The sequence below is a fragment of the Cryptomeria japonica genome, chromosome 8, assembly GCF_030272615.1.
Source record: "Cryptomeria japonica chromosome 8, Sugi_1.0, whole genome shotgun sequence".
Lineage (NCBI taxonomy): Eukaryota > Viridiplantae > Streptophyta > Pinopsida > Cupressales > Cupressaceae > Cryptomeria > Cryptomeria japonica.
The window spans coordinates 541994557-542138735 of NC_081412.1; the positions used below are offsets into that span (position 1 = coordinate 541994557).

General features: G+C 36.5%; 1 protein-coding gene across 3 annotated transcripts; it reads left to right on the forward strand.

The window, feature by feature from the left end:
• The first annotated feature begins 33707 nt into the window (after positions 1–33707).
• LOC131078452 (uncharacterized) lies at positions 33708–107601 on the forward strand. 3 transcript variants are annotated; one of them, XR_009113787.2, is made up of 4 exons: positions 33708–34016; positions 94494–94548; positions 96379–96475; positions 107030–107164. XR_009113787.2 is itself a non-coding variant. In XM_058016160.2 (3 exons), the coding sequence occupies exons 1-3, from the start codon at positions 33795–33797 to the stop codon at positions 98072–98074; spliced, it is 294 nt and encodes a 97-aa protein (XP_057872143.1). In that variant the 5' UTR covers positions 33710–33794; the 3' UTR covers positions 98075–98346. The 3 variants fall into 3 exon arrangements, 2 of the variants coding, with proteins under 2 accessions (XP_057872143.1, XP_057872142.1); XM_058016160.2 differs by lacking the exons at positions 96379–96475; positions 107030–107164 and adding an exon at positions 98058–98346 and having other exon boundaries at positions 33710–34016; XM_058016159.2 differs by lacking the exon at positions 96379–96475 and having other exon boundaries at positions 33722–34016; positions 107030–107601.
• Positions 107602–144179: the final 36578 nt, after the last annotated feature.

Sequence of the window (144179 nt, forward strand, 5' to 3'; positions counted from 1 at the left end):
TCATTCTGCTTTTGCCCTAAATTTTGGGCATGACACTGTTTTATTAAGAAACTTCAAACTTGTTTGAAGTGTCTAATATTTTTGGCTAAATTTTTTTGAGAGTGTAGCGTCCTAAAATTGCGACACTTGCAATTTCGACTGCATTTCGGTCTTCACGATGGCGACGCAACACGCAACCTGAATGGAGACCCCAAAACTTGCTCACGACACTGAAAACTGCATTTTTCAAGCACCCTGGCCTGAACCTCCTTGCACCCTGCTGTCCCGGGAGGTGGGAGCGCTCTGGTCCCCAGGACCATTGCGCCCAGCGCCCTGGTCCCTGGGTCCTATTTTGGGCCCGGTCTCCTAAGGGGCTCGGGTCTTTTTGTTTGCAATTTGGAAATTAACTTTCCCTGGTCGGCCTAAGGTCGGGAAAATCAGTCTATCAGCCCTAAATGACAAGTATATAAACTACATTTTTCTCTCTCATTTGGGATATGAAGAGGATATGTGTACAAGGCGTGGAAACTATACTCAAGCATTCAAGCATTTAAGCATTCCTTCAAGCAATTGATCATTTCAAGTCTCCATTCAAGGCTAAGTGTTGCATTCAAGACAAGGATTCAACCATTGAAGAGGAGATCACATACTACATGCTACAACATACAACATACAACATACAACATCTAAACCTTCGCACATAAGGATACAAACATCCTTAGAACAAGGTATTAGTACTTGTTTTACAGTCATTTACATTTACAGCTCTTGCTCATTTCTTGGTTAATTCCAAAACCGGGGTTTGACCTAAAGGCAAACCCCCAATCCCTAACCCCCCAATCGTCTTCGCTTTTCTGTGTGTATGTTGCAGGTACGCGGCTGAAATTGAAGATCTGGAATCCTTGTGCAGAGACGAACAGATCCCCCTTCGTTTCGCGGATTTTTCGGAGGACCATGGCGCCGGACGCCATCGTCCCGACAACTTTTGCTCAAATTTGCAGGATAGCGCCGTATCGACATTTTACTGCTAATTCCAGGTCCGCAGCTTCATCCTATAACCCGAACTTAGTTTATAAGCGAATCTTTATGACTTTCTATGCATGCTTAGCTTAATTTCCTTAACAACATTCTTTACAAGAGAGGGTAGCCTTGCTTTCCTAACCCTTGAAATTCATTTAGCATCCAATCTTGCATTGCGTGGGATTGGATCTTATGAGTTTCAACCCCTCTTTTGAATGTAAAGTCTCTCCCCTAAGTGAAAAACCATCGAATCCTAGCAAACCTCCCTTCCCTCTCCTCGGAGTCGGAAGAGGGGAGAACAACTAGGGTTCGATCGCGATTTTTCCGCTTTACATTTTGGTGAACCCGACGTGAACATCCTTTCTGATTTTTCATGCTTAGATCTGAAAAAATTGATTACATTTCCATGTTTGATCTTTTGCAAAATTTTAGAGGTGATTGCATAAAAACCCTAAATTTTCTTTTTGGTAATTGAACTTGCGAAATGTCTAAATGTTAATGCCTGTTTCAGATCTGCCTTTCTATTACAAATTTTCAATTCATATTTGTGCTTTAATTCTGAAAATTAAGTGGTTAAATGTCAAAACCCTAATTTTTGAAACCCTCTTAATTCAACCTTTGTCTGACAATTTGACCAATCAAAACATCTCCAAATCAGCTGTAACTTTGGATTCCGCAATAAAATCACAATATCTTTCATCCCTGAAAATTTGGAAAAAAGTTGCGAGGACCGTGTTGCACTCCGAGCGCCATCGTCCCCGACATTTTTTCCAAAATTTCGGGAGCGAGATCTTGCTGTATTTTCCTGCTAAAATCCAGAATTTTGGCTGATCTTGTCAATTATAACACTTTCAAAATTACAGTCAAAGTTGGTCTTGCGATTGCTTGGTCTAAGGCTTCTAATCATTCAAAAGTCATTGAAATTAAAATTTTGTGTCAAAATTGCGTTTTTATTATCATAAATCTGAAAATTGTGTTTGCAGTCATTCGAAATTTCAGTGCTTTATTCAAATTCTTGCATTTTGTGACTTTTGAAATTAAGTGCTTAATTACAACAACTTTGATTTCCGCTTTCAAAATTGAATTTTGCGTGAAATTGAGTCAATTTTTGAATTTCAAAATTTGCATTGCTTTTGACATTCCCTCTAAAATCATAAAATTCAAAATTTTAGTTTCCCTCTCTTTTTCAAAATTCAAATTTTGCATTTTTCGACAATCTTGATAGGGTTCAATTTTGAGATTACAACTTTAATTTGGCCTATCTACAGATCGTAAAATCACTCAATTTTTTCAGATTAGCTCTAAAATCATCATACCTTTCATCCCTGCAAATTTCGAAAAAAGTTGCAAGGACCGTGTTGCACTCCGGGCGCCACGGTCCCGGACATTTTTTCCGAAATTTCGGGAGACTGTTGTGATTGCATTTAACAGCTTAAATCCAGAAAATTGGTTGATCTTACTGAAAATTGCTACCTCTAAATTCAAAATTTTCTCTCCTTCTCTAGTGCATGAGTTTTACAACAATAAGCCCTACTTACACTATTCCCGTTAGACAAAGCCGTAGAATTAAGTCTTTCCGAGGTTTAACTACTGAGGAGATGGAACCTAATTTGAATAGCCTTTTTAACGAGGACATGGGTAATTCCTCTAATCCTCCTAATGATGAAGAAGCTCTCCATGAGGTTTCTGTAGAACAACTTTCGAAATTGGATAACCAATTTGACGATTTTCGACAATGGATGTCTCAAGAATACCCTGATAGTCAAGCTCTTCCTTTAATTGAGGGTCTAAAACGTATGCTTCAAAGTGATAAGAATGGAATTGATATTTTGCGTGGTATTTCACACATTGTGAATTCGAATGTGATGCCTATGAAGAGTTGTGCTGAAAATTTAGGTTATACACAACCTCCTACACAAGACAATCATTCTATTCCTTTGACGACTCCTATTGCTAGTATACCTACCTTTACATCAAACATCATGGCTACCTCTATACAAGACATTCCTCCTGTGATCACCAGTCATGGGGGCAACCCTTCTTCTTCAATTAACCCTATTCCTTCATTCAATCCGACTTCTTCATTCATTCCTTCAATGAGTGTCCCTATTATATCTCCACAAATGAACATGACGCAAGGGGGCAATTCATTCAATCATTCCATTCCTCCTTGTAGTGTTCCTCTTGTCCAATCATCTCCTATGACTAATTATCATAGGGTCCCACCACCTTACTCTCTACCTTCTTTCAATAACATAACACCTCCATCTCAATCTAACACATCCAATATGAATTCTTCGACTGAAGCGACCATTAACAATCTTGCACAAACTGTTTCTTCTTTACATCAACAAATTGCCTCTATGAATCAATCTAAGTTTAGTGTGCCCACATTTGACGTTGCGAGCCCACTTTCTCTTGACATTGTTTGAGCTATCCCTCCTAAACATGTTGAAATCCCGCATTTGGAACTTTATAATGGTAAAGGAGATCCTCTAACACATGTTAAGACTTTTCAAACAATTTGTACTGATTTTGCTTATGACCAAAGGTTGCTTGCAAAACTATTTACTAGAACATTAAGAGACAAAGCCCTACAATGGTATTGCTCGTTGCCTTCTTATTCTATTACTTCTTTCGAACAACTTGCAAATGCTTTCATTCAACAATTTCAAAACAATATAAGTCCTAAAGTTACTTTGATTGATTTAATGCATTGTAAACAAGGTGTTAAAGAAAAAGTGACTGATTTCATTGGTAGATATAAGCATTTGTATGCTCAAATTTCTTTTCCAGTGCCTGACAATGATATTCAAAGAATCTTTATTTCTAATTTACAAAAAGATATTCGAGACAAACTTCTGTTTTCTGAGTTTACTTCTTTCCAATAGTTGTGCGCCACTCTTCACAATTATCAACTGACTGTGAGTCAAATGGAACAATCACATCCTATGGCTCCGAGTGATAAGGGTGATAGCAGTCAACAACCATTTGGGAAGTTTAAACCGAACAGAGATTCCATCAAATTCAATGAAAACATCATCAACAACAATGTGAATGCAACATCAGGTGTGCCTCCTATTTCTAAATTTTTCAAGAAAGAAAGAAAGTATACTCCTTTGAATGAATCATTGCATAGTATTATGAATAAGTTATTGGAACAAAATGTGCTTACTCTTCCTCCTATAAGACAAATTGATCCTGCAAAGATTACTTCACCTTATTTTGATAACAAATCTTTTTGTCAATTTCATCGTCAGCCTGGGCATGATACTGAAAAATGTTTTTCTTTAAAGGGTAAAATTCAAGATTTGATTGATAATAACACTATCTCTGTTTCTGGAGTGAATGATAAAGGCAACACATCTGTAGCTCCTCCTAACCAAAATCTTCAGATTTTCACTGATCCATTACCTTCTCATACCTCTAATGCAATTGAGGCTAATGATTCCTCTCTCTCATCTGATGGTCTTGTGTCTATGACTCCGAATGTGATTAACTTTGTAGAGCAGCAAGAAAAACCCTAAAGAACCTTCCATCACATTTGATTCCAGTGAAACCATTAGGGCACTTGATGGTCCTTTATACATAGTTGCAAAAGTCAAGAATACACCTTGTCGTGGAGTGCTTATTGATCCTTCGTGCATGGTTAATGTTATTACTGAAGAATTTCTTTTTACTTTGCAATTGAATCAAGTGATATATGACAAAACAGATGTGATTGTGAAATTATTTGATGCATTTTCTTCTCCTGCGATTGGTTCTATTACATTGCCTATTGAGGTCCATAACAAATCTCTTGATGTGAACTTTGCTATTATTCCATCTTCCGAACAATTTCGTGTGAAGCTTGGCTATCCTTGGCTATCTTCCATGAAAGCTATTGCTTCTCCTATTCATAAGTGTTTGAAATTTCCCCATAATGGTGAAGTTGTTACTGTCAATCATAGTCTCTTTAAACCAGCTGGAAGAACTTCTAGCGTTCCTATTGATTACTTTTGGCCTAAACAATTCCAATCTCTTCCTCTGCGAAGTGATCATCTTTTCAAATCTTATCAAAAGTGGAAAACGGATATGATCCTATCTCTAAGTGAACCTAGAACACCCAAACTTGACATTCCTATCGTTCTTGAGAAGGAAGTTCTTCCTTTGAAAGATAAAACTAATGTCTTTCCTCAAGAAGATTCCCAACCCATCCCTATGGATGTGACTATGTCTATGCCTAATAAACCTTCTAAAAGTAGACCTATACCTCCTCGTCATGATGGACTTGGTCTCCTTCCTAAACCAAAAATTCCTCCTTTATATGGAGCAGTTCCTCCTCCTTCCTTTTATAGAGAGAAGAGACCTTCTTCTTCTCCTATTATCCAGCCTAAGAGACCACAACCTAAACACCCAAGTGCTAAGGATGAGAACATTCCTCCTCCTCAATCTTCTTCACTTCCTACTAAGACTAGACGAAATCGTTCTGCACGCGAACGTCGACGAAAGCATCGTCTTAGAGCTCAAACAGTTGCTTCTCAAACTTTGCAATCCCCAAAAACACCTTCAACAAGCATTATTCCATTTTCTCCTCAGCCGGACATTGAGCCTAAATCTCCTAAACATAAGATGCATGATGGTCTTGATCCTGTGCGAGTTAAAGATCCTATTTTTATAAATCTTGATGATGATATAGATGAAAATGTTACTCCTCTTGCTTCTGATAGTGAATATGAACTTGTTGATGTTGATAACCATTTATCTAACGAATTTTCTAAAGCACTTATCCTAGCTCCTAGACAAGAACAATGTGGCTCGGAACATGAACATAGCCCTTGTTTGGATCTTGTGATAGCTCCATCTGCTGTGTTGGATGTTCCTCCTCTAGTGTGTTCCCTGCCTTCCCGAAATATTGATCAGCAAGATCGGGGGGTAGATGACGTGCTAGACTAGTTACATTAGCATAGTAGACTCTCTCCCCCTCTCTTTTGTTACTTCTTCTATATGTTATTCTCATTCTTCTATTTGTTGTCCTTGGTGTTGTCTACTTGAGGACGATGCAAAGCATTGAGATCTCTCGATCTCTCTCATGTTGACTCAAAAGACACATGTGTTCCCTTCTTCTAGGTGACCTTCCTTGATTGGGGAATGAAGAACAATTATGCATACATACATATGATATATATACATGAATTATCATACAGCATACTGACCCCGAGGAAAGCGAAGTCACCTCGTGCTTTGTGTTTTGTGTATATTATCCTTGGGTTTATCTCACACTTGGGGGCTAAATCCTTGCGATAACGTGCTCCTTTCTCATTTATTATATGTATCACTACGTTAAAACAATCACCCCCGATGAGGCGTGTGCGATCGCTTTAACGTAGGGGGGCATACATCCCGTTCATATCTTTTCAAGATACTTGAAAATTTCTTGGTAAATTTAACCTTGCCTTGAAAATTTTTGATATCTTTCTTGCATGACTCATAGTGAGGGAACCTTACTATTGACAGTCATGGTTCTTCCTCGTGATCTTCCCTTTTACTTTGTCAATCGAAGTCGTAAGATCCTTAGTCCACTGGGGGCTCGGTGTATCTTGCCTCCTTGACGTGGTGAAAGTCTTTCAATGTTGTTTCCTTGTACTTTACCGGAAGTATGAGCGTACGCTTATACTCCCGCTAAAGTGGGGGCTAAATGTAGCGTCCTAAAATTGCGACACTTGCAATTTCGACTGCATTTCGGTCTTCACGATGGCGACGCAACACGCAACCTGAATGGAGACCCCAAAACTTGCTCACGACACTGAAAACTGCATTTTTCAAGCACCCTGGCCTAAACCTCCTTGCACCCTGCTGTCCCGGGAGGTGGGACCAGAGCGCCCAGCGCCCTGGTCCCTGGGTCCTATTTTGGGCCCGGTCTCCTAAGGGGCTCGGGTCTTTTTGTTTGCAATTTGGAAATTAACTTTCCCTGGTCGGCCTAAGGTCGGGAAAATCAGTCTATCAGCCCTAAATGACAAGTATATAAACTACATTTTTCTCTCTCATTTGGGATATGAAGAGGATATGTGTACAAGGCGTGGAAACTATACTCAAGCATTCAAGCATTTAAGCATTCCTTCAAGTAATTGATCATTTCAAGTCTCCATTCAAGGCTAAGTGTTGCATTCAAGACAAGGATTCAACCATTGAAGAGGAGATCACATACTACATGCTACAACATACAACATACAACATACAACATCTAAACCTTCGCACATAAGGATACAAACATCCTTAGAACAAGGTATTAGTACTTGTTTTACAGTCATTTACATTTACAGCTCTTGCTCATTTCTTGGTTAATTCTAAAACCGGGGTTTGACCTAAAGGCAAACCCCCAATCCCTAACCCCCCAATCGTCTTCGCTTTTCTGTGTGTATGTTGCAGGTACGCGGCTGAAATTGAAGATCTGGAATCCTTGTGCAGAGACGAACAGATCCCCCATCGTTTCGCGGATTTTTCGGAGGACCGTGGCGCCGGGCGCCATCGTCCCGACAACTTTTGCTCAAATTTGCAGGACAGCGCCGTATCGACATTTTACTGCTAATTCCAGGTCCGCAGCTTCATCCTATAACCCGAACTCAGTTTATAAGCAAATCTTTATGACTTTCTATGCATGCTTAGCTTAATTTCCTTAACAACATTCTTTACAAAAGAGGGTAGCCTTGCTTTCCTAACCCTTGAAATTCATTTAGCATCCAATCTTGCATTGCGTGGGATTGGATCTTATGAGTTTCAACCCCTCTTTTGAATGTAAAGTCTCTCCCCTAAGTGAAAAACCATCGAATCCTAGCGAACCTCCCTTCTCTCTCCTCGGAGTCGGAAGAGGGGAGAACAACTAGGGTTCGATCGCGATTTTTCCGCTTTACAGAGAGTAATGTGTTGACCTTAACCTTTTCAAATCTTACCTCTCAAAGTTGGGATATGATTGTTGTAAGTTATACTAAAATGCTAATTACCTTGAGAATCCTATATTAGACATCATTCCTAATTTATTTCATTCTCTCATTTTCATAACTCAAGAGTTATCATTCCAACTCAAGAACACATTTGAGTTCAAGGAGTATAAAGCTAGAACAAGTTGTCTTCAATTATGTTTTTTATGATGGATTTTGTTATCATTTACCATGTTATTGCATCAACACTTGGAGGACTTATTGAAAGAGATTTGCATCATCAATCAAAGGTATAATCATTTCATTTTAGCACTTCAATTCAACATTTCATTTGATATTTTCCTCTACACTACAATAGTAAGCTTTCTTTCTAATCATCATTGTTGTACGGTTAACTCCAACCCATTTTTTGACTTAAGCAAGCCCCTATACAACCCAACACTATCATTTTCCTCTCCTTTTGTGCATGTGTGCGCTCAAAAATAGGTTGTAGATCCAATTTGAAGATACGAAAGAACTCAGGACTTAGAATTAGAACTTTCATGAAATCTCATTGGAAAAGGGTAGGACACTGATAACAAGCACCATAATCCTCCAAGATTAGGGTGTCTGTGCCATTGTCTAGGTGTTTTGACCTAAAAGTTGACTGGAAGGTAGTTTAGAAGCTCTAAAGACTAGTTTGACCCCTATTCTACATATGGACTACTATAAGGATTAGGGTGCCTAGACATAATGTCCAATCATTTTGGCCTTAGATTTTAGACACATGTTCTTGTTTGCATCCAATTTCCAATTTTGTACATCTCAATTGATTCTCAAATATGTGTTTATCTTTTTATGTTGTTTATTGTCAATATTGCATCATTTAGCCTAGTTATTGCAACTATCAAGTATGTAATCAATCAGACACAAAAAGGAACAATCAAAACCACAAGTGCATAGCTCTCTCAAGTGTTTGAAGTTGGACCTAATTAGTTGTTCTCTAATGTTATTGATGGGATTGGGTTTGATTCCTAATTTTCATGTTTAGACTAGTGAGCCTCATTTCCATCACATTACAATTTGGTGAGCCTAACTCTCCTTATGCTTGCATAACTTTTGGTTTTCAATTTAAAATCTGATTATTATATAATTTTTTTAGAAATTCATTACATATATTGGTTGAACATTTATTTGGTTACATAATTGTTGATTAATATGGCATATGAGTATATTGTTTAATCATAGTGCATGTTATAAATGGAGTTGTTACCTTCCTTTGCTACAAAGTAGAAGCTAGTTCAATTTCAAGTTTTATCCAATATGTTTTAATGACATTCCTTTTTATGCATGTGATGATATCTTAGTACTTCCTTCTATCCATAGATATGCTCTTGCCTCTCCCAAATGCGGTTTCACCCATTAGGACATTTTGGTGCAAGAAGAGACTATCGACACTTCTTTCAAAAATCTCCCTCCTAAGAATGAAGCTTTGAGGAATGTTGTTGATCCTTCTACTAAAATGTACCTCCCCTATGAAGATCATTTGGTGCAAGAGGATGATACAATGCCTACTTTTCCTATTGACACCTCACCTTCTATTCATTTCAATAACCATCCCTCTAGAGATGGAGCATTAATGAGTTATGTTTGTTCCTCTCCTAAATTTTGTCTTACTCATAACTTGGATACCTTGGAGCAAGAGGATGATACCATTAAGATCTCACTTCATTATGTTTTACCTTCCAATCAATTTAATGACATCTCTTCTAGAGATGAAGTATTGAGGAATCATACGTGTCCCTCTCCCAAAGTTAAACCTATTCATGAAGTTGTTTTGGTGCAAGAGGAGGATATCACTAACAAATTTCCAACACTCTCTCTCTCATAAAGATGAAGCTTTAGTGGATAAAGAACCTAATCAAGTCAATGTTATTCATATGATTAGTTAAGCGAAGCCTAAACTTTTTGTCCACCTTTGTCAAATGTCTATCAACCTCAAAACAAACTCATGATTATTGTTAAAGGTAGGGTACGGATCAACAACCCGATTATCATGTAGTAGCTAACACATATAACACTTGAAACAACAAGAAAGACTCCAATATTATTCCCACTTCTCAATTTTTTCTTCCTCCCCCCCTTGTCTTTCACAACATGTTGGTAAGGAGTACAATCTTGTTGAGTAACTTAGTAACACTTCAACTAAGATATCCCTACGGGATTTGATTCAAACTTCACCTACATAGGTCATGGGATGCTCCAAATGATGTAGTAGTCATTCTTGATCATGTGAATGAAACGAAGACCAATATTGTGTTTTATCAAGATGAGTTACTTTATTCAAAAGTTCAAAGTTAATGTGATCCCTTCATGATTGTTGTGCTCATCAATGGTACTGCAATAAGATGTACTCTAGTTTATAATGGCTCACATCTTAATGTTTGTCGCATTGACTTATTATGTAAGATCAAAGTGGATACCACCCAAGTATTCAACCAAATTCTCTTTATATTTGTGGCTTCAATTATATTGGTAAGTAGTTGTTAGATACAATTTCATAGTCTATTAAAGTAGATAAGGCGATCCTACCCAAGTTTATCCATGTCATGTATGGTACTCTCACATATAATCTTCTTCTAGGTAGACCATGGCTCCATGATATGCAAGTGGTCCCTTCTACTAATCACTGTAATCTCAAATTCATTTATAATAACAAGATGTACACTCTAGAAGGTGATAAAAATTTGTGTGGTGGTGTCCTATATGAGGTAGAATTTATATGGTCCCTTAGCTCACTATGATTTCTTTAGTACAACACAATCTCCCATTAATGATGCTTTCTTAGAAGATGATTTGGGTCCTTTAGGATTTATACCCAAATTTTTTGGAGAGCATAAAATCCCCAAATTTATAACCGAAGCCTTGAACAAGCTTATTGTGTCATTTGTTCAAGCTTCTTCTATATCCATTTCAACTTCTTCTTCTAACACATGTCTTGATGATGATTGAGACTCTTTAAACTTAAACCTAATTAAAACTAAGAGTCAACCCTCTCCTCTTGACATTTCAACACCCACTAAAACTCCTACATTTATTTGGAAAAACAATCTAGAGTTGGTATTAAAATCCTTTTAAAACATGGATATAATGGATATGGTTTAAGATGTGTCCAACAAAGTATTACATCTCATGAGAAATATGCATCACACTTTTTTAAAGAATTTTTAGGTTTCCAACCTAATTCTCTCATGACATCCCCCCCTTCATTGTCTAGTACATCCATCTATGCCTCTCCTAACTTTACATCTAAGGAAGAGAGTATTTTTATTGACATTCTTCAAGCCAAATTGATTACCCTTCCTTGGCCCAAATGAAAGAGAAAATGTAGACAAAATCTTGAGAATTATTTTGTTTGTGTATCATCAAGTGTATTGTTGGCCCAGTTTTCCCTTGTGTCAAAAGACCAATCTTTCAACTCTCGATACAAACTGTAGAGATATGGATCGCACGGGAGGCGCTTAGTCCCTTGTCATGAATCCCAAGGGGACCGCTGACCATTTTGCCAACAATCTCCCCCTCAACATTACCCGAGGGGATTCGAACCTGTGACCCAACACTTTGATACCAATTGTTAGCAACAAAGAGGAGGAAGACTAAGAGGGGGGAGTGAATCAGTCTTCACCAAATCTACAAACTTAATCACAAAAATAGATTTGATAAACTATAGCAATGATAAATATAAGAAAATTAGCAACACAACACACAACACCAAGATTTTGACATGGAAAACCCGGTTAAGGGAAAAACCACGGTGGGAACCTACCCACAATAAGATGATACTTTGCAATAGTATGTGAAATATTACAATGGGGAATGCACATGCATTCAAGCACATTGCCTAGAGCTCACTGCTCAAAAGATAATGGCTCGGAAGGCTACAACCCTCAGGAAAGTCTCACTGACTTACAACAAGATTCAAAGTACAATCCAGAAGAAATGAACTAAAGGAATAGCATTTGCAAATGCCTGATTACAGTTCCAGTTAAGCATAATTGTCTGCTCAGCAATACTAATCTCCACACAATTACAACACCGAAGGATAAATCACTTGTTCACACATGAATATATCACCAATATATACAAATCATCAACCTTGACAACAAGGTTGACTAAACCCTCAACCATCAATTACAAAATTACATGACACGATACAAAGATCGACCACCATACCAATATAATTATTTACATGATATAACATGGACCTAAATCAAATTCCCAAACACTCAACTCCATCGAAAATCTCGCCAAGATCAACCGCAACATGCTACACCACCAAAAATACCATATAACACAAAATCATCAACAGTTCATAGAAACCACCAAAAACTCGGACAACGATCAATGCAGATCACCAGAACAAATAGGACAATACTAGGAAACACCAACAAGCATGTTAGAATCATCAATAACAGCTACACCAACACTACTTATCAAATCTTCATCCATCAACATCTGAAACTCAGGAATACAACTAATCAACAACTGTCACGAAGAAAGATAACTTGTGGAGCACCAAATCACAAACTATCTAAAATGAAGATACACAAAACCATCCCAAGAAATATTCCAAAATCTCAGCACAAGATTTGATCACCCTAGAATATGGCGGAAGAAAGATTGAACTCTGCACAACAGTGATCAACAAAACAACACTGCAAATTGGATCACAAGATCTTCCCAATCAGCAATCACCGAAGCAAATTACAGGAATATGTTAACATCAATAACAACAACATATCCTAGCAGCAACAATGCACAACAATATCCAACAATCTCCCCCTTTGGCATTGATGGCAACATATGAATGTGAAAAACATTCAATGCAAAGAAAGAAGATATATCCAGCAAACTCCCCCTAAGATCAAAACATATAAAGAATTTTTTCATGTGATCTCTTTCCCCCTTTGATAGAAATGCCAAAGATCTCAAAATAAAAAACCAAAACCTCTCTCCCCCCCAAAAAAAACATGAATCTCGGGAATCTCTCTAAAACACAAACTACTCCACCAAAGGAGCAGCATCAACTCACCAATCCGGATAAAAGGATACAACTCTGAAGTCTACCGGATTGATGCAAATCAATGCACCTAGTTATCATCAAGAGCGGTAGATACCCCTAACTCAATTATCTTAAATAGACAAATGTATCTGTAGGCAAAGGCTTAGTGAAAATATCAACTATTTGTTCCTTTGTAGATACATACTCTAGCTTCATCTTCTCTTCACTGACTTGCTCTCTCAAGTAATGATATTTGATTGACACATGCTTAGTCTTTTAATGTTGCATTGGACTCTTGGACATGTTAATAGCACTGGAATTATCATAGTAAATGACAATAGGCTCATCATAAATAATTCTGATATCCTTCAGCATTTGCTTCATCCAGACTACTTGAGTGCAATTACTAGCAACGAGCAGTAGATAAGGACACCAAATCTTGTTTCTTACTAGCCCATGAAACCAATTTCTTTCCCAAAAAGAATGCTCCATTGATAGTGCTCTTTCATTCATCAACATCACCAACCCAATCTGCATCAATGTAGACACATAACATGAAATCATCATTCCTCGGATACCAAAGACCATAATCTATAGTTCCTTTCAGGTATTTGAATATCCTTTTAACATCAATGACATGAATCTCTTTCAAATCATCTTGATATCTAGCAGACAGGCACACAACATGCATAATGCTCGACCTAGTCTGAGTAAGATATAACAGTCCACCAACCATAGATCTATACAAACTTTGATTAGCTTTTGAACATTCATCATTCTTACATAATTTGCAACCAATCACCATAGGAGTTCCAACCGGTTTGGAGTCATCTAACCCAAACTTCTTCAGCAATTCCTTCACATACTTAGTTTGATATATAAATATACCTTTTCTAGTCTGTGAAATCTGCAAACCTAAGAAAAAATTCATCTCACCAATCATAGACATCTCAAATTCTTTCTGCATATCACCGACAAACTTCATACTCAATTCATCATCACCTCCAAAGATAATATCATCAACAAAGACTTCAACAATTAAGATATTATCATTCTCTATCTTAAAGTACAAATTATTGTCAGCAACACCTTTACTAAATCCCAATTTTAACAAATACTTATCTAGTCTAGCATATCAGACTCTAGGAGCTTGTTTCAGTCCATAAAGGGTTTTCTTTAGTTTACATACTATGTCTCCATCATTTGATAATGAAAATCCATCAGGTTGCTCAATGTAGAATTCTTCCTCAAGATCACCATTCAAAAAGGCAGATTTTACATCCATCTAATATGCCTTGAAATCTTTATAAGCAACATATGCAAGCAATAGTCTAACAACTTCAATTCTGGCCACCAATGCAAAAGTCTCCTCATAATCAATTCCTTCTTTCTGAGAATACCATTTGCAAACCAGTCTAGCTTTATTTCTAGCAACTTCACTGGCTTCATTCAATTTTTTCCTGAATACCCATTTAATACCAATTACATTCTTATCCTTAGGTCTAGGCACAAGTTCCCAAGTGTTATTCTTTTCAATCTGTTATAGTTCTTCTTCCATAGCTCTCATCTAATTTTTATCTTTACAAGCTTCAACATCATCTTTAGGTTCAACTTTATAAATCAAACACGCTTCTTTAGCAGTTAACCTTCTTCTAGTCATTACACCTTTATTCTTATCACCAATAATCTAATTTTTAGAATGATTCAGTCTTACATACCTCGGAGTCTTCTGATTATTCTGATTATCAGGTTTCTGCACCTCTTCACTAGCAACAACAACATTCGGGTTAATTGTCTCTACCATATTATTCTACTTAAGCTCTTCAGTCTAAATAGAGGCTAGAACAATATGTTGTTCATCGTCATAACCACATGTTCTGATCTCTTTCCCAAGGTTCTCATCCACCTTCACATTTGCACTTTCCAGTATCTTTCTTAGTCTCTTATTGTAGCATTGATAGGCTTTGCTCTTTGTATAATATCCTAAGAAAAATCCTTCATCACTTCTAGCATCAAACCTTTCTATATCCTCATCTCTTTTGATATAACATTTTCTACCAAATACTATGAAATACCTCACAGTAGGAACATGACCAAACCATAACTCATAAGGTATCACCTTTGATGTGAACTGTGTTGAATGTGTAAATAGTATTCCTAATAGCTTCTCTCCAATAGATCTTCAGAACATTCCCTTCAATCACCATAGTCCTTGAAGCATCCAAGACAATTATGTTCTTCCTTTCAACAACTCCATTTCGTTGAGGGGTTCTAGGAGCAGATAATTGTCTTCTAATCTCATGCTCCTCACAGAATGAGTTGAACTCATCGGAACATAATTCTTCACCTCTATCAGATCTTAGACACTTTACCTTCAAACCAAACTCAGTCTCCACCTTAGCTTTGAATATCTTGAATTTGTCCAATGCTTTTGATTTCTCCTTTAAAAATATAACCCACATCATCCTGGAATAATCATCAGTTAGCAGCGTGAAGTATCTATCACCCTACACACTTCTAACATTTGTAGGTCCACATAGGTCAATATGCACAAGATCTAGCAATCCATCGAATGTATACTACTTGCTCTTGAAATAAATTCTTGTTTGCTTACCCAACTGACATTCCTTACATACCGGATTAATAGGCTTAACAATCTTAGGCAGATCTCTAACAGCTTGTGTAGAACGTATCTTAATCATTGAATCAAAATTAACATGACACATTCTCCTATGCCACAACCAACTTTCATCAATTTGAGCAATCAAACAACTTTTCTCACCAACATTCAAATGAAAAATGTTACCTTTAGTCTTAGTTCCAGATGCAATCTCTATACCGAAGGCATTTAGGATCTTGCATAATTTTCCATTCTTGAATTGTAGATCATAACCTTTGTCAACCATCTGTCCAACACTCAAAATATTATGCTTTAAACCTTCAACATACAAGACATCATCAGTGTTATTCTTACCATCAAAAGAAATAGAACCTTTTCCATGGATCACACAGGCTTTGTCATCCCCAAATCTAACTATTCCACCATCATACATTTCCATACTCGTAAATCTACTTTTATCACCAGTCATATGATGTGAACAACCACTTTCAATCACCCATTCATCTTTCTCTTCAACTTTAGCTGCTAAAGCCTTCTCCTCAATAGAACAACTTGTGGAATTAACAGGTACAGATCCATCTTCCTTAATGGCAAGGAATACAACTTCATCTCCTTATGATTCTTCATCTATAATACCTTCATCAGCAACATAATAACAGTTCTTTTGATTTCTATACTTTTGGTTAGGCTTGTAGGGCTTATCATACTTCTCATACTTCTTGTATCTATCATTCTTATCATGCTTATCAAACTTATCATGCCTGTCATACTTAGCCATTCTCTCTGGGCATCTAGAAGCAAAATGTCTTATCTTATTACAAGAAAAACATTTCAGAGGAAGTTTCCATCATACTTACCCACTCCTTTAGGAAATCTTCGGGCAATCAATGCTTCAAGCTCATCCAACTCCTTTTCTTGCTCTTCCATCTCTCTTTTTTCTCTTTCATATCTAGATATTTTGCACTCATCAGGATCATACTTCTTCTTACCGGATACAGATCTTGATTCTCTAAATGTTGTCTCAGACTTTCCATGTGATTTTCCAAATTCACTCAACTCAAATGCAATAATCTTTCCAACCAACATATCTCTTTTCATTGTAGTCACACTTTGGATCTCATCAATAGTAGCACCCTTATGTTTGTAGGCAGGAGGCAAAGATCTCAACACCTTAGCAACAATTTCATCTTCTTCAATGGTTCCATCGACATATCTAATACCTAGGACAAGGTCATCCACCTTATCCATGAAGGAGTGTATGTTCTCATCATCTCACATCTTCAATGTCTCATACTTTCCTTTCAAACTCTGCAACTTAGAAATTTTCACCTATTTATCACCTTCATATAGAATTTCAAGCTTCTCCCAGATCTCATGTGCACTCTGAAGTCCCGTTACATTTGTCATTTCAGAATCAGTCAGGGCACTAAGCAATGCTTCCTTCACTCTAATATTATGTTCAACTTCCTTGATCTCATCAAGAGTAGTCGGTTCATTCAGAGGAGCATAATAGGCATTCTTTGTAATCTTTCAGTAATCTTCACCAAGGCATTTCAAGTGCACTTTCATCCGGTTCTTCCATATAGCATAGTTATTTACATCAAACCTCAGACTTTCCTTCTTAAAGATAACACCTTGAGCTACCATCCCGGATCTCCTCAAGCGGTTAAGCTTCTACCAGAGGATCTAGCTCTGATACCATTTGTTGGCCCAGTTTGTCGTTGCATCAAAAGATCGATCTTTCAACTCCCGATACAAATTGTAAAGATATGGATCATACATGAGGTAGTTAGTCCCTTGTCACGAATCCCGAGGGGAGCGCTGACCATTTTGCCAATAGTGTACAACCATTCCACAAATGAATGCCAAGCTTTGAAGACTAAGATTCAACAATTCACTGATTTTGGTATCATTCAAATAACAAGTAACAATGTCTCACCTTTGTTATGACCCTTCTAAATAACATTGTGTTCCTATTATGTTGCTCCTCACTATGTGACATTGGTACCATACCTCTCGGGAGCTCATTATCATTCATGGTGGTATAATTTCATGTGTAATCATACTTGACTAGCAACATAATAGCTTATTTATTCTTGGCTCTATGGTGGGAGGCAAGAATAGTCCTCAATCATTTCTCCTTCTTTATGATCCACTTTCCCTTTGTTGAGTTGTATATTTTCAAAATGGTTTTCTTTTCTTGCATGGAAATAAGGAACTCTTCCTTGCTTGAAAGTGTATATCTTTTAAATAACCTATCCTTGGTGATAGAAAGTATGCAATCCTTCATCAAGAATCTTCTTTCCTAGCAATAGGGATGGTGGCTATTCTTGATCTCCTTCTCCTTTCTTAGTTTTGAAGATGTCATCTTTATTAAAGATCTCCTCTTTATATGAAGGTAGATATATTTTGACAAAGATATCTTCCTCCCCCTTTGATAGTCATGTATCCTTCATAAGGATCCCTTTACACTTGTTGCAAAATATCTATTTTACAACTATCCCTTCCTTGCTTAAAGAATTGTGTCCTTTAACAAATCTTCCTGCTAGCTTGGAACACTTGCATGTTTGTTGCAAATACTTCCTTGGTGGTGAAGGTGTTTTATCCTTAATGTGCTCATCTCTATCTCCTTTGAGATATCAACATAGAGATATGTTGACATCTTAAGGGGGCATATGAGGCATCCTTGTTGTTTGTGTTGGTGCATGTTGCGACACCCATTTTGTAGTCAATTTTTTGGATTTCCTTGCAAACAAAGGATTTTATTTGGTAATATTTGTGTTGGTACAAGCTACACCACCCATTTGACAAATATTTTTTTAGGTTTCCTTGCAAATAAATGGTTTTGTTTGGTTATCTTTGTGTTTGGTGCATGCTACAACACCCATTTTGCAATTGTATTTTTAGATTATCTAGCAAATAGAGATTTTACTTTGTAATATTCCTTAGAATAGAACACATAGCATAACACAACTTGCTAGCTAGTAGAATCCATGATAAAATCATGAATCGCCCAACATAACACACCTTTTTGGCCAATGGAATTTATGCATTCTCTCATCAATTAGTGTGTGTCGTTGTTCTTTTTATAATTTTTCTTGTGCTCTTGCAAAAGCATTTTAAATGTTAAACTTGGAGTTTGGGAATACCATAAATACATATACATACACGTTGGCAATACACCAATTATCTATGCAACTTGGAATGATTTTTTTTTTAATACAAATAACTCTTTGTAGCATTAGTTAATACCATTTTAGGAATGATATGATATTATCTATAAGTACAAAAAATGAGGTGATATTTGCTATAGTTAGTATAGCTACGTGTTCTTGCATATTGAAGGACATTTCTCTATTTTTCTTGGGTCAATGATACAATGATTTATAATAAACAAATTTTATATAATTTTTCTTATAATTAATCATAATTTTATGTTAGTTTGTTCATTATCGTGTAACATTTTTTAAGTCTGAAGATTTATGTTATAATTAAATTTAGTTATAGCCTTTTTTGTAGAGTATAATGTGCATTTTCTTTAAATTAATATCTTGAAATATTTTATGGCTACAAGGATTCTTCTCAATATAATAAAAAGAAATCAAATGCATTTTTTAATTTTAAATCAGTTGCCTATAACTTTGGTATTATACTATTTTATCTTAAGAATTAAGAGAAACAATATTACTACTTATCAAATAATTCGAATACTAGACTCTATAGATGGAGAAAAAGAACTCAGCATTCTCATTACTGCTTCTGTCAATACCTCCAATTCCAGCCTGACCAGGATTCCCTCTAGAATAACCATCAATATTAATCTTCAGAGTTCCCTCAAGGGGAGGGACCCATTTGCCCTCTCTATTGATTTTTTGTCTAAGTTGCTTTGATCTCTTCTTAGGACCAAAAGAACTACCAACACCCACTAGATTAAGATGTTTAACTGTAGCTAGATCACAATCCTCAACAGGAGAGATCAAATCACACTTAGCAACGATAGTCTCTTGGATTCTGCAAACAATATTTCTCCAAATCAATAGACTCCTACTCTCAGAACCATGGAAAATTTTGTGATTCCTCTCCCACCATAAATTCCATATAACAAAAGTTGGGCCAAGATACCAAATTGTCTGAAGAAAAGTAGTCTTTGTTGGAGGCCTCCCTAAGCTGTCCCAAAATTCTACTAAATAGGTAGCACGAACACAAGCATGGTTCCAAGCCCCCCACCATAGATGCCAAACATCTCTAGCATAAGAACACTAGAAAAAAAGGTGAGAAAAACTTTCTTCATCATTCCTACATAAAACACATATAGACGGGCTGTGAAAGCCCCGCTTCCACAAATTATCCCATGTCGGACACCTATTTTGGGTGACAAGATAGAGAAAAAAGTTACACTTAGGTCAAGAAAAGTTATTCCAAACCTGCTTCCACCAAGGCACCCCTCCATGCCCGTTGAGCATACCATCCAAAGCCAGGTAGCCAGAGGCCACATAAAAAGTGCCCTTTGGATTAGGACCCCAAGCCAGCACATCCTCTCACTTAAGATTAATGCAAAGTCTACCAACAAGAATCTTTCCCAGTTCCTATTGATCCTCCTCAACACCTCCATCCGACCATTCTGGAGGGTCCTTCCAGCACGTGACTTCCACCTGCCCCATGAGCCTTGTAGTTTTGAAATTTGCAACCCTATTCCAACTTTCCTCACTCATAGAGTTACATAAATATTAGAGATGAGGAAACTGAGATAAGATAGGAGGGTGCCCATCCCAAGAGTCATGCCAAAATCGAGCCTCCAACCCCCTATTACAAATCCAGAAAAAGACCTTTTTTAATGAGATTTGCCCCTTTTTTAAGACTGACCCAAATCATAGATCCCTTTCCCTCTAAACTGCACCTAGGGACATCAATGTTGTTAACTACTTTGAGATATTTATGGGTAAGGATTTTAGCCCAATCCTAATCTTGACACGTACACCATCGCCAATATAACTTCACATCCAGGACTTGTCCAATCACATTCATAGACCTAAGACCAAGCCCCCCTTCTTGCTTTGGCTTGCAAACCTTATCCCATCTGACCAGACTCTATTTGGAAGCACGAAGATTTCCAGACCAAAGAAATTGCCGCAAGAGAGCATCAAACTCCTTCACAAAGCTAGAGGGAGCAACCTGCACAAAACATCTGTAAATAGGGAGAGCTTGAACCACCACCTTCACTAAAGTCAACCTGTCAACAGAAGAGAGCCACCTACAAGTCCAATGAGTGACCTTCTTCCAAAATTTATCAAGAATATTCTGCCAAAGCTCTCTCAATCAAGGCCCCACACCAAGGGGAATCCCAAGATAAACCAAAGGGATTGCTCCAATCTGAAATCTGAGAATCCGAGCAATCATGTTCTAAATAGCCAGAGGAGTATTAAAAAAGAAGATTGAAGACTTAGTCTCATTAATGTTCTGCCTCGAGACCGCTAGATAAGAGTCTAACATTTTCCTGAAGTTAATAGCCTCATTGATTCTAGCTTTACCCATGAGAGCAGTATCATCCACAAACTGAAGGTGGTAAGAAGGGGACAAGCAATTTCTCCAGCTCCATCCCTGAATCAGGCCCTACCTAACCCTATCCTTGATTAATCTCCCAAGCCCCTCAACCATGATAATAAATATAAAGGGAGAGAGGGGATCTCCTTGGCGAAGCCCCCTGGATTCCTGGAACAGGTTAGAAAGAATTCCATTAACCAGAACTAAGAATGAAGTAGAAGAGAGACAACTCATGGCCCAATCCACCCATTCTCCACAAAATCCAAAGGCCAAAAGAATCCTTTGTAAGAAAGCCCATTTGACTCTGTCATAAGCTTTCACCATGTCCAATTTAATAAACATTGCTTTTTCCTTCGAAGTCACCATAGAATGAATGGTTTTAGCTGCCACCACAATTCCATCAAGGATTTGTCTACCCATGACAAAACCCCCCTGCTCACTAGAGATCAGATTTTTAAGGCACCTCTTAAGTCTCTCGGCTATCAATTTAGTGACTATCTTATAAACCACATTGCAGAGTGTAATCGGTCTAAACTACTCTAATCTATTTGCATTCTCTTTTTTTGTAATCAAGGTTATAAAAGTATTATTCATACCCCTCAACATCTACTTGTTTCTATGTGACTCCTGAGCAACTGCAAGAAGGTCAAGCTTAATAATATCCCAAAATTCTTGAAAAATTCAATTGGGAATCCATTGGGACCTGGAGCTTTACCTTTTTCATCCCAAACACCACATCTTCCACCTCTTGCAACCTAATGGAACTCATGAGTGCCATATTCATTTCATTGGACACCAAAGCTAGAATGCAACTAAGAACTAGGGCCTCCTCCTCATCAGCAGAGGGGAGTCTTCTGTAAATATAGAAGAGAAATACTAGATAATTTACTAAGAGATATCATTGATTGATGAAAGATGAGATCCTTTTGAAGATACCAAATAAGTAATGAGGTTACCATTCCATCTAGCTCTAATAGAGTTATGGAAAAAGGCAGTATTCTTGTCTCCTTCCTGTAGACAGTCAATCCTGGACTTTTGTTTCTTGAAGATCTACTCTCGTAGCTCCCATTCCTCTAATTCTTTGACTGTCATGGATTCCTCCTAACTAATGTCCAAGGTCATCCCCTGATCCTGGATGTTTTAGATAATAGAATCGATTCGAGTCTGAGCAACTTTTTTGTTGGATTGCAGGTTACCAAAACTTTGACTATTCCATATTTTGAGTTTATACTTCACATACTACAATCTTTTGGAAAAAATATACATAGTTGTACCATGAGAGGGAAAACATTCACCCCACCAGCCATTCTTCAAATCTTGGAGAGAAGAATCACGCAACCACATAATCTGGAATTTGAAGGAGGGAACCCTTGATAATTTAGGAGGCAACATAGAAATTTTAATCGGCCAGTGGTCAAACCCTCTCCAATCCAAAAATTCAAACACAGTATTCCATCGGTTACTCAACCAGAAACAAGAGACCATAAATCTATCCAATCTCTCATAGATTGCATCCTCACCACTTCTCTTATTATTCCAAGTATATATACCATTAGTAGGATTCACATCAATCACATTTAAAAGCTCTATGTTCTCCTGAAGGAGAGTGGTAGTTGGATCCATCCTAGCAGTACCCCCTCTTTTCTCATCCAAACTACAAACTGCATTGAAGTCTCCTACAACAACCCAAGCAAGGAACAAAACCAAAGAGCGGACAAATCTAACATGAGTCCAAAGTTGTGACTTACCCAGAAAATCCGTAGGAGAATACACATTGGTGAAGAGGCAAGTTTCCCCTGACTCTAGACAAGTGACAACCATGGAGAGATAGGACCGACTTGACATCTACCATCGAGGGGAAATCCTTCCAGGATCCCAAAAGAGAGCCAAACCACCTGAATTACCTTGGGCCCCTAAGCCTTGACATACACCTCTATACCAAATACTAGAGGTTTTGTTCTCCAAGGCCTCAACTATGAGCTTTGTCTCCTGAATGAAAACAATGTCAGGAAAATGAGAAGAAATCAAATCCCAAACAACATTTTGTCTAGGGATGCTATTCAAACCCCTCACATTCCATGATAAAACAATCATTTATGGGGTTGGGAGGAGTGGGAATCAATGGGCTTCACAGACCCTGACTCAACCAATGTATCCCCAATAATCTTGACCTTTTCCTGATCACTCTTTGAATATTTATATGAAGATCCATTTTTAAGAGGTCTTTGTTGAAGGCCTAATGTAGGAGGAGCTCTGGAGCTCTTCCAAGTATTAGAGGCCACCTTAGCTGCAAGAGGAGATGAAGCCATACCAACTGCAATCTCTGACAAAACCTGGGCCCCACTAAGATCCTTACTATACAGAACCTGAGAAGGTGCATCAGAAGCTAATTGTTCAACCTGTCGATCCCCTATGGGTAAAACCTGATCCTCCTGCCCCTTGCCCACATCTACAACCATACCCAGAACCATAGTACCTGAAGAAAGTTCCAAGGGAACGCCATCCTGCCAAGTCAGAGAATCCAAAACCTCAAACCTGTTCAAAGTTGCATCATTTTGTCTGTCCATCCAAGTTCTCTTCTGACCCCTACCCTTATTGTGGGGTTTAACAAGTATAATTCCCTCCTTATCTGCAGGTTCATCAATTAAAGGGGCCTTCCCCTTCTCCTCCCTTGGGAGAGGGCGAAGAGGATCATAGGCAGTCTGGGTAGATAGCCTGTTTCTGGGTCACCTTCGCTGTAAGTGGTCATATTCATGATAGAGTCTACATCTAAATGGTAAAGTCTCATAATCTAGTTTTTGGATCCAAGAAGAAGATCCCAAGCAAATTTCCATAGAATTGGGAAGTGTGTTATTTAAATATACTTCAACACAAATGCGAGCATAAGAGATTACCTTTCTGTCTTGAGTTTGTGTAGCTGATCCCACTGGCTTCCCAAGAAGTAACGAGATTGAGTGCAAGATGTCCTCCCTCCAGAATTCCAGTAGAAGCCTCGGTAATCGAACCCAAACAGGAACACTCAAGGGGAGCTCCTCAATAGAGTTGAAACCAACATGCCAAGGTTTGATAAATAACCCCACTTGATTGAAGAAATAGGGGCCTCCTTCAAAGTCCCTATTTTTGTCTATCATGTTAGAGAAAATCACCATGAAATAGTTATTAGCTGCCATTAAAATCTCCATATCACCTTCCGAATTCCAAACCTTGTGAGCCAATTTTTCCAAAACAGGTAGAGAGAGACGAAGAACCATAAACTTGCATATAAGGGCTTGATTGCTCCAGTAAGAGACATCATCTAAAACTTGTTTAGGCTGGATCACCAACACAGGTCGTTCCCGAGACCTCTCCAGGCAACCATTCACCTTTTTGACTCTTAAAGATCCTCTCGAAGAGGACTCCTCTTTCTCAGATTGAGACTTATCCAAATGTGCCATGGAACTCTCATGCATAGAAGAATTAGGATCAACCATCTCCATGTCGCCAGGAGATTGGGTAGCGGCAACCCCTTGATTTCCATGACTAAATACCTCTCTGGAGAGAACAGGAAATCGCTTACAACCCCTAATAAGAACCTTATAAAAAAACCTCCAAAAGGAATACGACTCCCAATCCGAGGATCGCAATTACCAACAAAGAAAGCTCACGCCTGCACACTGCGCCTAACACCTCCAGTCGTAGTCACAAAACCGTGGCCTGCTGAGACCAATCCACGCCCCCTCAGATAATAAAAAACAAAACCCCAAAAATGGGGAGAGACCCCCGTCCCTCTAACCATGACCTCGCCCGCTGCTATCTCCCTCGCTCGCTGTAAACAAACAAAGGAACAAGCTAGGGTACGCGTGCCCTAGCCACAAAGCAAAACACAGTCCTCTGCCATCGTCATGCACTCATCATCCATTGAATAATAATTTATTATTAAACATTTTAAATATTTTTTTTTTTTTTGGAAGGATATCTTTATACATATCATTCTTATGCTTTTTAATATCTATAAAATATTTACAATAAAAAATAATTTAAAATAAATAGATGACTAAAATTATTTATTTATAGATAAAATTAGGCGACACATAGACATCAATTTGAATTGTACGGGTTTTTTATTAACAAAGTTTCTTATTCATTTTGAATGTAATACTCTTGATGCAATGACTTAAATTATAGACATCTTACAACCCATATATACAACACGTACTTGCACCAGGCAAAAGTCACATAATTATACTTCAATATAAAATGCAAGCCCTATATTACTAAGGGCAGTGTTAAATAGGTGTTATCCCATGTCTTTATAACTATCCCTTGGTTGGGATTAATGAAGTGTAATCCTCATCGTTATCCGCCTAATTACACTTTGGCATGTGAGTTGGAGAGATGAAGTGGATCTCCTAATCATCACAAGCACTTTTAAATACCCTTTTGATAATCTAGACATCTGATTTCACAATAGAGAAACGACAATATCAATCTACTGATGACACACTTAATCCTAGTTAAAAAAATTATTCCAGAGAACTTAGTTTGGAGTGCATCACTTCCCTAACATTATGTAATTAAACATTCAAATTGTCAATGACAGTCTTACAATTCATCTACATACAAAAATAATAAATAGTTATCATTTTTTATTAACAAAAAAATATTTTAAATGTTGAACTTGATGCTTAAGAATACCAAAAGTACATGTACATACACATTAATAAATACAACAATTATTCAAGCATATTGGAATATGTGTGTGTGTGTGTGTGTGTATGTATACACATGTGTATATATGTGTGTGTGTGTATATATATATATATATATATATAGTGAGATTTTGCCAAGATCTAGAGGCAATGGAAAGCACGAATAAGACAGAATAAAATAGATGATAGGAATAAACTATATTCTATCAAGATGCAAAATGTGATCAATTGGATCATCAATCATTATTGTTTGATAGTTATTCATACAATGTAGATGAGTATGCTTATATAGGCAAGGCTATATGGATATGTGAGCACACAAACATGACATGTGGGTCAATAAGAAATAAGGGTAGGTAGAAAATAGGTGTGGTAGGTAGGAGAAACAATAAAATATTCCACATGAGGTGGATCACCCACCGAAGGTGGAATTATCACTCCACAATGAGTGGATATGATAAAGTAGTAACAAGATTAACACCATAAAAGGTGGAAATTCTCCTACACACACTATCCCAGTGTGACACAAACACCCAAGTGTCTCATACCCAAACTACCATGAAATGCATTTCCTAAGTAAACTTAAGTATAGTGTAATAATATCCAACATGAATAATTATTTACACCAACACCCCCCCTTAAGTGCAACGTAGGGGAATGCACTTAAGTCTACAATGTAGGATGGGTCCCGACTATGAGGCCATGATAGGTACCCATAAACAAATGCAAATGCAATCTCCCATAAAGCGGGGAAAGAGAGAAAAACCACATGGGAAACCCCCCCCCCCAAAAAAAAAAAGCAAAAAAAAGCAAAAAAAAGCAAAAAAAAAAGAGATGAAGAAAGCACACAATGCTCTCAATGATGAACGAGAAGAACAAAATATGTCCCCCCATAAGAGAGAAGAGGAGATCATGAAGCCCCTCCTTAATGTAAAATCTCCTGCAAAGATGGTCCAATGATGTTGGCCAAAAAATACCTCCCCATAAAGAAGAAATAGAGCTAATGTCGCACTAATAATATCAAAGTGTGACAAAACCAGGTATCAATGTCGATGATGATGAATCACTCGCTACAACATGATAAAGATGAGGCATGGAGACAACTAGCTTTGAGCATCATCTGGATACTTGTAAATAACATAAATACTGGTACAATCTAAGTCTCACGGGAGCCATGCACAAATGTGTACAATCTAAGTCTTAAATGGAGCCATGCATCAAGTCTCACAAGATACTCCTAATCTACGTGTACAAGAGGATTACATCAAATAGTCATCAAAGACAAGATACAAAGAGGTGTGACACTTTATGATAGTGCGAGTACAACATTGCTCATGCAAGTGCATACAACATGATAGTGCAAATCTAGAAACATGAAAATGATGCCACCAAGAAGCCCTGGAGAATACTGCAGAAAAAGATGCCTTCGATTGGGATGTGACCAAAAGATATAAAGGAGCAAATCGACCCCCCCCCTTGACTGCCGGTTGGAAGCACTGCAAGACAGGTATGAAGTGACAAGAAAAAAATGTGTTCCCAATTTGACTTATTCCATGATATTTTTGTTTTTAAAAGATTTTAAAAATCTAAATAAAAACAATTTATTATAAGCCCATAAAAAAATTAAAAAAAGGCAGTCATTTTTTTTTATATTTTGAAATGAAAAAAAAAACTTTAAATTTTTTTTTTTAAAGAGAAAAAAAACTTATTAAAAAAAATAATTATTTTTTTATTAAAAAAAATATATATATAAAAAACAAAAGAAAAAGTTTTTTTTAATTTAAAAACTATGTAATAATAATAAAAAAAAACAAAGGTCCCTGTGGTAACTGTAGACCCTGCGGGCTGCAGTACTATGCAGTACCCGCAGGTACCCTGGGAAGGTGGCCGCAGGGACCACCTACGGTACCTGCAAGTGGCCTGCGGGCCAAAAAGGACCCCCCCCCCCCAAAAAAAAAAAAAAAATTAACAAAAAAAAAACTAACGTGCTCCCCCCCTCCCACACACAAAAAATAATAATAATTTTTTAATTTCTGAAAAAAAAAAAAAAAAAAAACAATATTTTTTTTTAAATTCAAACCTGTACCTGCAAGTCTGTATAGCGGGTCAAGAGGAGAAATTTTTTCAACTCGTGGTAACAGAGGCCAATTTCAATGAATTGACAGTCGATCTAGGGGTTTTTGAACCTTCTGAGAGCAATGGCGATGACAGATTTGACAAATAATGCTCCAAAATTGTAGATCATTGCTGGGACAAGTTACCACCCCCCACCTTCAAACGACTCTAGATTTGGCCTTAGATGTCGGATTTGGACGAAATAAAAGGCTATTCTGACTTTCGCGAATCTCCTCAATCCAATGGTGACTTCAGATTTGACCCAACAAGCTCCACTAATAACATGCAATAGAAAACTCCAAAATGCAACACCCCAAATTTCTCTCAATTGGCAAACAAAAGGCACTCCAATGGCTCTGATACCATGAGAGATTTTGTCAAGATCTAGAGGCAATGGAAAACACAAATAAGAGAAAAAAAAAGATGATAGGAATAAATTGTATTCTATCAAGACGCAAAATGTGATCAACTGGATCATCAATCATTATTGTTTGATGGTTATTCATACAATGTAGATGAGCCTGCTTATATAGGCAAGGCTATATGGATACGTGAGCACACAAACATGACATGTGGTTCAATAAGAAACAAGGGTAGGTAGAAAATATGTGTGGTAGGTAGGAGAAACAATAAACTATTCCACATGAGGTGGATCACCCACCGAAGATGGAATTATCACTCCACAATAAGTGGATATGATAAACTAGTAACAAGATCAACACCATAAAAGGTGAAAATTCTCCTACACACACTATCCCAATGTGACACAAACACCCAAGTGTCTCATATCCAAACTACTATGAAATGCATTTCCTAAGTAAACTTAAATATAGTGTAATAATATCTAACATGAATAATTATTTACACCAACACATATTATTGTATATATATATATGTGTGTGTGTGTGTGTGTGTGTGTGTGTGTGTGTGTGTACACACACATATATACATGTATATACATACATGTATACATGTATATATAGATGTATATACATCTATATATATACATACATGTATATATATCTAGATGTATATACATGTATATATAGATGTATATACATGTATATACATATATAAATGTATATACATCTATATATATATACATGTATGTATATACATACATGTATATACATGTATATAGATGTATATACATATATGTATATATATACATATATGTACATGTATGTATATATATACATGTATGTACATGCATGTATATATACATATATACATACATGTACATACATGTATATATATACATACATGTACATACATGTATATATATACATACATGTACATACATGTACATACATGTATATATATACATACATGTACATATATATATATGTATGTACATGTATACATGTATATATATACATGTATATACATGTATACATGTATATACATACATCTATCTATATATAGATGTATGTATATACATATATGTATATACATCTATCTATATATAGATAGATGTATGTATATACATGTATACATGTATATACATACATCTATCTATATATAGATAGATGTATATACATATATGTATATACATACATCTATATATAGATAGATGTATGTATATACATGTATACATGTATATATACATGTATACATGTATATATATACATATATACATGTATACATGTATATACATACATCTATCTATATATAGATAGATGTATATATGTATATACATCTATCTATATATAGATATGTATATACATACATCTATATATATATATAGATATGTATATACATACATCTATATATAGATAGATGTATGTATATACATGTATACATGTATATATGTATATATATACATGTATACATGTATACATATATACATGTATACATGTATATACATACATCTATCTATATATAGATAGATGTATATATGTATATACATCTATCTATATATAGATAGATGTATGTATATACATATATGTATATACATGTGTACATGTATATACATATATGTATATACATGTGTACATGTATATACATGTGTACATGTATATACATGTGTACATGTATATACATGTATATATATACATATATGTATATACATCTATCTATACATATATGTATATATATACATGTATATACATGTATACATGTATATATATATACATGTATATACATCTATATATATACATATATATGTATATATGTATATGTGTGTGTGTGTGCATGTTGTACATGTACATATATATACACATATATACATGTACGTGTATATATATGTACATGTACATTATATGTACATGTACGTTATATATATGTACATGTATGTAGATATACATATATATACACATATATGCATGTACGTGTATATATATGTATATGTACATTATATGTACATGTACGTTATATATATGTACATGTATGTAGATATATATATATATATATATATATATATATATATATATGTATGTATGTATGTATGTATGTATATATATACATATGTATGCATGTATATATATGTACATACATATGTATATATACATACATATACACATGTATACATGTACACGTATATATATATATATACATACGTGTATACACATATATATACACGTGTGTGTGTGTGTGTGTGTGTGTGAAATGTACATATACACATATATACATGTACATGTATATATATACATGCATGTACATATAATGTACACACACACACACACACACACACACATATGTAAATCTAGTTGACAAGAGTTGAACCTTGGAGCTACATGGGAAGAATCCAAAACCTAAGTAGCACAATCATGTCACTCATTCAAACTAGGGACAAACCCCCCAAAGAGTTACACTATATATATATGGGAAGAATCCAAAACCTAAGTAGCACAACCATGCCACTCATTCAAACTAGGGACAAACCCCCAAAGAGTTACACTGTATATATATATAGTGTATATATATATACACTGTATATATGTATATATACATATATACACTGTATATATGTATATATACATATATACACTGTATATATGTATATATACATATATAGACATACACTGTATATATATATACAGTGTATATGTATATATACACTGTATATATGTGTATATATATATATACATATACACTGTATATATGTATATACATATATATAAATATACACTGTATATATGTATATACATTATATATATGTATATATATAAATATGTACATATATACAATGTATATATATACATATATACAATGTATATACATATATATGTATATGTATATACACTGTATATATATACATATATATACATACATATATATGTATATACATATATATGTGCACATATACATATACACATGTACATGTATATATAAATATATACATATACATATGTACACACACACACACACATATATATACATATTCTCACACACATATATACATATTTATATATATATACACATGTGTACATATATATACGTACATGTATGTACGTATATACGTATATGTATGTACGTATATATGTGTGTGTGTGTGTGTGTGTGTGTGTGTGTGTGTGTGTGTGTGTGCATCTATATGTACTGTGTACATACATATAGATGTACACATGTACATGTATATGTATATGTATATGTATATATATATATATGTATACATGTATACATATATATGTATATATACATATACATATACATGTACATATACATATATGCACATATATGTACATATATGTATATGTATATGCATATCTGTATATGTATATGTATATGTATATGCATATCTGTATATGTATATGTATATGTATATACGTATATATGTACATATATATACATATATAGGGTTTGTCCTTAGTCTAAATGAGTGGCAAGGTTGTGCTAAGGTTTTGGATTCTTCCCATGTAGCTCCAAGGTTCAACTTTTGTTGGCTAGATTTACTTGGTTTAGGTCTGCATCCCAAGAAGGTTGGGGAGGGGGGAAGCTCACCTTGTCTTGAGCAAAGTGCAAGGTGAACTTTGAGTGAAACTCCAAGCTGTTGGGTTGCCCCTACTAATTTCCCTCCTTAAAAAAGGTACAACTCTTTGTATCTGATGCAACCATAACCAGTAAACCCTCAAAAAATAACTGACTAGCTTATGTAGCAAGAGTAACACAACGAAAGCAACAAGAAAACATAGCAAGATTATGAAAACAAATCATATTATTGTCTTAGAACCTCCGACAACCAATCGGTTATCATCATAGAACACCCGGTAGTCAACCAGTTACATGGAGGCTACAAGCTGCCAGATACAATCCATCCGGGACTCTCAAAATCAACCAGATCACTAATCAGGAATCTTAATCCTTATTCTGAGTTCTACTTGCTCTGTCCTACAAATGATTACATAATACCCTATATATACCCTCTGGAACATATCCGAGTCGACCATAAAAGATAACATTTACCAATGCAAGAAAATGAAACGTGTAACTAAGTCAACCTTAAGAATGAAATAAATTCTTCTAGAAAATAACAACCAAGAAGTGCAGATCAACAGGAAGGTCGACCACATGCCAAAGAACATCAAACAAGACCCCAAATAGATCCACACGCTAAGAAATCACTCCGGAAATGAAGGAAGACCAACCGGTAAGCACAAGAACTGTCCCAGAACCCATAAACAATCAACTGGGAGTGGTAACTAGCCGAAAAAGAATCCAAATGGACTGAAAATATGAAATTAAGCACATGAACTAGCCTAAAAACCGAAAATAGGATCTGCAATGAAAAACAAGCAACTACCGATAGGAACACAAAAAACTGCACACTGAACTGAACAAAAACTAAACTGAAAGGAAATATTTTTTGGTTGAAGCAAGATTGCTCATAGACCAGGGATGCTCCTGCATCAAGTATCATTTTAAAAATAGGATGATATTTTCTATAATTATAAAAATGAGGTGATATTTGCTTAGTTAAATATATATACAATAAACAATGCTATATAATTATTCTTATAATTATTTATAATTTTGTGTTAGGTTGGTTCAATATCATATAAATTTTTTAAGTGTTTACAATTAAATTTATTTATGACTTCTTTCATAGAGTACAATTTTCACATTTTCTTTAAATTATTTTCTTCAAATATTTAATGAGTAGACTGAATCTTCTCAATATAATAACAATTAATTAAATGTATTTTTAATTATAAATCATTGTCTATAGATGTAAAGATATAAAATTTTCATAAGATCTACATGAGATCATTTTACTACTTAACAAAGAAAAAGAAAGAAAATGTTCTTCTATAATCTATGAAATTGGTTGATTTATAAATAACTTTTATTATATATAATCCATGCTTCTACCATGTAAACAACACTTATCTACACTTCAGTGACGTATATCTAACCATACTTAAATATAAAATATACATACCCTACCTATAACATACATCTAACCATACTTAATTATAAAATATACATACCTACACACAAAATTCAAACTTACAATTTTTTTTAAAATTTCTTTAATGAAGTTAAGGTCATATACTTTCAGGTTTAAATATAAGCCCTTTGTTACCTATAAGAGTAGTGGTAGGTTCTTTTTGAAGTAAGTGTATTCATCATTCTTCATGGTCACAATAGGTGTGAACCCCATGTCTTCATAACTAAACCTTGGTTGGGATTAATGAAATGTAATCCTCAAAACTGTCCACCTAATTACTCTTAGGCATGTGAGTTGCAGAGATGAAGTGGGTCCCCTGGTCATCACTAGCACTTTTCCATCAAGTATGGAAAATGAGGGTTTAACTTGATTTTCCCATGCTTAACTTGGACTATAAATATTCTAATGGGCCAAACATTTGGCTTTGCATTAAGCCCAGGGTGGGACTAAACAATTTGTTGAGGAAGGTAAAAAGAAAAGAGAAATGGAGGAAGCTAATCCAAATCCGCTCAATAATTTGACACCCAAGCCGACGAAGGCGGTGACGCCACCAGCGGGGGGAGGTGCAAGCGCAAGCCCAATTGCAGCATCAGCAACAGCGCGTAAGAGGCGGAAAACTGGCACTCCAGAGAGTGTTTACTTCTACGACTCCAAATATGCTAAAATCCGTACCACGCTTAGAGAATTACGTCCTGTCTTTATTGAGGTATGTTTTTTGGATTTCAACCCTCTTATACAACCCTTTTTCAGCTGATCAGGGTTTGAAGTTTTATTTCCAGTGTCAATTTTAGCGACGGTAGGTTTTCTTCGAATATTATCAGGGAATCTTTGAGTTTTTCGCGGTAGAAATTGAATTTGTCTTTTCAAATAGTTTTGTTTGATCACGCCGCTAGTCTTTTGAAAAGGCTTCAAGTTTTGGCAGTCCTAATGGATACGCTTAATAAATATTTTTCTGAATGGATAAAATTTACTTTGTTTTCCTGAACTGGCGAATTTTCTTGTGTGGCGAGTTTAACATAGATGTCGCTATCGGCGTATCATTTTCGTCAAATTCATCCTGAGCTTGCACCTGGCCTTCTCAGGTAAGTATGCCGGCAGGCACACCCAGTTAGTACTTGCAAGTTTAACCAATTTCAAAACTTTATCAATGATTTTTTCATTGATAAAATTTCCTTTGTTTTTCTAATTGGTGAATTTTTCTCGTGACTTAAATGTCACACAATCGTACGTTTCTTTTCAATCAATTTTACCTGGGACTTGCACCTGTCTTTTTCCCTCGGGTACACCATTCCCGGCAAGTTGTTCTTGGAATTTTATCCAATTTCATAGCTTTATCATGTCTCCCAATGATTTAAAAACCTGGTCTCCGCCTTGGAAAACCCAATATTTTTCCGCCTTTGTTAGTCCGATTCAAGAAGTTTTGAAACAGTGCTGAATGAAAGTTTAAACCTGGTATCCTGAATGGCTACGATGCCGTACTAAATCACCTTGATTGCTTGATTAGAAAGGAGGTATACTTGTAAATACAGATATAATATTGCCTCATCTCCTCTGCTTTCCAAATAGTGTTGGTGTTGTTTAAAGAATGGTAGTAATCGGCAATATATATGTAGCCATTTGCTTGCATTTTATCAATTTGGATCATGTAGGTCAGTATGGAGAGCATTTGCATTCCATATCAGCTGTTCTCTCAGGCTGAGTTTTTTCTGTCCCTTTCTTATCTGCTTGTTGGGGGTTGGCTGAGGAGCGCCATGCCTTTATTGATATGTTTAGTTGTCCTTGGTATATAATGTTCTAAGAAGCAGCTATTATCTCTTTTTAATGGGTGATTATAAATTTACCTCTATTTATAATTTTATAGTACTCCATGATGTTGCAGGGGCTTTGTCTTAACCTCAAAGTAGCCTTCATGGCAAGTGGCTTATTAAATAGTATGATATTCATCGACTCAATTGGATCTACTAAGTGTTTTCTATTCTTCATATTTAGGTGATCTGAGAAATTATTGGGATTAGATTTTTTATAAGCTTTGATTAGCTATTTTGCTCTTAGTTCTTACCTTGTGACGTGAATATGGAACTATCAGCTATGGAGGTGAATTGAATTGGTTCCTTAGCGCTTTTCTTTTGTTGGCCTTATGTTGTGTCCTGTGTAGGAGGCTGATTGTATTTCAGCTGATTTTCCAAATCAGGGGAGATGCAGTTCTGAATTTCCTGGATCCCTTCCATCTGTTCAATTTCTGTTTCAGCCAAGGACTCTAAAAAGGGTTTGTGAAATGAGTGTACTTGGCTGGCTATGGTGCTTCCTTTGCTTTCCTTTTATATGCCATTTATAATTTGTCTTTTTTCTTGTTTTCTTCAGCTCTATGCTGTATTGATGCAGCATTATAAGGCATCTTGTACCTCGTTTCAGCTAAGGCGATGATTTGTATCCTTCTGTGGCTTTTCCTGAAATTATTTACTTTGGTTTGTTGTAGATAACTTCTGTTTGAAGGATGAATGGGTTAGATTCTGGTCAAGTGGCCATGTTAATGACAAAGTCAACATCAGTAGGCGATTACTCATAGATGACTGGCTGCTCCTACTCTATTTCTTCCATATCGAATCTAATTCAATCCAGCAGTGGTTTTCCCAAATCAATGTTGACTCAAATCCTTGCCTAGTTCTAACTTTAGGGCACTTTATTGATTAAGAGGCAGTAATGCCCTCACCCATTGTTGCTTCCTTTAAGATTCTTAGTATTATTTTCTTGGAAGAAGTGGGAGCCTGCTCTACTTGAAAGTGCTAGATGAATCTTCTGTGGGATTGAAGGCTTGGAACCGATGGTTCATGGACAAACACAATTTTTTCATGAACCATGGTTTTCCATGAAAGGCTTGATCTTTTTCTTTCTGGGAAAGAAAATGACAATGAAATAACCCTTTGGCAGCATTAGTATTCACAGATGTTGCTGGTTTCCAATTCCCTTGACCCCAGAGTCCAAATTTTGGAACTAGGAAAGGCCCTCATGAATTTGTAGATCATGGTTTTCTCCTTGAGAAGCTGAAGTTGGTTCTCTCTTTTATCCATGGCAAATTTTATCTTAAGTGTCATTTCCATCCTAAGGTAGCGTACATTATTTTTTCTTCACAAGGAAGGAGAGAGTGATAGCAATCATTTGGACATTGTGCTGAATGAACTACATTAGGTCTTTTTGGCAAATCTCATTTGTTTCATTCGAAATAACAAATCTGAAATATAGATTTGATTCAAGAAGATGAGTATCTTTGAGAGGACATTGGCCTTATATGGGGGAGCTATTCTTTGGATCCTGTTAGGTGGGTCTGTTTTGGGAACAAACATGTTGCTTTTCAAGGGAGGGTGCTAAGGCCTAGCATGATGGTAGTGAAGGTACGAAGTGTGGGGTAGATGGGGGCATAAAATATAACTCCATAAGATTGTTCCAACATGTTTAACTTGTAATAAGGTAATCTTCAGCATTGTTTTGATAAACACAATTTAACTTGTATGATTAGTAGCATCATATGTGCTTGGTATTGACTTGAAAACAGCTCAAGTTACAGGGTTTGTCTGTTTAGGTCCACATATGGAAAAATATGGGATGGGTTCATGTTTGGGTTTAGGACTACCCTAGGTTTGCTCAGGGTCCATCTCTGACTTCTTGTCTCTAAAATCTTGTCTCCTACACGTCCCAAAGCTTTGCATTTTCTAGCAGTTCCAATGATGTTGACATCACAATATGGACCGACTTGTGCCCCTCTATTTGACTGGTCGTCAATAGTGGGTCATCGCGGGTATTCCTCACATTGTCTAGTTAATATAATAATATAATATACTATATATTATATCTTCTATTTATAATATTCTGAATTAACTATTAAATGTATATATACTATAGAATATGTATTCTATTTATAAATATTAATATAATGTACTATAATATATATTATTTAAATATTGGTAACTATGAGTATCATTATTCTAGAATTTATAATTTTGATTATATATATATTCCTGTTCCTGTACCCAAGAGAAAAAAATTGCCGTACCGTTTATTGGGTTTTGGTACCTGTTGTGTAATTGGTAACTTAGGAAAAAACCAAAAGTAAAAATGAGATTTGATTACTTGGATTAAACTAGGAAAAACTTAGGATACAATTAACAAACTAAATAATGATGAAATATTCATAAAAACAAGGGAAAATGTTAAGATACTGATTTTTCTATTTCATGGCAAATAAAGCATGCAGAAATAGAAAGTAAAACAAATGTAAGAATCTAAGACATGAATGATCAAATTTGTTCATTAATTCTGTCAATTTCGATGTGAAATTTGTGTGTTTTCAAATGCATTCTGAGAATTATCACAAGTGGAAGAACTACAAAGATGACTGAAAATGTGTATCACCATCTATTGTAGTGATTTGGCTTTTTTGCCAAGAAAATTCTGCTGTTGTTTTGACAAAAATCAAAATTTAATAATATTCCATTCATTATGTATTTCAAACTGTCAAATAATAAAGACGAGATGATTTCAAATAATTAATTTAGAATTTAATGCTTGTTTGTTAAGGTTTTTCTTGAGTCTACTCTGTAGAACACAGAAGTACTACAGAGAGAGGGGGGTGAATCAGTAGTACGTAAATTTTAATCTTTCTTAACAACTTTAAACTTTTGCCAAGCTTTAATTTGAAAACTGAAAGACATAAAAGATGCAACAACTGAAACTGAGAAAGGTGCATCAACACTAACACAAGATTTTACATGGAAACCCAATGTGGAAAAACCACGGTGAGAAATGCCGCTAGGATCTACTGTCCTAATTCGGCCTCACAATTGAAATGATTACAATTCTTTGGGCACCAACCCAATCAAAAATCCTATAAGAGCACCAACGCTTGAGCATCAACTCAAATATCAATTCCAAATAAGAACCTGACCAACACTCCAACTTTACAAAAAGATTTGTGTATTTATCAGAAATTGCAGAGCAATCGGATGCTTTACTTTGTATCATGGGGTATATTTATACAATGAAGAAGAGTATATTCGTGTAACAAACACAACTAACAGGAAACAAATACAAAAACTACTCAGTAACAAATATGCTAAAAACAATACTAAATACTAACAAACAATAACAAGCACAAACTAACTAGCTATGCTGAGGTGATGATTTAATATGCCAACATTCCCTCCATATTACATCATTGCTTTAAAGTACTAATAAGAGAATCCTGAAAACTTTCAAACTTCACACATGCAAGAGGCTTGGTGAAGATATCAGCACCAGCACGTTGTTCTTGTGTAGAATAGAATTGGAGTTGAATGTTGTTTTGTTGAACATGTTCTCGTATGAAGTGACAATCAACTTCAATATGCTTGGTCTGTTCATGAAATATTGGATTACGAACAAGCTTGAGAACACCCTGATTGTCACAGTAGAGGATAGTAGGCTGATGTACCCCCGATCCTTCTAATATGCGATGTAACCAAACTGCTTCACAAACTGCTGCACTTGCTGCACGATATTTTGCCTCTGTTGAAGAACGAGCAATTGCGGTGCTTCTTACTTCCCCAAGAAATAGGTCTTGAATCCAAGAAGAAAACAAATCTAGATGTGGATTTCCTATCATCAATTGAACCTGCATAGTCTACATTTGTGTACCCTATCAAGAAGAATCGATCATTCTTTTTATATTCCAAACCATGATCCATTGTACCATGTATATACCTTAAGACCCTTTTTGTTGCATTCCAATGAGATGTTTTTGGTTCTTGCATGAATTTGGATAGATAATTAACAAAAAAACTAATGTCTGGTCTAGTATAAGTCAGGTAAATCAAACCTCCAATCATCTGACGATAGAGAGTTGCATTCACCTGAGAAGATGTATCAGATGTGGATAGTTGCAAACCTGATTCCATAGGTGTAGAAATGGGTTTGGAATCCATCATTCTGAATTTCTCAAGTAGGGTCTTGGCATATTTTCTTTGTGACACAAAGATATGGTGATGTGTTTGCCATACTTCTAGGCCAAGATAGTAGTGCAGAAACCCAAGATCCGTCATATCAAAAGCCTTCTTGAGATCGTTCTTGGTTGTTTCAACCATTTCTTCTGAGCTGCCTGTGATAACCAAGTCATCAACATATACATTAATGATCACAATATCCCCCCCCTTGATCCTTGAGGTAGAGGTTTGGATCATATGGATGCCTAGTGAAACCATGTTTTAGCAAATGCTCATCAATTTTGATATACCAGGCTCTAGGAGCTTGTTTGAGACCATATGGGGATTTTACAAGTTTGCACACCTTTTCTTTTTTACCAGGTTCAACATATCCCTCAGGTTGGGTCATATAGACCTCTTCCTTAAGGTCTCCATTAAGAAAGGCACTTTTTACATCCATTTGGTACAATTTCCATCCAAATTGGGCAGCTAAAGCAAAAATCATTCTAATGGTTTTTATCTTTGCAGTGGGAGCGAATGTTTTCTCATAGTCTATACCTTCTTTTTGGGCATAGCCCTTGGCTACAAGTCTAGCCTTATGTTTATCTATACTACCATCTGCTTTGTACTTAGTTTTAAAAATCCATTTACAGCCAATTGCTTTCTTACCAAGTGGTAGATCAACAAGCTCCCAAGTGTTGTTTTTCATCAGAGATTGATACTCCACATCCATTGCCTCTTTCCAAGGCTTTGACTCTAGTGCTTCGTGAACAGTAGATGGCTCAAAATTTTCAACAACTAAAGTCATTAGTGCAAAGTTTACCTCATTGTGAGTCATGTTGCGAGTCCTCGGACTTGAAGTAGAAGTGTCTGGAACTCCATCTAGCTTTGCATCTCGAATGGTACTAGTATACCATTTTGGCAATGGTTTTGCAACATTGATGGGTGGTGATTGACTATTAACATTCCATCATTTTTACCGTCCATATTGAATATAGGAGCTCTATCTTCAGTAGGTGAAGATGTAGGAGCAGAACTTACATCATTCTTCTCATCAAAGATTACATCCCTACTAATATATATCTTCTTTGTATTAGGATCCATAAGGCTATATGCCTTAGACTCACTACTATAGCCAAGAAGTATACATTTCATGGATTTTTTATCAAGCTTCTTTCTTTTTTGTTTAGGAATGTGCATATAGGCAGTGCATCCAAAAACACGAAGATGTGAGATAGAAGGCTTCACCCTTGTCCATGCTTCTTCTGGAGTGATGCCATCAAGGGCTTTGGTTGGAGCACGACTCAGAAGATAAACTGCAGTGTGTACAGCTTCAGCCCAATATGCACACTCTAGTTGTGAATCTTTTAACATACTGCGGACCATCTCCATGATGATGCGATTTCTCTATTTTGCAACACCATTTTGCTGGGGTGTGTATGCTGCAGTTAGTTGACGTTGAATGCCATTTTCCTTCAGATACGTGGAGAATTTTGTGCTGGTGTACTCCCCCCCTCGATCTGAGCGGAGGACACGAATATGATGATTGGTATCTTTCTCCACAATAGTACGAAACTCTTTGAAGTAGGAAAATGCCTCATCTTTATGCTGCAAACAATAAACCGACATTTTCCTTGTGTGATCATCAACAAAAAGCTGAAAGTACTTGTAGCCATTATGACTAGGTGGCATGGGACGACACAGATCGGTATGCACCAGCTGCAAAGGTTGGCTTGCACGATGCTCACTAGGATAGAATGGTGCTCTATGTTGTTTTCTAGCAAGACAACTAGAACAAACTGTATCAGACTTTTCAAGTGATGGAAGCCCTTTGACCATGTTGTTTTTACAAAGTTTGAGCAAGTAACTAGTGCTCAAATGACCGAATCTACAAAGCCAAAGTATGGAAAGATCATTATCCTTAGTCGCTAAGGCTTGATCATGAACAATTGTATCAAGCCTAAACATTCTACCAACCTCAGTAGCACTAGCAACAACCTTATCATTTTTAGACTTATCCATGATAAGACAAACCTTTTTATCCTTAGTTGAATCAAATTCAATCCTAAGGTTATGATCAAGAAACTGAGTAACAGAAAGAAGATTTTTGGTAAGTCCTGGCACATACAAGACATTAGTAACCCTGCACTTATGTATTCCAAACTTCAAAGAGATGTCACCAATACCTTTGATGGCATGAGTGGCATCATCTCCAAGAGTTACCGTACCGTGATGGGGTTTCAATTTGTGAAACCGCTCCTTTTGTCCAGTCATGTGCTTTGTAGCACCTGGATCCACATACCATATAGAGGTGGATTGTGAACCATCTTCTGAAGTGTGAGCTGATAGCACGTATTCCTCGTCTAGAGAATCATTTGCTTCAGCAGCATTGCTTTGTTGCTTCTGTTTGTTCTTCTGCTCCCATTGTTGTTTGCCACCTTGAAATAGCTTCTTTGGATGTGGTTTATTGGAAGATCCTTTGTTGAAGGAGTTGTACCAACAATTTTTCACATCGTGCCCAACTCTATCACAGATTGGACACTTCTTTTGAGGTTTGGAGGAATTTCCAGATTTGGGAGGTTTACTGAATTGCTGCATAGGCTTCTTTCCTTTATGACGAGTGGGTGTTGTCTCAATGACATTCAAAGTTGTCACAAAGACTTTATATCTGGGAGGCAAAGCCCGCAGAACAATAGGCACCAAAAATGCATCTTCAGTCTTTTCTCCCAACGCTTGTAAGGAAGCTCTCAATTCTGCAATCCTTTTGAGAAAGGATTCTAATTGTTCTGCATGCTTCATCTTCAGGCTATGTAGCTGACTCTATAAATTCAGGATCTGATTCTGATTCTTTGCCTCATACACCGTGTTGAGCTTATCCTATGCATCTTTGGCTGTGGATGAATCATGGATGAAGGGCTGGACATCATCAGACACACTGAATAGGATGATCAATTTGGCCATTCTGTCGGCTTGATCAAATTTTTTCTGCTCATCAGCATTTGTTTTGTGGCGTGATGTGGCACTGCTCACCACATCCCAAACTTCCTCAAACTCAAGCTGAGGTTTTAGTTTGGTCTTCGAAGTGGAATAATTATTCCCACGGAGCAATTGAGAATCTGGAAGAAGAAATTGCGGAGAACTTCCTGCCATTTTTTCTAGAAGGAAGAAAAATAACAGCCCCTTTGAAGAATTCAAAATCACACAACTTTGTTTAAACCATAGACATACAAATTTTATTTATTTACTTTTTTTTGGTTTCTTTTGGTTCTTGTGTTCTTTTATTAAAAACATCTAAGGTTGTTTTTCCCATAAAGATTCAAGCTCCATTTGTTTACAAGTTACTATTACAACCTTGAGATAAGAAACGAACACCATATAAACATAAGAATTTAACACCAAAGAGCACACCTCTGCTAACTCTCAATTCAAAGAAGAAACCCAAAAACGGTGAAATGCCAACCAATGGTGCGCTGAAAGAGTCCTTGAGCCACTACAACACCAATCACAAAAGACAATCCAATTCTGCATTGGCCGATAGAATGCAGACTGCTGAGACATGAATTGGCAAGCACGGGCATCATCGGTATCCTCATAAACGCTTAGATGACAGAGACTACTATCACAGTGGGGACTTGACAGGTTATTGAAAACATCACGAAGCAAATATCAACGATGGGTTTTTGACTGTTAAATGCAGCTATCACTTTCTATTCTCACAGAACTTCAATGAGACTGCATCGTGCAAGGAAAACTCTGGCCTCTTTCATTCTTCCAGTATGATGATGCTGCTGCTGCTTGAAGCTTCTCCAAAAGTCAAATTCTGCGGGAGCAATGAATAGAATCGGTATTACCACGAATCAATATTAAACTGCATATGATTGCTCTCAAACAGTGCTGTTAATGTAGTGCATTTGACCTTCAGAAACCTTGTAGAAATACCGCCAATAGATACACAGCAACAGCAGAAGCTTCTTTGGCTCTAAAATAATTAAAACAAAATAATATAGACTAATTAAGCTTCTATTGGGATATCGTGATCAAGGGACTGCCTCGGATGTGCAAAGAGCAGTGATCAGAAAAGCCGAGACTGAGCTTCAAAGACTAAAGCCACTCAAATGAGTGTCATAGCGGCTGCATAACGACGTACTCCAGACAAGCTCTCGTGAATATACCTGTCTCAGAACGACAAAATCATTGACAGAAGAGGCTCAGTATCTCCATCTCAGAGTCTTCAACGCACAGGCACAAGACTTTTTTCATCGCTCTGATACCATATCAGAAATTGCGGAGCAATCGGATGCTTTACTTTGCATTATGAGGTATATTTATACAATGAAGAAGAGTATACCCGTGTAACAAACACAACTCACGTGAAACAAATATAAAAACTACTCAGTAACAAATATGCTAAAAACAATACTAAATAGTAGTAAATACTAACAACAATAACTGTTATTTTTTAATTAGGGTGAAGAGCGGATTCCAATTGCCTAAGGCAACATTGGAATCCGCCCTTAAGGGCTGGGCCCTTTCTCACGCCACCCTCCAATAGGGCTGGGCCCTTTCTCTCACGCCACCCTCCAAATAGAGCCGGGCCCTTTCCCACACGCCATCCCCCAATAGGGCCGACCCTATAAGTCACGCCTCATGAAAAGTGTTAAAGGAAAAAGCAATTAATAAATTAAATGTTAATGCTAGCCGACCTAGAGGTCTACCGCCAAGAAGAAGATATATATATGATGCAAGTCATTCATTCAAAGGCATACAATCAGAAAAATATAATCTGCTCTGCTCCTAAATGCAATCTGCTCTCCTACACTTGGTGAATCTGCTCCTTGGTGAACTGCAACAAACATTTGGTTATATGCTGCTTCAGCCTGTTGAAGTTATCTTCTGCTGATTGGTGTCTTGGTCATCTACAGCTAGGGCATCATTCTACATCACCTTGGCAACTTGCTGTTTGGACAGCAATCAGAGATAAGTGTTGTAATCAGAACATTGTGTTTAAATCATAATCAGATCTGAGGATCTTTCTTGCTGGGTTTTTCCTCCTAGGAGGTTTTCCCAGGGTACTTGTGTGTTGTGTGTTCATTCTGTTCATTTCTCTACTTTTGCTTAATTCTGGAAATTCCTAACACTAACAGCAATTAATATTAATCTGGAAATTAAGATAAATTTCTATTTTCTGAGTATTGTATTAATCTAAAAGACTAAAGTTAACAATAACAAGCACAAACTAACTAGCTATACAGAGGTGATGATGGAATATGCCAACCCAAATTTAAGTATCAATCCTCAGAAATTTTCCAGTTGTATAACAAAAATCAGATATATTTACTTTGACTATGTAAGGCAACTATCTGATGTATTTAGAACAAAGATAAATTTCACTGTTAAATAAAAATATCCAACATCAAATATCTTAGCATCTCTGCAATCCGCATATAATTAAAAAACAGTGTAAAATCTGCAAATGATTCTCAGAATACCAATCTGTAACCTACAAATGATTCTCAGAAAACCAATCTGTAACCTGCAAATGATTCTCAGAACACCAATTTGTAATAAATCTTTTCCAGAATTCAATCAACCTGTTCAATCTGAAAGTATCATTATTCTGGAATAAGTAATAAACATACAGATCTGAAACAAAGAATATGCTTCTATATCACCTGAGATCTTAATCTGAGTTCATGATGCACTAATTCCAGCACAAGTTGCACAATGTTTCTATTGTATTGTTTTGGTTATGGTCTTCATAAAGTATCAAGGCTACAATACATCCAACCTCATTTAAAAGATATAATTTGGACTTCAATTATCCTTATATAATTGATATCTCCTTTTTATTTAATATCAAACTCATTCATTGACACACTCATCCATCATCTCACCCTAACTCTCACCGATCTTCAAAAGATTAAATAGAACTTGTGGAAGTTCATGTAGTTGTAACTGAAGTCCAACTACCCTCAACCGAACAACTAACTTCTTAACCAAAATTTTTACAAAGTACTGTTAATCAAACAATCCATTTGAAACTACCTTTTGTCAAAGGACTAAAGAAGTTCGATGAAGAATATTTTGAAATAAATGAATTTGTGCTTAACTGACTCCAACCATATTATAACCAACTTTTGTATTTTAAATACAAACATTGAACCACATGCATGTTTTCCAAAGACGTGCACTGAAGAATCAGAATCTGATGTGAAACTCTTAAACACCAACACAGAATAAGGCAGAATTCAAACTGAGATAATCTATCAATCAAGGTAACATAAAACTGTGTGAATTTCTGCAATTCAATGTGCTTTGTCTTTGGTAATAAATCAATACAATCAATGCAAGTAATAGGCACTAATCAAATCTGAATTCTAATCTTTGTGACAGGAAAGATACTACCAGACACGGCAGATGATATCAATGGCAAAACACCCAACATACTCCACATACATTTAAAAATAATCCTTTACCTATTAGTACATGGACTTCTTTGATATAGCTTCACATTGTTTCAATGCCTCAGTGAAAAATCTCTCTTGATGCACTTGAAGAGGCCCTTTGTTGCCCTTCATCTTCTTTGAGGAGTCACTATAATAGAATGTTGGATTTAGATAGTATCCAATGTCATGAAGCTAGCAAGCACATGTCAATCCTATCTCAAAGCAGATACTCGTGATTTTGTAGCCTAGACTTGATTGCCCCCTTGTGTAGGAGTTGATTGTGAACTCCACACACTCCAAGATCACATGCAAAACAAGAACAACCTTCCACAGGAAAAAAATGGAAAGAACAGCTTGCTTGATTATGGATGCTTGAATGAATGGAAATGTAAACAGGATGCCTTGCTTATGAAGGCAAGGTTGATAGGTTGGATTAGACAAGATTGTGACATTTATCTTAATCCAATGCTATGAGACAACTAACTTGACAATTATTTAATGACCTAGGAAACAATAATTAAATGCCATAAGATAAGATCTTGTGACAACTAACAACCTTCTAGAAAGATTCCATAGGAGCTAAGTTAACTTAAGCATGTAAAGAGGACCTACTAGTAAAATAGTTAGGTAAAATACCTTATTCACACCAATACTCCCCTTTAAGTGCAACTTAGATAGCAGCACATTATTATGCAAATGGTGCAAAAGATGAAGATTGTTATGGGTCCTAGCTACAAGGCCATGTTGGGTACTCATTTACAATGCAATCTCTCACAAATGGAATAAAGGAGAAAACCCAATGGAACAAAACTCCTCTCCAAAAGAGAGAAAAGATACAAACAAGTGATGATGAATGGTGGACTCAATGATAGCCCCTAAGGATTACATCCATCGCAAATATACAATCAATAACCTCCCTCCCTTAAGAGGGAAAAGAGAGACAATATCCCCCATAATGAAGAAGCTTCAATGTTGATGAAGAAAGCTTGAAGACAAAAAGATGATCCAATGCCTACAAGTAACATGCCTTTCTTGGGAAGAAACAAGTGCAACGGATGATATGGAACTTCATATCCAAGTGAAAGGATGAGGGAAGAAGTCTCAAGATTTGTGTTTCTGAAAACTGATTAGGTGTCTCCAAGCTTGAATATGCCACAACTAATCATGATCAAAATCAATCAAGAAACATGACAAATTAAGTGAATGAGGAAACTCATGAATGTCAATCTCCAAATGCAATATGTGATAACAATTGTGCTGAAACTGTCATCAAGGAGGAGAGAAACCCCCTTAAGTGTGTCCTCATATCTGCGTATGAGACTCCGCAAACAAGTTAGAAATCTTTGTCAATTATTCATCCCATAAAGCAAGATCTCAAAAGCTATGACCATCCTACTAAATAGAAGTGGTGGAAGCCATGACCACCCTAGAAGAAGCAGGATGTGGAGGACTAGGAAGCTCAACACTAGTCTCTTGAACACCGAGATTCAAATTACCAAACTTCTCCTCACAAACATGGTTCACACTTGATGAATGAGTGTGAATATTAGTCAATGGAACATTTTTCATCATTAGGAGCAAAATGAAAAAAAGTACAAATTAGATGAATGATCAACCATCCTAGTAGCAATGCTCTCTCTAGTCTCCAAGTCCCTAATGTAAACAGAATCAGGGGTGAACTCAACTATTTTACCTTGTCCGCTATGTGCAATTTGATAGATAGAAAGGATATTAGATGGTAAGGATGGAACACAAAGTACATCATTGAAAATGTCTTCTCCCATGCCAACGAAACCTTCCCCCCCCCAACACACACACATGTTGTTATCCATTAAAATGTGTTTTGAAATACAAGGCTGAAAAGCAGAGAACATACCCATGGAGTATGCCATATGATGAGATGCTCCCTAATCGTGAAGCCATCTCCCAAATTCAAGACTTACAGAGGCTTAGAGTTCTTTACCTTTCATTTTGTACATCCCATTTGCAACTCCTGCTAATCTTGATTGTGTAGATGTAGATGGTGTAGATTGTGATGCTGAAGAAGAGGATATTAATGAAGCCCACAAAATGTGGTGCTTTTGAAGATGGGTCAATTCATCAATCTTCTTTTCATAACACTTGTGCTCATCATTTTCATGCCTTTCACACTATGTACATGTGAACTTTTCCTTCTTAGATGATTCCCCTTTGGAAGAGGAAGTAGAATCATGGGAGCTTTGTGAAGGTGATTACTTGGCTTGCTCAATAAACTTAGAGTCCTTATTGTTTTGCTTCTTAGCTTTGCCACTTGAAGCCTTTCGATCTTTTGCAAGAAGAGCTTGTGATTTGGAAAACTTCAGTGTGCCCATGTGTACCAACTTGGTTTGTTCCCTTGTAACTTGAACGACAAATCCATCAAGAGAAAGCATTTTGTGTGCATTACCGAGAGCATCCATAGTAGCATAAAATATAGAAACAAAAACTGAATAGTCAGGGCCTAGCTTAACAAGTGTAGAAAGAATCAATGATTCATCTTCTATGTTAACTCACATTCAAACAATTGTAGTCTAATAGGACTGAGCTTGGTGAAGTAGTCCTGAATATTATCAAAATCTGAAGGATTAAGACATATAATTTCATTCTCCAAGTTAAATCTCCTCATTTTATCTAGCTTAACAAAGAGACTTTCCAAGGTAGTCCAACTTTCATTAGGTGTAGTACAAGATGTAACTTGATACCTAAGATTTGAAAAAATGGACAAAATTAGAGTACCAAGGGCTTCATCTCTCCTATCAAACCATTTTCTTCTTTCTACAGCTTTTGTGGGTTCTTGGTCTATGCCAAATGTGATTCTCATTCATGATAGTTGTATGAAGTAAGAAGTACAAGTTTTGGCAAATCCATGATAAAATCAAAAAGTACAATAGAGGAACAACAAATTACTCCTCTCAATACAAGCAATTGAACACTTTCTTCAAGAGAAAATTCCACTTTTTTTAGCAAATTTACAACAAGATATGCCAAAGTACCAAATATAACTTTAAACTAAAATTCAGAATATGTAGAAAAAAATCTGCAAAAAGTGTGTAAATATGAAGAGCTCTTGAATACCTTTTCGATGTTGCAAGAATTGCAAAAAATGAAATTCAAAGCAAAAAGATACGAGTTCGGAGGCGTAAAAATTCGATCTGACTTCTTGCTGGGAAAACAGGCATGAAACAACAAATTATGGATAAATAATATGCACCACTTAAAGTTTTTAGTGCTTGCAGTTTTAAAAAAAATCATTGCCACACTAGGCGACGACAAGGTGACGTTTAGGTGGTGAGTAAGCCATGCCACTAGCTTTAAACTCTCACCATTGTGCAACAGATTTGAGGCTAGGGTTGGCAGGAGAACTGAGGACAAGAAACTTTAAAAGGCGAAAAAAAATAATTTTTAAAAAATCGTAACTATACAAGATAGGTCGTCATGATGTGACAAATATGAATTTGTAGAAGATGATGCAAAGATTACACCAAACCTGTACAAGTACAAGAATATGCTGTAGAATATTCACTTTGGTATTGCTGACAATTTTGTAGATGCCTATCAAGGATAGTGATGAACCAGTGTAGTATGAACATGCTCTACAAGATTCCTACAAACCCTCGAAAAATGGTCGAAATTTTTTCGGTGTCCAAAATCAAAGTGCCTTATATGAAAATAAGGGTTTTTGGGCCTTATAGGGTCAACCATGAGGTTCCTTTCGCCCCAAAATGCACCCAACAAAAGCTGATGCCCAAATTGCCCTTAGATTTGATGAGTTTGCAGAATTGGAGCTTTGATACCATGTAGGAGTTGATTGTGAACTCTCTACACCCTAGGATCACTTGCAAAACAAAACCAACCTTCCACAAGATAGTGTCAAGAATAGCTTGCTTGATTATGGATGCTTGAATGAATGGAATTGTACATAGGATGCCTTTCTTATAAAGGCAAGGCTGATAGGCTGGATTAGACAAGATTGTGACATGTCTTAATCAAATGTTATGAGACAACTGACTTACACAATTATTAAACTACCTATGAAACAATAATTAAATGCCAAAAGATAAGATCTTGTGACAACCGACAACCTTCTAGAAAGATTCCCTAGGACCTAAGTTAATTTAACCTTGTGAATAGCATCTACTAGTGAGTTAGATAAAATACCTTATTCACACCAACATGTTTTTCTATGGCCTTACAAAAATAGCCCATGTCGGGTTTTTTCTATCGACCATCCTCAATGCTTTGACTGATGGCAGTCCCGACTTTCTTGGATCCATTCTATCTTTTCAATTCTGTTCCAGTGAAGGAATCAAAGTGGTTTGTAAAAGGCATTTTCTTGGCTGGCTATGGTGGGGCATTTCCTTTCCTTGTGTAAGCCCGTTGGAATTTGGCTTTTTCTGTGTTTTGTTTACCTCTCTGGTGACTTATTTCAGCATTATAGAGTTGCTTGTGCCTTTTTTCAGCTAAGGTGGTGATTTGTCATCATCCTTGTGATTGTTTCTGAAATGCGTTGTCTTGCTTTGTTGTAGATGGCTGCTTTTGTTAAGGATGAGTGGGCTAGAGTCTAGCCACGTGACCATGCTAATTGCAAAATCTACATTTGAAAATGATTGCTGTCATAGTTGATTGGATGCTAATGCTCTATTCTTCTTGTATTGGATATAATTCAATCCAATAATGATTTTTCCAAATCATTGCTGTAACAATTCTTTGCCTAGTTACAGCTCTAGGAAAATTTATCAATTAGAGGCAGTGATGCACTAACCTAATGTGCCCCCTTTTTCTCTGTAGAAAATTCTTGTTAATATGTACTTGGAAGAATTGGAAGCCTGTTTAATATACTTGGATAGTGCTACTGCTAGGTGAGTCTTTTGTGGGATTTTGAAGGCTGGGAACAGGTGCTTCGTGAACAAAGGTGCTTCATGAACAAAATTGTTTTTTCATGAACCATGGTTCTCTGTGAAAGGCTTGATCATTTCCCTTTTTGAGGAGATACTTGCCACGAAATAGCCATTTGGCATCAGTAGTATGTTCACAGAGCCTGCTGGATTCCAATTTTCTTGAACCTAGAGGCTAGGAAAGGCCCTCTAAATTTGCAGATCATGGCTTACTCCTTGTCAAGACAAAACTGTTTCTTCATTTGATCCATAGAGAAATTTACTGTGAGTGTTGTTTCCTTCTTAAGGTGGCATCCATCTTTTTATTCACATTGGAGGAGGACATGATTACTGTCATGCGAGTATTGTGCTTAATGAACTGCATCAGCTCTTCCTTGCAGATTTTAATTGTGACATTCAAAACAACTGATATGAAATGTGGATTTGACTGTGTTGAGTTTTTAGCTCAGATAGGAACTTCTGTACAAGTTTAGTGTGAATGTGTGGGGAAAAGTCCAAGTCGTTCGATTTGGTTTATTTTGCATTTCACATTGAAGGACTAAAGTGAAAGTCTTCTGTTTAGCTAAATAAGTCTAAGGTGTAATCATTTATGTACTCTTTATCTTCCAACTCATCCTTATGAGTGACAAGGATGCTTTTGTAATCAAAGCTGATTTTTGGAAGATCAGATTTTAGCTGAATTAGTATAAAGATAGGAGCAAGATAGAAAGAAGGTAAGGCTTCAGAATTCTTTTGAAGGATATACCAGAACAACCTAGTACATGTTGATTCTGTGCAGCTGTGAGTTGTATCAGTTGTGGAGGTTGCCTTGGAAGTTTTATGAAGGAATGAAAGACTGATTTGAAGATGTAATTATCTGTGTATGTTTCTGCATTTTGAAGCTTTTGTTATTGTGTGATTGATTTAATGACCTTGTATAAGGGGGCTATAGTTTGGATCTGATCAGCCTAGGGCTGTTTTGGGAACAAACATACTGGTTTGGGAGGGAGGGAAGGATAGCTTGAGAGTGGGAAGAGCATTGTCTGAGGGGTGGATGGATAGCACAATTTGTTGGTTGCTATGACCCTTAAGCATTCTTATTAGGTAACAAGTCTAATCTTTAGCATTGCTTTGATATAAACACATCTCCACTTGAATAGATGGTAGCATTACATATACTTGGTATTGAGTTGGAAATCCAGAAGTATTAGTGGAATTTGGGTACTCAGATTTAAATTAGGAGAAAGCTTGGGAAATTTGGTGAATTATCAATTAAATAATGTTGAAATATTATAAAAATTAGACGGATTTAAAAAAAAAATGCTATTTTTTGCTATTTCATGCTAAATAAAGTAAAATAAACATAAGTGTCTTAAGACATGAAAGGTGGAATTTGTTCATTAGTTTTGCCAATTACAATGCATTTTGTTTCAAACTTTAAAGTTTGAACCTTGACTATGAATTACAACTTAGTAACTTACGAATATGAATACAATATCACAAAGTAACAAAACAGAGCTGATGAGGCTAACACTTCAAGGCTATAGAATGTAATGTTGAAGCTCCAATGTCCTGGTCAGCAGACATTCATTATGATGTAAGTTTTATTTAAACAAGAGTGCTAATGGAATTACATACTCCATTGTTGGATGAATGAATAAAGTGCAGTTTACTGGAATTTATTAGAGTAGTAGAGATAGACAGTAAAATGAACCATAGTAGCAAAAATTGTTTAGGGGAAAAATCGGCAAACCAAAAGTATAAGCTTTTTTGAAAAAATCGGCAAAAAATCATATTTAAAAAACACACTAAAAATTGTAGAAAAAGAGAAAAAAACTATTTTATTAAATGATTTCAGGGCATTTCCATAGCATAGAGATATAAAGAGCAAATCAAATATAGAGTTTAACCGGTGAATTGTAGAAAATAATTTTTTGTTGTTTATATTCATATTACTGATTACATAGGCAAATAATCAGTCAACTTTTTAAGAGGGCAATCACCAAATACACCAAATAGTTGTCTAAGTATTAACTAAGTCAATGAAGTAACTGAGATCAAAAGTTAACAGACAAATAGTAAAAGTAAAAGTCATTTTGAAGTGATCCAAGAATTTCATTTTGATTGAGGCAAGGAGTTTTGTAGGGTTAATTCAATATTTTAGAAAGCTTATCAAATCATAATCCACAATTGCAATGCTTTTTATCATAGTAACAAAAATCATCTGGGGAAAAAATCGGCAAACCAAAAGTATAAGATTTTTTGAAAACATGGGTAAGAAATTGGATTTTAAAAAATCGTAAAAATTTGTAGAAAATAGACACAAACCACTTTTTTTTAAAAACTTAAGGGTATTTCCATAGCATAGAGATATAGAGAGTAAATAAAATAGAGTTTAACCCATGAATTGTAGAAAATAGATTTTGTTGTTTATATTCATGTTGCTGATTACATAGGCAAATATTCATTTAACTTTTTAAAAGGGCAGTCACCAAACACACCAAATAGTTGTCTAAGTCCGAGATCAAAGATTAGCTAAGTATATGAAGTAGCTAAGATCAAAATTTAGCATAGATCACGATGTTAAATCTGGTGTATTAACAGAAAAAAGACGCCCCTGTCCTCCTCCATAACCTAGAAGGACAGAGCATATAACAATAATGACATATTCATATAAGAAAAACAGTCAATTGCCATGCTATTTTAAGCCTAACACATGAGATCGAATCTATAGAGCTTCAGTCAAAGTAAAGAGTAGCACCAAGGGTCTATCATTAACCTGACCAGAGATCTTAGCAAAGAAACGAAAACATCACACAATTCCCAGCCCTTCTGCTGATTTGGGATCCTTGCCTTATAAATTCCTGCTTTTATCTATATAACAAAATTCAGAACAGACCGAATAAATTAAACACACATATATATATATAGACAAAAGATGCAAAACACGGAAATCCTACCCACTGGATCAATTCAAACTTGACATCACCGAAGCAAGAACAATATATATTACTATGAAGCTTAATCTATAATATGTCAATTTCGTCTAGCCGGGAAGGAATTTAATCCTCCTATTTGTTCACTTAAAAAATCATGCAAGAGCACCAAGAGATAGCTAAAGTCCTGCAAATACATACCAGTTAGTAATATCATATATTTATAGATCAGAGTAATATATATCCTTGTCAGTCTTAAGAGTAAAAGAAGTTCAGCACCATATTATACAAGGGTCTATTTAAAGTATACTAAGAGAGTCTATTACTGCAAAAAGAGATTAAGTTCTTCAAAAGACAATCTTAAATAATCTGTCTACTTCCTATTAAATTGAAGAAACTATGCTACCCTAACCCTTATTAGAGAACCTTCGTTAATCCTCTTCCATGTTTGACAGGTCCACAACATCCTTTGCAGCCGAGTGAGGGGTTCTATTCCCGGTTCAACTTGGTTCCACACGGCTACTAGAGGCCCCCATATCATTTATGTTCATGCCTTTTACCCATGCGGCTTTGATAATTACTGGTGGAAGCACTTAAATTTTATCCAAAGGGATATCATATGCGGGTGTAGGGGTCTTATACCCTTCTTCCTTAAGATAGTCAATCCACCAATTCGGATAAGGGGCCTCCTTAATGTGAAGCCATTTTAGCAGTAAATCCGCATTTTTACGGATGGTAGGCGTTTGTTCATTGAACCTGGCTACATCCCTCACCATTAACATTGGCCTCCTGGTGATATAGTCCTCCTTGCCATAATCTTCTGGAAAGGGGATCATAAGCCTTTCATCTATGCTACCAATAGCTATCTCAAAGAGGCCTAAAACTTCCTTCTTAAAAAGCATTACTCGAAGGAGAATTACCTCATATTTGCAAATGCCTCCTCGTAGCAAGATGGCCGAGAATTCTGCAGGGATGTTGCAATTAACCCTGTAGCAAAATTTTCGACTGAAGTGTTCTTCCCCCATGATCACTTGAATTGCCTTGAGGGTGAAGTGATCAACATCCTTGAGGACCCTATACCATCTTTCTGCCTTGATTTCACCACGAAAAGGCATGAGCCTGTTATCACTAGCCGATACCAGTTTGATATTCGACTCCATTGATAGAGTACTCAACACGAAATCTTAAAACCTTCCTCGGAAAAATACATCCTACATACCATATAAAGAAAAATCCAAGTACTGATCACAAAGAACCATCATTTCACATGATTGCTAGTGAGGTGGCTCCTACATATTTACGCCAGAGTCACTTGATGTACTCATTAATTATACTCCCTCTGTCATTTAAAGTAATTATTACCCCATTGTTTTGCGGAAATCGATTTCCAAGACTAGCCTAAGGCTTAGTTTAGATAAATAAATGTACATAAGAGTATATATATATATATATGCATATTAATATATACATATTTATATATATATACATATGTACATATGCGGGTACATATATACATATATACCCATACATATATATAAATATTAATATGTATATATGCGGGTATTAGAAGATCTGAGAAAATATACATTTATGTATATATATGAATATGTATATACATATGTATATATATTTATACACATATACAAATGACTCTATGAGTATTAATCCCAGACCATGACAAATACCCACAATCAGAAAATAAAGTAGAAGGCCCTGCTCAAATCTCTAGCTTATCCCCGTTTAAAAGGAAAATTGAGACTAAAACATAGCAGAGATCTCAAAGATGGATTTGGGACAGTCATCTAAAACAGAGAATTTCTTCTCTACTATCTAAAGCCTAGCCCTCACCATCTGACCCTAACATTCCAATCTTCATTCTAAAGGGGGTAGCATGGTTCACAAAAAGAACCCCAGAGAGGTACCAAGATCTTGACTCTCGGAGAATAGTAAACCTGAGAAATCTAAACCTGAAAACAAGCTCTTAGGACTATTTGAAGGGCCCTATCCTAACTTAGAAATCACCCATCAGCCCCTGCATTGGCTAATTCATCTGCCTTGGAGTATCCTTCTCTGTAGATATGATTGAAGGTAGCTTTCTTGAATACCTTTAGACGGCTTAGAGCCCTTGATAAAATTGCATTTAGCTTCCAATTAGGAAGAAAACCCTTTCTTAGGCCATTGATAATAATAGCCGAGTCCCCTTCTATGGCAAGCTTACTAATACCCATGTTTTGACATAAGAGAAGGCCTTCAACTAAAGCTAAAAGTTCTGCTTTATTATTGGATTCAATACCTATAGGCTTGGCCAACTTAGCTAATTCCCTCCCAACATCATCATGCATACAACATCCTATCTTGCAGGACCTGGATTCCCACGAGATGCTCCATCGAAGTTAAGCTTAGCCCACCCCTTTTTTGGGACCTTCCATTTACAGGCTTCTCTTAACTCCTTTTTATTAGAGTTGCTCACTCCTACAAAGGGAGAAATCTTCAGACCTGACCATCTACCTCTCATTTTCTCATCCCAGTATGTCATCTCAGAAAGTTTACTAGGAAATTTAGATGTCTTGCTATTAAGAGTTTCTACTACTAAGGCCTCAATTTTGTTCACCATTTGAAGCCAATCCATTTTCTTTTCCTTAAAGAGTTTCCTATTGCGTTCCTTCCAGAGTTCCCAAATTACCACAGAAGGGGCCAATTTCCATAGACCTCCAAAGAGGGAACATTGATGAAGAATGGGCCATGCCTAAAACATACCTAGAATGGAATTAGGGAAAGCTGAGCTCCATCCTAATTTGTTATATAACCATAGCCAACATCGGGAGGCATAATTACAATTGAGGAGGATATGATCCTTATCTTCTTCTGCCTTCTCATATAAAGGGCATTTGTTGGGACCCTCAAAGCCTATCTCCTTGAATCTATCCGTAGTAAGAATCTTATTTTGGAGGGCAAACCAAGAGAACAGCCCTGCCTTTGGCAAACACATCTTGTCCCAACACAAAACTGAGGGGACATAATTGCGTAAGGAGAGCTGCTAACTAAGAAGAAGATTATATCCATCTTTAGAGGTGTATTCTCTCGATTTCGATCCATCCCAAACAAGAGTATCCAACCCCAAGTTGAAGGAGACCTTTCTATTCTTCAGGATGTCTTGAAGCTTAAGTTTCTCCATTTCTGGGATATCCAATTGATCCAGAGATTTCCACTCCCAACTCTTATCTAGATCCTTGTCAATTGGCGTTATGTAGTTCTTGACATACTTAACCCCAAGTGGATTCAAGCACTGCTCTAGTAGTCTCTAGATTAGCACTCTTATGTAGTGCCTTGAATCCTCCCCAAGAATCTGTCCAAAAAAGGGCTTCCTCACCATTACCCAAATTCCAAGATAATTTATCTAAGATTATTTTTCTGCAATCAAGCATAAAGTTCCAAATGAAAGATCCTTTCGAAGGAGAAATTTCCCTAAAGATGCTAGTGTGGTCCCTACCACTAAGATATTTGTGGAATAAGATCTGAGCCCACTTGAGGTGGGGAAATCTAAACATTCTCCAGACTAATTTTGCCCCTAGCGCTCTACTCTGGTCCTTAATATTCTTAATCCTTATGCCATCTTCTGACCTTGGCCTACAGATCTTATCCCAAGCCATGAGGGAGATCTTCCTCTTAACCCCAGTACCCTGCCAGAAAAAAAGACCTTAGATGTTTACTCAACTCTTCCTTTTTGGACTGTGGGAGGTTAATACATGATAACTGATAGATTGGCATTGATGCCAAAACTGATTTAACCATAGTTGCTTTGCCTGCAGAGGATAGCCACTTACCTTTCCAGGTTGCTACCTTCTTAATCTTGTCTATCACTGAAGCCCACAGCTTTGAAGATCCATTATCCTTATCTAAGGGCAAACCTAGATATTTGCAGGGGTGCCTACCCATATTAAAATTCAAAACTTTGTAGATGTCTTTTTTTAAGCACTCCTTAGTGTTGAAAAAGAAGACTTCAGATTTAGTTGGATTAATTTCTTGTCTTGAAGCCTTAGAGTAAGAATCTAGGATTTGCTTATAAGCTCTGGATTCTCCTATATTACTAAGTCCATATAGCGTAGTATCATCCACAAATTGTTGGTGCGTAGTAGGATCTAAGTTGCTAGTAATCCTTATTCCTGAGATATGACCGCTTTCCCTGGCTCTAGCAATAGCTCTGCCTAGTGATTCCGCCATGATGATGAAAAGGAAAGGGGATATAGGATCTCCTTGTCTTAGACCCTTGGATGAGCTGAAAAAGCCCTCTGGAGTTCCATTAACTAACACCGAGAATTTAGGCGTCGAAATGCATTCAAATATCAAGTTAATCCATGAAGAGGGGAACCCAAAGGCTTCTAGGCATTTGCACAGGAATCTCCAGTCCACCTTGTCGTAGGCCTTTCTAATGTCTAGTTTTAAAAGCACGCTAGGGGTTCCATTCTTCTGAACAAAATGAATGGCTTCCTGAGCTATAATAACCCCATCATAAATAGACCTTCCAGGAACAAACCCCGTTTGTTCCTCACTAATCAAAAGAGGAAGGAGTTTTTGAAGCCTATTAGCTAAGGTCTTAGTAAAAAACTTATAGATGGTGTTACATAGTGCAATTGGTTTGAACTATTGTTAGGAATTTAGTAAAAGTGGCAAGAGTTTTCTAGGGGTATTAGCTAAGTCTATGAAGTAGCTGAGATCAAAATTTATCAGACAAAGATCCAACTATTGCTAGGAATTTAGTAAAAGTGGAAGCCATTTTGAAGTGATCCAAGACTTTCATTGTGATTGAGACAAGGAGCTTAACCCATGAATTGTAGAAAATAGATTTTTGTTGTTTATATTCATATTGCTGATTACATAGGCAAATATTCATTTGACTTTTTAAAAGGGCAGTCACCAAATACACCAAATAGTTGTCTAAGTCTGAAATCAAAGATTAGCTAAGTCTGTGAAGTAGCTGAGATCAAAATTTATCAGACATAGATTCAACAATCGTTAGGAGTTTAGTAAAAGTGGAAGCCATTTTGAAGTGATCCAAGACTTACATCGTGATTGAGGCAAGGAGTTTTCTACGGGTAGTTCAATATTTGAGAGAGCTTATCAAATCATATTCCATAGTTGCAATGCTTTATATTCCCTGATGGCAATTGGTAAGTCTTTTATATGTGGTAGAATTCAACAAAAGGCATTTGTTTAGCTGAAGTAAAAGATTAGCAAGCCACTGGTTTTGGCAATACCTAGCTTGCAACTACTATTTTAAGTAGAGACAAATTTTAATGATTGTGTGTTGGAGGCTCTTTTATTACAACTATGTAAGCTTGTTTGCACATAATGAATTGTATGTCTTTGTTTGAGCAAAAATTAACTATATCAATTAAAAATTAAAAATCATATATCTATATCTACATATATGAAATATGTCTTTGAACGTTTAGTGTTGTGGTAGAAAAACTCCATTGGTGAGGTAGCCACCAAGGTTCAAACCCCTACTGGGCCATTGAGCTCGTGGGCTTTCTACCTTTGTTGGGTTGTTGAGCTCATGGGTTTGAACAAGCGTGGGGAATGATGAACCCCCCAAAAATGGACAAAATAACAAACTTTTTCAACGTTGATTCCACAGACTCTGATTTTGTCTCAGACCAACCAACCCTATTTCTAAGCAATTCAGTAATTTCATGCGTTTTTCTAGGGTTTTGCAAGTTTTTACAATGTTTTTTTTCACTTTTTTGCCATTTTTGGGGGTTTTAACATTATTTTAATGTGATTTAAATGCAAAAAAATCTTGGAAAATTGGATCAACACTTGGTCAACGATTTTTTCATGAATTTGGATTTTTTCCGGGAATAAATCGGCTAGCTCCAGGATTCAGGATTAATCAGGTATAATCGCGATTTTTTGCAGACTATTGCTTCATTGTGAAGATAAGAGTCTAAGCGATGAAAAGTGGAATTTGTCATTAATTTTTGCCAATTATAATGCAACCTCTATCTCAAATTTTAAAGTTTGAACTTAGACTATCAACCATAACCTAGTTACTTACAAATTAGAATACAATATTACAAAGTCACAAAACTAGGAGGCTATAGAATGTGACATCAAAGCTCCAATGTACTGGTTTGCAGGCACTCAATTGAGTACATTTGTCAAGTATCCAATTGACCATATGATGTGAATTGGGAACTCCATAATTGTGAGGGGCAATCATTATGATGTGAGTTGTACATAAACAAATGATTGCTAATGAAAATACACACTCAATCATTGGATGAATGAATAAGTGCAGGTAACTGGAATTTATTAGAGTAGCTACCTTTTTTCTGGTTGAGTATTTTGAAGCACTACAGTCAGTAATTTTCTCCCCTCCTTTAGTAGTCTCTAAAATTTCTCCATATTTATCCTGCCGATTACATGGTGTTCTAGAAGTTTTATGTGTCTACAAACTTGCTGAAATTTTCAAATGGGACATCCTGTGATTTACAAACAGCGACACTGAGAGACATGTAAGATATTGTTTGTAGATTGTACTTAAGGCATGCAGATGCGTTTCCATGCAATTTTAACTTGGTTTTGGAATAATATTTACTGGTTTCTTCTCTTCAGTGGATGGAGAGTATGAAATGTCAATTAGCCACAAGAAGATTCCAATTTGCAATGAATCCTTTGATGCATTACATGAGAGTTTGTGTTGACTGATCAATTGCCTGTGGAAGGCATATGCACCTGAGGTTGGCGATTGGTGATTGGAGTTATTTACTAGCTGAGCTGATTCTGTTTCTGATTTAGATCTTAAAATTTGCAAACATGGCTAGTTCTAGCATGCAAAGTCTTAGGGAATGTGACTGGTTAGGAGCCTCTAACTTCAAAACTTGAAAATTTAGAGTCCAACTTTGATGGAGGAGATTGGTTGGGGTATTGTGGAGGGTAAGTTGACTGATTGACCCTGTAGATCCACCCACAGCTATTGCCTCATGAGGTGAAGGCTACCAAGGCAAGGGTGATTATCTCAGACTTCATGAAAGACTATATGATGATGATCCATCCAATCACTCTCAGACTTCACAAAAGACTATTTGATTCCTCACATCACAAGGAAATTAACAACAGTACTGGAAATTCAGCAAAACTAATGTATAATATCCTGACTGGTATATTTAGAAAGATTCTTTTGAAATTTGAAGACTGAGTTGTCATAGGTTTGAATGTATGAATCTGATGCTGTAACGGGTTATTTCACGCAATGCCTCCAATAAGACAACTCTACTAAATGGATGATTTTCCAAGCATGTGCAAGCTTAAACAATAATCAAATGATCAATGTAGATGCCAAATTCTAGCTGATCAACAATAATGCAATATTGCAAACCCCTGTAAATCAAACTGCACTTCCAAACAGCAAATTCAAACCCGCATAATGTTGGTATACATCCTCAAATGCAACATAAATATATCAAATATGAATTGTTTGTGTCAAATATATCAAATACGATTGCTGCTTTATGACTGATTTTTAATGGACAGTGATACTATCATTCACCAATATTTATATTACACCATGATACTATCATTCACCAATATTTATATTACACCATCATGCATTGAAATTAACAAAATATGAAAGTAGAATTGGATAATGAATTTCTGTATAAATTATGGCAGCTGCAATAAACACCAATATAGAAACCCCAGATTTGATTTTTATCTTAATTGTAACGGCGGAAAAAAATACCGATGTTGATATGTTGAACTGGAAAACAATGTTTTGGAATTTGAAAAGTAATAAATATCCACTCAAAAGATGACATACAGCAGGTCCAAATAATTCATTGATTGCATGACTGAAAAAGACATCAAACGTTGATGGTATGACTGACCAAACCCCTGAAATAGTATGGTGATCTATCCAAGGCAGCAAAAGAACCTGTAGCATGATACAGATAGCTGGAAACAACAAAATGGTGGCTGGAAACTATGATAATTAATGCTATATAGCAGCAAAAAACCTTGAAACACCTCCTCAACAGCAAATGAAAGTGCCTTGGAAAGATATTGAATGATTTTCTTGCAAATACTAATCAATCTACACTTAAATCTCCAATAAATCAATGTAGTGATAAAATGTAAACTTGACCAATATTGCTGATTTGATGATCTGATAAAATTTACTTGCAAATATGAATCTAACAGCTGCAATCAATGAACCCAAATACAATCCTTGAGTAGAATTGCCTCAAAGAATATGAGGGTTTTTGCCCCGAAATTCAATTGTGGGAAACCATGAGGGTTTTGTCCTTGAATACTTCAATCTCCAAAATGAAAGGAATAATTAAATGACAAAAGGATGCTTTACTTTGAGCCTTGACCTCTCTTCTAGAGGCGCCTATTTTGGCCCCTCTATCTTATTTTATTTTTTGTTTAATTTACTGTTTCCTCCAAGTATGTTAAAATGCTTTTTAATTACATCTGAAATTCCCTTTTTAAATTACATTTTGAATAAATTGTTAAAAAAACTTATTTTAACATTACATAGGACCTGTAATAATATATATGTTACCTATTTGAAAATAAAGTGAGAAAATAAATTGATTGGATGCAAATGAAGATATTATTAATTCTTTTAATTTTGAAAAGGGGACATGACGTTTCTTAAAAATTACCAAGTTACAAGTTTAGTTGTTTGTTGTTTCGAATGTTCTGAAGATGTGGAGTTGGTATCCATCTCATTAAATGACTTCTGACCAGCTAGGGAAGCCTTTGTGACTGGTATTATTTACACCATTTCAATCAATTGGGGAATGTCTTTATCCAAGTATAAACACAAAGGGAATCGATTCAGAGAAGAAAGAAATCCCCCAAGACTTTGTTATCTTTGGAAGAAGAAAGGTACAAAGTAGGAGGAGGTTGAAGAAGGATTAGAGGAAGCCTCGTACACTTATTCCGGTGCAAGATAAAAGAAAGGTCATGTAACATGTTATAAATGCAAGAACAAGTGGTGTTATGCTTATGAATGTTTGAAGGAGTTTCAGAACAAGCTGAAAAGAAAATTTCAATATGAGGTATTAAGGAGTTTGTTGAGAATGTTGACATTTCAGTTGAGGTAAATAAACTCATCTTAGAACTTGAAACCACTTTTTTAACGATTTCAGCAAGTTAAATTCATATTGTTTCTAGACAAGTTTGGTATGTGGACAGTGGAGTATCAAGACAGATCTGCTGACAAGAGGCTGTTCACTAGAAGAACAATTCAGAATTCAAGTGGATCTAGTCATGGACATTACTCATCAAGTGATTGGTATTAGTCCCATTCCTATTTGGATGCTTGTTGGTGTTTTCCACTTGAAAAATGTTTTTTAACCTTTTGGATTGGTCAAAAATTATTTGTTCTTTCAGCTATTACTGATAACAACTACTAAGTTGAATTTGTTCATCATCAATTTGTAATGGTGTCTTGTATAGGGTTTGTGTAGCATTTAGTGCTCATGGAGCCTTGTTGCATGACAATACTAAGTTGTATGAGTTATGATAGAGATGGTTTGGGCATTTGCACTTCAATGCTTTTACCTCTTTTGAAGATTGTGGTGCATGGACTGCCAAATCTCAAAGTTGATTTTCCTAGAGTGTGCATAGGATGTGCATTTGAAAAGCACTGTAAACCTTCCTCCCATATCAGTGAGCAGAGATCAAGAGATCTTTTGAATTGACCCATTTAGATGTATTTCTTTTGTGGATGCACATCTTCTCTCCTTTATAGGTAGCCTTTAGTATGTCTCATTTATTGATGATTCTTGTCCGAAATTCTAGATTTACTTTATGAAGATTAAAGATGAAGTAGTCAACATGATTAAAGATCTTGGTGTTCGGTGGAGAGCCAAATGAGGAAGAAGACTAAGAAAGCCAGTTCAGAAAATGGAGGAATGTACACCTCCAATGAGTTTAAAGCTTATTGTATTGTAAAGAGGTAGCTCCAGAGAAGGCCTTCACAGGTGAGAACCTAGAATTGTTTAATTTTGGAGTTATTGGTTGCCTTATTTACATGCATTTGTTTGCAGATAAAATGGCAAAACTGAAACCTTAAAGCAACAAAGGTATCTTTTTTTGGGTGCAGTGCAACATCTTAGACCTACTGTATCTATTTTCTAGGCAGAGGAAGACACTGGTAAGTAAGATATAAAATTTATTGAGGGATGGTCCAAAAGTTCGTAGGAGCCTTCAATAGTGACTGAAGAGGATAAAGCACCTACTGCATCAAATGTAGATTAGAAATCCTATTCTTATCCAATTGATTACAGCCAAAGTGGAAAGGTTTAACCACCTTCCACTTCAATCTGAAAACCAAAAGGGCTTTCTTAGGTCTTATAGGATGTAGAGAACCATGCTGGCAAGTCTAGTACAACTGATTGCAAAACTTAGATCTTATCTGGTAGTAGTAAGATAAATTAAACTACCGACTAATTATTGACATATTGTTTCATTGATCAGTGATGAAACAATGTTGGTTGAGGGCTTGATCCCAACTTCCATTTGTAGATGTAGGATTACATTCAGTCATTCAGATTTTTTCTATAAGAGGTTTGGCTTACTCAGTTTGTGATACAAAATTTTTGTGATTAGTTTGCCAAAAGTCTACACCTAAACAATATTGAATCAGGCCTAGATTTGTCATTTAAGACACAAAACGTATATCATGTTTCACCTGTTCAATTAAAATTTAAAATAGCACTACATTCAGTGATGACAAGATCATCAACATAGACAATTAGGATATTATTCACCACCATCAATTTTGACATAGAGAGTGAGTTTAGAATGGCTTTTTCTAAAACCAAAATCTCTAAGATATTGATCACTTGTTAAATACCAGGTTTAAAAAGTCTGCTTAAATCCATACAAGGACTTTACCAACCTGCAAACTGTTGTGAGGTATTCACACATCGCCCCATTGCGAATGGGGACCCCCCCACTTTTTGCTTTCTAGGTTGTCTTAAAGTCTTTGCTATTAATCTTTGCATTGAAGAAATAGAGTTTCTCAAGTAGCTAGAGAGTCATCATGTCAGGTTGGTCTCCTAAATGGAGTGAAGTAGGACATCAAGTGTTGCAAAAATGATTTAAGATTGAACAAATTGGGCAAAGTCAGGTGAAAGGACTAAGTCAAGAATCTTTCCTAAGGATGCTTACCTTGCTCCCTTGTTGGAGCGAAATTTGCCCAAGTACCTGGATCTCGTACCTTGCTAAGGACATAGACTCTTGTACCTTGCAAAGGTCTTAGAGCGAATTTTTTTATCAAGTCTCGTCCTTGGAGAGGTCTAAGAGCGATTTTCAAGCCATGTCCTTGGAAAGGTCCTGGAGCGAACCTTGACCTTGTCCTTCCAAAGGACATTGAGCGAACTTTTTCACTTAACCATGTACCTTGCTCAAAGCTTGGGGCGAATTTTGTTATCAAGAGATATGTACCTTGCTTCAAGATTGGAGCAAATCTTTTAGACCCTGTCCTTGGGAAGGACATGGAGCGAATCTTTTAGACCCTGTCCTTGGAGAGGTCATGGAGCGAAATTTCTTACTCGACCTTGTCCTTGCTAAGATCATAGAGTGAACATTTTCTTGTCCTCCCAAAGGTCTTGGGGTGAATATTGAGTCATGTCCTTCTAGAGGTCCTGGAGCGAAGTCGACCTAAGGACATGGAGCGAACTTCCTTATCTTGACCTTGTCCTTGCTAAGGACATGGAACGAACATTCTATTTTTAGGTCATGTCCTTGCAAAGGACAGGAAGCGAATTACATTTTGAGTCTTGTCCATGCCAAGGTCAGAAAGCAAATTCCACCTTGTCCTTACCAAGGTCTTGGAGTGAAATTCTGATTAAGGACAAAGAGCGAATTTTCATTATAGGCCCTGTCCTTCCTAAGGACGAAGAGTGAATTTTCATTATAGGTCTTGTCCTTCCTAAGGACGAAGAGTGAATTTTCATTATAGGTCTTGTCCTCCCAAAGGACATGGAGCAAAATTTTACTTGGACCTTGTCCTTCCAAAGGACATAGAGCGAACTTTTTGCCTTGACCTCATCCTTCCTAAGGACAGAGAGAGAAATTCTCATTTAGACCCTGTCCTTGGAAAGGACATGGAGCGATTTTTTTCATGAAGGCATGCCCTTCCAAAGGACATAGAGCGAACCTCAAAGTTCTAGAGCAAATTTTTTGAAATCATGTATTAAACAAATTCCTCAAATCCAAGAGGTGAAGTAGACCAACATGGGAAAGGTGATTTGTTATTTTAAAGTGATTCGGCCTTATACTCAAAAGACATGACCTTTACCCTAAGTGCCTATAAAGGAGAAGTTAGAACATTCATTCTAACCATCAACTCAAACATTCTCTTCTCTTCAAATGCGAATATGGGAGCATAATTAGCAAACTTCAACAAAACATTAGTGAATTCCATTATCATAAGGTCGAATTTCATCATTGGAGATGTAGGTCTAATCTTTTGGAGCAGGCGAGATTCATCATTTGAGCACAAAAGAGAAGCGAATTTGCTTAGCCGGCAAGCTTATCAGCCAACGAATTCAACTCAAGTCAGCCCAAATTTTCTCTAGGACATTAAGTTTGCCTTCCACATGACTAATTCATTTATTACTGTCAGTCCTTTGATTAGATTTAGAAAGAAATCATCAAAAAATCAAAGATTAGATCAAGTTGTATATCATGTATGTTTGATGTGCAATTGTTCATTTTGCAGGAGGTAAGGAAAGAGATCAAATGGGCCAAGCTAAAGGAGGATCGGAACAAGGATCTCAAGGAGAGAATTTCAGCATCAAGGTCAAAATACAAGGAAGAGGCCTTCAAGAAGTTTCATCAACATCAAGAACACCTCAAATGCATTGAGAAGTCTTAAAGTGATACTAGGTTGAAAAACTTCAAATATTCAACAGCTACAAGCAGTAGAGCGGGATATCTTCAAGGTTCTCATTCTATCATATTGACATGAAGAGATCATAAGATGGCAAAGGAGAGATCATACAATCACTCCAAGGCAAGCAAGAAAGGATGGAAGGACTTAGCTATATCAATAATTTTCATCACCACTACTTTGAGCAAGCTAGATAATGTTGAGGATCAAGAGATATCTCTTGATATCTCTTCATTATGATGAATCTATCTAGTTTGCAAAGATGCAAGTTAAAGGTGTCGTCCTAGTCATCATCCCAGTCACCATTAACCAATCAGGGAAGGTCTACCTTAGCAAGTCTTGATTTAATGTACCAGACTCACCCATGGATGCACAAACTCTGATGTACCTGTAGATGGAGGAAATGGATTGAATATAAGACTCAATCTTCCAACATCCAACAATGAAGTACCTGCAAAACAAACACATGCAAATGCAAATATCTAAGCTAAAACACACATGCATGCAACAAAAATTCACCCCATTGCACTCCTATTCCTCAAGATTTCACATTTGATATATTTGCTCTCAAAAGCACTTATGCAAAAAGCTATGAGGAAATGGAGATTTGAGAATGCAAATAAAGCAGATAAGATGTCAAGATAATGGAATGCAAACTGACATAAGTTCGACGCATAAAGATGAGATCCTCAAATAAGAGAGAGGGGCTTGTTTAAATAGATTTTCTCCGGGCAAGTTCATGTTGTGGGATGAATGCGGGATAATGCAAGATGAGTGGTAAATGGGAAATGGTAAGTGGTAGGAGGGGATATTTAAGGGTTTTATTAAATAAATAGAGAAATTGTATAACGTGAATGCATGAAGGTGTATGCATGATATAATGTTTTATTTAATAAATTTAATGGATAAATGGTAATATATTAATAATAATATAATAAAATATGGAAATTATGAATAATGAATTATGGAGAAATAATAGTGTAATAATAAGGACTCGCCCGATATTCAAAGAAATTTGGAATTAAATGCAGACAAATTAATGGAAATTTTTATGTGTCTACATTTTGCCCCTCTTTGAGACAATGCAGCATGTCGCGTTGTTTCAAAGAAAATGATCAACTGATATATGCCCCAGAGGTGTCTTGGTAAGGGTGATGATTGATTGGTTATGCCCCCTCGAGAGATTGATCGAACAGAATGATGGGGATTGATCTCTCGATAGATCATGGGAGAGAAGATTGGATGATTGATATTGCTCAAGTGATTAGATTGAGATGTACATTTGATAGAAATGCACAGTTGATGAAGCGTAACTGAACAATTGATGGAAATGAACATTATAGCCGAATTGATAAGCTGATTGAGCTGATTGAGCTGATTAAGCTGATAAGGATTGATGCTAGCGCAAGATAAGGTGATCCAATGATTGATTGATTGATCTAGGGCATTGAGATTGCAAGAAGCAAGGTGGTTAATAAAGAGATTAAAGATTCAAAGACATGCATCGGTTGGATAAAGTGTTTGATCGATCTCACTGCAATAAGAAGAATGAAGAAGATGATGAAAGAAATGATGAAAAAGATAGATGAAAAGGAAGATGAGAAGAGAAAAGTGATGATTATGAAGAATGATGAGAAAGAGGATATGAAAGGTGATGAGAATTCTTGTGCTTTTTAAGTGCCTGTATCATCATCGAGCTTTTTATAGCAAAAAGGCAAAAAATCATTTGGATATGAATTAAATCTAAATGAATCAGTCACACCAATTGCGAGAAAGAAAATATATCAGACAGTAAAGGAATGCCTCAGTGTGTATCAGACCAATATGTCCTCGATGATCTTAAGCGATCATGTCCTAAGATGTGTCATCATATTCCTAAGGAACATCCTGCAAGCAGCAAACAAGTGAACATGCCCCATCCTCGCCTTTCTAGTCAATGACATCCTGGAGATAAAATCTCTAGTCAGAGACATCCCGGAAAAGCTAAAAGACATGTCACCAAAAAGGAAAATAAAAAACAATAAAGAGAAAATAAGCAAACAACATGTTTCATGTCGAATGATTTTTTTGTTCACAATTGATGGGTTCGGGTGTATAAGTTGATCAGATGTTGTCCTGTTTGCTTAATTTAAGTCTTGTCCCATCATGAGTCTGTTGAGGTTTTTCAGGAGATTTTATGATTTTTTAGATTTTTTCAGGACATTTTATGTTTTTAAAGATTTTTTTTAGGACATTTTATGATTTTAAAGATTTTTTTAGGGACATTTTATGATTTTTATGATTCTTTCAGGACATTTTATGATTTTTAAGATTTTTTCAGGACATTTTACGATTTTTATGATTTTTTCATGTTTGCCCCTTGTGTCTAGCAAGGTAAAAGGGATTTTGAGTGGATGAATGAATTAATAGGACATGAATGGATAAGCGAATGATGGAGAAAGCTTATGTGATTGTCAAGGATTATCGCAGAATAGGGTAGCATGTTAATCCAAGCTCAAGGACCAGATAGAGCAATATAAAGCAAGGGTATGGTGTAACTAATGTCATATGGTCCAAAGAAATGACCATGTCAAGAGGTTTGTTACATTTTATGTCCTTAGTTCGGATCAAGATCAAGGGATAGATTTGGCTAGGACGTAGATAGGATACACAATTCTAAGGGTGATAATGAAGGATAGGAGCTGAAGGGTGTGGATCAAGTACAATAAATATGACACACAAAGCCTGCAAAGGTCCTTAACCTTGTCAAGATCAAAGGTGGAAAAAGGGATATGGATGGATATAGAGTGAATAAGAGATAATGGAGGATGGGGGATAATAGATGGATGCACATAGATGTAACTTGCCCCCAGTGAATAGTGCAAGAAGATAATGGATTACGCATGACGCCTGTTTGCCAGGTTTTCATCATGGTACTTACCCAAGGTGCCTGTTTGCCAGGGTTTCACCAGTGGATGAATTTGTTTTCTCTTTACTTTTTCTGATTTTTCACTTTTTTTTAAAAGAATTTAGGGCGAGGGCGGGCAAGCGGCTGTGCCCTAGCCGCAGTGCCAAGGAAACAACACGGGCGGCGCTCACGGCGGTGCCCGCAGGTGCCGCGGCGCCCTGCGGCCACCGCGGCCCCTGCGGCCACCGCCGTGGGCCGCAGCCGCAGCCGCAGTGGTCTGCAAACACCGGTAGGGAAAGGAGCGGGGGGGAGAGGGGAGGAGGAGCGGGTGGAGCTCCGCTCCCCGCCCTCCAACCCCAAGGGTTTCGTTTGGTAGAACTCGCCCAGGCCGAAGCAAAGACAAACGCCCAGGCCAAAAAAAATATATAAATTTCATTTTTCTTTAAAAACCACACAGTCCGATAAATATCACAACGCCCAGCACGAAAATGATAAGAAATTTCGATTTAAAAATAAATTCGATTTTAAAGGGACTGGTTCGGTAACAATTTCTTGGTGATTTCATCCTTCCCTAAATACGAAGGGGTTTCAAACGCCCAAACAACCATGAGGAAAAACACACCTCAAATAAATTTATTTTTATTAATCAAAGAGAAAACCAGACATGGCAAGATAATCCATTTTAACATAATGATGCAGCCATGCATTTTCTTGAAGAACACAGCTAAAACATGGATTTAAACTCACAAATCCAATTTAAAACTGAAAGCAATCAAAGATTGAATTTGGCAACAAGCAACCATTTTCACAACAACCAGGGAAGAACATTTTGGATAAACCCTACCTTCATACGCAATCCTGGCATGGCTGAAGGAGAGCCCCAATCTTCAGCTCCCAAATCCTCCAATTTTCATTCCCAACCAAAATCTTTCCAAAAATGTCCATCCCTCAATATTTTCCCCAAATTTTGGGTTATATGCAAGAGTTGACCCAAAAAAATTCTATTTTTGGAATTAAAATCTTTATTTACAAATAATTCACCAAATAATTCCTTTCTAATTAAAACAACAAATTAACTTGCTTTATCAATTCAAAATTCGATTTCTCAATCAAATCAATTTAACCTTTCAAATTTAATAATCCAACAGAAAACAATTAAACCTATCGCAATTAAATACAAATCTTTCTTTTTTCAACAGCATATATACAATGCACTTAATATTCCAAATCAGACATTAAATCGAATTCACTCCCAATATAAATAAGCAATCCAATAACAACGAAACTCGCATAACGGAAACCAGATTAATTTAGTCCATTAATCTTCAAAGCACAAACGCATAAATAATCAAAATAATCACTTAGGACTAATTAACCAATTAACCAAACACACCAGGCACGCAAATCGAGAAAGCCAACCAAACAGACGACTCGCAAACCCAAACAAAAAGGGAACATCGACGACGACTGGCGATGCTCACTGGAGCACGACTAAGGTCAACTAGGGTCTTACGACCACCTAATCCAACTCTAAGGATTAAAAGAGGTACACTCTCACCTGCAAAACCAGGTGACGACGAACCTCGCACTCATGCGACTTCGTACCTGAAATCTCCTGCAACCAAAGATCATACATGCATACATATATAAAATTTAATGAAAACGTTAGCCTGATATTGATACCACGAAATAGGAACACTGAATAACTTGCATATAACTAGTGTGAAACCACATCATCAGCTATGCGTAAAATCAATCATCTGACTATAACATAATATTACGATGAACTAATCAAGATTAAACCAAGGTTAAAGATTGATTAGGGTAGGGGGTACTACAATCTCACTTATAGATAGGAGGTTTTTGTTGATGTATGGGACATACAAAACATTCTTAAATGCATACTTTACACCAAGGATGAAAAAATTGCGAATAAATCGGTTGAATCGCGATTTACCGCAATGCAAATACCTAGCCGATTTAATCGGCCATAAAATCGTGACAGATATTTTCCGGAAAATCGCGAGTTTTGGGTGGAATAAATCGGGTTAAAATCGCGATTAACTTTTACAATATCGCGTCATAAAAAAACCCTAATTTCTTAAAAACGAAAAACTAAAAAACTAAAACGCGGACATAAAAAAAAAAGGTGATTTCTTCATCGCGTGACTGTGCTCCCCGATGCCCGACGCGATTTCGGCTTCCTCCGCGCGATTTCGTCTTCGGCAATAAAGTTATTTTACATGAAATTATTCTGTGTATCATGGATGCATTGATTGTAGGATTCACACAAAGTGTATCTGTCGAAAGGGCTTCATATACTTTAAGCAACTGCTAGCAGGCATAAAGCCAAATTCTGCAACCTTTGCCAACACACTAACAGCCAGTATGGGTGTGCCGGAGTAGAGTAAGGAGAATAGCGTAAGGTAAAATGTTTAATTGTAGATTCTAATTTACTCAAGAATGTGCATGGTATAGGAGACCGATGCAGAAGTTAAGACAACCATCGATTTGGATAAGAAGCCAATCAGTCAAAGAGTCAAATGAATTATTGAATGGCAGAAATAATTTGCAGTTTATTAAAAATTTCCAATGTTCGATAATTTTATCGATTTTTTCCCAATTTTTAAAAAAATTTCGGCCAAAAGATGTATTGCCGATTAAGATATTTACATCTTTGATTTACACCATTATTCAATGTCACCTTAACTTTTCCACATCATTTTACAAAGTGAGTTCAACCTTCACCCAAAGAAACAAATTCACTACTAGTTTATCCTCGTCAAAACTTACATACTAGTCTTTGAGGCATGTATAGTGTCAAGATGCACTAGAGTTGAAATGCCTAGTTCTAGACTCAACAGATTGGTTTTGTTTTGCTACAAAAGCAAAGTCATCCATTGTTCCTTGTTCATTTTTCTCAGCAATATTTGCATATTGTGACTTCTTTTGACCACTTGCAAGATCTTGTTGTTGCTTCCAACAATCTTTCGTGAAGTGTCTTGGCTTTTTACGGTAGTATCATTTCCACTTATCTTTGCATTGAGTTATTGCCCTTTGAAGATTCACCTAATGAACTAGTTGCTTTATTTTATTTTCTTTGTTCTTGCTTCGTGCACTAAATACACTCTCTATGATGTTTGAATCTGTTGCTCCTAGTTGTTCTTGCCTTATTCCTTTTTTGAAAGAAGTGCCGACAAATTCTCAAAATCATGTTCTTTAGTCTCCACACTTAGGTGCAAGGACTCAAATCATGATGGCAAATTATGCATTATTAACATAACCAAATCTTGATCATCCATTGGCTTTTCAATGGCTACCAGTTGATCACTAAAACCCTTCACATGCAAAAGCTAGTTAGAAATATATCCTCCCAACAATTTATTGGAAAACAAAAGTTTTTCTTTTTTGGTAACTCAGCGTTTCCTCACGACCCAACACGGGACCCAATTTTGGGGCGAGTTGGGGCAAGACTAATCTCTGGGGATGACGGCAACTGCTCAGAAGCCTCTGTCATTGGATGATTCTAGATGTTGAGTCAAACTCGGGACGTCATGGATCTAGACTGGATGCCTTTTTCCAATTGTGCCACTCCTTTGGGCTGGAAAAAAGAAGATTTTAAAAGTACAAAGCTCTCTTAATTTCTAATGCTTGATATTTTGGTTTGAGACTTTCCCACAATGCTGAAGCTACAGTGACATTTCTAACCTATGGCAGTAGTGCATCAGCAATGGACAATTTTAGAAGCATTAAACCTTATGCCTTTTGTCATAGTCTGCTGGATGATCTTCAGGTTGTGCCTCCTTGTCCAACATAATTTTTCAAAATCACAATACTAACAAATAGTGAGTATTTTGTGATTCCACTGGCTATAATTCTTGCTAGTCAACAATTGAGAGTCAGGCAAAAGCAATGTTTGGATTCCTGCCATGTCAGAACACTCCACTAGACTTGAGATTGATGAAAACAATTAAATCCTGTTAGAATTGGAACAAAAACACTGTAAAGGGATGTTTTAGACTCCACTAGACACAATGTGACAACTTTTAGGGGGAAAATTCTTTCTAGAAGAGAATATTTAAATTGTACGCTATTTCTCCAAGACAAGTTGAAATATTTGAATACAAAGTTCAAGCTTTATAAAATTGATAAATCTTAAAACTCTATATTAAATGCCAAAATAAAACTCATACTTCTTTCTCCCTCATGCCTTACAGATCTGAACAGCTCTTGATCTCACAAATTGCAGGCAGATCTCTCACATCTCACAATTGCAGGCATTACCACTCCTTGGATAGTGCACACCTAAATACTTTTGACTAATTAATTTGCTGCTTTTTATCAATCTCCACTTGGAATATAATCAAATGTCCAAGTTTTAGGAAAGTAATAAAGCATATAATTTTTTTTAAAGCAGTTACTTAAATGCTATAAATATGTAAGTATAATTGTTTCAGTCAAGTGTCTTTCTCCAGTCGCTTGTGGTTCAAATGCTTCTTAATACTCTTTATCTTTCAGAATTTTACATGCTGCCATGTAACATTGCAGATCTTCACGCGCTATTCTCTGAAGGTGCGCTCTGTTTCAGCTGCACTTTCAAATAAATTAGCATGCCTCTCCAAGCATCTTCACACCACTCACTACCTTTTCAGCAAAAATCCCTCTCAAATGTTTAGCAATTCACAAGGCTCTAATACCATATTTGTTGTTTGTAACTAGGTAAAAATGGGTTCGGATTGCCTTAAGGCAACATCCAAACCCATATAGGACTGGGTCCTATCCTAAAGGGGTAATGTGCCCCCAAGTTGGGCCCAGCCCTATACCTCCACGCCACCCTAAATACTCCACGCCACAATAAATAAATTGGCGCCAAAAGAGGGAGGCCGACTTGGATTTAATAAAGGCTAAGGACTCATATAAATAAAGGTTAAAATGCAAATACAAACACATTTCAGTTATCCATGAAATCAGCGAATTAGCTCTGCAAACAAGAGGTGTGAAATCACCAAAGAAGGTTGTGCGAATTTGTCCAAGGATTGGGCGAACTTATTCAAGAGGATATAAGGCATTTTGGTGCAGTTTTGAAGCATGCAAAAGGGCAGATCTGATATATAAAGATCAGATTCAGAAAAGCAAGCTAAGTATTCTATTTGTGCAATAAGAGTGAATACATAATCTGACCTGTGGGTCTTTAATGCTGGGTTTTTCCTCCTTGGAGGTTTTCCCAGGGTATTTGTGTTTGTCTCTTGGTTCCTTGTTTCATTCTTGAATTTACTTGATTATAGTTTACTAAATTACAAATCTGATTAATAAACTAGGGCATAATCAAATGATACAAATCTGATTAATAAACTAGGGCATGAATAAATGTTACAAATCTGATTACTGATCTAGGGCACGAATTTAAACATGGTATCAGAGCTAAGGTTATACTAACCCTCAGATTTCAGTAAGCTCTTACCTTCAGGTTGTTGTTTGTCTTTTATTAAGATAATGACAGGGGTGAAGTTAGAGGGCATCATCGGGTCCTCATCAAGGAGTCATTCTTTAATTCATTAAAGATTGTGGAGATTCGAGTGAAGAACCAAAGAAGGAAGTAATTGATATTTCTCCTTTCAGATTTTCAGATCTCTGGAATGCAAAGTGTATACTGTGGAGTTATTACCTTATTCAGACCTTCAAAGTTGTTGATTTTCAGAATTGGTCTAAACCCTAGATTGGTATATATTTCATGATTCTTAACCCTTGATGTGATCCGATCTAATTTTAATAACGATTGAATCTTTGATGGAATGGTAGATTTATTTTGCTACTAGACGTGCAACTACTATTTTGTATTGCTAACAAAATCAGTTGTATTCCCACCAATCTTCAAACCCTAGCTGACTGTGCTAAGGCACATCAAGAGGAGATTGCGAATTATGGCTTGTGAAGATAGACTGCAAAGTTAGTTTCTTTTGGGGATCCTTTCAGTTCCAGTGTCAGTGTTATCTAAACATCAACAGGTGTATTTTTCTTAATTCTTTATTAACCTTGTGATGAGAGACTTTATGATAATTGAAGGTTAAGTATTCCTGTTGAATAACTTTGTCAATTTGTTTATATGGGGTTTCTTTGTCAAGTTGTAATAATAAGGGTTTCATTATCAATATTTGCTTCTTATGGGTTTGTGCTTACTTAGTTTTGTAAAACTCTTGTTGGGTTGTGTGAAAGGAAAATGATATTCTCTTTGAATTAACCCGTGTTGGGCCAATCATGTTTTGAGGTTCCCTGTGTCAGGTGTTTATCCTTGTAGGTCTACAAGCAAGTTTGTGCCTGTGTTATCCCAAGTTACCATCCTTGTATCATCCCTGTTGTATTCGAGCTCATGTCATTAAATGTTGTGACAAATGCAATTTTATTATGTGTCAGTTATCTGTTAAAATAATTGCATGACAGGTTGCTTTCAGTTAATTGGTTATGATGATGCTCTTGCCTACATAGTAGAAGTTAGAATGTATTGTTGTAAATAGCATATGTAGGAAGAGTGAAAGATGATCAAGTCAGTGGTCTCCTTCTGTGATTAGCATTGAGATCTCTTCAGGCTGAGGTAAGCATTTTACTTGTTAATTTCTTCTACTTCCACCAAAGCTGAATATAATTAGGATCTTGTTCAGCAAAGTATGAAGATTTTGTTCTACTTGATATTTATCAATCATATGTATGTAGTCATACTATATCTTGTGATTGGGTTTCTAAGAAATCTCAATTTCAGTTGTTCAGTTTGAAAGATGATTTGGCTTATGTATTTTGCTTGCTTGAATAAGTATATAAGGATCCTTTCAGGCATGGTTATTCGGATGGGAACTAGGTTGTATCTCAGCCTCTCGGGGTTAAAGATGAAGGTTTTCTGAAAATTCACCTTGCAGAAGGTGAAAGTAAGAGAAAAGCAAGTAGCATCTTCAGTGTTATATGATTTCTGGTTCCTTTATTGATTCTTATTTGATTAAGGATTAAGAGGGAGTCCTATCTTCAGTAAAGACTTAGTATTTAAAGAATTGACAATCATTTGTTAAGTCTAGGGTTTTGTAAAGTTCTAACTTCCTTTCTTAAAGTATTTTGGTTTTTGATGTGATGATTTAACTCTATTCTCATCATTGGAATATAAGGAATTATAATATGTCAAGGATCTAACCAAATTATTCCAAGTCAAGTATACTTTTGATATTTAGAATAATGGATTGTAAACCTTTATGAAAACTAACATAAAGATTGAGGATGTCTGTAGCAAAGTCTGATTTTGCAGATTCATCTGAAGACAAGCAGCTGATTGGTGGATGCCTCAGCTAATTCATGGTCAAGGTTGAAGCATGTTGTTGCTGCCAAGCGTATCTTGTTGCATTTTGAAAATCTCAAATGATTGTGAGTAGAAGACTGTAATCACCTTAGAAGGCTAACTCAGATTCTGAAGTGTCTTGGATAAGGGAAGTCACTTCAATCTCTTGTTGTAACTTGGATACTGTTGACGTGTATTTTATACACAATCATACACAGAATAAAATACCAATAGGTATCTTATCCTCTCTTGAGAAAATAGTCTCTAACTGCTGAAGATCTGCAAAAAGGATCAGTTAGATGGACTCCAAGGTTCTTTTAGTGGGGTCTCCACGTGTGGACAAGCTTTTTAGTGGTATGATGTGATTTGCTGTTTCCTCCAAGGCGTCTTACGGATTCCAAAGGCTCGAAGATTTTACTAATCTAAAAGGAACTTTCAAAAAAGCAAAAGATAGGGTTTGAGAGGTCTAATCTAGCCTAACCCTATGAATGACTTAGCGTGAATGAGATTTGGCAAGACTCAACCAACTTCAATTTTGCCATAAGATAACAACTCAATTGAAATTAGTGCGATCTTCTAAGGTAATAATGGTGTTCAATGCATCAAAGACCAAGGACACTACTACGAAGGTACATATCCTAGATACGAAAATGCTTGAAGGTTAAGGACTCAAAATGTTTTCCAGTCGACCACGCAAGGCATTCCTACAATCAGCAAGAAGCTAGTGGTTTGGATTGCGAATCCTACCAAATATCAAATCCCACACTTAGTCTTTCAAATTAACAAACTACTTTGATTGAGCGTGATTCAAGTACATCCAACAACCATGAAGATAACTCAAGAAATTTGCAACAAAACACCATAACTTCAATATTTTATTGATTTCCAAGTCATCATATACAACAATTGCTTGAATTTCTCTCTTCAAGACTCAATCTTGCTACAAAATAAAAATTGCTTCTAACTCTAATCTCTCTTACATCAACTATTGACTATTACTCTATTCTTCTATTATTCTATTCACTATTACCAAATGAAATGAAAAATGGGGGTATAAATAGCATCCCCAGTTACAATGAAAGGTCCAGATTGAAAGTAAATCAACGGACAAGATCATGACACCTAAACCCTAATTAGGGTTTGTTACAAATGACCTCCTTTTTACTGAACAATATTAAATACATAGCCAAATATTAAATTTGGCACAAAAATCTAGGAGGTATCAACCAATGAGAAATAAGATGTCATATCATCTGTAACAACCTTTCATCTAGAATCTTATTCCCTTTCCAATTCTCTTTCTTAGCATATGCAATGAATTTTGTTACGATTCCTTCGATTTCTGTGATTGGAATCTCGGGAAGATTCTTGATACTCTCTTCTAAGTGGATGACCTGATCAAATGCATCTAGAAGAGCTGCGTCCCAAGTAGGTTCAAGTTCCTTTGTTCTATCAATCAGGAGCATGGTGGCGTACATCTGATCATACTGCTCATCTGTAACATCTGCGTCCTTGCGAAAGATGATCTTGATTCTATCCTCAAATTCTTGTATATCCACATCTGTCTCGACCTCGATCCTTCTGCCAAGAATGGTACGAAGTACCTCAAATACTCTGTCCTGGATCGGATTGATCACCTCCTCAACTTGGCCACATCTAACACTGATGTCCTCGAAGAGAACACTCTTTATATGGAGTAAGGTTGACCACTGAAACAAACTGTGAGAATCACCTTCTAAGATCCTCTCCTGCGTTAAAATTCTTCTGGATGTGTGTCTTATTACTTTCAAGACAGGGATGACAACGTCCTTGGTATGGGCAAATGCAGCTACTGTTGCCATCAATCTGTGGATAATTTCAAGAACTTGGATAGCCTGATGAATGATCTTCGACATCCTTGTAACAAACTCTATGGCCATTGTATGAGATCTATCCATCCAACTACATGTACGCTGGACCAGGTTCCTGAATCTTTCTGCTTCATTGATCGATTGAAGGGGCAATGCCTGCACTGGTGATCTAACTGGATCCTGACGTCCCAAAGGTTCATTGATGTGACTGAAATAAGTCCTCCATGCACCGATCTCTCTCTCAAGCTTTCTATTCTTTTCTACTTCTTCTCTAAGCTTGTCCTTCAATGCCTCAAATGTGTCGGTGGCATCATCTAAAGTCTGCTCTGCTGTGGATGGTCCTAACTCAATAGTCTGTATATGATAGTCTTCTGCTAGGATCTCACCCTCATATTTGTCTGCTGCCGGTGTAGCTATCTGCAGTTTTCTAGATCCAGTCTCATCTCGAATCATCTTGGACATCTTTGTAGCTTTCTTCTTCTCTGTTGTCATATGTGAACGTCCAACAAGGCTCTCTAAATCAATTGCACTGTCCTCGTCCTCAATTACGATCACCTTAGTCAATCTTTCCTTCAACCAATCTGGGATATTCAATCTCGTCTCTTGAACTTGAATTTCTTTATGTACTATTTCTTCTTGTCTGGGAGGAGATGTTACTTCATTATCTTCTTCTAAATCATAGTCTTGGAGAGATCCATCTGACGAAACATGCTGTGCCTGTCCTTCCTCCTGTCTGTCATTCTGTACCATCGACTCCATGGACTCTTCCACTCGAACTGTTCTATCTTCTGGTCTGGAAGAAGTACCTGGTGTTTGATCTTTGTTGGCACCTAACTTTTTCTTGGAAGGCTCTTTCTTTTCTGATCTTTCCTTTCTCTTCGAACCTCTCGAATGGAGATTGCCCTCACTGGCACATCGAAGGTTACCTTCACCTGAATTCCTAGGATTAGGATTGCCTTCACTAACACTTGCTCCACCTTCGGCTGGTTTCTCTTCCAAAGTAAAAGACATAGCTATGCCTTGTTCTCTCAATTTCTGATGCTGAACGTCTACCCATCTGCGAGTACAAGACAAGACTGGTGCCATCAAATCATCTAAATCCACGGCCTCGGGCTCATTCCAATTCAAACTTATTGTTTTGCTTTCTCTATCATATGAAGACTGGATGAGCCTGCCATTGTCCTGAGCTTGGTCGGCCACTCTGTAAATCCTGCATTTCCTGATGAAATCCAAAGGCAATCTAGAATGTATCTTACGTTTCACTTCAAGATCATCTAGGAGGTTCATCATAAAATCTTCAATTTGGTGCTCATGTCTAAATCTTCTACCGACCGTCTCCTCTAAATGTCCATGGGGATCAAAACTATTCCTCCAAGCAAAAGATGAAAAAGAATACAAGGCTAACTCCTTCTCTGCGTCATCCATGGCTAAGACATTAGGACATACCTCAACTGAATTACCCAAAATAATAGGTACCTGAACTCCATTCTGATGTCTGTGTCTGAATGCCTTTACATATGCTGCCAACTGCCTTGTTACTTCAAGTAACACAATTCTGTCTGTCGGGTACCTCGGCAACATGTACGGAGGTAAAGGACATCCATGCACTCTAATGTAAGTGAACTTGGGAAACTGAATGAACCAAGCACCATACCTCTTGATGAATTCCTGGGCATCCTGAGATAATCTGTTGTGAATTCCACCTTGCAACGTCCTTGTGATGTTCATCATGAAAGTATCATTGACTAACTTGTAGTTCTTCCCTGGCGGATGATGCAAGTAGGTATAGGATTCACAAGCTCTGACCTCGCCGGGTCCTCTTCCAATCACTCCTCTGTGAGGTAGTCCTGCGTACTCAACACTCCTGATTAAGGCATAGATGACGTATGAACTCATGTGGAAGGACTTAGTAGCCCTGAGTCTTCTCAACTGTACGTCTAAGCAATGGCTAATTATTCTAGCCCAATGTATCGTACCCTTTCCTTGAACAATCACCTGGATGAAGTAAAACATCCATTTCTCAAAATAGAAGGCATGAGGTGCTCCTGTAACTCTGTTGAGCATGGTAATCAAATCTCTGTACTCCTCTTGGAAATCAATCCTGTGAGGTGTGTTCGGTACTTTGCTCAGACGGGGACGACTCTTGAGTAGCCAGTTCTTGTTGATTATGCTTAGGCAAGCATTTGGATCATCATCGTACACTGATCTGGCTCCCTCAATGCTCTTATATATCATGTCCCTGTGCTCTGGAAGATGGAAGGCCTCACTTATGGCTTCCTCTGAAAGGTACGCCAAAGTGTTTCCCTCATTGGACACAATTGTCCTGGACTGTGGATTGTAATGACGGGCACACTCGATCATCAACTCGTGGCACTGAATAGCTGGAGGAAAGCCGGCCGCCTTGATGATGCCACTCTCTATTATTCTCCGGGCGACAGGTGATGGCTTGCCGATGTAAGGGACCTCTCGGAACTTCTTCGTGCTAAAGTTCCCCAAGTTTGTATCTCCAATGTTGCTCCACTTAGACACGATCTTGGTCTCCACTTCTTCGGTCTTCTGATCTTCTTTCATGAGAGCCGAGCCGCTGGTGGATGCTCCCGCCTTTGGGGTCGCCATACCTACACAACATTTCATTATAAGAAATAGATTTTGCAATAAATAATGTAAATAAGAGAGATAAAATTTTAGGAAACCTCATGATAAGTCTCTAGAGTTATCATTTCCTAAAATAAACGATTGAGCTGAGAAATTCAAAATTCAAAACTTGAAAATTTGAAATATGACGATGAATGAATAAAGCAATAATAATTAAATCGCCATACCTCAATAGAGAGCTAACTCTAGAATGCAAAAACAAAATTCGCCTAGGCAAAACTTGAGGTATAAGATAATCTTCAATATGATCTCCTCAAAATTGACTTCGCCACCTCTGGAGAGAACGTGATCTTCAAGTATTGCCTTAGACGTGGTCTTAAATGATCTTCAAATTCGCCTTTGGCGTGGTCTTAGATGGATCTCCAAGTTCGCCCTTGGTGTGGTCTTCAAATTCGTACCACCTTTTGATAACTAAGCGCCACCCTTGGATGAATGAAACTCGCACCACCTTTGGTCTTCAACGCAATTCGCACTCCACACTTAATGATATACTTCGCATCACCTTCGCTTCTTCCTCAAGATCGCATGTGAAGGATAAAAATAATGATGTGAAAATGAACATTTCACTCCCCTTATAAATAGCGCGTTCATCCTTTCACCCCTTAGGCCGACTTGACAAATAAAACCATTTTTTAAATGATTTGCAATAAAATAAGAAGGCCGACCTCCTTAAATGAGCGCTTCAAATTGATTTTATATTAATTAATTAATTAATTATTAATGCCTTGCGTTTTTTAAATGAGAATTTCGATTTTTAATAAAGGCAAAAAATAATTAATAAAAGATAACGCCATATTAAATGCTAAATAAAAATGGATTTTCAATTTTTTAAATCGATTTAGCATTTAAGGAAAATTTGAATTGTTTAATTTGGCGCCAAAACTGGAAAACAAAGGGACGTACCTCATCGCTCTGGTCCCTTGGAGAGGGACAGGAGCGATTTACCATTTTTGTCTTGACTTTTGCATTTCTTACGTCCAACTCCTTTATCTCCACGTTGAAAATCAATCATCTTGATGGTCCTTCGAATTTGATCGCCTTGTGTGCGCATATGGGTGTCCTTTAAGTGCATATCGCCCTGGTCCTTGTCCAAAGGACAGGAGCGATCTTCTAATTTCCACGTTCAATATGCATCTTCTATCTTCGATCTTCATTGTAGGGCGAACAACACCTATGCTTGTTCCTTTTGCGTTTGTTTCATTTGTTTGCACGAAGTGTTTGGACGCTTTGAGGGATCATCGCCCTTGTCCCTTAGAGAGGGACAGGAGCGATCCACGTTTTCTCCTTAACCTTGGCAATTTTAAACTTCAATCTTCTTTGCAATGTCTTCCAAACGATGTCCCTTGCCTCGCTTATCCTCGCCTAACTTTGATCGTGAAGGAATATGCGTGCTTTTGATGATATCGCCCTGGTCCTTGTCCAAAGGACAGGAGCGATGTGAGGCTTTTACATTATTTGGCGATGTTTGGACGTTCAATACTCTTGCGAATTATCTTCAAACGATGCCTTGGACCATATGCTATCTTATGACGTCTTGACTTAGCTTGAACTTGAAGCAAAACAAGGAATCCAAAGCAAATCGCCCTGGTCCCTTGGAGAGGGACAGGAGCGATATAGTCTCCATGCTCAAAATGATGATCATTTCACGTTCAAAACTCTTGTATATCATCTTTTTATCATACCATGGACCCTCTAAAACATTGCAATGTCTTGTCCTTACGTAAATTTTGCATGAAATGGCCAATGCATCTAACATCGCCCTGGTCCCTTCCTGAAGGACAGGAGCGATCTATGTTATAGGGTGTCAATCTCTTCATTTTAACGTCCTTTGAGCGTTTGCGCATGATGAAGACGCCTTGAAGTGTCCCTCGCCACCTTGTCTTGACTTGTGGCGACCTTGAACTTTGGAGGAACGACCTTGAACTTGCGTAGGGAGTATTATCACCATTGTATCGCCCTGGTCCCTTGGAGAGGGACAGGAGCGATCCTTCCCTTGTGGCCACTATCTCACTTTGCCAGGTTCCAAATTTATATTCAACGGACTCGTCCCTCTTCACTCTATTCGTCCATGCCTTGACATCATCTGTAACTTTGCAAGAAAAGCAATTATATCAAAAATCGCTCTGGTCCCTTCCTGAGGGACAGGAGCGAACTAGGCATTTAACACTGTTATGGACGTCCCAAAAATCTTCAATTTATATTCAACGCATTTATCTCATGTCTTTCCTTGTTTTTGAACGTAAACTTGCCTTGACCTTTGTCTGGATTTTGCATAATGAAGGAAATCGCTCTGGTCCCTGGGAGAGGGACGAGAGCTACAAGGTACCTCGCCCTGGTCCCTTGGAGAGGGACAGGAGCGATTTAGTCAATATAGGTCATTCTCCTTCGTTTTTGCATCTCAAATTATATTCATTTGGCAAAGCATCTTCCTTCGGACCCTTTCAAATTGTTAAGTTTTCAAAATCTTGCAAGGACAAGGCGAAATTTGAATTGTAGCTCTGGTCCTTCACTGAGGGACAGGAGCGATTTTCCTCCTGGAGGCATTTCTGTGCTCATGAAAATCTTCAATTTATATTCAATGGAAAGATCTCGCCGTTCTCCATCACTTCCAACTTGAAATTTGTCTGGACTCTGCAGGGATGATGAAATATTTGAAAATGAGCTCCCGTCCTTCATTGAGGGACAGGAGCGATTTTGCTCCTACAGGCCAAAATAACATGATTTTTCACATTTTAACACTTCACGAGGCGAAAACAAATCAATAGAGATGCCTAGGATCAAAAATTAAAAAGGTCAAAATTTGATCAAAATATTCAATCGGACAAAAATTCACATTGACTGTCAACACTTAGACAAATTCAAGCTCTGCATTAACATTCCAATTGAAAATTAGACCATTTTGGCGAATTCATTGCATTCAAAATTTGCATTCTAGAAAAGGAAGCTCAAAAGCTCTCAAAAACGACTGGATTTTGGCTTGAAAGGACAAAATTTAAAACCCTAAGGCTTGACCCTAAATCCAGACGACCAACTGACTAACAAAACCCTAAAAAAACGAAAGCAAAAGCGAGTGAAAAACAAGCAAAAAGAGGGGGTCCCCATTTGCGATGGGGCGATGTGTGAAATGGTCACAACAGATACCCTATGATCTGTTAGGACTACAACAAACAGTCCTCAGTCACACTGAGTACTCCTGAAGCTGAATTCATTGGAGCATGAACTGTATCAAGGAAATTGTGTGGTTTTTCAAATTCTTGTTGAATGGTTTCTTATAATTATTTATTATCAGAGTCATATAGAGATACCTGAAAATTCAGTGTCTTATGGTAGGATAATCTTGTGTTGCAAATGTTCTCACCAAGTCTTTTGAAGCTTGAGTACTTCAGAAGATAGACTTGGAGCTGTGGAGAACACCGCCTTGATTGAGGAGTCTCAACTTTAGTGATGCATTGTGTTTCACCAACCACCCTCTGCAGGTGATGTAAGGTGGTAGTGTAATCTTCTCAGGGAGAAGAGTAATTGTTACCATCCTCTGCGGGCAATGTAAGATGGTAGAAAAGATGGATTTTCATCCTGTGCTTGTGTGCTGGATGGAAAGTGTACTAGATAGAAGATTATGTTTATTCATTCTTTGATTGTGTGCAAAATGGAGGACTATGGTTTATGTAACTTCATTCTATGCTTGTGAGCAAGATGAAAGATTATAACTTTCTGATGTTACATTCTTCTCTGGGAGAAGATTGAGGTAAAGGTAATGCATTCTTCTCTGGGAGAAGATTAAGGAGAATACTCGTGTGCAAATAAAGTTGGTACTGCAATCTTCTCTGAGAGAAGATTGAAATAGAAGCTTTTCATCATTCTTAGCAAGCAATGAATGGTGTATATGCGTGATAGATATCATGGAAAGAGTCCATGATGTGCATATATATACTTGTGTTTGTATTCATGTCTTGTAGGTGTACATGATAAAGTTCTGGATTCATCCTCTACAGGCAAGGCAAGATGAATATTATAAAAGGATCCATGATGAGTTACCATTATGTGATTTGGTTACTTATTACTTATGGTTACTGGCTACTTGTTGTGATCCTCTCTAAGGAGTGTTGGTTGAGTTTAGATTACAGATTGCACAATGAATGTATCAGGAAAAGTACTTCAGGTATCTGCTTCAACTTGGGCTCTGCAGTGATCTTTTGGGCATGTAGAAAGCAATCTTCCGTAGCATTGAGCACTGCAGAAGCTGAGTACATTGCATCATCTGTTGCATCCAGAGAAGTAGTGTGGCTTCGCAAACTCCTCGTTGGATTATCTGGTCAAGCTAGTGATCTTACCACCATTCATTGTGATAATCAAAGCTGTATAAAGATGTCAGTAAATCCTGTGTTCCATGACCGGTCCAAACATGTGGAAACACACTATCACCTCATTCAGGATATGGTGCAAAGAGGCGCCATTCAACTAAAGTACATTAGCACGGATGAACAGGTTGCGGACATCCTTACCAAACCTTTATCCAGAGTGAAGTTCGAATACTTCAGAGACAGACTTGGTATTGTGGAAAACGGAACTCTGATTGAGAGGGAGCTCCAATCTCAGTGACTCTATCTGCAACACTTTGATCATTCTTTGCTTGTGTGCAAGAATGAATTGTGTCCAATCTATGCTTGTGTGCTAGATGGAAAATTGTAATTATGTAAAGACCCACTTGTGTATTACACTTTCTATGCTTGTGTGCTAGAACCATCCTATGCTTGTGTGCTAGGTGGAAGATGTAATTCTATGCTTGTGTGCTAGATGGAACTCTAAAGGTTCAGATTATGTATTCTCTTCTTCCCTAGTTAAGAGGGAGTGTTGTTTGTAACTAGGTAAAAATGGGTTTGGATTGCCTTAAGGCAACATCCAAACCCATATAGGACTGGGTCCTATCCTAAAGGGGTAATATGCCCCCAAGTTGGGCCCAGCCCTATACCTCCACGCCACCCTAAATACTCCACGCCACAATAAATAAATTGGGGCCAAAAGAGGGAGGCCGACTTGGATTTAATAAAGGCTAAGGACTCATATAAATAAAGGTTAAAATGCAAATACAAACACATTTCAGTTATCCATGAAATCAGCGAATTAGCTCTGCAAACAAGAGGTGTGAAATCACCAAAGAAGGTGTGCGAATTTGTCCAAGGATTGGGCGAACTTATTCAAGAGGATATAGGGCATTTTGGTGCAGTTTTGAAGCATGCAAAAGGGCAGATTTGATATATAAAGATCAGATTCAGAAAAGCAAGCTAAGTATTGTATTTGTGCAATAAGAGTGAATACATAATCTGACCTGTGGGTCTTTAATGCTGGGTTTTTTCTCCTTGGAGGTTTTCCCAGGGTATTTGTGTTCGTCTCTTGGTTCCTTGTTTCATTCTTGAATTTACTTGATTATAGTTTACTAAATTACAAATCTGATTAATAAACTAGGGCAAAATCAAATGATACAAATCTGATTAATAAACTAGGGCATGATTAAATGTTACAAATCTGATTACTGATCTAGGGCACGAATTTAAACAATATTATCATTATATTCTTGAGACAATGAATATTACATTGTAGAATGGCTTATTATATTAGCCAAAGTTCGAAGGATAGCACAATAACGCCAAATATAAAACATAATTTTATTCTGTTAAGATATATTTTACAATGCTAACATTAATCTGTATTAATGTAATACACTCCTGGTAAGGGCAAAGAACTGCTTCATTGATCAAAAGATCTAATGGATTTTTGAGATTTCTACACTATTATAGTTTTAATTTCTAACATTTATGGTTTAACTCTAATGTATAGATAAATTTCTGCAATGTTTGGAATTTGTAGAATTTGGCTTTCTTTGTGTAATATTTTACATTTCCAAGTTTTAAGGTTGAATTTATGGATATTTGTCTGTGATTTAATTGATGGAGATTGGTTCATTTATTTAAGGAGTTAAATCTTTTAAGATTTTTTTTTTTTTTTTTGAAATTTAGATTACAATGTTTTACAGTTTTTATTTTAATATTTGAGTTTCATTTGTCATTGTAATTATAAAATTAGGGTGCCCATGCCATTTACCATATGTTTTCATGCCCAACTTGATGGAAATCGATATGTCTCATGCTGTTGTGTTAAGCTGGGCTAATGAGACAATTCCTATTAACCCCTATCTGCACTAAATTTCCCATACACTCTTTGTTTACTTATCATTATTGCATCCTCATTCACAGCTCCATGTATTCACTCGTTGCCTCAAAATTATCATTTTACCTTAGGGTTCATTTCTGAGTTTAAAAAGTGATGAGAATGTTGTGTTATATCTCCAGCCATATGATGTTTCTATGTCAGTAGTACCATCATTTTTCTATCAGCATAAACATTGCACCTGTTCACAATGCAAGTGTTAGTTTTACCAACCTATATATACATGTTAATTATTGGTATGCACACACAAATGATTATTTCATTCTTATTATAATAGATTTTAGGTGTTGGACTGCAAGTCAATGTCAACTTTAATGGCAAGTCAATGTCAACTTTAATGGCACTGAGTTTGAAGTACTTGTGAGATTTCAGATTTTGCTGATTCCACACTTTGTTAATAGTTGATAGGCTCACTTATGCATCTTGTTAGTACTTGGTCTCACATTTACCATGCACTTAACACATTTAGTTAGTTCATGGTGGAGTTGAGGTGGCTTTACTAGTATGTGCTCCCATATATCCAAGGTACTCTTCATTATGGCGTATTACATTGAGATGAAATGTGTTCATGATTATGTATATTTAGATTGGCAAGGTGCTGAGACTTGAAAGACTATGTACCTTTTTGCTCTCTTAGTTCACAGGTGATTTTGTTGTCTATCTAGAAACATGTAATTCCCAGTACATTTCGCTAATGCAAAGTAGTTGGGTTTCATAAATTAGTGTTTGAATTGAATGGTGAGATGCTAACACCCTACAACTAACAATTGCAAGAAAGTTGTTTACAACTCTAAAAAAATATTGTTTTGAACTTATTGATTTTTGATATCTTTTCTTATGAGACAAGGTATACAAGTAGGTGTTGATTCTTAAATATTTCATTTAATGTGGCAAAAAATTGACTTGCTTGCTAAGCCACTACCAAAAGGGAAGGTTGAGTTGCTAAGACATCTGATTGGTTTAAAGGAGAATTTTTTCTTACAAGGAGGGAGTGTCGATTTCCTATTTTCTTATATTTCTTGGTTATGTGCTATCATCTATGCATTTAAATCAAAATACATTTTTTCTTTTTAGATAATATAGTTGAGTGTTTCAATTGGGCCTCTTGCTTGTGAAATAGTTTTTCAGTACATATGCATATGGCTAAAATCCTAAATTGAGCCAATTCGCATAATATGACTACTTTAAAACAAAAAGAAAACAAAATGAATTGTCACCTTGATAGTAGAGCCAACACCAACCAAGCCACCATCAAAATCAAATGACATGTCAAGAGTGAAAACTTAATTAATATGATATTCTCCGTTAGTAATAAATAGGCAAAACAAGCAAAATCGCCATTGAAGTCATGATGAACAACCACTCATGTGTATCCTAGAGGTGCTTAACTCTTCCTCCTCTATTGCCTTCTTTGCTTGCACCCAACTATGATGCTCAAGCCTTGTCTTGCACATTCTATCTAGCACATTCAGCTATGGGAATCGTATCCTATTCATAATTTCCTTCTGCTGCTATACCATGTGGATGGTTACAAAAGCCTTAAGGGGATGTGATTCTTGTCTAACACAAATTCACCAACATTTTCTATTTTCCTTCCTCTACAAAGTACAAACCCTACCTTCATATTCAACATATCCTCCTCTTTCTTTCCTTTTTCTCCTTCCTCTTAGAATCCACATGCTCCTCAATAGGCAACACCATATCATTAAAATCATTTGGGAGAAACATCCTTAAGAGTCACATCCTCATCTTTGCATTTGTCACTTCCTCCATTGGCCTTGAGATGAAATCTTTGTGGGTCATTGCTTGTTACCTTAGTGTTCCTTGCAATACTAAACTTGTAGGGCCTAGCACCACTTTGACATATGCTAAAGCCAATGAATTAGGGTATGAGAAAGTAGTAACTAGACACTTACCTGTCACCACTCCTCTTTGTTTAGGATTTCACTCATGCCCCATCTTCCATTGAGCCATCCTATGAAGAACAAAGAAGACCGAGATCCAAAAGCCCAACACAATATCAAAAGATTGTGCATAGAAAGCCACCGCCTCTACTATACCATTAGAAAGAGCCATCTCAAATTTAAGCAAACAAGACCAATGCCATGCAAGCACAACTTTAACTAACTAGTGAGTGTTGCACATGAGAAGGAAACTTGTAAGCTTGTCACCCTACTTGCCATAATACTCTTCTTTAGAACTATAAACACATCCCACATGTGAAATATATGTGTAATCAGTTTAAGTTTCCTTTCTTGTACATGCAATACCTTTTTTAAGAAAAGGATGAAATTATCACTAGAGCAATGGATTAAAACAACCTATATAAGCTTTTCCAACAGAGTTCTCCATATCAAATCTTAAAATCAAAGAGGTTGAAAGCTTAAAAATTTCTCTAATTCCACCCAAGTGCTAGTGATATGACTCTAGAGAGCGATAATTGGCTCTTGGTACACTCCAACATTCTCCAAATTATCTACTTCTCAGTGTAAAGATTTCCTATAGTACGGAAAACTTAAAGTTTTCAAGATCCATTGATATTTAACACATTACCCACATAGCGATTAAGTTTCTATTTGGGGCTTTGACCTTTTTGAAGGGACTTTTTAACTACCATGGAATCCTCTTCCACATCCAAATTTTTAATATTCTGGGATGTTGCTATCATCCTTGTTACTCATGTAAAACAGGAGTCCATGTATTGATAATATATGCCATATATATTTCTCTTTTTTATGCTTTTTACAACATCTTTCTTCTTGGTTCCTTAGCAGCTAGAAGACATTTGAGATGCTCTAAAACCATATTGATCCATGCCAAAAGGGTTAACAACTTCACACAAAATTTACAATCATGAATAGGCTATCAGGTGCCTGCCAGGGCACAACAACCGTTGTCATTTAGTTATAGTTGTTTAGGCAAACTAGCCTTTGAACAGGCATCGATAAAATCTTTATATTTTATTGCAATCTTTTTTTTTGCATTTTACAATTTTTTTCTAGGATGGATACTATTTTGGAACTATGAAAATGACAAGTAGTGATCTCCAATTACTTTGGATTTATGAAGATGCCTGTTGGTGTGCGTTTTATCATTCACCAAACACAGAATAAAATGTCCAAAGACACTCTATCCTCTCTTGAAAAATCACCTCTTATGCTAAGATTGCAAGAAGATCATATGGCGATTCCAAGCTTTTTTTTGTCAGGTCTTGACGTGTGGATAAGCCCAATGGGCGTTGTGATATGTTGGTAATACACAAAGGGACTTACGCTTGGTTTGTTCAATTCACAATGAAGTTTTAGACAATGAAGCTCTATCATTTGGGACTTGGATCATGGAAAAACTGAAAAGGAGACAAGGGTTTAGAAATTCTAATCTATTCCTAAGAATTCAAGAGACGGTATTGACTAGGTGAACTCAATAACCACACTTTGCTTCGCCTCACTTAGGACAACTACACAAAGCGGATGCAATCTTCAAGGGATGTGCTTATGATCGGAAGTTAAGCATACACAAAGGAAAGCTCAGACTAACTCTGCACAATGAACACAAATCATTTGTTCATCAAAAGTATGAGCGGAGATTCACCACAAATCAATACTTATCAGATCTTGCATTTGTCTAACATACATGAAATAAAATCTAAACTATTGTGTTGAGGAAATTGAAAACCTTGCTAATCATTTAGATAAAAGAGATTACAAGGCCTAGAAGCACACAAGCAATGTATTATCCAAAAATGACCTCTTGCAACAATATTTCAAAAACCTCACCCTCTCCAAATGAGAGGAGGAAACTTTATATAGGCACACAATTTTTGAACGGCCGAGATCAAACAGTGATCAAGGGCCCAGATTGAAAGATCAAAACCCTAATTAGGGTTTGTTACAACCAACTACCCTTCGACCAATGAGAAAATTACATTTGGGGACACTTGTCCTTCTTGCTAAATATGAACCAACAATAAAACTAGAAGGTTGTTGCATTGTAAGTGTGCCCTCTAGAGGCTTCTGTGGATAAGTCAAACTTGGACATGTTGACTTGGAACAATCTGATTGGTTGGAAGATGACGAGGCACCATCGCAGCGTGTTGGATGTCTTCCCTGAATTCTCCAATTTGTATGAAGAAATTGTCTTATGGAAATTTGATTCTTCTTGTCACCATCTGATTCTGATTGGGAGCTTGTCTTTAATTCTTCAGGAGATGAAATCCTTCAAGAAGTTGCCTTGATTGCTCCAATAGGTTTGGGATTATGGATGAAATTCCCTAAAGTCTGAAATTCTTTTCATCAAGTTTGAGGACTTTTCTTTCTTGATGCCTTGAGATTCTTTCAAGTGCCTTGAATTTGGAGAAGAACTCCTCTATTCTTTCGCCACAGTGAAGTATTTCTCATACTTAGCCAAATTTCGGCCATCTCTATGCTTGGACAAACCTTGCTCATGGACGTGTCTTCAATTCTGAATTTGGCTTGAAACTCCATTTGATGATCCCGCATTAGCTCTCATCTATGATCTGCAAAACCAAAAGGAAATTAAGTTAAGGTTCTATCTTTGAGTGTAAATTTTGAAGGTTCAATGGCAGCATGCTTTGATTTTGGTCCCTTTTACTCCAATTCCTCAACTCTTTTAGCCTTTAACAGGCTGCGAACACGTAGAAATTTTAGAAACCCTTGAAAACTTAATCTGATTTGAAGGTTTGGGAGTGAAATTTGTCTTTGATTAATCTGAAACTGTCACCTTGAGGATTAGATGAAAACCCTTGTTTGTCCTCTCCTCAATGCTTTAGAAAATTTTCAAACTATTCTTGAGGCTCCGAGAATGCTTTAGAAAACCTGGAATAATCTTTCTTCAAGTGTCTCGCTCTCCAAATTCAAACTGCTTGAATGAGAGAAATGAACGAATGATTCATTCTTAAAGAGTTCAAATTTTGCAATTAGAAACCTAGTCAGTCCTTCCAATTTCGAACTAGATTTGTTTATATTTTTCTTCTATTCATCGAACCTAGACATATCTTGTCTCTTTGTTGAGTTTAGTCTCTTAAGAAAGTTTCTATTTTGATTTCAGTTGAACTCAGTCACTTGGGAAAGTTCTGATTTTGTTTCTAGTTTGAGTTTAGTTCCTTGAGAAAGTTTCTATTTTGATTTGAGTTCATGAATCGAACTCCATTTTTCTTTCCTCTTCCAAATTTTGAAACTTTCTAAAACCTTCTTCTTTTCCCTAGCCCGAATTTTGAAACTTTCTTTCCTTCACCATGGTGGAGTTGGTAAAATAGTTTCCTTGCTTGCTAATCAGATTTTCAAGGCAGGGCGGACTTGGAAGAACTTCTTCTCCATCTACATGGCGGACTTCATCTCCTTAATTACCCTTTAGCAAATGTTTTTCTTCTTATAGGGGTGGACTTAATGAATTGTCTTCCATCTTAACTTGGAAGAACCTCTTCTCCATCTACATGGTGGACTTGGCAAGAGTCTTTCACTTCTCTTCAAAGCCTTCTACTATTGCTAGGCGGACTTTATCAAACCTTTGCACCTCTTACTTGAAATGTATTTCACATGTGGGCGAACTTCATGGAACTTGTGCACCATGGGCAAGCGAACTTTATGAAATGTCTTCCGTTTTGCAAACTAGTCCTAGGAGGGCTTGATCAATCCTTTGCACCTCTTTTATGGCAGACTTGGTGGGAGTTGTGCACCATGTTCTCTTCTTCAAGGCAAACTTCGTAAGGCACATTCTCCATGGAGGGCGGACTTGAAGGAGTTCATTCTATGTGAACTTGAAATACATCCTTGCTAGGCGGACTTAGTTGACTTCATTCCCTCTTCATGCCATCTTCAAGGCGGACTTAGACATGCTTTTGCTTTTCTTTCTTGGCGGAGTTGCTCATATCCTTGCAATTTACAAGGTGGACTTGAGGGGAGTTGCGCACCTTTCACTAGCATGGCAGACTTCATAAAACTCGTGCACCTTTCACTAGCATGGCGAACTTCATCAAACTCGTGCACCTTCTCCTTTGCGGGGTTCATCAAACTTGAGCACCATGAGGGCGGACTTAGTTCATTTTGTGCATTGATTCCAAGCAGACTTTACGACAATTGGGCACCAAGGTGAGCAGACTTGATCAATTTTATACACCATGAGGGCAGACTTGAAGAGACCCTTGACCATATGAACCTCTTTGATGGGCGGACTTGGAGAGAGTTGATCTCCATGAGAACCAGATTCAAAATCTCCATAACTTATGCGTTTCAACTCGGATCTTCTTGAAATTTGAAAATTCATACTCCATTTATCCTCTAAATTCATCTGGATCCCTAAAATCTAGGAACTTAGCTTTTTCAGACAAAACTTGAATTTTGGGTGAAATTCAAGATCATTTTCAATGTGACTTGGAGCCAACAATGCAAACCCTAGATCCCCTTTCCAAAAATTGAAAAAGCAAGGTTCCCTAAAAAATAGGAAAAACTTTCTAAAAATAGCCATTTCGGGGATCGTGCTTAAAGTGCCAAAAACGAAACTTCCTAAAAAATAGGAAAAAACAAGAAAGCAAAACTTTCCAAAAATAGAAAGTTATCCAAATTGATCCAAATCAATTGCAATCTTCGTCCTTTGGGCTTTCTAGGCACATTGACGACGTCTAGACTCTGTTCTGACCATGGTTTGTATAGACTGACTTATGACTTCCAAAACTTGGACCTTTCAAAACTGACAAAATGGTGCCGGGAAGGTTGCGAGGCTCTAACAAAAACCCTAGAAAGCAGGAAACAAGGAGGTTCCCCATTTGCAATGGGGTGATGTGTGAAAAGGTCACAACAATGCCAAACCAGTTTGGTACATTTTTCTTAGTACTCTTTTTTGATACATCTATTTTTGCTTGATTTAAGACCTAGTTTCCTCTATTGTCTAATTGGGAAAATGAGTGGATTGCTAACAATTCAAGCTTTCATCTGTTACTTATTCTGAAATATGTGAATAGTGATCCTGCTCAAATGTTAACTATTCAAAAAGCTTAGAACCTATGGGATAGCTGATAGTTTGATTAGTATTTTAAATTTGCTTGTATGAAAATTTTATTGACTGAAGTCATCACTTTGTTGTGTATATTTGCAGATCCTAAAAACTCCTGACTATCGCAGCAGTAGACATGCATTGGAAGTATGTAAAGGTATTGATTGACCTAACAAATTGTAAATGTACCTGTATTTAATCGTAAAATCATCTTATGTTGTGAATGATTTCAATACTGTATCATTTATATGGTGAATGCTTGATGCATACAGATTTGTCAGCACTATAGCATATCAATTTTTCATTCATGTTCATTAATAAAAGGGTGAAGGCACATATACAGGAAAAGCAAAATGGTGAACAGTAAATAATGTTTGTTGTTCAGTAGACAACATAGAAATAGTTTTTGGCCCTTTTATTTCTGCATGTTTTAGAGCAAATTTTAAAATTTGAACCACGTGTTGAATGATTGTACAAGCCACTTTTCAAGGGATTTCTTTGTCTTTAATGACTTACATGGTGCTCCAAGGGCCTCCAACCTGAATTGCTTTCAAGACTTTAAAAACGATCTGTTGGTTATTATTCTCCTGGCCATAGCAACAACTACTTTCAAGAAATACAACCCCAAAGAAGGCTTATATCAATTCAATCAACAGCCTATTATTTGTACAATTGTATCAGATTAACCATCTAAACAGAAAAAACCAGTTGTAATGGCCTCTTAATTGTCGACTGATTCTTTAGAAAGGGCATAAACTTAATTTTTTGCATTGAATGGATAATAAATATGTGAGTACAGATAGGAGTATGGTATGTGAGTCAAATATGGTAAATTATCAGAGTTTCCCTGGTAAATTATGTTTGGGCTAGTGCACGTGTGTAAACAGAATACCATAAAACACGGGAAATTCAAAACAGAAGTTTCCAAGCTGAAAAACCTTTAAGTACCAGCTCAATAATGAGTAGTGTCATGTGTCATTCTTTTTTACTTACCAAGGTTAGTGAAATTGAAATCACTTTCTGTACTCATGCTTGTCTCATTTCTCATAAAGAATCCCTGAATTTTTCAGTTGTCTTACATCTTTAATTTTCTCTGGCACCTGTTTCTGCTCAGTTAAAATAGAATTTGAATAAATGAAGATGAAAAATGTTAGATCAGCTCAATTATTTTATAGTGTCTGAAAATTCAATAAAGTTACTTACCTTTTGGTTAGCAGGATTTTGAATTTTTGATTTGGTCAATTCTTAAAATTATGTAATCATCTGGTGAGCTGAGCAGACTCTTCAATATAAATTCAAATAACTGGTGGACATAATGAGGACTCCCACCTTAATCTGGCATCAAATTAGTTAATATTGAAAAAAGAAGATGTCCTGGTGTACTTTCATACAACAAGAGTCTAATACTATATTCTACATAGTAACCTTATACTTAGGTAAGGCTAACTACTATTTACCCCAACTTTGACTGCTCTTCAAGGGTCCTCTCACAACCACCAGTCTTATGTCACTTTATTTTACCCTTTAACCTTTACTTGCACCAATCATGACATACAATTTTGACTTTCCCCTTTTTAATTTTTTCATTCAACTTGTATCCCCGTGCACCCTGCTTTTCTGTTTTTCCTCACCCCAACATCAAGTTAACATGTTCTGTCCATCTCTTGAATTTTTTTTTTAATACCCTAACGATTCCCCTCCATGACCACCCTACCCTACTTACTTTCTCACCCCTGCAATTTCTGCTCCTTATTGACACCTCATTCTTTCCTGACACTTCTTTCTGTGACAATGAGTCACAGCTCATCCACTACCCAACACTATGTTTTTTGGTCCCAAATTTTTGTTTCTCCACAATTCTTTCTCACTTATTCTTTCCAAATAGCTTCATGTATGACGCAGATCATGTGGCACATCTGATATTTGAAAACCCCTTAAAGCCCTTGACAATGGCATTCAACCTTATATTCTACTTTTCTCTGTCAAGGAAATGTCACGAGCAAAGGAATTACTTAATGGATCAACAAAATGGAGGTAGAGGATGATGTCACTCAACACATTAGATCTGGATGCTATATGTTCAGGTAAGCAAGCTCAATATTTTTGTAAATTCACAAATCTCAAGATGCTCTTGGCAGATTTTATGCTTAAGTGTCAGGTTATGAGTTCTTAAACTTCTGGTCATTACACGACATGACAGGTATTCTCTAGTCCCATCTATTGAATGCATTGACATTGTATCAAGAATAGTAATGCTAGAGGACAGATAGTTCAACATGGGTGTCTAAACGGCTTACACACCTCTCCATAAAAGCTTCCTTCTCCTTGTTTGCACCATGCCTCATCAAAATTGAGGCTTGCAAGCAGCATATCTTCCATTTGTTTAAATCCTCATAGCAACCATTTGCAGGTTCATAACACAAAAACATTGTTGAGACATAAAATGGAGAAAAATTAAAAGATAGACTATTGTAGTGAGATGATGAGCAGTGGCTTACTGTCTATGAAAGGGTGTTTGGGTAATCTGTGATAGGCTGAAACTGAGGTGGATTTTAAGATAGATTTAATGTTTTTAAGAAATAAAATTTCAATTCAATCTTTGTGTCAATCCGGAGATGTAAATTTATGAAAGACATTGTGGTTATATGCACAAGCGCTGTAGGTAGTGAGGTGATTATGAATGAAATGTATTGAATAAACAAAATATTTAAAATAAATAATTTAAGAGTGCAGCAAATAAAAAACACTTGAACATATTGTATGTCATCAGAACTCAAATTACTTAACAGCTTGCTGCTTCTTCTTGCTTGTATAGTGGTAAAATTGTTGCTGTATTTATAGATTTCATACAAATCTCTCGAATATTCTAGAGTCGCTCATAAATGATAAAAGCCTTTGAAGTGAAAAACCTAGAAACTAATAGAAGTTTCCATGTGCTGGAATGTTCTACAAATTAGAATATACAATAAATGAATATTATCTGCAGCACTGCAGTTTTTTAGATACATTTCTAAAATAAGCATCATCTGTGACAAAATAAACGGTATCTCCAACACCTCCCCAATGTTTATTTGTAGAGGATTATTACAACAATAATTATAGAGCAACTTCCTTGAGATGTAACAAGTCTCTAAGTTTGACAAATTTTGGTATCGATAATGCTTTGGTAAATATGTTAGCAATTTGATCTGCTGTTCCACAAAACTGTAACTCTTCTGCTTGATTTTCAATCGAATCCTGAACAAAGTGATGATTTACTTCTATATGCTTGGATCTAGCATGATATATAAGATTCTTTGCTAGCTTGATAATGCTTTGATTATCACAATATATAATTGTTGGACAATCTTGTGGATGTTGTATTTCTTCAAGTAGTCTTCTAAGCCATAATGCTTCTTGAGATGCCTTTGATGAATCAACATATTCAGCTCTGTAGATGATAGTGACAGTGTTGATTGCTTCTTAATGCTCCAAGAAATTGGTCTTGATCAATGTTGAAAGATATGTCTTGAAGTTGATTTTCTGTCATCAATGTCACCTGCATAATCAGAATATGTATACCCGACTAGAGTAGGCGCTTCTCCATATTTGTATTCAATATCAAGCTGAAAGTATGTTTAATGTATTTTAATTTTCTTTAAGCTGCTTTCGATGTTAAATGTGCAGGTCTACAATGTACCTAAATACAATGCCAATTGCATATGTAATATCGGGTCAAGTTATAGTGAGATACAAGAGGCTTCCAACAAGTTGTGTATACAATTTTCCATCCAACTTCTTTCAAGTGTAGTTATTACTCAATTTTAATCCTACCTCACGTGGTGTACTTGATGGTTTGCAAACAATCATATTAAATTTTCTCAAGACGTCAATATCATATTTGGTTTGAGAAAGCATACCCAAAAACTAGTGCATCAACCCCAGATCAGTTATTTCAAAAGATTGTTTGAGTTGATCCTTGGTGTTTTCAATCTGTTGTGTGAGATCTCCTATAATGATTAAATCATCCACAAATAGTACAATAATAACATTTCTAATGTCATTGTGCTTTACATACGCATGTGGACCAGCTTGCTTCTTTTATATCCTGATTCTATAAAGTACTTATTTATTTTGGGGTACCATGACCTTGGAGCTTGTTTAAGACCATATAGTGATTTTTTTAATCTACACACTAGATGTTCTTCACCTATTTTAACAAATCTTGGTGGTTATTGCATTTAAATTTCTTCTTTTAAATTACCACATAGAAATGCACTTTGTACATCCATTTGAAAATCTTTCCAACCAAATTTTGTAGCTAAAGCAACTATTGTACGAATGGAAGTCATTTTAGCATCTAAAGCAATGATTTTAGTATAGTCAATACCTTTTGTTTGTGAGAAGCTTCTAGCCATTGGTCTTGCCTCATATTTTTCAATAGCTCCATCTGATGTGAACTTTTGTTTTGTAGGTCCATTTGCAACCAACAACATTTTTACCTTTTGGAAGAGTTGTCAATTCCCAAGTTCCGTTTTTCATCAAAGAGTTGTACTCGTCTTGCAGAACTGCTTCCCATTTATCTTTTCCATTTGCTTCCTCATATGTACTCGGAGTGTTAGCCTGCATCACCCTAGCCATAAGAGCATGGTTAGCAAAAACATTCAAAGCGCCTTCTTGGTAGATGTCTCAAATGCTTCTAGTCTTCCTTTTGTCTTCATCAGCACTTTCATGTGATACTTCAACTTGCGTTCCTTCTCCTCCTGTAGAAAATGGCACACCTTGATTTGAATCATTAGCATAAGTGGAATTATCTCTTCTCCAATTGAGACTGGAAAGGAGGATAATGTAGGAGAATTATCACTTTAATATCTTCATCAAACCATACATTCCTTTTGATATGTATTTCCCTTGTTTTAGGATTATATAACCTATATCCTTTCGAGTCTTCACCATACTCAATCATTATGTACTTGTCACTCTTCCTATTCAGCTTGTTCCTTTTTTCATTAGGAATGTGAGCATAGGTGTTACACCCAAAGACTCGATAATGAGACATTGTAGGCTTTCTAGCACTCCATGCCTCTTCTAGCATTTTTTTCATAACTGCTTTTGTAGGTGTTCTATTCAAAATATAAACTGCAGGTTGAATTGATTCAGCCCAAGATTTAGCTTCTATATTTCTAGAATGTAGCATGCATCTAGCCATTTCTAATATAGTTCTATCCTTTCTTTTTGCAACTCCATTTTGTTGGGTAAGTAGGAAATAGTTGATTCCTTCTTTATACCATGTTGTTTACAAAATTCTAAGAAAGCTTCATTCATATACAATATCTCTATTTGTCCTCATTATCTTTGGAGATCTTCCACTTGGCTTTTCAGTCAAAACTTAGACTCTTTAAGCTTACGAAACGTGTCACCCTTCTTTTGTATAAAATATACTTAAATTCTTTTGGTATAGACATCTATAAAAGTGAGAACATACTTTGATCCTACAAGTGATGGTGTTCTAGAAAGACCCATTATATCACTATGAACCAAGGTCCAAATTTAAAGGAGTTTTTGCTTTCCATGATTTTCCTTGTGGGAAACTCTCCACATCTTGCTTTACCATAGCACATCCTTCACATATTTTGTGTTTTGGTGAGATTTTTGGGAGCCCATTCACCATATGTTGTTTCTCCATAAGCTTGAAAATTTGATAGTTGACATGCCCCATATGCTCATGCCATAATCTGGTCATATCATCATATTTGGCAATAGCTGACATGCTCATTTCCATATTTAGAAGTAAATTCTTGAAATGTTTATAATTTATTCTCCGTTTAACCAATTCCAATCACCTTTTAATTGTCATTCACATCCTTGATTAAAAATTTGTCATTGTAGAACTCAATGTTATACCCTTGATTTGCAATTTGAGTTGCAAAAAGAAGATTTGTTTTCAATTTAGGAACTAGCTTCACATTTTTAAACACACCATTATCAAATTAGGCATTTCATGTTGCTTTAACTTCTAGACCATTATTATTTCCTAAATATTTTTCTCTACAGTGTTTTCTTTTATTGATTCAAATTCTTCCTTATTGTGAGACATGGGTTGTGTAGCACTTGAATCGATAACGCGATCATCCTTATAAGAATTATTTTCCTTAAGTGCAACACAAAGAGCATTACTTTTAGAATCATTTTTTTTTAAAACTTATTTGTCTTTCTTTCTATATCCTTAATCCTTTGCTTATAGCATTCATTTACTTTGTGACCCATCTTACAACAAAAATTACATTTCCATTTACTTTTATTATAATCCTTGGATGGAGTGTATTTAACTTCATTCTTCCAATTCCTCTCTTGGCTGATTATCTTGTGTCTTTTGTCATATCGTTTCCCCTTCATTATGATTGCTTGAGACTAATCACTAAATGACTCCCTTTCCTTGACGTTTTTCTGCCTACACTAGCTTAGCACATAACTCTTCATATATATTTTTTTCAATTTATCAATAGTATCTAGCCCTCTTATAAATGGATGATACAATCTTAGAAGACTTTGTAAGATTATTTGTACAAAATCTTTGATGTCCCTTTTTGGGATATTCTTGATTTTTGACTTAAAAAATATATTAATTCAAATTGGTATTGGCTTTATCAAAGATTAAGAATTTATGACAATATTTAAATCAATAAATCATAGCACAATTTACAAAATCAATCGTATTGTGAATTCTTTGGAAATACAAATTTACCTACGTTACCCAAGGACGCATCCCCGACCTGAAAACCCTCGTCCCAGCCTCGGGGACGTTTCGGGGACTTGGGGACAGCCAGGGGACGTTTCCCCCCGTCTCCAAATTGGCATGAATTTTGAGGGGACGCTTGGCCTAGCTCTGGGGGACGTCCATACGTCCTAGGGATGGTTGGGGACGGCCAGACGTCCCCCACATCTAAGGCCATTGAAAATATTAAAAAAATAAAAAAAGTTTTTTTTTTTTTTTTTTTTTGAAATTTTCTAATATAGGCCCCCTTTTTTTTTGATCGGTAATTGGCCGAAGCCTGAATAGCTTTTGACTGGAGCTATGAACCAGTGGGGACACAGTAGGGGGCCCCATCCCCATTACATGTCTTTGAATTATTATTATGTTTGATTAGATTGACCCCAAGACCTTCCCCATCCTATGGAAGGCCAAGAGTCACAACTTAGAATTCCACTTTAGATGTCCCTATTGGGAATTGAACTCGGGTCTCCACAGCGAGAACCCAGTGTTTTAACCAGTTAAGCTCAACCCCTTGGACTAATATAGGCCCCTTATTAATTCAAATTGTTATTAAAAAAATTAAAAGATAACATTAATTAAATTTTAAATTTATTAATTTAATTCATAATTTTATATCAAATGTTTAAAATTAATTCATATTATAAATTTATAAATAGAAAAATATTAAATTGACAAATTGTTAAACATTTAAAAATTTAAAATTAATAAATAATAATTTATAAATTATAAATAAGAAATCAAAATTGAAAATAATAAAATATTAATAATTTAATGCACAAGTTTTAAAAAATAAAATTAAAAACTTAAAAGTTAAAACAAAGGTGTAAGTTATATATAAAATTAAACTTGAAACTTAATATTTATATGATTATATCATATACGATATAATCATATATGATATACATCGTATACGATATATATCATATATGATTTTATCGTATATGATATATATCATATCATATAACAATAACTAAAGAGCAAAAATTAAAACAGTGCCAAACTGGTGATTTTGCAGCCTGATGGGAGAAGAAGAAAGTCTGAAATACGGCAGAGGTTTTGGGGCATTTGCAGGGTTTTGACAGCCGGTTTAGGGAGGGAGGGATTGACTGGTAGCTGCAGGGCAGATTTGAAATACTTTGTTTACTAAGTACTATTTTGATTTTTATATAGTAATTGACAATGAAACTATATGGCAGCAGTGTAGCCTTTGGGCATTTTGACATTTTGTATGTTATTTCTTTAATATCTATTATGATATGCATATTGATAATGTGAATGAATTGAAATTCTGATATATGAATGCATAATTGCATATTGTCTATTGAGTATTATTTATTAACAATGTTGTATGTTTAGAATTTACATTCTAAAATGTTTTCAACTTTTCATAGTATCATACACATGCTATATCCATGTTTTCATATGAATATAATGTATATATGCATGCTTTATAGTTTATCCATGTTTTTATATGAACATTTAGAATTTTCTGATATATTTTAAATATTCTCTATATTTTATATAGCCGTCCCCTTTGCCGTCCCCCGCCGTCCCCAAATTTGGCAAAAAAATTTGTCGTCCCGGAAACGCGTCCCACCGTCCCCTGCCGTCCTCGTCCCGGAAACTCGGGGTAACGTCTGAATTAGAGGTTTTTCGTCCTTGATTCAATAGTGGCAATATCAAGGGTTTTGGTAGTTAACTTGCCATGAGCATGAAAGGGTTTTCGTCCTTGACCAAGATTTGAGTTTTTGTCCTCGACCAAGATTTGGGTTTTCGTCCTTATCCGCTCATGCACTTGAAAGGGATTTTGTCCTTCCTATTTGCAAGAAACTTCCTCAAATAAATTGATTGCTTGATGTATTTGTTAGATTCTTGCTAATTTCCTTTGCTGATTAATATTTCTTGATGGGTTGACAAGTCAATGTTATGATTTTATGGACGATTGATGCTTGAATTGATTTGCTGATTCAATGCCATCCTCAAATGAATTGTTCTCCCCTTTATGTCTTCAAAGTTGAGGGAGTGACGCTTCATTAAAACCATTGCCTTTGCAAGAGTTGCACCCCTTCATATTTGAGCGCTTCCTTGATATGCTTGATTTAATTTTAATTATATGCTGTCTGGGAATTGCTACCAAATAATATTCCTTAATTAATCTCAATCAACCCCTTTGTAGAATTGCTACCTTTTTTATTTCCTTCAACAAGATTAAAGGCAGCGATCTTTGAGTTTTATGATGCTGCCATTTTTTTAACATGTCGGGGGCATGACAATCTTTATCATCTATATCCTTCCAAGAGAAGCAAGTTCATTTTTCTTTTCCTTTAATTTGCTTAGTTGAGGACTAGCTCTTGTGAATTTGATAATTTCATATTGTACAATTCCGTGGTGAGAGTTATGATCCATACATCCCTTGAATTTTCATGCGTACTTTTAGAATAGACCATGCTTTGACTCCATTTCTCTCATTACAAACTTTTGGAAAAGATTCATCCAAAAGTGGAAGCTTGATCTATGCTGCTGCTTTTATATCTCCTTTGTCCCAATCTTCTTGATCTTTTCTAGGGCTTGCTGGTCTTTGTGCACTACCGTCAATTTTGTAGCAATTTTGAAACGTTAGAAAAATCTCCATATAAGACACCTCCAATCATAATTATTTTATTTTATTTTATTTTATTTAATTGTAGGTAAAGGAATACCTCCATTATGCAAAATTCCCTCTTTTTGAGATGAGAATGAAACGAACTCCAAAATCCTTGATGCACAAATTAAAAAAAAATGAAAACCTTTTACCAATTTTTTTCTATTGATTTTCTTTGCTTTACTTTAATACTGCTTATTTTGCCACAAAAAAATTCTAGTGCTGCTCGCAACCGAATCGCAACTTGCATAGTTCAAAATCCACACTACAAAACTTACAAATCAGTGCCCAAGATTGAAAAGGCCTTTGATACCATATTGAATAAACAAAATATTTGAAATAAAAAATAAAGAATTGCAGCAAATAAAAAACACTTGAATATATTGTATGTTATCAAAAACTTAACAAGTTTAAGAATTTTTTTTAGTAACTTTTAAGAAAATATCATTTATAACATTAAAAAGACTGTTAAATTATATCATGGCAGCATTATAACAGAAGCAATAAAACATTAAATATATCATGACATAAGTGACAGCAACAACTGTAGTGTAACACTTCAAATAAGTGTCAAACTTCAAAACTCTTGATATGGTATTAGAGTCAGTTATTATTGTCGATTGCAAAAGAGATTAAAGGTGCATTGCCATGGTCTAGTCAGTGTTATTGTGTGAGAAGTGCAAACAAACAATTTCATTTTGGAATGTGTTTGGCATGCAGGCTTCTGTAGAGAACATCCAACATTATTTTGCAGCCGTTATACCTCTGTTCATTATATTGTAGAATATGAGCCCCTCTCTCTCTTTACACACACACACACACACACACACATATACATACATACATATACATACATTGCCGCCCCCTGCTGACCCCCAAAAAAATGGCCCTTGGATTGCCATCCCTGAAATGTGCCCATTGCTGTCCCCGTCCCAAAGATGGCATGGGACAAAGCTTACTTTTATTTTTATTTAATCATATGCAGCGGAAAGACTTAAAAGGTTGTGCTATGATAAGAAAACACAGCACAAATGTAGTTATGACGGTATAGGAAAAAGGCTTGAATATTGGATAAATGGGACATAAATGAACCTCATCAATTTGTATGTTATGAATGGCATGCCTCTTGATGGTGTTCTTGTCAACCATATCATCCACCAACAAGCCACTTCCTCTAAGCACACATCTTGTGAAAACTTTGATAACCCACCAAATGATCTCTAATCATTGGGATTTTTTCAAAATTCGAAATGGATCTGTTTGTCTCATTGATGATCCTTGTTTCCAGAATCCTTTTGCAATGATGCCTTTGAGTCTTAGAAGCAGCTCTAGGCTTCTGGCAAAGGCTATAAAAGCTGAAGAACGATTGCAGTACAACTCTATTCTAAAAGTAAGTATTGTCAGTGTCTATTGCAGAAAGTTATAGTATATCCACTAAATGCAGAACTTATCAAGGTTTCAATGCTCATTAGATTGCTGGAAGTGGCAAGCCTAACCAGGACGCTATCAAAATTAATGATGAAGATTCCCTTATAATCTGCCATGCCCAACCTCAAGCCCCTCAAAATCACCCTCCCCCTCTGCCCGAGTTCTCCACTCCTCTCCTTGCCACACTCAAAAACCATCTTCATTTGGTTGCCTCAAATTCCCAACACACCAGACTAACACTTTTGAAGAGCTCTATGCTTGATCTGTACGGTTTTCTACACCTATTATCGACTCACCCATTCCCTTCTATAACAATTATCAATAACTTCTCGCCCACTGGACATTTACTTTTCTGGAACCCTCAGTTTTATAAACCTGCTATGCAATCTTTCTTCATGGTTATGGAGAATCCTTGGTTGAATGGGTTTTTGGGCTTCCCATGCATTTCCATCTCAATTTCTGTTCTCCCCCACTCCCCCCACTCACCAAAAAACCTCCTCAACCTGTAAACAACTCTAATCTGGTTTTGAGCACTGTTGGTATTGTGATTACTCCCTCAAATGGATCTTGCATTGCTGGTCTGGCTAAAGAAGTCAAGGACAACGGCCTGAATGCATCTGTATTGCAAAACTGCATCTTTTGTGTAACTGACTCAAAAAATGACCTCTTGGTGGCCTGCAGTCAATTTAAGCTACATTGTATCTCTATTATAGACTAGTTCTATATAAAGATCCTACAAACTATAGGTATGCAAGAGTCATACTAGAGTGTTGATACTATTACTGATTACATGGCTTTGGGACCCTTCTATGCACTCTGAAAGTTTAGGTTTTTTTGTTTCTGCAGTCTTGTTTTAATGGAAGCAGCCACAAATGACATCTTACTGGCTTTTTACCTGCCATTTTGGGTTCTTTGTACTGTTGGTTTCTCTCTTCCATTACCCTCAGATGGCTGTGATAGGATAAGTTTTGTAATTTTCCCTATATTAATATATTTTTTGAAGAAAAGGGAAAATAAAGAAACAGGACCTGGTGTTTTTAAACATTGCTGTACTTTTTACTGTCTTAGCCAGCTTTTATACAGTATGAACTTGAAGTTGATCTTATTCCAGAAGACATTGCTGGCAAATTGTACAATATTCATATCATATATTGTATTGTTAAGCAATTGCCAAAAATATGATTTTCAGAGTCAAGATAGAGGTGAGGCTTTCTCTTTGCTATGCTTATATCTCATCAAATCAATAAAAAATGCAATTGACAGGACAGCATTTTCATGTGTATGAAGATTTAGATTTCGAGTGGAAGAGAGCTCCGAGCATATTTCCCATGGGTCAGTTTTTAGTCTTCAAAATCCATTTAAGATGAGTTATTTTTGCTTATATTGTTAGGAAATGCCTGACTTTTTTTCATGAAACTACCAGGCATCAATTTGTTTTCTCCATCAAAGCTAGAAATCTAGAAGACTTTACGCCTCTGGTATTAATGAGGAAATTGCACTAATTGCTGGTTAGGGCGGGAACATCCTGAGTGAGCCAAACAGAAAAGAAGTACCAGTGTAGAGAAGAGAAGAAAAAAATTTAGAATATAATTCTAAATCATCTTCCTTATCCAGCCGTAGTGTCACACCATGACTGTTTAATTCTTGTGGGGTCAGAAGCACCAGGGACAATGCAAATGAAATAATAACAGTTAAATATTATGTAGGAAATGGAGGAGAGAAAAGGAAAAACGAAGGAAGTAATTTGCAATATAAGCTATTATAAAAAAAACACTCTACAACCATTAATAGTATCTTGTATTGTGTTCTATTCAGGGATGCGACAGATGATGGAGTTGTGCAAACAGCTGAGAACTGAGACTTGCATGCTAGGAAAGAATAAAAGATCGGATTGCACACCTGCAGCCGGTGAGAGTGTGGACAATCAGAGTAACAAGCGTCAAAAGGAGGAAACATCTCAAGAGACCTTCTTAGTAGGCGGTTCACCGATTGGATGGAATTTTATTTGGTTTTTCAAGAGAGAGACAAAGTCTACCGCCACTCTTTAGATCAGCCTTCGACAGTGTGATTTGGCTTGACAATGAAGATTAACTGTGCATCTATTTGTTTTTGTGGGACATATATTTAACATCAACCTGGCTTTAAAGACGCGGTCATCACAATCAGGATAACAATTATTTTGCTCCATGATCAGGAGAAGCAGGTTGATGCTTAAGAGATTATGGTACCTCAAATATTTTGGACTCCTGCAGTTGGGTCCAAAGATCAATGAGACCACTGAAATCTCATAAACTTAACAAATCTTGTAGTATTAGTATACAAAATTCGAAAAATTTATTGTTGCTTTTTTCTGTATTTCTACAAGGGTGATAAAACATGTTTCTTGATATTTTGAGTTGTCGAGAATGAATTTAGGATCTGTCCTTATGACTGTATTTTATTCATAATCATTTTTAAGTGTTTTTTGAAATGTTCCTTTATTTGCGTAAAAAATTATTGATGAATATGTTGGTGATGCTATCCAAAACCCGTCTACTTGTTATTTGTTAATTGCAGAAACATTAAGGCAAGGGCATGCATAACTATACATCTGTTATATCAGTTTCTTTACAAGTGACCACAATAAGCTAAATTGATCAGCTTCAGAGCCATGAACTTCTCATGTTATCAAGACATTTTCTTCATCAATTGGGGAAAATGATCTTGTAAGAAAGAATAAGAAACTACAATTCACAATCACTTAATGAATTACTTAATTTAATGCATGCAATGAACAAAATATTTTAATGATGTCCACAAGGCCAAACACTATGGGACCTAAGACCAGCACACAACCCTCCAAAAAATTATCTAGAATGTAATTTATAAAAGATGCAAGTTTATGCTGAATGCTTTCAATGTGCCTACCCAATTTTCTGAGATAGGGTGGTTCGAAGGATGGCAAATTTGTTTCAAGATGTTGGGAGGGTAGAGGGATGGGAGGGTAGAGGGATGGCTTTACAGTAATGTATAAAATTATTATTTAAAATTTTAATTAAAAAAGAGGTGATTTATATAAAATTTATAAATGTTTGAAAATTTGACATTTGATCAATCACTAGTATATATATATACACATATACACATGTATATGTATATGCATTTATGTATATATGTATATACATATACATATACATACATATATGCATACATACATATACATGTATATATGTATATACGCATACATATTGTAGACACAAATCTGTCCACTTAATGAAAATGAATATTAAGAATTTATTTGATTATTTAACCATCAGTCAACAGTTAATTAAATTAATATTAAATTAATTCATCTTCAACCTCTTCTTCTATTAATTAAATAAATTATTAAACTTATTTAAATTAATTCATTTAATCATATTTTAATAATTAATTAAATGAATAAGACATTTGTTTAATTTAACCTTTTTTCTCATTTAAATAAATAAATAAATATTTATTTAAATCTCTAAACTCCCTTCCTCCACTTGCATTCTCCTACAAATGCAAGTTGCACAATTTTAGTTGAAATAAATGAATTTTATTTTAATTAAAATCTTATTATCTCACCCACCAAACCCACTTGCGTCTTAAATCCCCTTCTAGATTTTTCTAAACCATTCCAAATTAGCTTAACCCCCCTTTAATTACTGTCACATTCATAAGCAAAGAGAAGTCACTTCTCAAAGCCTCCAAAGTTTTTGAAAAACATTAAAGGCTTTTATTCTCCAACAAGGTAACTCCTAAAGTCTTCCAAACCATTAATAGTTCTTACATAACCATTTATGGCTCTTACATAACCATTAATGGTTAAACTCAACTCACCCACATGGTTAGAGGTTTTCTGTCTAACTCAACTTTCATTTAACTCATGAGTCTCTTCAAGTATTCATTGCTTTGACCATGGTTATCCCCACAAACTCTTGCACAAGAGTTTGTCTATTAGATAAATGCATTATTCATTGGATAAAAGTTTTATTCACTAATTCAAGCCTAACCAAACCCTCCCAAGGTAACCTTCATGTCATCTTAAGCATTTAATGCTTCTTCTCTCTCCTCTCAAGCCTGTTCATGTTGACATTTGTCATCCTAGGATTGGGTTGAAAGCACTCACATGGATTACAAACCCATCAATTCTGACCCTTGTTGAGATTACTCAATCTCAACCATCCATTTCTCCATTTTCCCTATAAATAGAGCTCATTTCTTCTTCAAAAGGATCCAAAAATCTTTATGCCTCAAACTTAGTCATTTTAAGAGAGCATTTAGGAGCATTTGCTTTGTTATTTTGCTAAAATTAACATAGACTAATTATGTGCTTTCTCATAATAGCTTTTTTACACTTGCATAGGCATTTGTTCTTAGTTTCATAATAATCTTGAATCTTTATAAGACATCCATAGATAGTGCAAAAAGCTAAGGGCTACACTCATGTGGAACTTGGAGAGGAGAGGAAAAAGAGAGGAGCAACTATGAGCATTGTGAGGAGCATCTTGGGGAGTTCTCTTTCCCTATTCCGTTTTTGTATGTTTCTTATTGTTTGTTTTATATCTCTTTTGATATGCATATTTAGGATCATAGGTTCATTTGTATTTCTTTTTTGTCACTAACATATTAACGTTTGAACTTGTGTCTTATGCTTCCTTTTTAGCGTGCATCATTTGGTGAACTTGACGCGAATTGAACACGCAACCTTCTGATCTGTTTCCAATCTAACTTTGTGTTTTTCTCATTTTTTTTCATTTAGTGCTTTTGTCTTGCATTTTGGTGCTATCGACATAAGACTTTTAGTGCTTTTGTTCGCGTTTTAGCACTTTTGCTACATGTTTAGCATTTTTGTTCAATTATTAGCCCTATTGTAATAATTTGGCGCTTTTGTGCTCTCTGTCTGTCAGTCCTTAAATTTTGTCGAAACTATTTAAATAGTGCTTTTGTTCATAGTTTAGCGCTTTTGCTAGTTGTTTTTACGCTTTTGTAATTACTTCGGCGCTGTTGTCTGAAGTAGCGCTTTTGTGTTCTCACAGAGTAGCATTTTTGTAAAAAAGAGCTCAAAATTGTAACCAAAATACTAAATTTAGGCTTGTGGAAGCCCCCATGAGATTTTGGATTTTATCAACTTGTTTATTTGTAGGTTCTTAACAATTTCTTGCAAGTTTTGGAGGAGTTAAATTAGAAACATTTTTATAGTCTTTGAGTTTAAAATTTAATCTTTCATGTTTTGTTCAAACAAAAGGATTAAAATTAACCTCATAGTCTTTTTGGTGTAACTAAATAACCCTCATTTTTTTTCACTTTTGGTGCTTAAAACAAACTTCATCTTTTAGGTTTTTCAAACAAAAGGGATTAAAATTAACCTCATAGTCTTTTTGGTGCACCTAAAATAAATCTCATTTTTCACTTTTGGTGCTTAAAACAAACTTCATTTTTTCATGTTTTTAGGCAAAGGGATTTAAAAATCAACTTCACTCTTTTGGTGCACTTAAAATCCACTTCATTTTTCAATTTGGTGCATAAAACGAACCTCACATTTACACTTTTTGCTACAAAGGCTACACGATTTTATTTTGTTGACCAGGTTTTTTTTTAGTTTGTCAAAGTGACCAAAATAGTTTTTATCTTGGCTAAAAGGAACACCATGGTTGTTGGAGCAACATCTCCAAGTAGCAAATAGATCACATTGCGATAAAAATGTTAAAAAGAACAAATGTTTTTTTGTGATTGGCATGTTTGTGCAAAACTATAGAGTGGTCCCATTTCTAACACACACTATCCTCTCCCTTGGCTCTCGTGGTCCTAGGTGCAAGAGAAAAGTGTTAGTAATGCTCTAAATTTTCTATTTTTAAGAGAGGTCTGCCAAGAGACATCACTCTTGGGAACGACCTTGCATGATAAATCTTTCTAGCCGCTATAGAAATCAGGTGAGAGTGAAAGTTGTAGACTTGGGTGTAGTTGTTCCTACAGTGTAACTTGCCGAAAGGACATATGGGCTCCACCACAAGTTACAAGGCTCTTAAGTGAGTCACTGCACAATGAATTTATGTCCAAAGACATCGAACATTACTAGACACCTCTTATTTTAGAAGCCCACTTGTTCTATTGATTGAGGATATTTGTGAAAAGTTTAGTGCAAGAGCATAGATGGTTTTGCTTCCAAGATATTCACCATACATATTTCCTTGAGTGGAAATAGGGCTTTTTGAAAGGCTACTTGTAGCTTGATGAAAGTGGTGACTCCCCCATCATAGGGATCATCTATCTATTATGCTCGCGCAAGACTTCGTATATCACATCCTTACCTGCCACGACAAGATTCATAAGGTATGTAGTACCAAAGTCGAAGAAATATCAAGATGTGGGCTGAAAATATCGCAACTGGCCATGGCCTTAGGGATAAAAAGTGTTTGATTTGTCTTCGTCTTGTTTCATACCAGTAACAATTTGGGCCGACTTCAGGATTTGGGAACATAAAATACATTTGTAAAAGGGTCAAAAAGTTCATGATTGGGTTGATTTAGACCCACACCTATTGTGCCTTTTATTGAAAAGTGGCAAGGTTATTGTGCATGTTGGCTTGCTGTGTTTTCTTGTCAAAGAAATTCAAAACAATTGAAACCAAGTATCCATCCAACGAATCTACATCAAACATTGATAAAAAAAACATCATCAACAAGTGAAACAAAGTATCATTTTTTTATGACCATCACTCATATCTTGAGAAAAAGGAGTCTTCATCAAAAGATCAAATTAAAGAAGAGACAACTTGGTTCAAAAGCTCTTATCAAAAGAAGGAAGTTTTTCTATATCAACAGACAACTATTTCTCTCACATAGGGTATTCTTACGTCATATGCACTTGTACTTGCAAGACAAATCCAACGAATTTGACAAAGAGATTTTGAGCAATATAGCTTTTTACTTAGTATAGAGCTTTTGATTATCACAAAAACAAAGGGGGCAAGATCAATCCTGTTTTCTTTCCTCAAATCTGTATCACATACAACGAAGCTCGAGGGGAACCACCAACCCCTGTAAGAGAGGAAGAGGTAGAAACCCCCTTCATAACGAAAGAATTTTATTGAGACATATATACTATCCACTTTCACATTCAAAAATCACAAATCCATTCAAACTCTCAAACACAAAGAGGTATTGTCCTTAGTACTTTCAGATATTGCTTAAATCAAACCAACAAATCAATTTTAGGGTGTCTCTACATCTAGGATCAATCATCCTAAGAGGGATTTCTACACAGGTTAAAACTAGTTTATGAGTGCATCCTCTCATTGCTAGGTAGCTTGGTTTGTAACACATCTCAAACCTTGCTATACCTCATCATATCAAAATTGTTGAAAAACACGAGAAATTCACAAAGAACTTTGTTGACATCCAACCTTCAGTGTTAGAGATCTATCTTCCAACAAACATTTCACCAAACTTGTCTTCCATCAAACACTTCATCACCACCTCATAATCACTTTCACAAACATAAAAAATATGGCTCAAACAAGATCAATGAAAAACTGACAACCCAAAATTGAAGAGGAGGAAGAAAACCTCAATGATTTTCATGAGGCCGTTGGAGGAGGCACTAATGATGAAGATCCCAACACTCCAACTCCAGAAGATATAGAAAGAGCACAACATAATCCCAAATTTAACACTCTTTGATGAAATTCTTAGAAACAATGTAGATGCTCATTTCTTAAGACTTGCTCAAGAGGGTGCCAAACTACCCTCCAACTTTTATACAACACAGATACGACAAACATCCGAGCAACATAGCCGTCACGATGGTGGAGGAGGTAGAGTCTACTTCCGCTATGACCCTAATCATCAAGGGAATCCTCCACCTCCTCCTCCTTCAGAAATAGACATGTTGAGGCAACAAGGAGAAAATCTCGCTAACAACTGAATAGTGGTGTGAAGACTACTCGGTTTTCACTTAACAACATTTGTCCCTATCCTTTTGATAGGAACATGCTTATGCCACCTTTTCTACGAGGGTTCGAAACACCCAAATTTGAAAAGTATAGAGGCAAAGGAGATCCTAGGGATCATGTGCGAGAATTTCACTTAGCTTCTTTAGAGGTGGCCTATGAGGACACATATCTAATGCGCCTCTTTCCTCAAAGTTTGGGAGGCACAACCACACAATGGTTTTCACGACTACTAGGGCGCATCTGAACATTTGAAGAACTAGTCCAAAAATTCATCGCTCATTATGCACACAACATAGAACGTGATGTCACCATGGCAGATTTGTGCAACACCAAACAAAAACCAGGGGAGGTGTTCTCAACTTTCGTACAACGATGGAGGAAACTGTCTAGCAGACGCTCTCTTCATCTACCTGAGCAAGAACTAATGAAAATTTTCATTTCCAACTTAAATGATGAAATGGAATTTCATTTAGACATGAAGGGTACGAAATCCTTTGAAGAGATGATCACTCAAGGACTAAAATGTGAAAGAGCCCTCATCAAAAAGGGACTTATCAAAATTTACAATGAACCCAAAGATGGTCCCCAACCACATTATAATAGTGATAAACCAAAATTTTGGAACAAAAACAAGAACGTTATCAATGACGGGATAGTGGATGCAAGAACAATAAAAATTGCATAACCTATGGTTAGGTTTGCAGGACAAAATCCCCCTCCTAAAAACAACACCATCACTAATCCACAAAATCAAGGTCGCAATACACAACAAGAGGAACCAAAACAAAAGCAACAAAATTACAAGCCAACACGCACATAGTGTCCTTAGGGGAACCTATCGAAACAATCTTACGTCAATTGGTATCCTCCAATCTTATGACCTTACCAAAAATATCTAATTATGAGCCTTAGGTCAAACCTCCATGGTGGTGAGATCATGAACATTGTGAATTTCACCAAGGAAGCAGGCATAAAACAAACAATTGCCATTGACTGAAAGATATTGTTCAAGATCTTATTGATAGAGGAGAAATTGAAATAGAAGGACATGACCCTAAAACATCTAATGATGATCATTTAATGTTCAAGAATCCACTTCCATCACATGATCAAAGGGGTCCTTCCACCTCAGGGAGAAATACAGATACTACAACTAATTATACATAAGCTGCATACAATTATATTGTGAATCACCTTTATGATGTTGATAAACAAGTTGCAACTCTTACCATCAAAGATCCAAATACTGCATGCAACATTGTTATGCATCGTAGCAAGATTACTATTCGAGCAAGACCATAAGGAACGAAACCCCTCTCCAAACAATATAATCTTGTAGAGCAATTGGATGAGACACCATCCCTCATCTCCATATTATAACTTTTTCACATAAAAAAATCTTGGATCAAGCTCTCCAAGAAGCGTCCGTGCCTACCAACCTCAACATAGATCAGTTTCAAGCATGGTTGGTAATCTAAAGGCATCACCATGTCTCACTTTTACTGAAAGTGACAACACATCTTTCCAAAAACCCCATAATGCATCCCTTCATATTGAAGGATTCATAAACCAACATAGAATCAAGCGAGTCTTGATTGACAATGGAGTCGGCTTGAATATATGCACCTTGCAGTTAGTCATAGCATTGGGTTATGCAGTAGAATCGATGGAAGCTAGCAAAAAGATAACCATCAAGGCATATGATTATGCAGAACGTTCTTCCAGAGGAGTTGTTGTATAACCTATCAGGGTTGGGCCAATGGTGAAGCATATAGTCTTCCAAGTTCTAGACCTTCCTTTGCCATATAATCTCTTGTTAGGAAGACCTTGGATGCATACCATGCAAGCTGTTCCATCTACCTATCTCCAATGTATCAAGTTTCTACATAACGGGGTAGAAATTACAATCCTTGGTGATGCTAATCCATTTGCATATTGTAACAATATTAACCATCAACCAGAGATCATTGTACCTAACAACAGAGAAGCTATCCCTTCCACATCATATGTTAATCCAACCTCTCTTCCAGCTTAACAACCCCTACACCAAAGTAGGAGAAATTAAAAATGAAAGGGGTTGAGGAAGGTCCCAGGGAATATAATCTTAGCCAACTCTTTTATGTTGGGCAATTACTCACATCCCCTAGAACTCATGGCAAACCCCAAGGTTTACTTCAACACCACTGGCCAAAAGAACTTGGACTTTGACACAATTCACCCCTGGTAAAAGTCAAGAGGAGGAAACCATGGATGAAGACCTGGCAGAATGGATCTACACGAACCCTATCGACAAAGAAAGCTTGAAGGCTAAACTCCCCACTGACAAATATGGAAAAGGCTTCACTATAATGCAAAGAATGGGCTATGATGGCCATAGTGCTTTGGGACATTGCAAACAAGGACGACACGAGCCCTTACAACTTGAGTTGAAACCAAAAGATAAAACTGGAGTAGGTTTTCAAAAGGAATCTCTTCCTAAGCTTCGATTCAAAGGAAAACCCAACAAACCCGTGTATCAACTAGTTACTCAAAGGATGCAATCCTTGACAATATCTGCAACACCAACAAACCTATCAATAACACCAACAACACCAACCGAGATGATAACCCCATCATCAGCATCAGTACCACCAACAATATCAACAACACCAATAACCCCATCAACAACGTCACTAACCCCATCAGCAACACCAGTAGCATCAACAACATCAACAGAACCGATAACCCCATCAACAACATCAGTAACAACAGTTATACCTACGACACCAACAACCCCACCTCCAATAGTACATAAACCCATGACTAATGTACTATTCAATTCAAAAGACATCCCAGCCTTGTACAATAATTGGATGCTAGAGAGTGATTTTGAGACAGACTCACATGAGTGGGAATGGGATTCAGTGAATCTAAATACTTCAGACGAGGAAGACACATCACCTCCACCACCTCGTAAGGATATCCTAGTTTATGGAGAGGCATGGATTAAAACTTTTTGGGTTCCTGAGCAAGAAGCAACTTCCACAGGCCCTACATCAAATCCTACACCAGAATCTGACAAGGAGAGTAACATTGATGAACTTCATACCTCCATATTAACCCTTACTGATGCCTCTAATGAACTCAACTTAATCGATGAGGTAATTCCTATCATCCGTCCCGAACTCATTGAATGGAACCAACCAAATCCCCCATGCCTTGACCATTTCCAAAATGATGAGGCACTCATAGAATTTCTAGAATTACGGGATAACATACCAAGCGAGGATCATAAAGTTGGGTTTGCCATTGAACTTAACAACACAACATCTTTGGGGTAGATGCCAAACCTTTCAGCTGCAAAAATATTACAATAAAACATGTATCTTCTAGTGAAAACCACACTATGGAACTGTTTGATCCCAAAAAAGTAAAAAACTTATATTGTATCCAAAGGTGAAAACCTCTTCAAGGCGCCTGAGGATGAAAGGTTTGACATCCTCCCCTTTAGTACAAATCAGGAAAGATCAACCATCCTAATAGAGAAAACAAAATAATTCAATGTGGGGACCCCTGAGACTCCTCACCAAATGCATTTGGCATCTCTATTAACTCCAGAGGAACAACCAAAATTTGTGGAATTCTTCCAGAAGCACCAAATCAACTTTGCATGGTCTTATGCAGACATGCCTGGCTTAGATCTAGATTTGGTCATGCATCACCTAACTGTAGCAGAAGGAGCTAAACCTATCAAACAAAAGATCAGAAAGATGCACCCACAAATTGTTGTTCTTGTCAAGGCTGAACTTAAAAAGCTCTTGGATATTGGTTTCATTAGACCAATTGATTATGCAGAGTGGATCTCTAATGTTGTACATGTTGGTAAACCTAATGGGGGCATCTGTATCTGTATAGACTTCAGAGATTTGAACAAAGCATGTCCTAAAGATGACTTCCCCTTACCAAAAATCGACATGATTTTTGATCTAACAATAGGTCATGGAATGCTTTCTCTTATGGATGGCTTTTCAGGGTACAACCAAATTAAGATTGCTCCAGAGGATCAACACAAAACTGCTTTCACATGTCCATGGGGAACATACTGTTGGAGTGTGATGCCATTTAGTCTAAAGAATGCAAGAGCAACATATCAAAGAGCCATGACTACCATATTCCACGACATGATGCATACTATAATGGAAGATTATGTGGATGATTTACTAGCTAAATCATTAACAAGAGAGGGTCATCTGGCAATACTGGGTAAAATCTTCGACATATTAGAACAATATCATGTCTGTCTCAATCCAAAGAAATGTGTCTTTGGAGTAACTTCTGAGAAACTCCTAGGATACATTGTCTCAAGTAAAGGCATTGAGGTAGATCCTGCAAAATTCAAGGCAATCATGGACATGCCACCTCCAAAGAATGTTAGTCAGTTGAGTACATTACAAGGGCGGCTACAATCCATTCAACATTTCATTACACAATTGGTTGATAAATATCATCCCTTCACCCATCTATTACACAAGAATATCCGCTTTCAATGGGATACAAAATGCCAGCAAGCATTCCAAATGCTTAAATATTACCTAATGCATACACCGTTGTTGATCCCACCAAATCCAAGCAGACCTCCATCGCTATACATTTCAGCTACAAATATGGCATTAGGAGTATTTCTAGTACAACATAATGCAGAAGGAGAAGAATGTGTGGTCTACTACATCTCTCGAACACTGGTAGGCTATGAACTCAATTACACACCTATTGAGCGAGCTTGCCTAAGAGTTATCTTGACAACCACCAAATTGAGGCACTACATGTTAACACATAAGGTACAACTCATTTCCAAAATAGATCCACTCAAGTACCTACTTAGCAAGGCAACATTAACAGGCCGCTTGGCCAAATGGATTATGATCTTGAGTGAATTTGATATTGAGTATGTGGACCGCAAAGCTATAAAGGGACAGGTTATTGCAGATTAGTTGGCTGATGCACCACTTAAAGGTGACCATCCTCTTATCTCCAACTTTTCGGATGAAGAAATCTTCATGATCACAACTACACAACCCTGGAAGCTATATTTTGATGGCTCATACACCAGACATGGCTCAGGGGTAGGTATTCTTTTCATCACACCTCAAGGTGACAACATCCCAGAGTCATACAGGCTCACTTTCCCATGCACAAATAATATAGCAAAATATGAGGCCTTGATCACAAGACTCAGATTGGCCATACAATGGAACCTGAAAGAGCTACATGTATATGTAGATTCCTAGCTAGTCATTCGACAAGTCATTGATGAATACCAAAAAAAGGATGATAAGCTCATGTCGTATAAAAGGATGGTGGATAGTTTCAAAGAATCATTTACAACTATCACATTTGAGCAAGTACCAATAGATCAGAATCGAGGTGCTAACGCAATGGCTACAATTGCATCTCTCTTGGATCTTCCACAAAATTTGACATGCTATGAGTTCTTGGTAGAACAACTTTGGATCCCCACTTATGATATCTCTGAAACTAAAATGATATGTCGCCTTGTCAGTTCTGACTCCCCATGGTACAGTGAGTTTTTTACTTACCTACATGACCACACACTTCCTCCTAACCAATCAAACAACCAACGAAAAACCTTTATCTGCCAAACCGCTCGATACACCATCATTGTCGAAACCCTATACATACGAAGTCTTGATGGTACTCTCCTTTGATGTTTGGAACAAGATGAGATAATGAAAGCCTTGGAAGAGGTACATGAAAGAATTTGTGGGGCTCACTCAAGCGGTCCTTCACTAGCAAATAAAATCATGCGAGCCAGATACTATTGGCCCTCCATGGAGAAGGACTCCTACTACTTTGTCAGAAAGTGCAAGAAGCGCCAAGTTCACAGAGATCTGATATATGCCCCAACATAGGAATTGCAACCTATCACAACACCATTGGCCTTTTGTCAATGGGGACTTGACCTTGTGGGTAAAATCCATCCATCTTCATCCAACGACAATAAATTTATCATTACCGCCACAAAATACTTCACAAAGTGGATTGAAGCCGTTCCACTCACCCAAGTCACTGGCAAGAAGATTGCCTCATTCATCCTTAATTACATCATCTGTCAGTATGGTGTACCCATGTCCATCATCATAGATAACGGGCTTCCTTTCAAAAATCAGGATGTCCGTGAACTCTGTGAGAAGTTTCACATCCAACACCATTTTTCCACTCCATATTACCCACAAGGAAATGGTCAAGCCGAAGCATCAAACAAGAACATATTGAGGATCCTCAAAAATATAGTCAATGATGCTGGTCGTGATTGGCACATTGGATTTAATCCAGCACTATGGGCCTATTGAACTAGCATTCAAACACCTGCAAGTGCAACTCCCTACTCACTAGTTTATGGAGTAGAAGCCATCTTTCCTATTGAGGTTGAAATACCATCTCTATCGGTCTCCTTGCACAATCTGATAGATGATGAAGCATACCGAGTCACACGTCTTTAGGACTTGGAACTACTTGATGAAAGGTGACAAGCTCCATACAACCACCTAAAAGCCTATCATCAGCGCATGAGTAGAAGCTACAATCATCGAGTCAAACCTCACACATTTGAGGTAGGATATCTTGTTCTCAGGAAGAATCTTCGCAACCAAACGAACAAAGAACATTAGGGGAAGTTTGAATCAAATTGGCTCGGTCCATAAGTCATCACTGTTGTCTTTGGGTCTGGGGCATATCAGTTAGCAACTTCAGAAGGAGAGCCACTAGCAGATCCGATCAACAACATGTATCTAAAAATATTTCATACATAAGCTGTGTAGAGCATCAGGCTCATCCAATAGCAGAAAATACCAAAAACATTCAGAAAACAATCCTGAAAAAAATAAAAATACAAAAAAATCAAGAAAATACTAAAGAAAAATCATGCATCCAAACAGTGAAAAACACTTCGGTGGTGCCTTGGGCAAGTACAGTGGTGAAAACCTAGTAAACAGGTGCTATTTGTAAAGGCTATGGCTCCATTGTTTTTCAGACTTGTTGCAATCACATCCATTGCATTCATTCATCCATCATTTTTACCATGGCTTGTTATTGATCTGCAATTAGGGTTAGTACTTCATGTGACATGCGTCACAGTGTCATAGAGACATCTAACTGGGGGCAATGCTCTTAACCTAATGATGGAAGTGGATTCTACATTACATGTGATTCATTGAGTTAATCATTTAAAAATATCCTAAAGATAATACCAAAAACATTCACAACATTCAAAAAATCCAAAAAACATGACAAAAACATAAAAAATCAATAAAAAACATTGCAAAGCACATTATTCCTTGTACATACACATCGCAAGAGACACAACACAACATTTTTGAGATACTTAAATGAGGACCACTTATCAAATCAACCAACCAATCAAAACATCTACACACAACTATCTTCACAAGGATGCATCCTTCCTGACAAACAAGACATGGTAACATTTTCTTTGACAAGAAAATTTGGTTTGGATAATAAGTACTTGGTCGATTTGTTATTTGTTATTTATATTAGGTTCCTACGCTACTCCAGGATATCCACAAGTGATTAGAGTAGTCAAGATGGTTCCTAATATCTTTTTCTTTGTTTGTTGTCTACACATTGTTCCAATGAAGTTCTGGGGCATATACTAATGGTGTCTACATCGAAAGTTCACTAAGTTACGTGATCCTATACAAAAATATAATCATAGATCACTATGGCTTACTGACTATAGTGTATACCTCGACCATTTGTACATGAACTAGAATGGAGGGGAACTTTCCTTGTCTGTGATGTTTGCTTACAGGTGAAACACTCAACCTTGGTTTTTGTTACCTCGACGAAGATCGATACTACCATGCTTGATGATGAAAATAAAGTACTATGAATAATCTATGGATCGTCATTTCATCTCATCTGTATATATTGCATCCCGTTGCATTCCATCCATTCATCCATAAATCCATATTGCTGCATATCATTCATACATAGTAATGACAATGCATACTCTCTTTTTTTGATATTCTTCCATAGGAACGAGTCCTAGGTCCTCCATACCTTCTATCTAACATTGAATCCCCCCCCCACCCTCCCCATCTAGGTCATCATCATAATCCCTTCATCGTTTCCCATCAACCCAATCAAGTCAGTTACTCTGTCTACACAGGGACATCGACTCACACACACCTAGACTATCAATAGATACTTTTTAATCAAGTATCTTCGGGTCTCAACACGTAATCGATTATGGCAAACCTAGACTACAACAGACATTTATCACAATGACCTAGTCTCAAGGGGGCTACTATGATCCACCACAAACAACCTATAACACAAACACTATAAATTGATCAATCAATCAAACACAATCAACATGGACAATTACATCAATTGTCTAAGTCTCAATGAGTATTTTATTCATATACCTTGACTTCATCGGACAATTACATCAATTGTCTAAGTCACAACAGGTCACTTTGATTCACTTACTCAGACTTATCCTGTCCAAGCGAACAACTAACATCAATTGTCACACTTTGACTCAACCGGGGCAATTCAACCAATTGCACCAGATTGTCCAACTAATTTTGATCAATTGAACAGTATCAATCAAAAGCACAAACACTACATTTGCACCATGGTCTCTGTGAACTTCGGAAGCCTCTCGTTTCTTCGTATTAACTCCGTTTTCTCCCGTTCTTTCACCATTCTTTCTAATTTCTTCTATTCTACCTCCCCCCAACTTCTTTCTCTTTTTCGACAGATCGCTCGATTTTTTGAATTTTTTTCGGCCCATCTCTCGAGGGGGCATACCACCCACTAAATTAACATTTATGGGGCATATTTCTTCACACCATTTTGCTTTTTTTGAAACGACGCGATAAACCGCATCCTCTCAAAAAGGGGCAAATGTAGACACATAAATTTGTCCACTTAATGAAAATGAATATTAAGTACTTATTTGATTATTTAACCATCAGTCAACAATTAATTCATCTTCAACCTCTTCTTCTATTAACTAAATAAATTATTCAATTTATTTAAATTAATTCATTTAACCACACTAACAATTAATTAAATGAATAAAGCATATTTGTTTAATTTAACCCCTTTCCTCATTTAAATAAATAAATAAATATTTATTTAAATCTCTAACCCCCCCTGCACTCTCCTACAAATGCAAGTTGCACAATTTTAGTTGAAATAAATGAATTTTATTTTAATTAAAATCCTATTTTCTCTCACCCACCAAATCCACTTGCATCCTAAATCCCCTTCTAGATTCTTCCAAACCATTCCAAATTAGCCTAATCCCCCCCCAATTATTGTCACATTCCTAAGCAATGAGAAGTCACTTCTCAAAGCCTCCAAATTCTTTGAAAAGCATTAAAGGGTTTTATTCTCCAACAAGTTAACCCCTAAAGTCTTCCAATCCATTAATGGTTCTTACAAAGCCATTACATAACCATTAATGGTTAAACTCAACTCACCCACATGGTTAGAGGTTTTCCATCAAACTCAACCCTCATTTAACTCATGGGTCTCTTCAAGCATTCATTGCTTTGACTATGGTTATCCCCACTAACTCTTGCACAAGAGTTTGTCCATTGGATAAAGGCATTATTCATTGGATAAAAACTTTATTCACTAACTCAAGCCTAAACACACACACACACACACACACACACACACACACACACACACACACACACACACACACACACACACACACACACACACACACACACACAAAGAATTTATATTAAAAAGTGAAAAAATATCTTCTTTTTAAAATTGGATATATACATGATAAAACTAGTTATAATGAGATTCAGTATATGCCTTTTAATACACTTATTGAAAATCAAATATAATGTAATTTTTTAATTTTAAAAATATTTTAAAGATAATTTTAAAATATTCTTTATGATAAAATTGAATTAAAAAATTAACTTTCAAACAAAATCAATGATTTAAATTTGATTCAAGATAATTTTAAACTGTTTTAAAAATAAAAAATAATTCTCTGTCTATTTTCTTATATTTTCTTCATGAGAATAAAGTTAAAAGAAAACAATTTATTTTTCTTTCATTTAAAATCTAGAAGGAATCTTTATTTATTTATTCATTTTATAAAAACACATTTAAGTCGTATTTACTCTTTGAGATTTTTATGTATGAGGTCTTCACATTTCCTTATACAACTAAAGAATGCCTCTCGACATTAAAAAGTACTACAATATACAAAATGAACTATTTGATAACATATGACCACACAATTGTAATTGACATACATTTTTATATGGAGCAAACACAAAGCATGCAATGATGGTAGAGGAAGTGGATGGGAGATAAAGCCCTAATGATGGCTAGATCTTGTTTGCCTTCATGCATGGGTAATGGGGAAGAAGAGGAAGTGGAAGAAGACAATGACGATGTAGACAATTTTCTTTTGTAGGAGATATTTTTTTGTAGGAGATAACTAGGGTGGCTGGTGTTGGTGATAAAGAGGTTGCTAACCTTGTTGCTTCTAATGAAGATATTTAGGCACGAGAATGGGTGGAGGTTGAAAATTCCTATGGTAGATCTATATCGGGATATGTAGATGATGACGATTTTGTTGGTGTCTTTGATGAAGAGGTAGTGGTTTTGATCCAATGAGTGATTGGATTAAAGAGGATGAGGAGTTGTTCCTAATAATTGTTTTGGAGGCTCATTTGAAGGCTCAGGGGTCAAAGGTTGCTAGGTAGGCCAATATAGTTGTTTTTGAGGGTGATGTAGGTTGGCGATTGAGTTTTGGCTTTCATTTCCATTACAAAATTGATAAATATTAGTTGGTGCTTGTGGCTTCTGGTCAAAAGGCTTCAAAAGTTAAAAATATTATGGATGTAGATTTAGTTCAATTTGAGTTAGTTCTTGAAGGTTGTGGGTTGGTGATTTCTTCCCTTATTCTTATTCTCATCTCGTCCTTTAGGGTTTCAAAGAAACCTTGTAAGTTAGCATGTGGTGGTTAAGAATACCATTTCTTCCCCCTTGTTATCCTTTCTTTTCCATCTAGGGTTTTTGTGAAGAAGGTTAGGAGTTATGGTAATAGTGAGCCTACTGAGGCTACAAAGGATGCATAGGTGCAAATGGATATCCTCGATTCTCTTCTTACCAAGTCTTTGGCTTGTCTTAGGACCTCACTTGTTGAGAGATTTTGTAGCAATCGTTCTACTATGATATTGTCGAAGATGGGGTCTTTGGGTTTGGAAACTTAGAGGCCAGGTTGAGGTAATTTCTATGTTGAAGGTTTTTTCTTCTTTTTTCTTTTTTGTCTAGAGGAATTCTCTAGGATCATTTTTGATGGCTCTTGGTTTTTGGATATGAATGTAAAGTGGTCTCTTGGTTTCAATCTAATGATAGATACATTCAAGTCTTCTATTTGGGTTTGTTTGCCAAGGCTACCTTTAGAGTATTGGAATGCAAATATTTTTATGATTATTGCCATTTCTTTTGGAAAATATTGTGCTACTAATAAGATCACCAAATCCATGAAATGTTTGTTATTCATTATATTTTGTGTGTTTGTGGAGAAAAATAGAGTGCTCCCCACCCAGATTCCTTATGTTAAAAATTTGGACAGTACAAGAGATTGAATATGAATACTATGGTTATTTGATATTCTTGTGGTGAAGTGGATGATGCCTCCATAAATTTATTGAGAAATAAGAAACATCATTTTGTTTGGAAGAAAAAAGTTTTGTTTGGAAGAAAAAAGAACAAATGTCAACTTCTATGGAGAAGTCCATTATCTCCTATGAGGAGGATCAAAAAGAATATTATAAAAGGAAATCCCCTATAGACAATTCAATGATAGACACCTCTTTTAAAGCCTTGGGATTGAAAGGAGAATCTTCCAATGATCTTATTTGTCTCATGTAAAAAATATTTGGGGAGAAGTATCCTTGTACTATGCAAAAAACTCTAGAACAATTTTTTAAGCGACCCTAACTTTGAGTTGGTTGGTTTTGTAAGCTTTAGTTGTCTTTTGTAGTCTCTTAGTTGTTCTTTGGTGTTTGGTAGTGAATCTTGCCATATTTATTTTTATACAAGGTTCTATGCCCTTTCAAAACCTTACACACACACACACGCACGTGTGTGCGCGCGCACACACACACACACGGGATCGTCTTGTAGTGTGATGGTTAAGTTGTGGGATTGTTGATAGTGCCACCAAGGTTCAAATCCCCTTTGGACTACTATGATCGCAATATTGTGCTTTCATTCATCCAGTGTGCTTGTGGATTGTGAACTGATGTGGTGTTCATGCTAGTGGTTTCACAAGTGTTCATGCCTATGCCAAATCATCATTGGGATGGTGTACTCGTAGGCTCTATGCTCCTTTTGGCTTATTGTGCTCGCAGGTCTGGATTGTTATTTTAATGGTGAGGATGAGGTCCCTCATTTGTGGCCTCACTTGATTATGAGTCAAGCTAAAGTATATATATATGTGTGTGTGTGTGTGTGTGTGTGTGTGTGTGTGTGTGTGTGTATAGGTATATATGTATGTATGTATATATACATATATATGTGTGTGTATATGTATATGTACACACACACACATATAGATATGTACATATATGTACATATATCTATATATACATATATGTACATATATCTATATATACATATATGTACATATATCTATATATACACACGTATATATATATATACACACACATACATATACATATACATATACATACATATGTGTGAGATTTATTTACCCAAATACAAAGGACAATCTAATTCATCGCATTATCCAAGAGAAATCTCATTACTAGAGGACTACTAGACTTGTCTAACTCCCATAGCTAGACCTTGACCATCATTATATGTGTAATTTTATCCTTATCAATATGTGTCGGATCCTCAAGATTAACATCCCACTACTTTGTTGAAAGTTTATCATACTTAAATTTTCTTGCAATTGATGGGATACAAATTTTGTGGATCGTGAGGCATTGCATATAGCCACAAGGTTATCTATTTTAGAGGAAAGTCTATTCTTGATCAAATTTGATCTACTAACTTGTGATAACAAGCAAATTTGATCTCTCTTTTGATGGTCGCAATGACAACATCGCTTGGACTGTGGTTGCTCATAGGAAAAAGGGGAATTCTTCTCCCCTTCCCCAAACCCCCCTTTGTCGGGGTTTGGGTGTCTCTCCCCCTCCTTGATTGGGGTTTTGGATGTTCTCTAGTTTGATTGGGCTTCCCTTGCCTGTCTGATTGTCTTATGTTTCTTACTACCTTCAAGTAGTTGTTTTTGTTGCCAACGTCATGTTTTTTGGTGTTGTTTGTTCTCAGTTGATAGTTTTTTACTATGTTAAGGGTTAGCGCCCTAGTTAACATTTCTTTACTAATAAAAAACAAGCAAATGGATTGGGTATGTATCACTGATTAAGGCTCATAAAAGACCATCAACTTATACATTTGTTTTGGTTCATATTCTTCCCATCTATGTTAATTGAATCTTTGTCACCTTTGAATTTGACATGAAAAAAAATTGCCCATGTCTCTTAGGTAAATGTAGCTTTGTGTATTATACATATTTTTAATGAACTTCATGAGGTATCTTTGTACATCTATATCATTTATGGGGAGAAATGTGTTAAGGCTTTGTAGTTACCATTTGGGCTTAGTACATGACGAACATTATAAAAAGAGTGTTGAGCTTCTTCCACCTTTATCAAGTAAAGATATAGTTGGGGTTTCTCTATTGAATGTTGAATTTCATTTAGTTGAACATGCTACTTATGTACGCGTATAGATCCACAACATTAGAAGTGTTTAATTTCTCATAGGGGAGAGGACTCGGTAGTTGTGCACTCTAGCTTTGCGCTTCTCAAAATCTTACGTGGAAATTTTAAATCTCTCAATTTTTTACAACAGCTTTCTTGGCAAGTTCCCTTCTTATAACTAAGGTTTTAGGGCCACGTCATCAAATATGATGCCACATCAGCATGCTTTTTGCCAAGGTGTCTAAAACAACCCAAAAAAAAGTGAGACCAATAGGTCTGCAAAGGCCCCCCCAATACTTATACAGTTGATGTGGCATCACATGATTGGTTTCTTTTTACAACAAAGGGTATATTTCATTCAATTATTGGTACTCATCACCAACAATAGCAACATTAAAGTCACAACTATTAGTGCAATGTTGTATAAAAATTGGACATTAAACCAACAAGTATGGGGGTATTAAATCAACAACTTCTATCACAAGAATTTGAATGCGCTCAACTACCGGGTCCTTTCCCCTATTTGATCAGTATGAAAATTTGATAAATGTGAATGTAAAACATTTGGAATTTGCCTAAATGGTGTTTCTCTTGATTATTTTCTACACTTGAACACTTGCTCTTGTGTTTGGCACTACCCATCAGTGCTCCCATGTCACAATCATTGGTTGTGAGAGCTCTTGTAACTTTATCATCCTCTTCAATTGAATGAAGTAGATAATATATATAGTCTCTAAGGGATAGGCTTTAGTGCACACCTTCCTTCTTGGTTAAGGTTGTTATGCCTTATTTCCAATTTCAGAAGAGATCAACTATAAGATTATGTGTTTCTTTTAAACCTATTGTAGAGACCTAAAATTGTCCTCTTTAATTAAATAAATATTTTTATTTATTTAATCATTTTATCCCAAGTCTTCTATTAATTAAATAAATCTTTATTTATTTAATTAATTCATTTAGCCTTTTCTAACCCCTTTTCTCATTTAAATAAATATTTTATTTATTTAAAATTATCTTTCTCCTAATTTAAATAAATATTTTATTTATTTAATTGGCCCCACTTCTTCTATTAATTAAATAAATATTTATTTATTTAATTAATTCATTAGCTTTTTCTTCTATGACACATGTCACTTATCTCTTAATCCTCTCCTACCTACACCCTTCACTATTTTATTGTTTATTTTACCTACCCTTTAATCCTAGCTGACCATTTATTCAATTTTGCCTCTTAATCTTATCCCTTCATTTTCTAAAGCATCTTCTATATAAGAGGATACTTCCTTCATTAGCAACCCTAATCAATGAATCGTCTAATCAACACTTATGGAATCAAGCCTTTTTGTGATCAGGCTACTTCAACTGCAATCCGTTCTTTGTTGAGCTCTTGTGCACATATAAATTATGAGAGCAAATATATCAAACAAGATCAATGGAGATTGAAATCCTACTAGCATGTGAATGGTATTATTGTTTTATTTTGTGGATTTGCATGTATTTAGGTATCTTCATTGGTGTATGGTGAATTTCTAGTTGTAGAACTAGGGTTTTCATTGTAGTTGGATCTTTGTGGTTTTACAATAGTTTTCATCATCATTTTTCACTGTATACATTATGGCATGCATGGTGGGACTCTTGTCTCTTTTATTTCTAACATTGTATTTGCAGATCTAGCTTTTTTGTGAAGTTGCAGGTCAGATTTACGACGATTCTGATTTATTGCGCGTCTGCGACTGATATTTATGTGTCTCCATTCTGATTTTGCATTTGTGATCTCTGCTATTGCGTCTATGTTTTTCTGTTGGTTTTGCAAGTCTTGGATCCTGATTGCATCTGTGAACTATACTATCGCGTCTCTAATAAGAAATCACGTTTGGGTTGGATATTTTCACATTTTTTCATTTTTTGTTTGTTGCAAGTGCAGGTTTTTCGGAAATCACATATGTGACTCATAGTACCACGTTTATACCCAAAAAGTATGTCTGCGGTATGTTTTCATGTTTGTTTTCAAATCTTGTTTTGGAATTTCCAGATCTTTGAAATCGTGTCTACATCTCACATTTTCACGTTTGTGTTCGGAAATCACGTCTGTGTTTGGTATAATGGTGTTTTTTTTTCAGTTTTCATTATCTTTTTTCATTATTATTTTTAGAGTTTTTCGATTTGGTTTTGGCCTAACCCTTTGCATTAGACTAATGAAGTGGTGTAGTTGTTTTGAAAAAGATAAAATATCGTATTGTCGAAGACCCCCTTTCACATTTGGATTTGGATTTTTAAAATTTACCTAACTAGTGTGCTTGCAGGTGGGGGTAATTACCAAAACTACTAATCATTTATTGCAAGGGTAATTTAGGTGTGTGTCTTTGATTTTTAGTCTAATTAGGGTCACATCTCTTTTTCATTTGGGGTTAAAGAACTCGTTTGAAGTTTTTGGTGCGCTTTGCACATTTTATGTTTATAACCCTAGAGTTGATAACTAAAGTATCCTCTCCCCTCACCTTCCATTGGACCTTGGGTGTAATAGAAATTGTTATCATCTTCTATTTAGGTGGGAGGGTATGTCTCCTAGGTAGCCCATAAGGCCAAGTGAGAGAGCATGACTCAAGCAGTACTTCTTCTACCTGCTATATAAATTAATACATTAGGCAAAATCTATGACGATTTGGTGACGTGTATCTACACCAACGGTTCTCTCTAGTATCCACACTTGTGTTGGATGTGTTAAAAATCATCTTTGGGGATTAGGAGTGGGTTCTTAAATGTGTCGTCGTCGCATGGGTAGACACCAAGGACTACAAAAGTTCCCCCACTAAAAACCTTTTGTTGTAGAGACCAAAAAATCCTTACATTTGATGGTTCAGGGAGTGTGGATTATACCTCATAGGTACCCCTCATGTACCCTTTCATGTTGAGACATGAATCCCTCATTTGATCTTTAGTCTTTTGGGGTAAGATAATTTGGTATGCTTGAGAAGTGAGTGTTGTGGTGGGGGAGCCAGTGCTACTAGAATCTCTAGTTTTCCGCTTGTTTGTGGTATTTCTATGTTGTAGGGGCCCCATTGAATGGTTTCTCTTTTTAGGCTAGGTTTTTTTTTTTTGAGTGTCTTCAATTTGTGCTATACTAGTGGAAATATTTTGAACATACACAAAAAAATTTGGACAAACACACCTTCAAAACATTGTGTGTTTAGTGTTTGTTGTGTTTTCTTGCCACAAAAACATTCAACATCAAGATTTGGTCACATTCAACAACTTCACATTTGGACAAAATCAAATTTTTTATTAGAAACCGAATCTGTGATAGTTTAAATCGTGTCTAGGTTGGAAAACCACGTTTGCATAGAACATAAGCACATTTGTGTATCAGAGAATCAACATTATCAGTGCAATGGTTAAAATTGTGTCTTTGTTCCTTGAAACCATGTCTGGATTGGTAAATCGCGTCTACGTAGGGCAAAATCATGTTTTTGTCAGAAAATAAAACATTGTCATAACAATAGTTATAACTGCATATGTGTCACATAAAACTGTGTTTGAGATCAGGAATCACGTCTGTGTTCTCTGTTATTGTGTCTGTGTTTCAGAGCAAAATTTTGCAAAAATTGGAATAGACAAAACGTGCTTAGGTTTTGATATTTGAAGAGCTTCTAAGGCGTTTCCCATAAAGCTTCATCAATTTCAGTTATCCAACTTTGGTCTTACATTTATTCATCATTTGCCTTCATTTTCAATCTCTCATACATATTTTTTAAACTAGAGTCAAAAGGTTTCTTTGTTTTCCTCATCTTATCTTGCAAACTTGTTACAACATATCACTAAGTGGTTCCCGTATCAGATCTATCATCTTAGGGTCCCTTTTGGTCTTCTTTAGTCAAGGTCAACTTACCTCACCGAGAGATATATCATCTCTTTAGAAGCCACACCTTGCTTTAGATCACATATATCTTACATTTTTGGACATTGCAAGACAACCCTATATTCTTTCCATTTCATATCCTTTCTTGGTCTTCCATAGTCTTCACATTTTCTTCCATTCTTTCATTTTAGCCAAGGTCAAGTTCATGGTTGAAACCCATTCCCAAAGGTCTAGAGGAGAAGTCAAAGAAGCTCTAAGATCTCTCAACATGAGTACCTATGAGTTTGATGGAGACGGATTTTACAACCCCTTTGGTAGTCGTAGTAATATGCTAGACACTGATAATGAGATCAACAATGAGAACAACAATGATAACAACAATGCATCTATCACTTCCGCAGACATTGAAGAAAATATCTTAGATCCAAGATTTAATAGATTGGTTTAATAAATCATGAGAAGAGATAGACAATATTTCTTTCAAGTCATGGCACAAAGTGGAATAAGGATACCTCATGATTTTGATATGTCACAAATTTGAGATGAGGATCCTAATCAAATGGCTCAAACAAATGCAAATCCTAGAGGACATAATGGTGGTAATAGGAGAGAATGTTTCATTCATGCTTGAGTCACCTTCATCCTTATTTCAAAAACTAGAAGTCCCCAATACCCATGCTCATGCCAATTTTACTAGGAGCTCCCATGAACAAACCCACCATCTATTAGGCCCAATATGGAAAGCTAATGTATTGAGAGGGGAGGGGTGAATCAATACTTCAAATCCTTTTCTTAACAATATCTTTATTGTTAAGCATAAACTGAATAGTGCAGTAACATAATATAATGCTAAAATGAATAAATAACAATCATACATGATTCACTCCATAACACATATATTTTGGTTACGCAGAAACTCTTGGTTAGAGAGAAAAACTGCGGTGGGGATGGCACCCACAACTTCACTACTGCAATAATAAAGGTTGCTCGGTTAGAGCTACATGTTTAGCTATTTCTGATAGCTTACCCTATTAGGAGTATCAAGATCTATTAGATCTACCTTGCTAAAGGATTTTACAACACTTAATCTAAATGTTGCACCTAGTTAGAGGCTTTACAATTTATAGACTTGATTAGAGTTTTTTACCCTGTTAAAGGTTTCTCTTACAACTTCAAAATATTACAATAAAATCATTACAAATATCTGCAACTTTACATCTGGAATGTTATAGCAGATTCTATGTGCTCAGAATAAGATTACCTTGCTTATAGCATACCTTGGTAACCCATATAGTAACTCGGTAAACCCTTCTATTTACTCTGTTCTTTGACTGTTCTCTGAAATCCTTCTCGGTGACCTTCGTGTCTCAGTAATAGTCATAACACTTAGTGCTTTCACATGTCTTGCTTCATATATTTCTATACCTTCCTTTCTATCATGCTACATGTATATGTGTGATCTTAATCCATGTTGTATAAATAGATCTCTTATGACGGTGATCCATTCATTGCTTCGATCTTACAAACATGTTTTATCAAATGAATAACCATGCAAAATATTTAATTGGTTAGATGACGTCAAAATCATACACAATCTTTAAGTGCAATTTCCAATGTGATAACGGTTCTATGTTCCTTGATCTTGTAACACGTTTTCATATGTATGTCCAGGTTCAATGAATCTGGTAACACGTTTGACTCGGTGTATATCAACTCGGTGTGTCATCTTTGCTACTCGATAGACATGGAATGATACTCGGTAGACAACTCGATGCATACTGGGCTCTTGACTACTTTCTTCTGTAATCGACTGGACTGTGCATACCGACTGAATATTTCGGTAGAGATAACCGACCGACTAGAGTGTATAGAATAACTTTGAACATAAAACTAATGGCAACTTGATAAGTAGTAGCAATCTCCCCTTTTGACATTAGTTGAGATGTTTGACAAAAACTACTTTCAAATTTATAACTCAATAATCTATATACTTTGCAAAATTTGACTATACTGACAGTATATACAATAGTCAATGAAATAGTAAATCCAGATATACTCCCCTTATCAATATACTGTACAAAACTCTAATTTGTATGCTTGGTGATCTGCTCTTGTTCTTTGCTTATTGTTTTGTTCATTGTTTGGTTCATTGCTCTCGGATACTCTACTTACTCTACCCGGTATACTCCCCCTGTATACTACACTCCTTTTGTTTGATACTATACTTTGATGGTTTGAATACTATATCACTCCCCCTTTTTGAAAAACATCAAAATTTAGTTACCATTCGGTGGTGGCAACTGGTCAAAAATGGATTTGTACTTTGTTCATGCTTCGGTGAGAGCGACAGAGAGGGCGCCCTTTACACTGTCCATTAAAGAATTCTATGCTTGAATGTCAACCAATAATGATATTAAGCCATCTAAGGTGCTTCCCTCTTGTGTAGTAGATAAGTATGTGGCTCGGTTGATCTGTTCTTGGATGGATGAAAGACGAGGAAGGAATAATGTCTGAAGTGTCATTATGTCCATCCTAATCTTGTGTTCTTCATTTCTTAGGTCCAATTGTTGAGCCATGAGCTATTGTAACTTTGTATAAAAATTTTGAACTGAATTTGGCTCTGTGGTCAACTTATTTGAGAGATCGGTGATCTCTTTCTCAATTGCTTCTGTTTTATTTTTTATGTTTTTAATGAATAAAGAAAATGTACAGAGTTTCTGAAATAAATAAAGAATGCGCTTGAGTTGAGAGGACAACTCAGCAATAAATTTGACAACTTTAACTTTGCCAATAGCTATAGCTTTTTGTACCTCTTCTACCATTTTTGCAGTGAGCTCCTTGTCTTTTAGCTTGCTCAAATATTCAGATGCATCTACTCCAGATGTCTCTATCTTGGTTAGGAGTTCATCCAATTGAATGTGGATGGCTGCATCTTTGGTTATTGTAGCTTCAAGGAGCATATCTGTTAAGAGTTCTTTCACCTTTTGAAGTACTTTATTTTTCTTTTGAATAGCCATTTGCTTCTCTTGTTCGGCCTTTGCTTTGCATAGTTCACCGAAATCAATGAGTGCTTGCCCCTTTAATTTGGATATATCAACATTGGGCAACAATATTGGTTTTGACAAATCTACTTTGAAACTATGCTTTTTCATCTTCTTTTCTTTACCTTTCACCGATTGAACTAAGACAATGGCTTGTGAGGCTTGATGACCCTCGGTAGGTTGTTCAGTAGAGGCAACACTTTGGTCAGTTTCTTTAGCCTCTGTAGTGTCCTTTGGTGTCTCGGTACTTGGTGTCTCAGTTGCAACATTTTCAGTGCTAGAAGGATCCTGAGACGTCTGTTCTTGAGTAGTACCTTCTCCTACTATAGACTTGTGACCTTCGGTGCCTTGATCCGTATCTTGAGGGGCTTTGGTTGAGACAGGTTGATTAACCAATGGATAAGGCTGAACTTGTTCCAAGACTGATTCACTGGATACAAGTTTTGCATATGCATTGCCTTCTATCATTTCTTGTTCAGGTGCCTCTATATCCATGATATCTTCATCTATTTGAATGGTGTCAGTAGGGTCTTGCTCGGTAACATCAGGATCTTGCTTGGTGACATCAACTATTTCAACTTTAGCTTGCTCACCGACATCCTTGTTTCTAAAGATTTCCTGCCACTTTTCTTTTGTCTCATTTTCCACTTCAATATACAACCCATTCATCAGTTTCAAGGCTTTTTGTTTGATGAGGAACTTTGTGTGGTATGTTGTCAGATGTTCTTTTATTACAGCTACCGACATGTTAGGAAAGAGATGTACCAGACTTCTTTCTCTGATCTGTTTCTCTGAGTCCAGGGCATATTGTCACCTATTATCAATATGTGCATATAATTCTTTTGGAAGAGAATTAGAGACTTATAATGGGACCAATCAGAATTTCAGAAGTGTGCAGATGATAGCTTCTTCTATTTGTCTCTTTTCATCATCATTTTTGGATTCATACTTAACATATCTGAATCCTCCAAATCCACCATATTCCTTCAGATTAGTATCAAAATTTTCAACACTATGTACATTTACCTTCTTGCTCTTGACAACTTGAAATTTTCTTGCATCCTCAGATTCGGTGTCACTAGACTCTTTTGCCAAAATGAGTCTTCGAGTAGATTTTTGTAAGTTTTTGTTACCTTGGGAACAATAACACTCTTTGTTTTCTTACTCCGTGAAGCTGCAGATGCTCTTGTGTTAGGTCGCTTTGCTGGAGGAGTCAGTGAGGCCTTTGATGAATCCCCTTTCTTTCTTTTCAACACTTTTCCCTTAGGCAATTCGGTGCTCAATGTTATAGCTACCTCTTGGGCTTCAGATTCCTCTTCGGTAATGGCTATAGTGCCTTTGATAGGTGTGGAGGAAGAATATTCTCTGAATTTCTCCGATAATGCCTTTATCATCTTTGTTGTCTTTCTTGTAGCTTTGGGTACTACAATGCTCATTTTTACTTTTTCCTTCACTTCTTCATAGATTCCATACCTCAGCTCGGTAGCATTTCTTGGCAATGTAAGAAATGCATCAATTTGCTATTGTGTAATGTCAAAATCAATCTTGTAACCCATAGGTGACAAAGATTGAGTTCTTGGTTCCACAACATTCACATAACAGTAATAAGTGTCTACTTCAAAACATATGTCATCTTTGTATTTCTCCACTAGCTTGGGTGGAATCCGGTACCTGTTGTGCATTTTCTCTTGAAACTTACTGAAGTAATCATCCATAATATTATTAAAATTATCACTTAGCTTCTTAATGGAGTCATTGATCTGATGGGTGATTGGTCGGTGTAGTTCCCAAACAACTTTACCGACTGATGGAAAGAATTTTTCAAAATAGAAAAACATGCATACAAGTAGTGATCCAAACTTTTGTGTATTAGCCGAGTTAATCTTCTTCGGCTTCCTGATGGTGTTTAGATTCTCAAACAGGTTTTTCAGCAACACCTCACATAGATCAATTTTCATGCCTTTCTTCACAATTTTGTATGCTAAGTCTACTGCTGCACAAGGTACACTATTTTCCCTTGCTGATTGGAAGAAACAGTAACCTATTACTCTAATGGAAAATTTTAGTTCTGCATCAGTGACATTGTTCAATTTCAGTCCTCTGCAATCTGATTCTACTCCGGTTAAACTGATCAATTCCTTCTATGATATCATTTTCTGAGCTCGGACATGATCATAAATAGGGTAACCGGTGATCAGATGAATGATTTCCTTGGTAATCTTAAACGGTTGCTCCTCTAACCACATGAAATCATCGTGAACTCTGCTCAGAACAAACTTGACCCACTAGGGTTTGAACACACAGGGATAGGTTAGGGCTTCAGTTAATCCCTTGATCTTAATGTGCTCAAACTTGCTATCCAATTTACCATCGATGCACAATTCATCATAGGTGTCTTTGATTTCAATGTGACTGAGTTCTTCAACACGACATTTGGTGAAGAATCTCACATCCTCGACTAATAACACTCTATCCGGGATGAGTGAAAATGTGGTTTTGTCATCCGGTTCAGATGCAACTTTGGGAGTTAAAGAGTATTTTAGTGAGGGCTTTTCAACATTCTTAACAACGATGGGATCTTGGATCTTAGGTGCCATTTGTAGATTTCAGATAAAAACTAACAAAAAATCCTTAGGGTTTGAGGATTTTCAAACGACAAATGCTTCACACTTAGCAGATGATAACAACTTGATAAGATTGGTAAACCAGCTTAACAATGCGTTGATATTAATGTAAATACCTTGAATTTTCCTTTGTAGGAGGTTTGATCACCTTAGATTTGCTTTGCTTTGCTCTCTCAAAAACTTGGTAAGTGAAAATGACCGCGTAAATGCTTTAAGTACACAATATACCTTATCGGGCTCCGTGCGGGTTAGGTCAAAAACATTAAATGCACTCGGTTCCACTAAACTTTCTTTCCCCCTTTTTTTTTGCGCTTTAACCGAGTAACCAAACTTCTTTCATTTACCGACTTGATAGGTTTCCTGTATTCACTGACTTGACAGGTTTCCTGTATAGTGCTCCAAAAGACTTTGATAGAATTTCAAACTTACTACTACATCTTAATTATGCAGATTTTGAATTAAGTACATAATAAAATAGGAACTGTTAAGATTTAACCTTGAGAGAATGCAGTCCCTTCATACTGATTAATTTGGAATAGGAGCACCTAACTTGATAGGTAATGTGCTTTCTTCATTTGACACAATTTCCTTCTTTTTCCAAATCATCTTTAATTTTTCTTTTATTTCCTCAGTGTCTTTTCTAGGTTGATCTCTGCAATCTCCAGCCAAGTGTCCATCTTTGTGACATGAAAACATGCCATACCAGGATTTCTCTATGATCTTTGGTTGTTCATCCCAAACCTTATAAAGCAGTTGGCAGTTATATGTCCATATCTTCCACAACATTCACACCATATCCTTGTATTGTAATCCCATGGTACTGTAGAATACTGTCGGTAAGGATCTGTGTGAGCTCGGTAACCTCTAGCATTTGCTTGGCATGTAGACCACATATAGTTCTTTTTCTTAAGCCAACACTTCTCGATACTGTGTCCATATCTATTGCAGGTTTTACAAAACCTTTTGAATTTTGCCTTCTAATAATTGTTAACAGACTTTGTCCTATATTGATTAGATGTGTGACCATATTTATTGCAATTGTAACAATAACTATTAGACTTAGTGACATTCGGTTGCTTACCTTTTTCGATTTGGCACATGTTGGCAGTGTGACCTTGATTTCCATAGTAGTTGCTGATGCCCTGCAAAATGGACAAGATTAGCAAATGACAAACAACACAAGAAACCAGGAAACCGTTAGTGTTATTTAATCAAAAACTAATCTAAACAGGCATATCAAGAGAGACACTAAAAACATGAAAGCATATTTAATTAAAGAAGCAAATATGATGAGGCATCTCCAAATACCTCCTAACATGCTCTTAACTCTTTCTCCCTTGTTCCTCTCCTCTCCAAGTTCCAAAATAGTGTAGCTCTCAGCAGCTTTTTGCACTATGGATGCTTATGGAGGATTGAGATTGTAGTATTGTGCTCCAAATCTGAAATGAAAAGCTAATACTAAACTATTGATGCTAAAATGATTGATTTTATCCAAAATGACAATACATGAATTAATTATGCTAAAATGCTCTCTTAAAATGCCTATAGCTTAAATGCATACAAGTTTTCAGGATCTGGATTATGAAGAAATGGGCTCTATTTATAGAAAAAATGGAGCAATGGATGGTTGAGATTGAGTAATCTCAACAAGGGTCAGGATTGAATGATTTCAAATCCATGTGAGGGCTTTCAACCCAATCCCAGGATAACAAGTGTCAATGTGAGATAGGTTGAGAGGAGAGGGAATAAGCATTAAATGCTTGATATGACCTTGGGATTTAGAGTCAAGGTTGGTTGAATGAATAAACTCTTTATTCAAATAATAAAAGCTTTTATCCAATGGATAAACTCTTGTGCAAATGTGAAATGGATGAATATGGTCAAAACAATAAATGTTTGGGGGGACAAGTTTGAAATAACCATAAATGGTTATGTAAGAGCCATAAATGGTCATGTAAGAGCCATTAGTGGTCTTGGAAGACTTTGGGGGTTAATTTGTTGAACACACAAAGCATTAAATGCTTTTCAAAGACTTTGGAGTCTTTGAGAAGTGACTCCATTTTGCTTAGGAATGTGACAATAATTAGGGGATGGATTAGGTTAATTAGGAAGGGGTTAGAAGAATCTAGAAGGGGATTAGATTTTGCAAGTGGATTTGGTGGGTGAGGGAAAATAGGATTTTATTAAAATAAAAATTTATTTATTTCAATAAATGTGTGGAAGTTGCATTTGTAGGAAAATGCAAGTGGGGGGGATAATGATTTAAATAAATGTTTTTATTTAATTTATTTAAAAGAGGAATAGGGGGATTTTAATTAAATAAATAGATTTTATTCATTTAATTGATTGGAATTTGATTTAATGAATTAATTAAAATAAATTGAATAATTTATTTAATTAATAGAAGAATGTTTGGGGATGAATTAATTAAATATTAATTTAATTAACTGATGGCTAGTGGATTTTTAATCAAATAAATAGGGAATATTTATTTAATTAAGCTGGACAGATTTGTGTGACTACATTTGCCCCTCTTTGAGATGGTGCGGTTTATCGCATCATTTCAAAGAAAGAAAAAACTGGTGTGAAGAAAATGCCCCATAAAATATAAATTTAATGGGTGGTATGCCCCCTCGAGAGATGGGCTGAAAAATTTCAAAAAATCGGGCGATCTCTCGAAAAAGAATGAAAATTGGCGAGGTGGTAGAAGAGAAGAAGTTAGCCACAACGGGTGAAAAATAGAAGAGAACGAGGGAAAAATGGAGAAATGGGGGGCTCGAGAAGTTCACGGGGACCACGACGATGAGCGGGGGGAAGTTATGGTGACAGCGAAGGGTATAAATGGGGTGAAAGGGGTGAAAACAGGATCATTTGTGACCACGACCATTTGGAAATCAGAGCTCTGATAGGGACATTTGGAGGAGCGAGTAGCAGCCAGGATGCCGATTCCGATCACCGAGCATAGATTTGAGCGAGTTCGACGGTTCCAGTGCCTAGACGATTACGGACCAGCGGTACGCAAATTCAAATTTTTTAATTTTTTATGCATTTTGGATAGGTTTTTAGCTGAGTCCAAGTCAAGTCAGAGCAAGAGCGCTTGAACTACGGTTTTGGCACTTTTGCTCCATAAACTAGTGCTACTGTGCCACAATGGTGCTATTGCCTCATTGTTTGAGCGCGTTTGTTTTGTTGTAGCACTATTGTAGGAAAGTTTGGGCGCTATTGATTAATAAGCGTTATTGAGGGTTTAATTGAGCGCTATTGAGTTAAAGTGGCACTACTGTATAGTTATTTGAGCGCTGTTGTAGTTTGAGCGCTTTTGTTAGGGTTGTAGCTCTATTGTTGAGAAACTAGCGCTTTTGTTGGTATAATAGTGCTTTTGCCTTAGGATAAAGAGATGCCCCTGTTTGGATGAAGAAAATCTCCCGATTGCCAATGATGGATGGATGGCGAGGTGAAGTGGGAGTTGTTTTGAACCATAGCAGCCTGATGAGACTTAGGTCATTTGTTAGGATAAATGCCCATTGAAGTCTAGGTGGCCATGATTGCTTACCTGTTGAGACCCGAAGATACTTGATCAAAGTATCTGTTGATAGTCTAGGTTTAAACTTAAGAAAGTTTGAAAACAAAACAATTGATGGTGATTGATGGATGCCCATGTGCAGGAGGAGCTGCGCGTGTTGCAGTTACGAGAGCGACATCCTGCGACAGAGGGTTTGCGGGACCGATTGACATAGGCAGAGATAGACTACGTTGCCGTGATTGGTCTATATGAGGTGATGCACATGCCCATGATTCGTATGAATCACGGATTGATCACAACACTAGCAGAGCAGTGGCACAACGAGACGTGCACCTTCCATTTGGCACAGGGGGAGATGACAGTGACCCTGGAGGATGTGTGGCGCATCCTGCAGATTCCGATTCGAGGGGAGTTGGTCACATACGACAGATCCTAGGGGACTCTTGCGGTGTAGAGGATTTTTGATGAGGACGTTTATATTGATGATGGATCTGTTGCTTGGGAGGATATAACGACATTATATGAGCCTCTACCAGCAGTTTTGTCAAGTATTGTGGGAGGTCTTATGTGTCCAGACAGGCGCTCACATGGTTTGGCCGTGGGATGGGGGCAGGTTATCAAGATGATGATGACTAAGGGGACCCGATTTGCATGGGGGTCGTGCGTGTTGGCGCACATGTATCAGGAGCTCCATGAGGTGGTTTACCGGGGGAGGGGTTCCTTAGTAGTGGGCATGACGCTGCTGCATATTTGGGTGTGGGAGCACCTACTAGTGACTCGACCGGTGAGTCTTAGATTCTGTGCAGTAGACCAGTTGTACATGTTTATGTACAGCAGCATGATGAGTCAGCCCCACCTAGGGAAGGTAGAGTGGTGGCGGCGGGCATTGGACTACTTGGATGCAGTGATATGGCGGCCATACTTGGAGTGTGAGCCATGGGATGATGACGCAGAGGCACTGCCATATGTGTTTATGACTCGATTCCTCATTGGGAGGACCTCATACCATGTGGAGAGATAGGTGCTCGGACGAGTGCTGAGACAGTTTGGGCGGTAGCAGGGACTGCCTAGGGGATCAGGAGAGTATGCTCAAGTTATTCGAGAGAGGTATGCATGGGGTCTAGTGCTACCATATGATCAGGCACTAGCAGAGTTCCGGACACTGCAGGTGAGGCCATGGGACATACGACTGAGGGTTGTTGATGTAGGTGTGACAGATGAGTATACGCAGTACCGGGCAGCGCACCCGATCCCACGGATATCGGATCCAGCAGAGCCGATCCCAGCTTTTGAGGATGAGAGGGGACAGAGACGGAGGAGGGCAGGAGGTTGAGGAGGAGGAGTAGGAGGTGGAGGAGATGGAGGAGGTGGAGGAGGTGGTGGAGGAGATGGAGGAGGTGGTGGAGGATTGGGGATGCAGAGTCAGCGGAGAGGGAGAGGTGGACTGCCTCTACGGATATCATAGGGACCATTGATACAAGGAGGAGTTCAGCTGAGTGGGAGGGGGATGGAGAGGGAGATCCTGATGGACAGAGGGGAGGGGATTACTGGAGAGGGTGGTGCAGGGGAGGCAGCTATGGATACCGGGGAGGGAGCTACTGGAGATCTGCGGGATCATGTGATAGTATGCTTGCAGACGCGGATAGAGGATTTGGAGGTGGAGGTGGCAGCTAGGGATGTGTAGCTATTTGCACAGGAGTCAGAGCTGACGATGGTGCTGCGGGAGAGAGATAATGCAGTGGAGAGATTGGCGGAGCTGCAGGAGAGAGTGCGGATTGGAGTAGGAGCACAGGGGCCTACGGGGGAGGTGATGAGGGAGATGCGACGAGCACAGGCTGAGATAGAGTACTGGCAGGGTTTATACGAGCAGGTGGTGCCAGTTAGTCAGCGAGCTCTTAGCTATTCGTAGATGCGGCAGGCGAGATCAGAGCGATCGCAGAGGATGCAGAGCAGTGGGGGTGTGATGGGTCCGCTGCGGAGGGAGAGATCAGGGGATGCAGGAGGGAGTGGTGGTTCGATGAGGCCTCCACAGAGAGCTGGATCAGGTGGTGCAGGCACCAGTGGTGGAGCAGGTGGAGGTGTTGGGACAACATCTGGCCAGAGTGGCATTTGAGAGAGCATTTTTGCATGCATATATGTATTGTATCATTGTTTATTTTTTGGACTGTATCTTGGATGGCTCTTGGTAGCCGATTTTGTAGACTTCATTGTACTCTGATATATGAGATGAGATATATATGAGGAGATCCCATATTTGGATGATATGCAGTTGATTATGTATGGATGTTTATGCAGGATAATGAGTTTATTGCTTAGATGGATATATGTACATGTATGCATTTGATGAGATGTTTCTTATACGCATGTTTTGATGATGATACTGACATATGAATGCAGGTCGATATATGTATGATTTGTTTGATTTTTGATGTAATGCTTTATGTATGTAACGCCATGATGATGATGTATGCTTATGATGATTTATGAACAGGATTTTTGGTGTTTCCTATTTTGATATAATGATGAGATGATTTATGTGATGATGTTAATGCAATGGTCGAATGAATAATGTTATGTATGGATATGCATCTAAATAAATGCAATATGGATAAACAAAACGTAAAGTACAAATGTTTATATGATAATGTGTTAAATGACTACATATGCATAATGGATATTTATAAAATGGTATGAACCAATGTGTTTGTAAACAAATAGATTTATGAATCTAAATGCTTAAATATGATAATGTGATGATACTATAACTAATGTTTTAATAACTGCACCTTAATGCAATTAAAAAGATGATAATGAATGCCATGTGAACGAATCCTAAAATGAGCATAATAAGATACTTAGTTAATGGATGAATGAATGCACTTTTTAACTATAAATGAATGTATGCAATAATAAATGATAAAGGATGATAAAATGATGATGGATAATCAATACTATATGAATGTCTATTAAATGATTTAAAACAATCAAAGACAATTTGATCCCATGAATGAATCTAATTATTGATGATTGATGCAATGATGCAAATGATTTAATGAAAACTAATGTAAAAAAAAAATGAACTATATGCAATGTTTAAAATGACGTGAATGTACTTAATGCAAGATGCAACTAAAATGACCATGAGGAATGCAAGGTTTTTGAGACTTTGCATGATGCATTGATGATGTATCAGAGTACTCGGTCGTGATTGTATCCAAGACCAGTTTTTAATGGTCACTTTTGCATATAAAACCTACATATGAATGAATGAATGGGTGATATGCAACATAATGCAAGATATAAATAGATGAGATGAAATGATGATCCATAGTGCTCTATTTTCATCATTGAGCTTTAAAATGTTGGAAGAGAATACAAGCATCTTGACATAATGATTCAAGATGACCTGAGTATTCCTTACATGGATTTTAATATAGCAAGTTAATACAAACGACTTGATATAAGGGTCAAGTCGACCAGAGTATTGCTTGCGGAACAGACAAGGATTATCTCCTTTCATGCATGACTTGGATCGTCCTCCTTGATCTTAGGCTGATCATATCCTGAGACAAGTGCATACCGTACTAAGAGATAAAAACCTTTATCCAATTTGGATGAGGTAGGAGGAATCAAAGGAAGAGCATTGTACCTGTACACAAACAGTAAAAGAATAATGAATAAGGATCCTTGGTAATGGTTCATGTCCATATGGTCGAGGTATATGCTGTAGTCAGCAAGCCGTAATGATCTATGACTGCATTTGGCATAAGATCACGTAGCTTGGTGAACTTCCCACGTAGACACCATTAGTACATGCCCTAGAACTTCATTGGAAATAATGTGCAAACAATACAAAACAATGCTGAAAGATCCCTATATAGATAAATGAATGATTGTACTCACAAATCAACCAAGTATTTGATAGCTTAACATAATTTTCTTGTCAAAGAAAACGTCACTTTTGTCTTTGTTTTGGTAAGGAAGGATGCATCCTTGTTGAAGACAGTTTTTGATGTTGATGTTGATTGTGTGGTTTGATTGATAAATGGTCATCGTGTGAGTATTTTGTCAATACTTGTTTTTGGTATCTGCATGGATGAGTATGTACAAAGTGTTGCCATGTTTTTGTGTGATTTTCGATGTTTTCTGATGTTTT

Bases quoted from the DNA above. Each gene is read 5' to 3' on its own strand.
- LOC131078452 (XM_058016159.2), top strand. From the start codon at position 33,795: ATGGAGGAAGCTAATCCAAATCCGCTCAATAATTTGACACCCAAGCCG. The intron at 34,017-94,493 runs GTATGTTTTTTG...GTATATTTGCAG, and splicing joins TACGTCCTGTCTTTATTGAG to ATCCTAAAAACTCCTGACTA. The intron at 94,549-107,029 runs GTATTGATTGAC...TGTTCTATTCAG, and splicing joins TGCATTGGAAGTATGTAAAG to GGATGCGACAGATGATGGAG.